At 44.4% G+C, this 144,179-nt stretch overlaps 3 protein-coding genes and 1 non-coding gene across 8 annotated transcripts; all 4 read right to left on the reverse strand.

Annotated features, from left to right (window-relative positions):
- Positions 1 to 979: 979 nt before the first annotated feature.
- arhgef17 (Rho guanine nucleotide exchange factor (GEF) 17) lies at positions 980 to 73,722 on the reverse strand. The gene is given in 23 exon segments (XM_028961551.1): positions 980 to 3,428; positions 3,616 to 3,888; positions 4,219 to 4,393; positions 4,813 to 4,961; positions 5,436 to 5,503; positions 5,811 to 5,897; positions 6,076 to 6,316; positions 9,687 to 9,925; positions 10,068 to 10,255; positions 10,345 to 10,418; positions 10,630 to 10,837; positions 11,003 to 11,121; positions 11,278 to 11,363; positions 11,914 to 12,023; positions 12,856 to 12,906; positions 13,370 to 13,546; positions 13,651 to 13,743; positions 14,932 to 15,048; positions 19,337 to 19,519; positions 21,589 to 21,666; positions 69,623 to 70,528; positions 70,530 to 71,048; positions 71,050 to 73,722. Coding segments are annotated over 23 exon segments (6,618 nt in total). The 5' UTR covers positions 73,318 to 73,722; the 3' UTR covers positions 980 to 3,219.
- Positions 73,723 to 74,320: 598 nt separating this feature from the next.
- On the reverse strand, positions 74,321 to 81,845 carry p2ry6 (pyrimidinergic receptor P2Y6). 3 transcript variants are annotated; one of them, XM_028961552.1, is made up of 2 exons: positions 81,778 to 81,845; positions 74,321 to 76,583 (listed from the first exon to the last, which is right to left on the reverse strand). In XM_028961552.1, exons 1-2 carry the CDS (start codon positions 81,791 to 81,793, stop codon positions 75,547 to 75,549), a joined length of 1,053 nt encoding a protein of 350 aa, XP_028817385.1. In that variant the 5' UTR covers positions 81,794 to 81,845; the 3' UTR covers positions 74,321 to 75,546. The 3 variants fall into 3 exon arrangements, with proteins under 3 accessions (XP_028817385.1, XP_028817386.1, XP_028817387.1); XM_028961553.1 differs by having other exon boundaries at positions 81,683 to 81,817; XM_028961554.1 differs by lacking the exon at positions 81,778 to 81,845 and adding an exon at positions 79,366 to 80,140.
- An 8,008-nt stretch (positions 81,846 to 89,853) lies between these two features.
- fam168a (family with sequence similarity 168 member A) lies at positions 89,854 to 124,626 on the reverse strand. Of its 3 annotated transcripts, XM_028962559.1 has the most exons (9): positions 124,397 to 124,626; positions 108,759 to 108,884; positions 107,663 to 107,754; positions 98,160 to 98,240; positions 95,275 to 95,400; positions 93,443 to 93,585; positions 92,214 to 92,388; positions 91,986 to 92,117; positions 89,854 to 91,316 (listed from the first exon to the last, which is right to left on the reverse strand). In XM_028962559.1, exons 2-8 carry the CDS (start codon positions 108,827 to 108,829, stop codon positions 92,005 to 92,007), a joined length of 801 nt encoding a protein of 266 aa, XP_028818392.1. In that variant the 5' UTR covers positions 108,830 to 108,884; positions 124,397 to 124,626; the 3' UTR covers positions 89,854 to 91,316; positions 91,986 to 92,004. The 3 variants fall into 3 exon arrangements, with proteins under 3 accessions (XP_028818392.1, XP_028818393.1, XP_028818394.1); XM_028962560.1 differs by lacking the exon at positions 108,759 to 108,884; XM_028962561.1 differs by lacking the exon at positions 95,275 to 95,400.
- A 2,683-nt stretch (positions 124,627 to 127,309) lies between these two features.
- LOC114769838 (U1 spliceosomal RNA) lies at positions 127,310 to 127,473 on the reverse strand. The gene has a single exon (XR_003743274.1). It is a non-coding gene; the product is annotated as a U1 spliceosomal RNA (small nuclear RNA).
- Positions 127,474 to 144,179: the final 16,706 nt, after the last annotated feature.

Raw genomic sequence — 144,179 nt, forward strand, 5'->3', positions numbered from 1 at the left:
GAAACGACTCATATGGCGAAAGCATGATTAAGCCATTCTATTATTTATTGTGAATTTATTTATTGCCCGATTTCAGAAATTGATTTAGATTCATATCTAAAGACTCGGGTTTTCTTAATAAATGTAAACCTGCATGCTTCAGGTCTTGAAAACCAGTGTCTGTCGCATCAATGTTGACTTGACATCTCAATCAAGAACCAATGTTTTGGTTTTTTTTGTCATTGCACAGCACACGGTGCACATAACAAAATGTGTCCTCTGAATTGAACCCATCACCTTGTGACCAGTAGGCAGCCATGAATGGTGTGTGGGCACCAATGGTGTGGGGAAATGGCAAAAGTGGCACCTTTGATGCTTCAGGATTTGAACATTATGGAAAAAAAAAAAAACAACTTTTTTTTTTTAAACCACAAGGCCACCACTGCGCCCTGCAGACCTTCAGTCTGTGGCCTAGCGGGTAAGGAAACTGACCCGTTACTGAAAAAAGTAATCATAATAAAAACCTCATCCTGTCCCTATCTGCATTTCCAGCCACAGAAGGGACCTTTAACAATGAAACACAGGTGCCCTGAAGCAGATGTACCAAAAAAATCTTCTTTACTTAACAGAAGCATGTGTACATGTTCAGATTTACATGATAGTTTGATAATAGGAATGACATAACGGTAAAAATGTACTTGATCTGTTCTCTCTTCGTTAACCTTCATTTACACTTTTGGGGAACAGTGATGCCACTTTGCCAGGGGTGTGTACCTGTGCATGTTTTGTTCCTGACATCAATCCCAAAGACTGTTGGGATAGGATCCCGTTTCGCCATTCTGTTTTAAAAGGTAGGATTATGGAATGGAGGGAATACCCCAGATCAGTAAACCCATGAAGAGGGCATATGCTTGCAAATTAGCATGGGTGATGAGCATGAAGCATGAAAGAAAAAAGAACACAATATCAACTTCATTTTCTGGCACCAGTGATTTTTCTTCTTTTAATTACAAAGAACCCACAGTGACAAAATAGAACCATAACAGGAAGAAAAGTGACAACCATGACGACTGTAACAAGACCTGCAATGTGGCAATAAAGGCTTTCTTCTTCTCTTTTTTAAAATACTGTAATAGTTATAATTTAAATGTGATGACACAAGCTGTGCCGCAGGAAAAGACAAAAAACTAAATCATAAACAAAATAACGTAAACAAGTATATAAAAATATGACATTGGATTCATATCAACAATTGAGGATCAGCGGGAGCAGTATTTACAGAAAGAAGGCAATATATACCAATATTTACAGACAAACGTTAAGGACTTCTTTCACAGACGGGTCGTAGGGCACGTACAATGAACAGATTTCGTTTTTTAAACCGGGCTTCCACCGCAATTTTGCTCGGACCACGACCAAGGAGAAAGAACGGACTATTCCAATTTAGAAGGAATGTAAACCTCAAGACAATATTTTTTTCTTTGTTTAATAATATTGAAAAATGAAATGACAAGCTATGAACAGGTCTGACATCTTCCTTGTGGCGTCCGCAGAGCCTCGCTGTTCTATCGCTGCATGTGAGTATCGCTGAGTATTTGCTGGTACTCTAGTTGATCAGATTGGCTATTGGTCAGCATTGTGAGTATGTGTGTTCAGTGTGGTGTCACAGTTTAGGGATAATCAAAGCATAATCTACACCTCGTCATGGGTGACATCATAAAACACCATACATTCATTTCCACAGAATTGCAGCGTGATAGTTGCATCCAGACAGCTGTTCTCAAACTGCATGATGGGGACACGAAGAGCTGGATCTAGATCTTTCTGCGTCATTTCTGAGAACCCAGAGGACCTAACTTGATTAGATGGTTTGCCAGGCATTAAAACACCGTCCTAAGCTCCTGACCTAACCTAAGCTGTAACAGTGCACCATCTGTCTGTATGCTAAATGTGTCAGAACGTGCGCACACATACACACAATTACAATGCATACTAAAGACACCAAGGACAGGCTACAGCTCCAACGTTATCCATGCAACCCGTACGTGAAATGCATAGTTACATGATCCACCTAGTCTTGTTCCCCATTCCTCAAGCCAATTCTGGAAATTAAGACAATCTCAATAGCAATGAGCTGCTACACTTGGACAGGTCAAAACAACAGGAAAAAAAAAAAAATCGCATTTATAAATTAAGTGCTGTAAAATGAACTAAAATCAAAAACATAAATACTGTACACAAAGATTACGCTGACAACAGGCAACCTACAGGCAACGCACTACACTGTCATTCTATGTAGTGGAATCTTTTCCTTTCGAGTAGAAAAAATATATGATAATAAAATAAATGATTATGTGTCAAGTCAAATGTGATTCTGTAAGACAGTGGAGAGATGAACTCTCACAAAAAAAAAAAAATTGTGTATGAGTGTAACATAGTTATACGCAGGTACCCTCGCCTCATATTGCACATAATAATAATTATTTTTGTTAATGTTACCGCTCTCTCTCTCCTATAGTTCATATTTGTGATTAAATAAAAACATCTTCATTTCTGTAGACTCAAATCACAGTCTTAAAACAACCAGTAGTTGACCACTGCGCTGATGCCTGAAATGTGATGACCTCATGATGTGAAAGAATGGGAGCAGGTCCACGTTTTTCCAATTGTCTTCATCCCTTGCCACTTCTCTGGACTGCACCTCACCCCTCGTTTCCTGCAAGGCCTTCACCTCAGTCTTGTCTTCCTGCCATCCGTGGAAATCAATAAATTGACCAAAAAGGTTTTCTTCCAAAGGTGTTGTCACCATTGCTTTCCTCAAACCCTTTAATTCGCTCCTCTGTTTTTGAGAAAAAAACAAGTATGGCTTCACTGCCCTTGTTGAAAGTCTGTAGCTTCAGCACAATACAGACCCCACATGGGACATCACAAGCAGGGCGAAACATACACCACGGAAGTAAAAGACAGTCAGTAAAGCAAGTCAGAACCACAAAAAGATTCAAAACCACAAAACAATGCTGAGCGGAACAAAGAAAAATCTTGATTGAAGCAACCCCTTTTTCTCCATTCCCCCCTAAAGTTGGACACATCCATGCAAAAAAAAAAAAGGAACAGAGGCAAGAGCGGAGAACATTTAAAGTAGAGGAAAGGGTGGGGTTTGGTAGGAGAGTGGCAGTGTGCGGGTCCAGCTGCTGGCAGTTACGGTGGGCGGACTTGAGCCCTGAAGCGGGCAGGGACTGGTCACACCCTCCACAGGAGCAGGTGGTTAGTGCTGTCATCCCTCCCTACTGTCTCGCTGCTATTGGTCAGCCGGAAGTCCTCGTAGCCGTCGCCGCCACTAATGACCAGCAGGTTGGACTTGATGGGCAGGTAGGTGGAGGTACGTTGACGGGCAGAGTCTCGCCTCTGCAGACCCCCGCTGCCCCTCTCTGTGCTCTGGGTGGTGTTACCTAGGTGACAGAATGGTTCAAATGTACAAATTTTGCATAAAAGGAAGCCTGACATTTGAAATCAATGCATATAATTTAATGATCTGAATGTACTAGTACCAGCCATCCTCAGTATATTGCTATAATTTCTATAATCACACTGGGGTACCAGTCCCAACAGGTGCATCAGTGTTATTTTCCCACCTACCCGTCTCATTCTGAGTGGGGAAGTTGACACTGAACCCCTCTGGCAGCTCAATGGAGGTGAGGAAGCGAACGTGTCCCGTGTGGCCATGAGCCGACCCCATGGGCTGGAGGGGTGACCGCAAAACGCCGGGGGCCGTGCTGGAGGTGACAGAGGGGATGGCCAGCGTCAGGATCACCCCGGCGCTGGTGCCGATCCATAAGAGGTCTTTACAAGCCAGCAGGGCAGTGATGCGCAGGCAGGCAGCCTTGTGCTGCCGGATAATTGCATCTGAGCCTGGAAGGGAGAGACCGAGATGAATTTTTCACAGTCTGAAGGAAAGAAACACCCATTGTGTTAACAGATTAACTAAATTGCTTCACTTTACAGGCACTTTCTGAGCTAATTCAACCACCCCGGCCTCAGGCATAACAGTATTGTACATGTTCTGTATATCTTTGTAATCTTTCTTGGAAATGCCTTCCTGTTGCTTATGCGTTTAACAATGATTTGGAAACTAAATCAAACCCAAAGGCTCCAAAATGAAAACAGTCAAGTTTCGCTCCAGTAAATTAGCATTAGATAACTTCAAATAGCACTCCCAGAAGCACAAAATGAAGCACTTACCAGCAAGCATTTTGTGTACGGCCGGAGCTACATCCACCTCAGTGAGGCTCTCATAGGTGGAGGCATGGTAGAGGCGGACCTGGGCACTTCCCTGCAGGGCGATCCACACACCGTGGCCGTAGCTCACCATGCTGGTCACACAGCGGTTGCTGTCCTGGCCCACCTGAAATGAGTGCTGTGGATGCACAGACAAAAAAAATTCACACAAGATCTGTCAGTCAGTCACACACAAATGTTTTTAATCGGAAAAATGACTGACAGGGAGTAGATCCAAACCAAACCAACCAAACCGATAGGGTTTGATTAGCTGTGGTATTTTTCTGCTGTGACCGCTGGTCGGCCGCATGGTCTTCTAAGGTCTTAAACTTGTTTGGCATGTTCCAGAGCGGTTAGTTAATCTGCTACTAAATTGGATAATTATGGAGCCAGCGCACTCATCTCCAGTCGTGCTCTAATGCCAGCATGCTTTTTCTGTAAAATGTACCATAAATCTCCGATCTTTTACATTCTCCATGCCCCGCTCCGTAATCAAACGTTATCATGCGTGACATGGAGTAACACAGCACAGGAAAGATCCTAGTGCCTCATACTTACCTCCTGGGCCAGCGTGGTTGTGTTGATGATGAAGATGCGGTTCTGACAGCCACACCACAGCTTTCCTGCCACTGGAACCATTTTGGTCACTGGTCCACTGGGTGTGCCTAAGCTCAGTGTCTGTGAGTTCTGAGGATCCCAGAAACTACCTGAAATAATGAATAAATAATATATTCTATGAATTAAATCTCTCACAGACACAGATTTGAAGAACATAAGAACAAGTAGATGCCATTTGGCGAGGATAATTAAGAGTGGCTAATTTTAAAAGGTGTGTAGGTTTAGGAACGCAATATTTTCCTTGAATGCACAATTCTATGCCCTACGTGCAAGTTAATGTGTTGCTTTATTGACTTTTCCCAGTTTGAATCCTTTCGTTCCGATCACCACACAGCAGTAATGTGATGTGGGTCTCTGCTAATCCTCGGAAGGAAAATTGTTCAGCTGGTCGTAGTGTTCTCCAGCGACAAAGAATTCAGATGTTCACTACATTGAGTTCAAGATGATGTTTATGTGTCGGGGATGGTAATCATCATTGTAACATCATGTTCTCGGGAGTCATTCAACACAGAAACGCGATGAAAGAAGGAACAGCGATGACGCAGGCTTCTAACTCCACCTACCTGCCTCTCTCTGGTACACAATCACCTCGCCGTTAGCCAGCGACACAAAGACTTTGTTGTCCAAGTACCTATAAAAGCAACCAGAGAAGACTGTGTTGTTCCCCCCATTTATTCTGTTCTTAATATGAACAAGAAAAGGACTGTGACCTAGTTTTAATCCCCATTTTAGGAACGAAAAGTTCCTCTGGGTTAAAAAAGGATTAATTATAAACCAGAGCGGAAGTCCAGCTTATAAAAAATAATATCAATTAACCATTACATCTAGAACATTACATACAAACCTATACATTTCCTATAATATATATTTTTGTAGGTCAGTGCCACACTGGACTGAATACAGAGGCTGCGGTTAGCTGGGTCTTTTGAGGTACGTACAAGATGCACAGGATGGACGCGGAGTGTTGCATCTTCATGCTGTTTTTTCGGTTTCGGATATTGTCCGATGACTGGTACACATGGATGCTGTCAAAAGCCAGAAAAACTCACATGTAAGCATAAAACAAACTCTTTCTGTCTCTTACAGATACACAGACACTTCCCATGTTAATGCGGTCAGGGGCATGGGTGCCTTAACTAGCAATCCTCCTCACATCACTTATCATGCAAAGAGTCATGTAGGCACCCCCAACTGAGAACGTACCAGCCATCCTCAGTACCCAGCCACACAGAGCTCTGATAGGCCTCGGGGTCAATGCTCAGGAGGTCCTCCAGGCTCCCGCGGGTGAAGGAGCCCCGGCTGGAGCGTCGCATGGCTCGTCCGTCCACCGGGCTCTCACTGTTGAGTCTTGCTCCGCCAAAGGAACTTGAGACAGGAAACTCTGGCTCCTCCTCTGAGCTGGTGGTCTCGGTGGCCATGTCTTTAGTGCCTACTACTTCATCATCTACAAAGACGGACAAAGCACTGGTGAAATCTAAAGCAAAACGCAGGTACAGACATTTGGCATTGCTTTAAAATGTCCAACATAGAAATCCCTTTTTTGGTTCTCTAGGATGCAATCTGTAGATACTATTCACTTAATAGCTCAGAATTCACCCCTTTTATTTTTGAACATAGAAAGTGTATTTAAGGGCTTTTTTAGTCCATTAGATCACATTTTGTTTTCTAGGTAACAAAAAGATCACTCCCTGTTCTGTAATTGAACAAGTGTGAATGTATTTAGGTTCAAATCCAAAGGATGTGATGATCTCTTATGCGATATATGATATACAGATGGTGGTCACACGCTCGATCTTGTGTTGACCCTCAGTTTAACTATAGAAGATATAGTTACTCTTCCGCAATCTGAAATGGTCTCAGATCATTTCCTCATCGCTTTTAAAATATGTCTCAGACACAACAAACTCAATCCCCCTCGTTATAGAGACAAACGGACAATTACATCAAGTACGGCACAGAGGTTTATTAATACCTTACCAGAGTTATCAACGCTGATAAACTCACCATCAGACCCCGCTGAACTTGACCAAGCGACCAAATGTCTAGAATTAACACTGCGTAGTACGTTAGATATAGTCGCTCCCCTCAAAAGGAAGATAGTGAGAGATAAAAACTTAATTCCTTGGTATAATGATCACGCGCACTCGCTTAAGAAGACCGCCCGGAAATTAGAACGCAAATGGTGTCAAAGTAAATTAAACATATTCCGAATAGCTTGGAAGGAGAGCCTACTTAACTATAAGAAGGCTCTTAGCGCGGCTCGATCAACGTATCTGTCCTCGTTAATAGACAAAAACAAGCAGTCATTAGACCCCTGATTAAAAAGCCGGATCTTGATCGCAGTCAGCTTTCAAATTATAGACCGATATCCAACCTTCCGTTCATATCAAAAATCTTAGAAAAAGTTGTAGCCCAGCAGCTGAGCACATACCTAGACTGTAACAATATCCATGAAGTATATCAATCAGGATTTAGACCCCATCATAGCACTGAGACAGCGCTGGTTAAAGTGGTTAATGACCTGCTGTTGGCCTCTGATCAGGGACGCATCTCGCTGCTTGTCCTGCTTGATCTGAGTGCAGCGTTTGACACTATTGATCACGCTATTCTCCTTGCCAGGTTAGAGAATGTTATCGGGATTAAGGGAACAGCCCTTGAATGGTTCAGATCATATTTGACCAACCGATATCAGTTTGTGGACATCAATGGTGTTTCGTCTTCACATAGTAAAGTAGAGTTTGGTGTTCCACAAGGTTCTGTCCTAGGTCCGTTTTCTCTATACATGTTACCTTTAGGCGACGTCATCCGTAAACACTGTATTAGCTTTCATTGCTACGCTGACGACACACAGCTGTATCTGTCAGCAATGCCAGACCAGAGGCAGCAGCTGAACAAAATAGAGAATTGTCTGAAGGACATTAGACAGTGGATGCTCACCAACTTTCTCCTGTTAAACCCTGACAAGACAGAAGCGCTTGTACTTGGGCCTCAAGCAGCCAGGCATAAACTGGCTGACTACACAAAAACCCTGGATAGCCTTTCTATCTCACCGAGTATTGAAGTGAAGGATCTAGGTATCATCATTGATGCAGGTCTCTCATTCAGTTCGCACGTAGATAATGTCACTAGAATAGCATTCTTTCACCTTAGAAATATTGCGAAAATAAGAAATATCATTTCAATGCATGATGCAGAAAAGTTGGTCCATGCATTTATTACATCAAGGTTAGATTACTGCAATGCATTATTGTCTGGATGCTCTAGTAGGTGCATGAGTAAACTCCAGCTAGTACAGAATGCTGCAGCCAGAGTTCTAACCAGAACCAGGAAATTTGACCACATCACCCCAGTCTTACAGTCACTGCACTGGTTACCCATCAAATTTAGGATTGACTACAATCCTACTTTTAACCTATAAAGCTCTAAATGGTCTCGCCCCACAGTACCTGAGGGAACTTTTGGTTCCTTACGAACCGCCACGCCCCCTTCGATCAATGGGTGCGGGGTCACTACTGGTACCAAAGGTGCAGAAGGTCACAGCTGGGAGCAGATCCTTCTCCTCCGCAGTTGTGGAACAGCTTGCCTGTCAGTGTCCGGGATTCAGACACAGTCTCAGTGTTTAAATCCAATCTCAAAACCTATCTGTTTTCTCTGGCTTTTTGCTAAAGTCCTAGACCCTTCATTTCACTTGATTTTGACGCAGTGTCAATTATAAAGTCCAGTTTATCACAGAGTCCCCCTGTTAGACACAGACAAAGTTAAATTCACCAGTTAGGCTGTCCTAGTTAGGGTACCGGGCCACTGTAGCACCGATATACCACTATAACCACATATTTCAGTATCGGTCGTACAGTGCAACCGGAACACGGAATCAAGCACCCAGACTACTGGCAGATCCCAGTGATCAGACCAGCAAATAAATCCTGGTTCCTGACAACTGCTTTACAAGGACAAAACATGAAACAAACCAGAGGGTCACCACAGCCACCACCACCGTTACAACTACAGCTTCAGGGATCTTCAAATGGACCAGTAACATCATTATGGACACGTAATCTAGACCATGACACTGAATACATCCGGGACTTCTCCAACCCTACAACCGTAGGACTTATCATTATATCATATCAAACCCTGCACTGACACCATTTGCAGGCTCACTCTACCCTGGAAGGGGGTCCCTCTCTGTATCACTCCTTCCCAAGGTTTCTTCCTCTCTTTTTTTTTTCTCTCTCCTAGAGTTTTTTTTGTGTGGAGTTTTTCCTTGTGTGCAGAAGGGTCAAGTGTGGGGGGTGTCAACTGTAAGGCCTGTCAAAGCCCATTGAGACATACTGTATGTGATTTTGGGCTATATAAGAAATAAATGTTGTTGTTGATGTTGACAAAATTGTTGGTAACCTCCAGTCAATGAAAAAAAACAAAAAAAATCACAATGGTCACAGAAATAACTTTAATCTGACAAAAGTAATAATAAAGGTTATTTCTCAATAATATGTGCAACTGTAGTCACAGGAACATCTAGCTGCTTAGAGATTGTCTAATAGCCTTTACCGTTAACATGCTTGTCTATAGTTTTCTTTCTAATCTCCTGAGACATCTCTGGTCAATGTTGAGTGTGGTACACACCATGTCACCAAACAACACAGTGACTACCTGGAGCCCTATATATAGGCCCACTGATTACAAGATTGTAGACGCCTGTGATTATCAAAGTTATTTCTGTGACAATTGTGAGTTTTTCTTGACCGAAGGGTACTAACAATTCTGTCCACGTCTGTGATATATCTTGCTCTCGCTCTGAAGCAGGAACTCACTGCCAAAGCTGGATGAGATGGTGGAGTGGCTGGCCTGGCTCTGCAGTGTGGAGGAGGGGCTGGGCGAGTCTTCGTCATCCGTGTCGTCACTGTCAAATGGCACTGGCTCTCGGGTGGCTGTGGCCGGTGGCTCGTTGAGCTCCAGTGATGAGCCGGAGATGGAGATGTGGAGCTGCTGCTGTGGGGCTGGTGGAGCTGCAGTTGGGGGCTCCAGAGCTGCTGCAGGCTCAGTTCTTTCTCTGTAACACAAACATATCATACGCTCATAATTTAATCATCCTATTGAATGATATATAAATGCCTTCCATGTTGGTGTATCTGACAGAACAGAAACTGAGCAGAGAAGATCAGGTGCATTCTGGGAACTACATGCCAACTGACCTGCCCTTAAGGCCGGGGACGGCAGCAATGCAAATGATGCGAGCAGAGCAGACAGCGATGCAGGCCTCCACTGTGGGCTCGTCTCTGATATTGAGCAAACAGACCTGCCCCACGTAGCCATCACTGTTACACACCCACACCTCATATGTGTTCTCTGGAGAGCTGTGGCTGGGAGATGCACATGAGAACTGAAGAAGAAGAAAAGAGATGACACTATTAAGCAGTGTGTGAAACAGCTTGTTCATTATTTTATTATTACTGATGCTCTTGCACTGACCTGCATGCCACTACGGGTCTTCATGATGGGGATGGCCTTCAGGAACTCTGGGTCCCATTGGTCTTTGTTCATGGCTTTCAGAGGAAGGATTTTAGGCATAAAATGTGAACTTTAGAGACAAAGATCATTCCTTTTGTCATATTTCTTGTCATTGGTGTCATGTCTTTCCTTTGTTATCACTGCAATGCTAACCTAGACCCAGCCATGCTAGGTTTGGAGAACATTACTTAGGTTACATGAACATTTAGTCAGTGGAGTACACACACAATGGGTAAGTAAACTCACCCAGCTTCTTCTTGGCCTCCTCGAACGCCTGCTCGAAGTTGCTGCGTGCCTCAGGACTGTTGAACTCGAAGATGAAGGTGCCCTCAGCTGAGGCGGTGGTCAGTTCCACTTTGGTGGGTAGGAAGGTCATGCTGAAGGCCAGTGATTGCTTCTCCGCCAGCTCCCTATGTACCGAGGCCATCAGGTCCTTAATCACATCATCCAGACTCTGCAGAAAAAGGCACATTTCTCACCCTTCTCACTCAGTCTTACATGTTTTTTAGGAGTTTGTTACTGTTAGTATTGCTTAAGAAGATAGGAAACTGTAACTATAATGTAATGGCAATGTGTGCATACAAACAAAAGAAAGAATTATTGAAGTTTATGTACAGACCTGATGGGGAAAACTGAGTGTCTCTGACAGCTTGCTTATCTGGCCTAAAGTGCTGAGGTCCTCATCCAGTCGGCTGATGGTTTTCTGGATGTTCTCTCTGTTGGTGGCCTGGTTGGAGCCTAAAAGACAAATATGTTTTACTCATAAAATTCTGCAGCATTTAAATTCAACTATAAAAATCACAGCATTAAGTCAGATGAGGAAACTGAAATCTGTTCAAATAACTGAACCAGACACATCAATCAGCATATCAACATGCCAATCACGCCTGCTACCTTTCACCATCTCCACATCCTCCAGTGGCAGCTTCCAAAGGAACTTGTATTTACTTGATGTGTCAATCACACTGGCAGCTGAATACCTGAAAAGGACGAGGAAAAAAAGACTGTTGACTGTGATGTGATTTAATTGCACAGTCCTAAAATATACACTAGAGGGCGGTATGCATTCTGACAAATGTGTTTTGGAGAGCAGCTCTGTGGGACTGTACAGACATCACGAACATCCCACTGCACGCACTAATGTCCAGGGTCAGACTGTGTGCATATGCCATAAGTGTGTATATACTAATATATGGCATGTTAAGTTATGTCTGTGTGTGCATGTGTAAGGCAGATATATATACAGAAAGTGTGTGAGAGTCAGTATACACAAATGTGTGTGAGCCTACAGTACACTTCAGAGCATCTGTGTATATTAGTGATATGTGTGCGGTATGTTCAGTATGTCTCTGTTTGCATATGAAAATATCTATTTACATCAGTGTCTTGATTGATACTCATTTCTTATTGGCTGGCAGGTATACACTAAAGAAAAAGAGGCATGTTGGAGGATGCCAGAAATGTATAATCAAGTACGTGTGTAAAAATGTGAATGTGCTTGTGTATATGTGTGAGGCATGTGTTGCTCACAGGCTCATGGAGCTGCGGCGTAGAGAACCTGACTTCCTCTTTAGTGTGGTGCAGATGAGCAGATCGCTGAACAAGAACAGAGAACGATCCTTCTTCCCTCCAACGGACTTCTATGCAGAGAGAGAGAGAGAGAGAGAGAGAGAGAGACAGAGGGCACGAAGAGATTAGGACAAGATTAGTGCGTGAGCTCAGAAAACACTTTTACTAAAAGCACCTTTACAGAACACACACATAATATCCAGTATATTCCTTAACAGCAGCAGATTAAAGGATTGCCTCTAACGCTACATCCTAAAATTGGAAACATTTATTTCATCTGAAAAGGCTACTTTAGCAACTAAGACGATGATTATGTGAATACAAAGAGTATTATTATTGTTTATCCACAATAATAATAGACTGTATTCTAACATTTGAAATGCAAGTAAACATGCTTTTAACTAAAGGCCTAAAGGGGAAACTAACTCTTCATTCATCCTTCCCCCTGCAGTCAAGTGGGACAAAAATGAAGCCAGGTGCACTGCAGAAGCTATTGAGAAGTATTCAGTTGTAAAAATGAAACCCTTTCCCAAATGCATATTTCATTTTATTGGGCATTTTACTCATTTTATGATTTATGTGTGCAGTGGTAGCCTAGCGGTTAAGGAAGCGGCCCCGTATGCTGAAGCTTGCCGTTTCGAATCCCGATCCGCCAAGGTGCCACTGAGGTGCCCCTGAGCAAAGCACCGTCCCCACACACTGCTCCCCAGTTGCCTGTCATGGCTGCCCACTGCTCACCAATGATTAAAAGCAGAGGACACATATTGTTGTGCCACCGTGTGCTGTGCTGTGTATCACAATCACTTTTTTCACTTGAACTGATAAATTATCAGTATGTAACAATATTTGTCAAAAATGGTATAACAAAAAAAGTGAGGGCACATTATTTAGAGAGTCTCTTACCGCCTCCATCACCATCTCCTGCCTCAGGAATTTCCTCTGAGGATTCAAAATCTGTCAAGAAATATTAAAACCTATGAGCATTAACTCAAAACACATACACAGCACAGTGGACTCATACACACAAACCAATCATTACAGCATGTACTGTATTGAGCAACAATGTTAAGCCAACACTCAGTTATTCATATTCTGCTTAAAAAAAAAAAAGATAATCAGAGAAAAGTCAGACAAACAGAAATAAATCTTCAGAAAGTCTAAAAACTTGCTCAGTACATTCCGTATTGCACGTTATAGGTTTTGAGGAGTTGTTCCAGTCTTAATAAATAAAATGTAAATGTATTGTAAATAAACCAACATGCCACAATAATAATGCAAGTAAACAGCTTTTAACTAAATAACTCAAAGAGAAATTGAAATGCAAATTCTTCATCCCCATATGATGTGATGTGGCAGAGAGACACTTCACATCACCGGGTTTTGCTATTTTGTGTGTAGTAAGTGTGTGCACGCTCACATGCTCCACTCCTTCTATGTGCGCTTCGATCTCCTGCATGACACGAGTCTCTCGTTCCACCTCCTCAGCGCTGCGCCTCCCCTTGTTGATACGCTCTGCCAGGCGCTTGATGTTCTTCTGAGCGTCCAGCAGAAAGTGGTGGTCTGGATGGTCCTCTGGAGTGTGTTTCAACAAGTCCTATGAGCAAGACACACGTACAAACCTTTAGCTTTTTAGCTTTGGGGACCTCAATCCTCACCTTTTTCTGGCTTTATCAAGCAACTAGAAACCCAGCTGCTCACCTTGACCAGCAGCTCATATCGGGGGATGCGCTGAACAGGCTTGATCATGAGGTCAGCCAGAGCCTGCTTCTCCTTATTCTCACGCATGCTTTGCTGAGGTGAAAGAAAAGAAAAGAGAGAAAAATGAAATCACTTAAAGAAAGAAAGACACCAGGGTCAATATAAAGGGGGAAGCTTTGAGAACAACATTCTCACAGTCAAATTCATAAATCTGATGCTGACAAACTGTCCAAATAAATAATCATCAGAATGATCATTATTCAAATGAGATATGTTACTGCTGGACAGTCTCACATATATAAGAATGACATCGGTACTAATGTGTGTGAGTAAGCATGAATAAGCCTCTCTTGGATGCTTTGTTTCACATAATAAGTCATACAATTGTATTTTCTTTTATTTACAGCACATAAAGATTCCTAATAACTGGGTCCTCTACTAGTATGTATGTATTATGTAGTAGTGTATAGTATATGGTATGGGTGGTAGTAGCCTAGTGGGTAACACACTCGCCTATGAACCATAAGACCCAGGTTCAAATCCAACTTTGTGTCCCTAAGCAAAACACTTAACCCTGAGTTGTGAGACTGTAGAGGGACTGTCCCTGTAACTACTAATTGTAAGTCACTCTGGATAAGGGTGTCTGGTAAATGCTGTAAATGTAGTATGCACTACGAGTGAGGTGGTAGTAGACTAATTAGTAAGACACTCGCCTAAGAACCAGACAACCACAAAGACCCAGGTTCCTGGGGGACGGTCACTGTAACTAATGATTGTAAGTCTCTCTGGATAAGAGTGTCTGATAAATGCCATAAATAAATGTATTTACAGCATGTCTCTGGGATTGTGGCCGGTATTTATTGACAGGACCAGCAGAGGGCGTCATAACACAGAGCTCACAGTACTGCAAAGAGCTCTCTACATACATCTCAACATCCATACAAATCAAATGCACAACCAATCAAGGCTGAAAGACCCTGAGAAACTGACCACCTCGATTCAGCCTTTTAACTCTTACTGACAAAAGGACAGCCATGAAAAATGCTCCTCGTTAAAAGCATGTTTTTTATCAAGTTTCTGTTCATAACTTTCTTTCGTCCGTTGACAGTCCATACAGAAACCAGCTCTGCACTTAGTGCCAAACTGACGCATCAGTAGGCACAGGCTGCCAGACGTTCAACAAGTGTCTGTTCCCAGTTACACTCCCAGATGAGAGGACTTGTGGGAAGTGCGTACATTTATACATTTTTCACTCACTTTCTCCCCCACATGTGCACTCACCTCCAGAAACTTCAGGAAAGCAGGTTTGGCCTCCTTGGCAACTCTCACAGCATCTTTGGCGTTCAGAAAGTTATCGATGTAAGCCGAATAAATATTAGCCAGGATCTCTTTGGAGAACTGTGAAGGAAAGCAATCTAAATATAAACTTCTATAAAATGCTTTATTGCCATTGCACATAACTTAATATTTAACATATATGATGCATATCATGTAAAATGTAAGAAATTCCCAACCAGACACTGCAGATGAACCCAGCTACCCACCGTAGAAGACTCACTAACATAAACCGAAGATGACAATAGCTGGATTAACTGGACAATAGCTCTACAGAGACAAAATAAATGTTTTAGCGTGTATGAAATGTGCCAATCATATATATGTTTTTATGTACACTACCATTCATAAGTTTAGGCTAATTTTGAAATGTCCTTTTTTTGGATGGGAAACAATTGTTTGGTATATTAAAAACACATCAAATGGATCAAAACTCCAGTCCAGACATGTTTCATGTCGTAAATGACTCTCGAAGTTGGAAATGTATGTTAATGATGGAATATACATATAGATGTACAGAGGAACTTCAAGCAGAAAGCAGCTCCAGATGAATGCTGTATCCTTTTACCCATGTGTGTCACTTTAAAAGCTTCATCCGTTGTCAGAAAACCCTTTTCAATTAGCACAGAAAAACAGTTGATCAAAGATGCAATAAAACTAGTAAAGTTTCTGGTGCATCAGTGGATGAGGGTTTGACTATATTATTTCAATCTTGGCCCATTGCTATTTATTGTCCCCCCTTATTAAAAGCCATTTCTAAACGACCCTAAACTTTTGAAAGGTAGTGTATATTAAAGACTAAACGTGAAATGCTACAAAAAAGCCCCCATAGGGTTGAGCTGCAGTCTGAGTCATCAATGAATTGAGCTTTTTTTTTTTTATGTTGACCTGATTTCCTCTGCACACAGTCAAATAGACAGACAGGAACTGCAGGAAAGACGAAATATGAGTCAGTGGAAGTACAAAAGAAAAGAGGGTCCACATCTGAGGTTTTCACCGTGTAATGCGTTTTTCATACCAGTCAATAATTCTAAGATTTACAGAATGAGACACAGCAAATAGTAAAAACCACAGAGAGAAGGAGGGGAAAAACTGCAGGGATGAACTCAGAAATGGAGGGATGAGACTGAGGCAGTGTGTCAGCAGAAAGGAGCATTAAGCCAGGACGAAAATAGCAACGCGGCCCCGGAGAACTCAGCGATGAAGAAAGGGAAAAGAAAAGCGTAAAATAATGAAATGCACAAAAGGACGAACAGCAACAGAGAGATATATTGAGGGACGTTTGAAAAGAGGCAGTAAACGGTGGCATTTGATTGCTGGGGAGGTCACAGCGATGCAGTGCCGCTCGGTCTGAACTCTGTCACCGCCAGACAGGGTGATGTAAATCCCCGTTTAACGAGGGACAGAGGAGACTGAGCATGGGGAACTGCAGGACATCAGAGGAACTGCCGACACCTTTACATCCCCGCTGTCACAACGAGCGGGAAAGAGTTTACTTTAATGGCAGACATGAAAGGGAGGGGCGGTAGGAAGAGAAAGAGAGATGTAGCCCTTTAAACCCTGTAGCCCTTTGAGATCTTGTGATGAAAAGGGCAATATAAATAAAATGTATTATTATTATTATGGTCTGTGAGAAATAAAGTGGGATGCAGAGAGGAATTCAGACTGAAATCCCATTAAGAGCTTCGGCCCATCCACCCAAGTATCGATCAGATGTTCGTCCAATAGCTCTTCATTAACACCTCTCCTGTTCTAATTACTGTTTGGCTTCACTAATGCTGCCAACACACACACACATTGAAGTACGAGAACAAACCATGTCAACTGGCTGACAGACGCTTGTTAATGTGCCTGTGTCATAATGGGACCCATAATATACCCTCCTCTAAATCTCTTTGAACCTGATTCTGGAAAACAATCTGTAAAAAATCTAGTGGCCCTACAAAAAAAAGCATAAAACATACTGATCAGAAGAATGGGGGTTCTACAGTGCCACACCCTTTTCATTGTTGATATGATTGGCGAATGGTTCTTGGTGGGTGGTGCAGGTGATGGGTGATAGTCAGTGACATTGAGGGCCTTTGCTCTAGATTTTAAAACAAATTGTTCATTTTTGACAGTCAAACTCCTTTGAATCAGTTCTCTGGTCTGTACATAAACTTTTTTACTAGCAAAATCTGCCATTTTGAAAGTGCAAGTGAAATGATTGTCATTGTGGTACACAAAACCGCACAAAATGTGTCCTCTGCTTTTAACACAGTGAGCCGCCACGAAAGGCACCCGAGGAGCAGTGTGTGGGGACGGTGCTTTGCTCAGTGGCACCATGGTGGATCAGGATTCGAACCAGCAAACTTCTGATTATGGAGCTGCTTCCTTAACCACTAGGCCACCACTGCCCCATAGTCCAAACAGTTGCAGCTGTTTGTTTGCTTGCTTAATTTGTACATTGTGCTGCATCCTCTGGTCACAATATGTTGTTGGTTTCAACTGTTCTGAATGGAACAAGGAAAACAGCACATGGTGACATTCAATCCCTTCCATTCCCCCCATTTTTCGCTCCTATCTCCAACTCCTACCTAACGCTCTCTCGCTAAACAAAGGGGCAGCGGGTAAGGAAACAGACTTGTAATTGGATGGTTTGAATCCCGAACAGCCAAGGTGCCACTGAGGTCCCACTTAGCCAAGCACCGTTCCCACACAAAGCCCATTGAGACATGTGATTTTGGGCAATATAAGAAATAAATTTATTTGCTCTCTGGGCGCCTTTCATGGCTGACCACTGCTAACTCAGGGTGATGGGTTAAATGCACAGGACACATTTCATTGTGCGCAGTTACTTTGGGAAGGTGCCCTAATCAAACAGACAGAGAGGAGGGTGAATGTCAATCTTCCTCAGTGACCCTGAGCCACACAGCTAGACGGCTGGAGAATTGCAGACAGTTCGTGAGCCATTTCATAAGCCGCTTCAACAGCAGGGGACCACAGCTGGGAGTAAAACTGAAAATGCTGGAGACTGTGGCGGAGCAGAGGATGCTGGAAAAGCTTCAGTCTATTATTGAAAATGCTGATCACCCACTGCACGGTGCTGTGTTGGGGCCCAGGAGTTTTTTCAGCAATAGACTAACACGTTTGAAATGCTCCACTGAACGCCACAGGGAATCCTTCCTTCCCACAGCTATCAGACTTTTTAACTCACCCGATAAGTGGCCCTGTTAACTTAACTTTTAACTCTTTAACTTTTAACTGTGCAGTGCTGCTTTAGCCCTTACAACATACTTATTTTTAGTGCTTATTTTTATTTTATTTTTATTTAAACTCATAAATGTATGTCTGTCTCTCAGTCTCTCTGTGCACTTGTTGTATGTCTTGTACATACATTGTATGTCCTTCCCTCTGTGCAGTTGTGGCATAAGCAATTTCCCGGAATTAATAAAGTTTTCTGATTCAGATTCTGAGGGGCACTTGTCCTTTTGGCAGTGGAGGTGCGGTTGAGACTATGAAACTGAGGGCTATGTGGGGACGGTGCTTTAAAAGCTGGATTTGGGTGGACATTTGGCTGACACAGTGACACTGAGGTGCTCATTGTTTCAACACTGGAGCTCCTCCCCTCATGGAACCAACAAACCTAACTAGAACCTCTGGAGGTCAATCAGTGTTATGCCTTTTTTTTTTTTTAATTGAATTTTTTCTTCTTTTTTTTTTTTTTGTACAAATGAAATTTCCTTGAGCACTGTTATACAAGCATATACATGTTTTAAGCCTTTTAATCTTTTTTTACAGCTTTGTTATTGCTCGTATTTTGTACTTTTGTTTCACCAGATTCACCAAATAGTAATTTAAATCTGATTGATCTACAGTCACCTAATGATTTTCACAGTTTTGTTACTACTAGGGGTGGTAGTAGCCTAGTGGGTAACACACTCGCCTATGAACCAGAAGACTCAGGTTCAAACCCCACTTACTACCATTGTGTCCCTGAGTAGGACACTTAACCCTAAGTTGCTCCAGGGGGCGACTGTCCCTGTAACTACCGACTAAGTCGCTCTGGATAAGGGCGTCTGATAAATGCTGTAAATGTAAAATGTACTGCAGTTAATCCAGCTTTTGACAATATCTTCTGAGGTTGATGATTGGACAACCAGTGTCTTTCGCACATCTCCATCAGGTGTCAGGCACTGAACACAGGATGGCTGAGTGCATCTTTTCTGATCTGGTGCACAGCAGTGGCGCTTTGGTTCGGAATTGACCATTAAAACTGAGGTGTGTGTGATCGTTCAGTTAGATTAATAGTGTAAGTGTGTTGTGTAGACTGCGGGCCCATTGACGAGGCCAGTGCTGACTTGTAACTCACAGATTCGACGAGCAAGTGCCCCACAGTCTGGCGGTCGTGCCAGTCGTTGACACATCCTGTGACCTGCTCCAGAAAGTGTTCGTGGTGGTCCAGTATCTCAGGGATCTGGAAGAATATCTCGTCCACCAGCGAGGGGTCACACAGTGGGGAGTTCTCTGGCTGTTTCAGAGGCTTCATGTAACCCTGTGGGACAGAGAAGATCACACGGCGCAAGTATGGTGAAAATGGCTGCAGAAACGTGTTGAAGTGTGTGTTATGTTTAGGAGGGCACCTGAGGAGCAGCTTCCATACACACCCAAAAGCATTTACACTAACAATTTTCTCTTTGTTTCTTTACTCACGAAAAAGAAAAAAAAAAACACACATTATGGCTCGAGTCAGAAACATCATGAATATTCATATGAGCTTCAGCATAAACAGTTGTGCAGTCCTCAACAACAAACAATGAGCAACATCTGATGAAGGGATGAGTTAGTTCACTGGAGATCTGAAGGTCACAAATAATGATCCAAAACAGAGCTCTGTGCCCATATGCCACTGAGGACACAAAATGTCATTAAAAGGAACTGTTTTGTTTATTAAAATGTACGGAGAGATTCCTGGAGATACAATACCTATGGAATAAAAATGGTGAATGTGATTGACTTAAGTGAAAGAAAAGCCTGTTGGAAGCTCTACTTGACATTAAATTTGTGTAGATGGGCTGACGTGTGTTTGCATAACTGCTCTGCGACAGGCCTTGATGAAAGGAAATCCTTCATTCCCCCATGCGGGCTTACTGAGGTACATCAGGCCCAGAGAATCTGCCCTCTCAAAACACTTTCATTTTTCAAAGCAAAGGATGACCTTTCTCTCTCACACACACACATGGTGTATACTCTGATGATGTCTTGAGGAACAGGAAGTTTTGGGAGCCAGTGGAAGAGCAACACAGAGCCCCACTCTGTACTCCAGCCTCCCAGCCATGCAAATCCACACCCAGGCAAGGCCTGGCAGCTAATTGACCACTTCACAACGTGAGCTGTACTGAATGTGGGTGGAATAAGAGCTGAGGCTGTTCGAGAAGTCACACAGAGGCTCACACAAATTGCGCAGTTTGCCAGAAGACCAGACCATTTTTATTTGTTTGATAAAAGGCAAATCATAAGGTTCCTTAAAACCCCTGATTCTTTTTTAGACCTAGTCTGGATATTAGTAAGTTTAATACAGCTAACAATTACCACGAAGTCACACGTTCACACTCCATTGTGTGCCTGAGTCTCCAGGGGGTACTGTCCTTGTCATTTTTGATTGAATGTCACTCTGGGTGAGGGCATCTGCTATATGCCATAAATGTAAATGGAAACCATGTGGCACCATTGCTCTTTCTGTGATAAAATATGCTATTTAATAGTCAACACTTCAGTAATTAATTTTAATTGCAATGTATGACAAAAAAACTGACGGCACTGGTGCAATGGTGCGTTCCATTTGTGGAAAACTCTACATGCGCTGCATGATGGACTCCATTTTGGAAGTGAGAGAGGAAAGAGCTGTGCTTCACTGCAGCCCATTGTCACCTTGTAGCCATGGTGACACAGCAGCAACCAGCTGACTCGCACAGTCATCGCCAGCGGAGGGAAGAATGGCAGCATTTTCCTCTCCTCCCACGCAGTCCGAGCAACCACTGCCATCCCTAATTCCCTCCTCAAAGTGATGGAGGTTCGCAGAAATGGGTTCAAGTTTTACAGCTACATATGTATTATAAATACAAAACTATGAAACTTCCAAGCGAGAAGCTTTTTCTGTACACAAGCCCACACCCCTATAAAAGTAAATATTTCAGGGGATAACAGACATCGGAAATGTTCAAATGCCATAAATGATAATAAAAACCTTATAAAAATACTGATAAATTTTTTTTAATGAATAAAAAAAAAATAAAAAATTGGTCTTCACAGGGTCAAGCAAAGGAACTTAAATGCATTCAGAATCTTAATTAAACTCAGTCATATGTTAATTGTTACTGCTATAATGTGTTTGTGTCTGCGCGCGCAATGTTCAGGACACAACAGACGTTTAGCCGCGTAAACACAGCAACACAGATGCCATTGTTCCTCAGTGTAGGCGCCGCTGTTATATAACAGGAGTTTTTCAGTGGCTCACAGCAGTACATTTGATTTCATAGGTTTTCGGAGCGTGTGTCTGCGTGCAAGGTCTGTACACGCCACCGTCCATTCTTTTGCCATCCAACACTGCAACGCTGCTCTCACCTGTATTAACGTGCGCAGAGACTCGACGTATGACTGCTCGGTGTCCAGGAGAGTCATGACCACATGCTTTCTCATATCCTGCAGGGGGACAGAACAGCGGAGTCAGATTAAAGCCTAAAACCATATGCACAACCTTTCACATTAGCAAGAACAACTGAAAAGGAAATGTACAGAATGTAAAAAAAATAATAATTTATTGTTATAAAAAAATGTTATAAAAAAAGTGACTATACATCTTGGCTCTGATCAAGCTCGTTTAAAATGGTGAACAGAGCCAAATAAGTTTTCTGTACTTTCCTTGAAAAATTAGCTCACACATACATACTGAACAGGGTCTGTTTTACAAAACAAAATGTGCTAAACTCCGAGAGGGATGGGAAGGAATCTGAGAGGAGATTTTTTTTTACTGCCTGGATATATGCAGAGTTATCAAAATACCTCCACAGAACACCCTGTAACACTACTGGAATTAACATAATGTACAACGGATGAGGTACACTGGAATTTACAGAAGTTGTGCCTGAAGACCTAATAGAAGAATGCTCTGGAAAATTCAGGAATTCCTTCAAATGGACTTTATTTTGGACAACTGTTCCCTGGACGCTCCCAGTAAATTAGAAGAACTGCATGTAAAGCTATTTATAGGTTTAAAAACCATGTCCCCATGGTCTGGTCTTGCTGTCGTGTGAAAGGGGAGACCATTGATTGTTTTGGCTAAAACCATTACTGCTCAATAACTGCTAAAACAAGCAAAAAAACAGAATGGTCGTAAGTGGGGTTTGAACCTGTCTTCTTCTTGACTTTGTCTTCTGACTCATAAGTGAGTGTCTCACCCACTAGGCTAGTCCTAATAACCTACTCAGGTGGGATGGAATTTGGAATGTTTTTTGGGGTAAGTGGTGGTCTTGCTGTTAAGGAAGCAGACTCATGATAAATATTCAAATCCCGAACAATCAAGGTGCTGCTAAGGTACCTTTGAGCAAAATACAATCTCCACGCACTGCTCCACGGGTACCTGACATGGCTGGCCACTGCTCAGGAAGGGTCATGGGTTCCCTTTGAATCAGATAGGGATTGACCGATACGATAAATTGCTACCCCAACATGTTCCACGGCAATTTCTAAAAGAAAATTTTTTTAAAATATTTAAATCTGATGTTTCCTTAAACATAACAGAATAATTTGAGGTTCCTCCCCAGTTTATAATACAACAGAGTTTCTGCATGTTGAAGGAAGCCAAATGTAAGACTTTTAAAGACCTTTTTAAGGCCACTTGAATCAAATTTTTACATTGGGGTAATCAACTACATTTGTCCAAGGGCACAGGGTTTTTCTTGCCAGACAAAATTATATATATTTTATATATAATTAATAAACATTAATATATTATTCATTGGAATATTCATTTTCCTTCCAAATGTCTGATATTTTTAGCCTTTGTCAATGTTAACAGTCTCATATTACCTGTAAAGCTGCAAGCCTCTCAGGATTTGTGAATCCTTTCTGGCTGTTTTTAATATAGGTGACATGAGCCGTTGCCCAAGGGGGGCATCGTGGATGGAGGTGGCAACAATATACGTTTTTTTCAGTGCTGATAATGAAAAAAAAAACCTGAGTCTGAACTTTTTTCTATGCTTTGGAGGTGAGCGGCAACACACTTTCAACACATAACTTGTTGGGCCTTTATAAACAGCCTGATCAATAACAACTCTGATCATCATTATTGTCAAGTGGGGTCTATGGGTATGCTCCACTGCGAGAATGTAGACTGTTAAATGAGAACTTCTGGTGAATTTAGTAGAAATAAATGAACATTCAGACATGAGATGAACAAACCAGTATAAGCCTATATCTTCAGTAACATCTGTGTGCAGAGCACCAGAGATCTTGAGACCCGGGGCATGGTAGACGTGTTCAGTAATCCATCCCTGCTTTTAACAAGTCACTTGTCTGCCTACCTACTGTTTGTATATTGAGACAATACAGCCATTCCAAGAAAGGTTAGTTGGTGGCAATTACAGTAGCAGTAGAATAATAGCCACTGACCAAAGGACACTACAACACTTAAGTTTATTCAAAACAATTCACTAAAATAAGTGATAGAATGTAAATACAAAAGAGAACAAAAAAGAAAACAAAAAATTGCTTACTTTAGCTTTTCAGACAGACATTATTTAAAAGGGTGGGTTTAAATTAGCTAAACGATTGGCCATTGAGGGTGGAATATCTGCTTTGGCCGTTAACCCTGGCAAATGTGAGACTTTTTTTAGTGCTGCACGATTAATCTAATCGCAATCGTAATCGCGATGTCAGTCTGTGCGATTACATGAATGCAAAAAGCTGCGATTTAAATGTGACGTTTTTGGTTTCGATTCGGTTCAATGGAGACTTCAGATTCGTGACTCACATAGACATATGGGTACACGTACGTCAACGTCGTCGCCATATTGCGATAGGCTGTGCTGTGGCGTGAAGCATATACATGTCTATGGAGAGACGTGCATAAAAATGCCTCACTCTTGTGCTGCTTGGGGCTGTTCAAACCGCTGTACGCTCCAAACCAGATCCCGGGGGATTACATTTCATAGGCAAGGCTGGACAATTGTTTTGAATATATTTGGCCATTATAAAATCCCGTTTTATAAGTCTTAACCTTAGCTAAGCTAGGCTAAGCTAACGAAGCTATGCATTCCTGTGTTCAAGTCAGCCTCCAAACAACGTTTTGGCTAAACGTAGGCATTAACTATTTAGACTGTTCTTAGCTGTTTAGTTAACATTTTTCAAACTTTGAAGGTTTCCTAAAGAAATTCACCTCAGTTTAATTAGCTAAGCTAGGCTAAGCTAACAAAGCTATGCATCCCTGTGTTCAAGTCAGCCTCCAAACAATGTTTTGGTTAAACGTAAGAACTATAATACGGGATTTTATAATGGCCAAATATAATCAAAACAGTTGTTTAGCCTTACCAGGGTCTGTCGTTCGACAGCAATGTTTTTTTAAAGTAAAGACTTTTTTGTGATTATTTAAATTTTGTAGAATATTGTATTTTGAAAGCACTGGGCATTTCAAGCATTTCTACTTTTTTTGGCCTGACCTGGACCGAGACCAATCCAACAAGTCCAGCTTTTAAAAGCCTGGCTGTCTGTGCATGCGCTATAAAAGGTGCAGGGAAATCAGCAGGTTTAAAACATAAATAAAACACATCACCTGACTCAAAGAGTCAGCATATGCAACATCGCCATCAGATTTAGATGAATGGGTGAAAGATTTCGGTTTTACTGGGTAGTTACAGTCTGTAGCTAGCACTTACAGTAAAACACAGGGCACCAAATGGGCTACGTCATTCCCATGCACACGTTGTGCTTAATAAACCTGGAAGTACAGGGACTGACAGCCTTGTTTCATTTAATGTATTGGGTCTGGAGTATTTTAAGACCTTTAAGGATTACTAATCATCATAAGGATTTAAGGATTACTGATCCTTTTTAATGATATTTAATGCCTTAATTTTGGAAAATCCAATTTAAGACCTTTTTCGCGGTAACCCTGTAAGAGTTTCAGCTCAATACTCATGATTGGGCGATATCAACACTCCCCCTGGTATCGGAACTGAGAAAGCCGGATGGGTACATTCCTACTTTTACTCGAGATTTCAGGGCCAGTTTTAACTCATCATATTTAAGGGGTTTTATGAACATAGACACAAATCTGATAAATAAGAAAGCTCTCTGCCTCAAGGATGGAATCATTTTATAAAATAATTATATCCGCATTGGGATTAAAAACTGTAATAACAATGAATAGACCAACCCATAACGTTGCTCAAACAGATTAATTACATGATTGAAATAAAACCATTTTTATATATAACTATACTGAATAAGTGATGTGGTGTAAGGTTTACCATGGCTCAGCCAATCAGATTTTAGAATTGAAACTTTTTCAGTTTCAATGAAACCGTTGTAACCACTTTCATGATAAATCAGCCATCAAGACAAAAGAGGGTCACAATGTCCCTACAGTGATGAGAGTAGGCAGCAGGGGTCTTCCTCTGAGCCAGTGACATCCATCTGCCACCGTTTCCTCCACCGTCACTGTTGAATCACTTGGTGCTGTTAGCGGGTGTGCTGGGGGAAGAGTCCTACTCATCCAACAGGCACACTGCTGTTTCCACACGACAGAAACAAACCTGCTGACCCCCCGAGCGTGGCTTTTTATAACTTTAATGAGGGAACGTCGGGCCACCAACTCATCCTGTTCTAAACACGGAAATGATTGAGTCCCTTGCAGAACATGAGCCGGACGATTGATTACTATTGATGCATCAGTCAAGTGGTAGATATTAAAGGTAAACTGGCATTAGGCACAATGTTCACCCGTTTCTTAATCAAATGAAATTTATTATAGGGATTAGCAACATAACAGATACACATCTGACATTAACTGAATACAAGTGTCATCAATACAAGCTCTTATACATTTAAATTCAGTTTAAGTTTAAGACAGATGGATATTAAGACAAGCAAATGCAGCAAATCAGCTGAAATAGCTGTTTATCAAGAAGCCTCGGCACAAACACTACCACACAGGAGAAGACTCTCTGTTCTGACATTCAGCAGGCTACTGGACGATGAGTCAGGCAACACGAGCCTGAAGCCAAGAAATAAACCATCAAAATGATCTGTGTTTTGGTTTCAGGACTCATAGGTATGAGCACACCAAGTCAAACCAAAAACATCTAAATGACCCTCCCATGGCAAGAGTTTCTCAATTTCCAGACATTTCTGATACTTCCATTTTGAGATGCAAAAAACCAACAACTTTAAACAAGACCATTGACTGTTCTATATATTTGATTGCATCAAATATAGCCACCACCCTGAAAAGTGCACCAATGTGCACAGCCTACAGAGTATGCAACATGGATGTGAAAACACAATTGTTTTCGTTTGCATGAACAGTACTGTTCATTTGCTGGTTTGCCTATAAAACGGTCAAAAAAAAAAAAAAAAAAAAAAAAACAAACAGATTGACTTGAAAACCAGCTGATTTAGACTGCATTCCTCTGGACCCAACAGCAACAAACTAAAACCCAAAAATAGATGGAAATGGCATTAAACTACCGTATTAACTTCCAGCTTTTTCAGGAGCCACAACAGGTGTCCATGTAGAAGCCCCTGGCAGAAAAGGGTCTTTGAACTATTTTGGGGTACTCAAGTGGGTTTCCTGCTAAATTTTCTGAGAGGAACATTCCTACTGGATTTCTGGGTAGGCTGAGCCCAAGCAACACTAACCTAAAATAATCTGAGCTTCAACAGGTCTATAAAGTCTATATGCAATTTTATAGTGTTTTAGTGTGATCAATGACATTTGTGTAGTCACTGGTACACAACAAATCCAAAAGGGCTAAATATGTGGGGAGAAGATTTTCTCGTTCATAGAGGGACACAGCGGGTAAAAGCAATGATAGAAATAACTGGAATGCGACATTCAGGGTTCTTACACATCTTTTACAAAAGAATTTCCAGGACTTTTCAGTTACTCTAAGGCAATTTTTCATGACCATTATGTTGTCTGAAATTTCTGTGTAAATTTTAAGAATAAAAAAAACCACACACATCACAATATTGTTATGTCCTCCAAGTTCACACAGTCTGAGCCAGATTTAAATGGACCGAATCAGCATGGATCAGATGTAATTTGCACGACTTTTAAAAAGAGACATGTGGCTGTGGACATGCTGGAATATGGATGCAACACCATGTGAAGGGTTTACTACGTAAAGCCTGCAAAGATACTACAGACCTGCACTGCTTTTAAACATTGTAGTTGTAAATGTAGAAAAACGCTTCTCGCGCAGTCTTACATCGTTATACATTCGTGTGTCGTATTTCAATGACTTTTCCACGACTTTATATGTTTATTTATATGTTATTTTATATGTATATTTATAATCACACAATGTTTCTGTATTTAATGTTAGTAAGAGCCAGTGTGTAGGCATTTGTCAAATAAGGTGTGTGTGTGTGTATGTATGTCTTAGGAACCAGAACATAGTTGTGCAAAAAAAAAAAAAAAAAAAAAAAAAAAAAAAAAAAAAAAAAAATGTTTTCTACATTTACAGAAGAAAAAAAAGAAAAAACTAAATGACGTATCAGAATCTTGGAAAGCAGGAGTTAACTACCCACCCAGTCAAATGCAGCTTAATACATCTTGTTCACAGGGATGTAAAAAAAATAAAATAAAAAAACATAACCTTTTAAAAAGACTTTTAAAGATAAAAAATTCTTCTGTCAGTCAAACACAAAGCAATGCATATGCTGACTAATCACCAAAACCATTAGTCACTAAAAGGTGAAGTGAAAAGCACTGAACATCTAACGACTGTGCTCCTGTCAAGGTGTGAATCCGGATCACATTTATTGATCAAGTACGTGAGTGAGCACATACAACAAGGAAATTGATTCCTGATGGAGTCTCGACAACACAACAGTATAAAGAACAATATACAATAGTAAAGTCAAAATCTTATGTATAGAAAAATACAAAGATTACAGAAATGCACAATACAGTGTATGTAGAGTGAAGTTGAAGTTGTCCATGCATTTGGAAGTAGGAAAAGCTACACAACTGGGTCAGTGGATCTGATGTTTATTATGAATAGCAAACCACATAAATTCAGTCCAGGCACAAATCAGATGGACATAACTCATTATAAAAAAAAAAAGTTAAAAGTATAACCCCAAACCAGATCAGCACATTCCTACACCATCCAGACGTCACTCAGACACAGAGAAGCAAGCTCCTCTAAAACGTCAACCCTCAAACCCTTGCTGACACACGTCTGACATGTGTTTAGTGACGCAGTTAAACTAGAACATTCACACACAAGCAGAGCTGAGGAAACCCACAAACCACCCAAAAGAAAACTTCCAGGACCTTCTCCTGATTTCCCCTCATTCTAGTGAGGGCCTGAGGAATGTAGCAAGAAGGCGAGGAGAGGAGGAATGCTGGGAAATGAGACCTGACAGGAGCACCAGCCCAACTCCTGCTCATCCTCTGTGTCAAAGTTAAAAAAAAGAAAGCGAGAGAGAGGACGAAAAAGCTGCCCCAGTCTATACCCTTTTCTATTAAAGCTGCTTAATAAATCAAATGCGCAAGAAAAAAAAGCCAGAGAATGCAGAGGAAGCATGTGTGTTAATTAAACTTCAATTAGTGACCTCAGCACCCTGAATAATTAGCTCGAGCACAGAAATGACCTAGTATGAAAGCAGCAGACACGTGGCTCAAATTCAATCAACAGTTTTTCCCATCAACAATTGTCTATTTTAGGTTTGAAACATCTCTCCATTGGTGGACGACAAACCAAGATGAATTATTTGACTTCTGTTATAGTCATTAGCAAATTAATCACTTGGGACTTGTAAACAAAAAACTGTCCCTTAGGTCAAAAGAGGCGTGGTGTGAAGCCTACCATTAAATACAGACTCTTGTTCTCATGTTATAAACCTAGGAACCTTTATTGGATTATCTAGACTTTGTCTAAGGATGGGCTGTCTGGGAATAACGTCCAGTGCTGTTGCGCACAGGTCACAGGATTGCCAGGGTAACCACATTAGCACCAAAGGACAGTGACAAATTGAAAGAGAGGGTCAACATCAGAAAATGTTGGGCACAGCTTTGCCAGACACAACTTCGTAACAGACGACTAAACAAAGAAGCGGAATCTAAATGTGGAACAAAAGGTCAACAGCTCTGAAGGAATCTGTGGGCCCTGGCCTACTTTGGGGATTTAAGAATGACTGCAGACATCACGGCATGGTCCCTTTTTCTACAAGAAAATATGCATGTTAAAAACTGGACTGCATCGCATGGAAGAACATTGAAAAAGAGGTAACACACTGTTAGCTTTTCCCTGCCTGGAGTCTTAGCGCTTGCATTCCCTGTGGTCTCAGTTCGACTGGGCACTTCCTGGCAAAACTGTCCACCAATAACAGTTGCGCTCCCATTGCGTCTATGAAACTCAACACTGCAGTGCTCAAAACCCCCGTGGTTCCTCCCTTCCTCGCCCTCAACCCAACGACCCGCCCCCGGCCGCCCGGCGGCATGACTTCACGCTGGGCGCCCAGCCTCCGTCTCTAGCCGTGGTACGGACCAGCTTCGAGTCTAAACACAGAGACGGACGGGACGGCCAGGCGTGCCAGGCAGATGTCTGGCTCAGCCTGCTCTCTGATGGTTTTTCTTGGCTTGGAGAAGCGAGGCCCTGTACTCTGCTGGCCGTCCGACTGGGATCCTGTTTCCCTTTAAAGCAGAAGCCCGCTGGAGGCCAGTGGGACAAGTTTGTTTAGCTCCATTTGGGATGCGCCTGATGAATTCTGTGAGAGTGGTGTGCTGGATGGAGCAGGTGGAATTTTGAACAGTGACGGTCCCTCAAATCCTCAAGCAGATGCTCAAGGTCACTACCATCTGACATGGGGACTTGCGCTCTGTAAAAACCATTTGCCTGGATTAAGACCACAATCACATGAATCAGTAGAAAAGCCATGGCACATCCAAAAACACATTCTTGGAAGTTATCTTTGGACAAAGGCTAGCATTACTATTTATTGAACCACAAGCCAAATGTTAAACTCCGATCCACTGTATGTAGGAAATGGCACCAAATGAAAATGAATGGCTGCAAGTGATTGTGCCTTTGGGAGGAAGGAGACCAGAAGAAAAAGGTGATGTGGGGATGCGGGAAGCTGGTTGCCTAGCACCTGCCTCCTCCTTCTCCTCCTCTGCCCGGCTGCAGCCGTTGCCTCCCCACCTCCCATCTCTCGGTGACAACCGGCCTTAGTTACATCTCCTGTTTCTGGGAAATGACGGCGGGTCCCCTGCAAGGCCAGGATCCTGCTGGCCACCCGTCCTCTCTTGATCTTGAAGTGATAAAGTGAAGTGACTGCAGACATTTGCATTGCGCCACATTTGCGCCGACAGACACACACCTGCAGTGCCATTCATCAGGATTATGTCATTCACGACAGAGCGCATGTGGGAGTGCAGTGTGAGTTCCTGTCACACGTAAATATGAAGGCACCTGAGCAGCACAACTGAAGAGAAAAACACGCAGTATCAAAGAACCAAGTTTTTCCACAGCATTGTGTAATAATCACTCCCATTATCCATCACCGCTTTACATAATTACACTGGAATGTGTCATCAGTATTGTGTATTGAATCTTTAGCGAGGTTTACGGATGAAGAGGTGGAATGAGGAGCAGGTTTGGGTGACTGATCTCACCTCAAATCCATATCAAAGCAAATTGGCCATCCCGGCTTTCTCATCCTACATTCCTCAGCACATCCGGATATGACGAAAATCCCTATGGCATTCCAGACATAAGTCGGTGACATTTACAGCAGCATGCAGTGTCCATCCTAAAGCATCTGCTCAATGGTAACATGGCTACCGTGCACCACTGTCCAACTGTGTCCACATTGAAAGAGACACCCTGAATGAAAACAGCAGCAGGACTCTTCAGAAATCCCACCAAAAACCACCTATGACATATGGACATTGCTGTTCAGGCCAAGAGATATTCGAAGGATCAGTGCTCACTGCAAGAAAGGGGGCTGCACGAACATAAGGTCCAACAGAAGTGCCCATTACTGCCTAATAGCATTTCTGCCGTAAATTCCCCCTTACCAAGCACGGTCACAGGACTTCAGCTAATTTTAGTGCCTAAAATAGGGAGAGGGCACAGACAATGCGGGAAATGGATGGAGAGAAGAAATAGCTTGCGATAAGAAAGAATAAGAAATGGCAAGCAGGGAGTAAACGCGGCGCTGTGTCAACTCCCTCGTGCATGTGGCTTATTCTCCCCTGAGAAAAAGGAAGGAGTGGAAAGGGGACAAATAACTGCAGAAAGACCACTTGTTGCTGGGTGCACATGCACATACTCCGGCAGAGATCACCAAGCATATGGCAGCAGGATCGTCTCCTCTACTTCTTCAGGGTCTGCCACTCTGCACAGACAGGCAAATCCCTCTGCATGGAGATTATGTGTCTCTGAACTCAGATTACATACACAGGGTCCTTGTGAATACATGTAGACACAGCAGAGGTACAAATCCCCAAAGCTGCTTCACAAAACCCCTCGGTCGACTGCGCACATCTCAACAGCAAAAAGGGAAAAAAAAAAAAACAGGGGAGAGAAACAAGGTCGGCGTTACCGCTTCCTCATTTCCCCCCAAACGTCAATGAAAGAGTGCACATGAGAACGGTGTGCTTGTGAATATCGGTGGTTGGGCGGGTCACACAACCTGGAGGCTACGCAGCTAATCGCATGATCCACCGGTGGCTGCTTTAGTCAGCTATAATTCAATTAGAGGTGAGAGGACTGAGCGCCAACCTGTAGCAGCGGTCAGAGGGGGTAAGATGCAAAAGACTCACTTAATGCTGTCTAAAAGACTGAAAATATCTAGGATGAGGGAAAGGAACATAAAAAAAAGCACGTCAGAGAGGATAAAGCATGAGTGCTCCAGACCTCCCACGCACAGATATAAACATTACACAAGCAGGTCTACCTCGCTACTCGTTTGGGGGCTTCCTGAGCCACCCCCACTGACGTTCCCGTTGGGTTCGGCTGATCCCCTATCCGACAGGTCGTCTCCCGCCCCTCCTCCTCCTCCATCGTCACTGGCACTCTCCCCGTTCTCCTGCATCTCCTCCAGGGCGATGGTGAACTGAGCGAGGGTCCGGACCATCTGCAGCATGCGGGACGCCCGGTGGGTCTGTGTCAACAGACACACTCACCACCCGGCCAAAGGTAAACCCCCACCAGCAGCCCGAAGCCCTGAGTTAAAACTGAATCACGGGTACCTCCCCGTTGGTCCCTGGAACTAGATCCACGAGCGTGAGGGACTTTTCAATTAGTCGTCTCCCCCTCCCACAACCCTGGCACTCCAAATCCCTTTAAATCCAGAGATCCGTCTAGAGGTTCGCGTCTTGTTGTTCGCAAGAACTACTCTGTCTCTGCCTCGGACTGTCTGGTGAGCTCTCCCAGTCCCCCTCTCCTCCCTATGGCAGGTAGAGCGAGCGAGCGAGGGAGGGAGAGAGAGAGAGAGGTGGGGGGGCAGAGATGCAGCGCTCGCCTCCTTGCTCGTAATGAGAGGCAGAAGGCAGGAGAGCAGCTGAAAGCAGCAATCCAGCCGCAGAGCACAGAGCCCGACAGCCAGCCAGCTGCCAGACTCGACCAATCAATGACAGATCCAGCCCAGATCCGCCAGGCTTCTCCTCTGATTACTAGCTCCGGAAGTGTACATCAACACCCCTCTGCAGGACCACAATTGGTCAGAGAGAGAGAGAGAGAGAGAGAGAGAGAGAATCTCCAAGGCAACAAAAAGGGAACTTCTGATTATTCATATAAAATCCACGGGCACAACAGGAGTTTCATTTTTATCCATTACCTTTGAATAATCTGAGACAGAGAGAGAAACGGTCCAATGTGTCTTGTTCCACCTAATAAAAACAGACGCTTAGGAGCGTTTACTCCATAATGTAGTCAACTCTCTGTCATTAATCAATTTTATCTCCACCCTGAAAGATGAATGGGGAGCCATTTTATGTGATTTATTATGCACAGCAGCACCAGTTACAAAGCATTTCCACAGCTCTTCACACTTTAACCTAATCTGCATATCCGCCTGCTTGGGCAGATATTTTTAGGATCCTTGCCTCACTACGTTACTGGCGTGGTCCATCTCGCTGATGCATAATTCACATGGAAACGGAGACCTTTTCCTAGCTTTTTCAAGCAGTGAGGAGATTGGAGAAAAAAAAATTATGCCGTTTAAGGCTGTAGGGTACCTGTGCATGTGCCAGCAACACACAGACCAATGGCATTTTACCAATGCCGGAGAACCTGGTGGGAGCCTATTTACTTCATACTGAGCATGTTATTATGTTGTTATAGAAAGCTTGGCATGGATACCAGTTTCAATCAGCTATTGTTAAGGATGTGCCGATCAATCGTTCAATATGTTCCATCGCTCGATAACATGCTGGTTAGAAAACTCGAAATTCAGGGCAATATTTCTGTGAATAGCGCATAAGCAAAGAGGTTCCCTATAATGCCACTGCTGCAAACCTTTTCAATAAAATTGGTGTTTTTTTTATTTATTTTGAGGCCAAATTCAATAGTTCACCAATCTACTTTTTTAACAAATATGGTTTAATAAACATATTAATCTGCATGTTTGGTTTGCAAACAACATAGACCTTGTGAAAAGGAACTGGTGTGTGTGAGCACTTTGCTACTTCTTTGAGCAATGCTGCTAACAATAGCTGATATTTTATGGGATAAATTGAGTAATATATTGTATTATCAGTAACATTGTTTATGGGGCTCCTGATTTCAGTGATCGGCCCAAAAAACCCTGATAAGAGTATCCCTAGTTACGATTAAATCACGATATGGAGGGAAAAAATATTGTAAGTGCATAGCTATGGTGCTGTGTCAGCGACAACAGATCTCCCTGAAAGGTCAAGGTGGGCTGGGACAGCAGGTCAACCTTCATCCCGGTTGCCATGGCGTCAGCAGGTTCTAAAAAGCACAGTTGCTCAGATCAGTTAGCCATGGCGAGGCCCGAATGGCTCTCACAGAGGGCAGACATCACAGGGCTGCCACAAAGACCCGCCTCAGGCCCGCTCACATCAAACATGCGGCACCTGAGGCTACTGCATCAAAGCGAGCCTCCACAAATCCACCAGCTCATGCCCGCATGACAACATAAGCACTGGCACAATTCTGCAAGAAGGTGTGTGTCTGTGTGTGTGTGTGTGTGTGTGTGTGTGTGTGTGTGTGTGTGTGTGTGTGTATATAAAAGAAGTCCATTAGAGCTTCACAAAAACTTGCTGATGCTGGGAAAGACCTTTTTATCCTGTTTGATGAGAATGGAATAAAGGATGGGTGTGTCTTCATCCAGAAGAATACCACAAGTGAGCCTTGAAAGATAATTAGATAAAAATATATATAAAATCTTGTATGTGATATGTTCTTCAAAAGAAGAACATTGGTTGGTAAGACAAAAATAGTTTAGTCATATTCTATGACTGATTCATGTCAATCTATGACACAGTGAAACTGGTCGCTGGTCTTTTGCTTAAAAAGAAATAAGCAATCTTTAAATGCACAGTTTTCAACTAGCTAGTTAGCAGTTCACAGTTCACTAGTCTTATATTACATTTCTGTTAATCCCATTATTGTCAGAACGACAATTTGTTAAAAACAGTTTATGGTAATACATGTTAAAACAGTAACAATACCCTTACCAATTCTGAGAAAATCTCCTAACCTATAAGTTGCCTAAATGACAGTTCAGAGGTCATGAAATCTGGTCAAATGAGCTGGAAACATGTCTCCTTCATTAGCAGATCCTCCTTGATGGCACAAGAGCAAGAGCTTAAAATAAAAAGAAGCAAAAACAAATGTTGAGCCTTAGGCTGAATGGAGGCATCCTTTCTCCTCTCCATCCATCTGCCTGATGCCAAAAGCCACAGCAGACCAGGCCAAGTCTTCCCAATCACGAACACGAATTTTCAATGGAATGCCTGTTGCCTCACTTCAAAAGGATTCTGACCGAGTTGTTGCGTCTGAAGGCATTTGCTATTTGTGCCTTCTCTTAATAAACTCTGAGCTCTTTATTAGCTTGCGATCAGTTTCCAAAAGTGCAAGGTGCCATTACAGCATCAGCATTTGTTTGTACGGTCCTGGATTCAATTATGCTTGAACCTGATGACCTTACGGGTTTATTTATACTGATATTACATTTAAAACCCAAAATCTAGGTATGGGTTACCAAAGCTACTCCTTCAAAGCATACATTTGCACTCCACAAGCGAGAACCTACCATCTCATTCACGAATACCAAAATCACCAAACATGACTAGGGTGAATAACCAAACAATGAACCGTGGAAATGCATCACCAATGTTATTGTGGCTCGATTCTCCCACTATGATCTGACCAAGTGTATGCCACAAAAGAAAACACTTCCAAAGATAATTTCAAAATGGCAACTAAACCTAACTTAACAGAGGACATTTTTTGGATGTTCTATATAACAATGTCATATTCGAAAGCTCACCAACCTGAATTGCACTGATAATATATTGACATGTCTGGTTTTGTCATGCAAGTGGCTGATCATCTGCTAATGAAAGTGAAACGTCAAAGTGAAGTGATTGTCATTGTGATACACTGCAGCACAGCACACTGTGCACACAACAAAATGTGTCCTCTGCTTTTAACCATCACCCTTGGTGAGCAGTGGGCCACCAGTAGCCACTGTAGTTAAAGAAGTAGGAAGCATGGGAAGTAAGGACGTAGGATGCATGCGTCTCTGGGAAGAGACAATGCATGCAGGAAGAGATGCATGGGAAGAGGAAGTAGGATACATGGGAGTGGACAAACATCATTTTGGGCCCCTCCCATTTTGTATTTGAAATCAAAACGCCATTAAACTTTGGCATTCAACCAGACCACAATGCAACAATGTTTCTCTAAATTGTTGCAGTGGTCCAAAGTTACGGTGCCATGCGGCACTGTTTTGATGCAGTGTTACATGTACGTTACTAGTATTCAGATGTTAGACTGTTTAGAGGTTGCACCACAGGCCTATCATTTTTAATGGATGGAATCATAATATATACTTGTCTGAACTGATGAAACTGCCTTAACTTTTCTTTTTTTTTTTTTCTAATTCAAGTGTTCATCCTGTAAGGATGGACATCACGGGAGCATGCCTTTTGTGTTGCAAATCAGCTGTCTGCAGGGGGAGGTGTGTCATTCCTGTGTGGATGGTTGTGCGTGAAGATTCAGCACCTCTGTTTTACATGCCTTTTATCTGACGGCAACGTGTGAAGTGTCAGCTGTCAGGAACGCCCACCCTCTTTGTCTTCCCCAAATGGGAGGCAGTGGGGGCGTGACATCAGAAACAACAGGTTCTGATTGGTCAGTGACTACTTCCTGTAGGCCAGGGGTATAAAGGTCTGCTCACATGTGGAAAAGGGACTCTGAGCTTTCTTGCTCAGGGGGTTTTCCATCGGAAGCCGGAAGGCTTCTGAGTCTTTCTCTCCCCCTCTTTTTCTCTTCTCCCTCTTTACTATTTCTTCTCATTTTTATTTTCTCTGTAACCTTGGTACCTTTTTACATTCAATATTCACATGTAACTACAATAATTATTTACCGGTGTTAATAAATTAGAAACTGTTAATTTTTAACCTCTATTGTGCCATGCCTCTTTCTGCCAGGTAACATCAAATTGGAGTGGTTGAATACAGTGCTTTGTGTGGAGGGAGAAAAAGTTTTTCTACACACTCTATTCTCTCCCCCACACCACATGGTCTTTTTTACAATCCCATTTGTTTCTTTACCCTGAACAATGCTCCATCCACTCCTCTCCAATCTCTAAAAAAGAAACACTATTATGTTGACAGGCCCTACTGAGAAGGGTAAATCAAAAGGTCATGACCTGGAAAGCGTTCTTCTGAAGGTAAAGTGCTGTGAGCTGTTGTCGAAGATTTAACGCCTCATAGGGATGGACAGAAAAACAAGAAAAGACATGGAAAATAAGGATAAGACTAGAGATAGGATTCAGAGGAAGAGAGCTTGGAAAGCTGCTGATAAAGAAATTGATGAAGAGCAATAAGGAGGAGGAAAGCAAGAGACAGAAGAGAGAAAGGCAACTCAGTTCTTTTTGGCAGCCAGCTCATAGGCACAAAAAAAGGCAACAGATAGCAGGCTAAAGCTGGCTGGGAGAAAAAGTTTTAGATATGATCCCTAAACTCAATGCAGTGGCCCAGATAAACCACATATTCAGTCTGTTATTTAGCTGGACTTCAGTCAATGCTGGAATTGAAAAAATTGTTATAAAAAAATAACTAGAATTGCAGCCATTAGCCAGTACAGGGCAAAGGCAGTTGAAACAAGAGCTGAAAGAACTCTTAGAGCTTTCAGAAACCGAGAAAGATCATTAATTCCTTTCTAACAATTTTGCAGGGTCAGAGAACTGTTGGTGAATCAGGTCACAGTGCAAAGAAACAGGCAAAGAAATGCACAAAGTTATAAGAGCAATATCATATACAGTACAGGCCAAAAGCTTGGACACACCTTCTCATTCAATGTGTTTTCTTTATTTTAGTGACCATTTACATTGGTAGATTCTCACTGAAGGCATCAAAATTATGAATGAACACGTGGAGTTATGCACTTTAAAAAAGGTGAAATGACTGAAAACATGTTTTATATTCTAGTTTCTTCAAAATAGCCGCCCTTTGCTCTGATTACTGCATTACACATGATGAGTTTCAAGAGGTAGTCACCTGAAATGCTTTTCACTTCACAGTTGAGCCTTATCAGAGTTAATTAGTGGAATTTATTGCTTTATCAATGGGGTTGGGACCATCAGTTGTGTTGTGCAGAGGTCTGGTTACTACACAGCCGACAGCTATTGGACAGTTGTTAAAATTCATATTATGGCAAGAACCAATCAGGTAACTAAAGAAAAACGAGTGGCCATCATTACTTTAAGAAATCAAGGTAAGTCAGTCCAGAAAATTGCAAAAACTTGAATTGTTTTCCCAAGTGGAGTCGCAAAAGTAATCAAGGGCTAACGAAACGAAACTGGCACACATGAGGACCAACTCAGGAAAGGAAGAGTAACCTCTGCTTCTGAAGAAAAGTTCATCTGAGTCACCAGCCTCAGAAATCATCAGCAACTCAGATCATAGTAAATGCCACACAGAGTTCTAGCAGCAGACCCATCTCAACTGTTATCAACTGTAAAAGTGAAGTGATTGTCACATGTGATACACAGCAGCACAGCACACGGTGCACACAGTGAAATTTGTCCTCTGCATTTAACCCAACACCCTGAGTGAACAGTGGGCAGCCATGACAGGCGCCCGGGGAGCAGTGTGTGGGGACGGTGCTTTGCTCAGTGGCACCTTGGCAGATCGGGATTCGAACCGGCAACCTTCTGATTACGGGGCCGCTTCCTTAACCACTGGGCCACCACGGCCTGTTAAGAGGAGGCTGTGTGAATCAGGCCTTCATGGTCAAATAGCTGCCAGGAAACCACTGCTAAAGAGAGGCAACAAGCAGAAGAGATTTGTTTGGGCCAAGAAACACAAGGAATGGACATTAGGCAAGTGGAAATCTGTGCTTTGGTCTGATGAGTCCAAATTTGAGATCTTTGGGTCCAACCGCCGTGTCTTTGTGAGTCGCAGAAAAGGTGAACAGATGGATTCCACATGCCTGGTTCCTACTGTGAAGCATGGAGGAGGAGGTGTGATAGTGTGGGGGTGTTTTTCTGGTGACACTGTTTGGGATTTACTCAAAATTGAAGGCACACTGAACCAGCATGGCATTTATTGTTCAACAGGACAATGACCCCAATCACACCGCCAGGCTGTGTAAGGGCTATTTGACCAAGAAGGAGAGTGATTGAGTGCTGCGGCAGATGACCTGGCCTCCACAGTCACCGGACCTGAACCAAATAGTGATAGTTTGGGGTGAGCTAGACCGCAGAGTGAAGGCAAAGGGGCCAACAAGTGCTAAACACCTCTGGGAACTCCTTCAAGACTGTTGGAAAACCATTTCAGGTGACGGCATCTTGAAGCTCATCGAGAGAATGCCAAGAGTGTACAAAGCACTAATCAGAGCAAAGAAACTAGAATATAAAACATGTTTTCACTTATTTCACCTTTTTTTTGTTAAGTACATAACTCCACATGTGTTCATTCATAGTTTTGATGCCTTCAGTGAGAATCTACCAACGTAAATGGTCATCAAAATAAACACATTGAATGAGAAGGTGTGTCCAAACCTTTGGCCTGTACTGTATATGATAATGCTCTTATAACTTTGTGCATTTCTTTGCTCTGATTACTGCTTTGCACACTCTTGGCATTCTCTCGATGAGCTTCAAGAGGTCGTCACCTGAAATGGTTCTCCAACAGTCTTGAAGGAGTTCCCAGAGGTGTTTAGCACTTGTTGGCCCCTTTGCTTTCACTCTGCGGTCCAACTCACCCAAACCATCTCGATTGGGTTCAGGTCCGGTGACTGTGGAGGCCAGGTCTCCACTTTTTGTTAAGTACATAACTCCACGTGTTCATTCATAGTTTTGATGCCTTCAGTGAGAATCTACCAATGTAAATGGTCATGAAAATAAAGAAAACACATTGAATGAGAAGGTGTGTCCAACCTTTTGGCCTGTACTGTATATCTACTGTATATGTGTGTGTGTGTGTGTGTGTGTATGTATATATATTACTGAATTGTCATTATGCAAATGAAAGGTTAACACACTCACCTATGACCAGATGACTACAAAGTCCCAATTTACTACAATTGATTTGTTTCAGGCTGTCTGTCCCTGTGTCTACTGAGCACTCTGATTAAGTCTTACATCTTCAATTCGTATAGGATTAAAGAATCTGCTAAATTGATGTAATATAAATTATAATGATTCAGCAAAATGGCAGTAGGAACTGAAGAATCCCATGACTGGAAACATTTCGCTTTAAACAATGAACAACAATACAGTGCTGGATCAAGACCCTGAAAATGAGCTTGTTCAAGTCACACAAACTCATTGTCCTAAATTCACTGTCACTTTAAACTGCCCTCTCTCAGTCTAACTAGTTTTTCCATCCTGATTGTCATGTCCTTCCTGACCTTTATGTTCACCTTGCACTTCATGGTCACTACTTCTGTGTACTTACATATTGATAGGCTGACAATGAATATTCAATATTCACTCTAGATGCCTGTTAACACTGAATAATCAATAGTGACTGTGGCCATGTTGTGATCTCACATCAATGGGTGACATTCTATCAGATGAAAAGCAAATCAGATGGTTATCCTTCAGAGCCCTACAGTCACCATGGAGACCACCTTCCACATCCAGTGGCTTCCTGCGGTTAGGTTGCCTGGCAGCATGTAACAGGTGGATGAGTTGGCCAAAGACAGCCAAATGCCACCTTGATGAGGGTACATCTGGAGACAATACCTGACCCAGATACGAAGATGACAGCCACAACTGACTCAGACACAAAGGAACATTAGAACAACTGACAAATTCTGACAAATTCTGCCTTAACAAATATAAAAGATTTCAACCACACAAATGACTTCTTATTAAACCACACAAATGACTTCTTTTACAGTGATGTAGTTGGATATCGCTGACAAAAACATTCTTATGAAGCAGCTTTTTCCATGTCTTATGTCACTAGTGCCATTTTTCATTCATACTTATTGTTTTAAGCTCTGAGAAAATGGAGCAGCCTGAGGAAAAAGTTACACGAGATATTGGCACTGCTGTGAGGAGAAATCAACGTATTAATATTGTGTTCATGCCACCCTTTAATATAGACCTAAAAAAAAAAAAACAATTACAGACCTAGATCTAGCTTTAGATTAATGAATTAGTTCCGTCTTTGTCCCGGCTGTTCCTAAGCAACATCCACCGGCCCGCGGCTTTTCATTTGACTGCAGACATTATAATAAGCCCGAACGATATTTCATTATACACTGTCCAGGAGTGCTCTCAGCCAATCAACACGCCAGGTCAGTGGTACATAATTATAATTTAACATAATAATTTTGTTGTGATCGGCTGATATGACTTGACAGTAGTGTGCCATTCTATTTTAAGCAGAACTTTTTCCTTCTTAAATGAAGAAGTTCGACAAGGTTTTTAGTGCAGTGGAAGGAATTAGACACCTTAAGACCACTTCAAAGCAGGAGTGAGGTCCGCTTCTAGACAGTTCAGTAACGCTGTGACAGACAGCGAGCGTTTCCCCTCTTAGCGCTCGTTAAAGACAAATGCAGCTAATTAAAGCATCCCAGGACGGCCCAGTTAAGTGTGGTTACGAGTTTCCACCCCACCCAGCGCAGATATGTCTGAGGTTTCATGCACTGGTGCATTTGGTCATGGGCACCAGGGGACCTTCTCCAGCGGGAGCCAGAATCAGCTACTCTCGAGGGGAGATACCGGCAGCTGCCAGTCACGGGAACGGAGGGAACAATGTCTCTCGCAGGTGTGTGTGTGTGTAAAACGTCTTTTAATAAAGTCTACTTTGTTCCTATCACACAGTGGTTTGCAAGCGCTTGTGGGGGTGGATGCATGGCTGAGCCGAACATTTTCATGGAGTCTTACACACGTTCATCACAACATGAACATGTCACCTGAGCACCGGGCACACCTGTGTCCCGGCCCAGCTGCCGTCCTCCCTCCCTCTCTTTCCCTCTCTTTCCCTCTCTCTCTCTCTCTCTCTCTCACACACACACACACACACACACACACACACACACCCTTGCATTAACATATTTGTCGGCACTTGACCCTAAAAGTGTTTATACTGTACAATTATGACTAAATCATAATGTATGGAACATATGCATTAATGCAGAGAGGAAAATCATCAGCATCATGTTGTCTTGAGGTCCAATGTAATGTAAATTCATTGATAATTAGAATAAATTCTTCAGACTAGATGCGTAACCTGGTGCATCAACAAATGTGGGCTTGACTACATCACTATTTATAACTGACAACTGCATTGTAATATTTCATATTTATTAATGGACTTTCTGTAAAGGTGTACATATTGCACACACATAGCTTTTACAGACAGGAGGAGAAGAGGCGTTTAGAGGCGGGCAACGGAGGGGGAAAAAATGACGTCTTTCACCTGGCGCCAGGTGTGTGTTGAATACGAATCCCTGCAGTATGTACGGAGCGCCGGTGCGGACTGACAGGGTCATGACAGATCAGACTCAGAGCAGACAGATATGGGCAGGTCTGCTGCAAGTCTCGCCAAGGATCGCCGTGTCCATGGTACGTCTCAACGCTGAATGTAAGCCAAATATATATAAAACCTGTCAAGCGGCCACTGCCTCAACACCAGGAGGAGCTGGTGAGCTCAGAGCGCGTCTGGATTTCACTACACACCTCCAATTTGATTAAAAACATGTAAATGCAACCACTAACCCAGATAAAAATTCAGATTAAACTCATATGTTTACACTTGAGTTCTTCCAAACACCCAAACCTTCCCAAAGTTATGCAGCGGATGAAACCCACCGAAACCTGAATGTGAGTGGAGGCTGGACGAGCTGAAACTGCTACTGTGTCACCCGGCTGAAAGGTTCTATTGTCACCGCAGGCCAGGGAGAGAAGAGAAAAGCACGTCCACAGAATACAGGCCAGCAGGTAACACTGCGCCCACCTTCACCTGGGGAAACAATGGGCATTTAATACATAATAAAAAGTGAATAAAGTGACTCTACAGCAGGTCTTCAGCAGTTCCATGAACAACTAAAACTGACACTCAGGGGAATTTCAATTATTGAATCGTATTCAATATCTTTTTACTTCAAAGAACCTACTGCTTTATCACTTCATTGCTGTTCCAAAAAACCCAGAATCACGCTTTAGACTCTAAAAGACGAATTTTATCTGCATAAAATATTACTGTAAGGGGTGACCATTTAATTAGCAACCAAAGAAAATGAAAAGAATCCTAACCAAACGTTATAACAGCACATTGTGCCTCCAGGGTGAAGTATCTGCAGTATGATCATTGCTGAGGGGCTGCCTTTTCCTCTGTTAACCCACACACACACACACACACACACACACACACGCACACGCACACGCACACACGCTGGCAGCACATGAAACGCACCTGCAAAGTGCATCCATTTAAAAGACAAAGTGCTCTTGCCATGTCAGGCTCCGCTTGGTGTAATTTCATTTCGTTTCTGGGGGCAGCATGGGATGGGCCTGAGGGGAAAGGGGGGTTAACTACACACATCTGTGCCAGGGTGGGTGAAGATCAGGCATGTGCCGTGTCGTAACAGTCAGCCCTATAGCAGTGTTACGAGCCCATAGTGCAGCCACACATGGCTCTGCATCAACGAAGAAGACAGAAAAGCATCTCATCTACCTAATCCATCCTCTATCGTCAATGTAATTTGAAAGATTCCATTGTGCTGGCCTTCTTATGCAGTTTTTTTAACTACATATTTTCACAGTAAGCATTTAAACAACTAAAAGAATAACATTTCTAGCTATTGTGAATCAGGCTCAAATATATAGAAACATCAGTTTTCATTGTTTAATACGTGGAGCTATTCATCACTGACCACAGCTGGTAGCTTCTCTGTGCAGCCTAGAAAGGGTTTGATAGACACCACTGATTGGACTGACCAACATTGACCAAAACAACAGGACAGTCCAAGGAGTTCTTGGGAGTCCTCTCTCAATAAACTGCAGATTCCAAGATAATCAGTTCAAACAAATGTACCTGAAATACATGTTATTCCCAATTTGCCAAGACCCATAGTCTCCTTGGTTGCTCAGGATGTAAAAAAAAAAAAAAAAAGTTTTAAAAAAGGTTGAATATAAAACTCTACATTTAATCTGGATTTCATTCTGAAAAAGTACTTCAGAAAAAAAAAACTTTAGCCAACAACAATGTTTCAGAGACAATAAAATCCATGATACTACTTGGTTCACTAAATGGCTAAAAAAAGGTGGGAGATTGGCAGCCCTGCCCTCTGCAGTAGCTCTCATGTGACTCTCAGATGCCATCAGCAAATCAGCCAGCAACACAGTTTACTGTGCATTTAACCTAAACGCCACGCCGGAAATTCCTCCCTCCATTTCCCTGCTCCTCTCCCTCTCCTTCCATCGTTCCCATCAGCTATTTTTAGGTCGTGTACTAATAACAGAGGGAGTTTTGGATGGAACAGAACCACAGATCATTTCCTTCTCCGATAATGGCGATCAGAACCTGAAACTCCATAGATTAACTGTGACTCAGAGCTCTTCTTTCGGACAACAATCACTGCATCCATCTTGTGGCTGTATTACTCAATGAGATTTACAATTACATTCACATTTATGCCAATTTACCAGGGTGGTAGTAGCCTAGTGGGTAACACACTGGCCTGTGAACCAGAAGCCCTGTGTTCAAATCCCACTTACTACCATTGTGTCCCTGAGCAAGACACTTAACCCTGAGTGTCTCCAGGGGGGGGACTGTCCCTGTAACTACTGATTGTAAGTCGCTCTGGATAATCCACAGCGACTGAGTTACAGAAGCTACAGGGACCGTCCCCAGGAAACACTCAGGGCAAAGTGTCTTGTGACATATGCATATGTATTTACCACTGTACTTACAGTAAACCGCAAATGTTGAGTTTTTTTCAACTTCTACTGGAAACTATTATTTACAGTGACAATGCATGGGGAGGGTTTTGTACACATATACTATGGTGCTCCAGATGACAGTAAAGATAGCTTATGGATAACCACAAGCCATACGGCAGGCTTACGCCTGAAAAACCACCCCAAGGTCCGTCGGGGAGCCCCCCCTCCAGGTAGAAAGTTCCTGAACCGTGTTACAAGAACCACTCAGGCCAAAGGTGTCTAAATGCTTCAATCGTTCCAAGTTATTGGCATCCACAGCCTCCAAAAAGGTGGAAACTTCCATCAGTAGTTTCCGGTGTGAAAGAGCCTTATTAGAGCCACTCCAGTAGCCAGTAACCACACAGGTGAATTTCACAACATCAGAGGGAAAAGGAATGAGAAGGAAACTACGCAGTGGACTGCTTCCAGAAGTCGAGCAAAGCCTCCTTGAAAAGTCTTTAAAAGATTAGCTGCTGCATTATAAGAAGGAACAAATCTGCTGGCTTTTGCTAATTACCTCCCCGGGAAAGCTGTTAATAAGATCCCGCACACCTACTAACAACTCTAGGTTTTTAATACAATTATCCATTATTTACTGAAGTGTTATGATTAAATAATAAAAAAATAAATATTTTGAGGCATTGGACATCAGTTTTGACGAATCAGAGCTCTTTCCTTCAACAGGTGAACGGGTGGCTGTCAGCCTTTGTGCCAATGCAGCCAAACAGCCACAGTGCCTGGTCAGGTGACACAAAAGCAGCTCGATAATTCTCAACATCCAGTTCGTTTCCATGACAGCGAGGGAATTACCCGAGGCCTGCGCTCAGCTCTTTGTGCACTCGTTTGGCCATAATGGCCTTGAAGGACATTTAATTTTCTTAAGCTTAATACGAAACACACACACACAAAATGGTTTTGCTAAATGATCAAAATGTGTATTTTCTGATTATGAGATAAACCCTGCTGCTCCCGCTCATCTGAACAATAAAAAAAGCTGACCAGCTCACTAACCGCACAACGCCATTCAGAAGGCCATTCTGGCACTATGACATCACAGCGAGACGCGAGCGTTTTGATGTCGCGCTGGTAATTACACATTAAGAGGTGTGGCTGAGACGCTATTCGCCAGCTGTTGTCAGGGTTACAAGCGAGAGCCGTAGCACCACTGGGCACGGGTGACCACAAGAGAGCACAAAGCTGTTTCTCATTCTCTCTGTCACACACACACACTTAAACAAATGAGTGTGCTTTAGTGGCCACTCAGACTCCAGAATGGCCTCCCCACCATCACACACCTACTGCCACCTGGTTTAGTTTTTCCTTGGATGAAATGAGCAACCAAAGTTAAGGGGACCAAACAGCAATAAAAAGGCAGGTCAGTTCAGAAGAAAGGGATTGTGGGTAACTACAAACATCAGCTGATACCGTTAAGAGGAAAGAACGGGCGTGTGCAGCGCAAGATGACAGAAAATCCACGGTGACTCAGTGGTTTCTGTCTGAAGAGGGAGTGCGGGGGGATCGACCCGGAAAATAAATCTGCTGGTGACACAAATGCACGGCAGAACAAAGTCAGACCTTATAAAGGCCTCTTTTAAAGAATGCGTCTCGGGCCTGAGCGGAATGAGGAGAAGAACGGGAGATCAAGGAGGAGGAGAAGGGTTATAAGCGAGGTGCACGGAGATGTGGGGAGACAGCTGGGCAGAAACACAAAGAGAAGTAAACTTTTACACCCACACATCCAGAAAGACAAAACACACACACAAAGAGTTTATTTCTGGAGGCTTGAAGATTATGGGGGTCACTGTGTGTGATCAGGTGAAGGCTGAAGAGGAGGACCAACGAGATGAAAACCATGCTGGAAAACATGCATATTACTCTGTGTGTATGTGTCTCCATAACTGTTCATAAACCCCCTGTTCATATCAATCATAATTACTGCAACAGAGCAGCCATTTTACATTTACAGCGTTTACCAGACGCCCTTAACCAGAGTGACTTACAATCAGTAGTTACAGGGACAGTCCCCCCCTGGAAGCATTCAGAGTTAAGTGTCCTGCTTGAACCTGGGCCTTCTGGTTCATAGGTGAGTGTCTTACCCACTAGGCTACTACCATTTTAATAACCTTCCCCTTTCCCAACCCTCAACGACACTCAAAGGGTAAAAAACAGGACTTTGTGGATGCGCTGTTGTTCGAAAAGTTGAACATGAGCAAGTCTATATTGTGGAAAAACAGCCAATTTCAATATTTTTTATCATGTAGATGTTGAAATTCGATGCACAAGGGGGGTGAGTGTGTGTGTAAGTGTAACCTCCAAGGTTAAGGTTCACTAGCCACGATTCTCACACTCACTCCTCCTTGCATTCCACAGCCACTGGCTCCCCGGCGCAGCGCTCCAGTATTCAACATGCGCCACCATTGGAGGGCTCGTTGCTATGGGACACCGGTTGCCACAGAAACATCATAATGGAATTCAGTCAACCTGTGGCTGGAAGAGCTGCTTGGAACATAACTGCAAAGACATAGAGAGGGTGTGTGTGTGTGTGTGTATGTATTTGTGAATTTGATGTGTATCTAGAAATGTGATGATTCTGGTAATTTATTATGTCATTAATGGTGTGTGTGTGTGTGTGTGTGTGTGAATGATGAAATGATGAGGAGAAACAAACCATTTCATGGGTAGGATTGACTGGAATGGATCTGACATTACTTGATGTGGTATGTTTTTCCTTGAGAGCTCAATCAAGCAGTAAGTTCCTGTTTAAGCCCTGAAATCAGGCTGACTTTACAATTCATGAGTGGCCTTGGATGACAGTTGAGGCTAAGGGACAAATGGCTCAGGCATGAAGGTGTCAGCACACAACCAAATACAATAGCACCACATTCATTAACAATACACTAATACGTTGCATTCCGAGCCAATAATTGACAGTTATTTTTAATTTTAAAAAAATTTATTGCTCAGTACAATAGTATTTTAGAATAAAATGATAACATTAGCAGAATAATACTGAGGTCTACTTTTCAATCAACATGGAAAATTGTATCTGTTGGCAGATCAGCAGCACGTTATCATTCATATCACAATGCTGATCAGGTGATCATGCAGTAAAGTCGGTTTTATTGAAAATTAACTTGCCTTGTAAATGACTTTCTGCTAGTTACACTTAAGTTTCCTCTCAAGAGACAATCAGAAGAAACTGACTGATCCAGAAAAGGTGTAACCATGGCAGCATCAGTAGTTCATTTCATATAGAATTCAAGTGAAGTGTGATCACAGTTTTGTGGTTATAGTCCTTTTCCTTAGCAATAAATACACATTAACACGAAAAGGTAATGGATGTGAGCAATGATACACTTGCGTGCTGCTACACACTGTTTCTTATGTCTTATTGTGTAACTGTAACAGAGGGACATCTTTCCTTGTTTCCCTGCTTTCAAGCATTCAATCAACACACTCAGCCGTTTAAGAGCAATCACAGCCGACAAATAAACAGGGCCATTTGTGGAGCAGGACGTCTCCCTCACCACATCACACGGTGGGGTAGAAATAATGCACACCCAACGCTGAGTAAAGCAAGTCATCCCTTCGCTTTCGTGGTGACTGACACGTCTCTGCTGTGTGTATGTGTGTGTTCTTCTGGCTTTGGGCCAGCTTCAGTCCCTGCCGGCACTAGGCACAATGCAAAGAAACCAGATCCCAAATGGCATTACGCGCCTTTTAGCTTATTTCATTAGCTGACACCGGAGCTCCTACAGTCTCGGCCTCGCCCGAACCTTATTCCTTTCCCCTCGACCATGAAAATGTTCCAGTCCTGCAAATGAATAACCTGGACAGAATTAATGTGGGTGGCTTGGTCAAAGGAGCAAATGGAATGTACCACACCTGAGAGACGGAGGGAGGAATTTTTGGGATGGGGTGGGAGGTAAACGAGGGATGACGGGATAAAGGAGTGTGCATCTCGCGATTCGTAAGGGTAACGGTTTCAAGCCTGAAATTGACAAGGTCATACACCAATGAGATGGTCTTCATCGGGGTATAATCGCAGTAATTACACCGTGTGATGAGGCCTGATATCTGACAGCAGAATGTGTCCTCAAGAGCGTCACTTCTTTAACAGCCTCCGATTAGTGGTCCTTGCATGCGCGTGGCAGAAACATATTAGTCTCAAGTCCTTCGATTTGACAGATAATTCTGGTCTGACTGAGGTGTGTTTGAGTCATTTCTCGTATTATTAATGCCCTCTCGCTATTATAATGCAATGACACAATATTAAACCCTCATGACACCCCTTCCATACTTCTCTTTATGCCGCTATCTAGCACGTACTCCTGATCATTTCTTTTAAGTTGCATTTTGTTTGGCAGTTCCTCTGCTTCTTTTCCTGAACTGGTGAGTCCTCAGCTGAAAACGTCCCTCCCTCCACCTTACCTCAATCGGGGTGAAAAGGTGGCTGCGGTGACTAGCTGTTTTCAGCAATGGTGACACCAACATCGCTCATTCTTTCAAGGATCAGCATCTTCTCGACCCAGATGTTAACACCTCATTATGCTTTTATACAAAAAAAAAAAAAAAAAAAAAAAAAGACCCCACAAGACCTCACTTCCAACGAGTTGTAATGTCTGTAATGTCATAGGGAGCGGCACATCATGACCCTTATTTAGATGTAGGACCCTTCTCAACACAGCAGTAGAACATACCGGCGACAGGTGAGAGATTTATTAAATATTCAGAAAAAAAAAAAAAAAAAGCAGCCATCCTCTGGTCAGACCCCAGAGCACAAACACTGGGATAATTTGTTATGCGTGAGTGTGTGCTCTTCTAAACCTTCAAAATATGAGTAATATGTGTAACAGTATACCCCCCCCCCCTTGTGACCCCAGATCTTTGTTTCACGACATCTAAAATATTATGGATTTTCTTTAAACAAAATGGTGACTCAATGCATAATTTGTTGGTTACACAACGTTTTTCAATTCATATTCATCACAGATGGAAATCTTGAGTGTGGCTACAGTCCGTCTGGCACAGCCTTCCAGAGCCTCAATGTTTGCATGAACAGATTTACAAAGACGTTCTGGTTGCCATGTCCCTGTCTACGCTGCTCATCAGGGAGAGCGTTTCTACAAACGTCTCTGGGATATTCTACAACGTTCTGAAAGCGCTCAGAGGTTATGGCATTTCTGCTTAAATCTACGCAAAATGAAATAGTTGCAATTAAATTTCAGTGTCTCAGGATTACTTCAGAAAAACAAATATAATAACAATTCTATTCGTACTATTATTGCTATTAATTCTAATAAGGAATTAAAATGATTAAAACACTCTAATGAAATTTACAAAGCAATGTCATGGCTAATATACTCATACACAGCATACAACAAACTGAGGTGCATAATTGCACCTGCATAGCTGCACATTTATAAAAATAATTTTAAAAATACATAGGCCAAAGGTATTTGATGTGATTTATGTACATTATACAGTATACAACACAGTGATCCTAAATAAATACAAAATGTTTATTATCAGATTTCTCTAAATTTAGGAGTTCAGGTGTTTATAAATTTTAAAGATGTGCCAGAATAGTTTCACAGCCCTGACACACACACACACACACACGAGTGAATATTATGTCTGTGTATTCTCACACTTGTTTGAAATGGGGAGTGGATAAAACAACAAGAAGCGCTCATATTTCATCGCAGGAAGAACACAACCAGCTGCCCGGAGCAAGGGGGATGGAACTGGGTCATCGAGGTTCACGTCCGTCATTTCACACACACCTGGCCCAAAAATACCACAAGCTCATTACTCAACTCAAGCAAAGTGGAAAATATCATTCAGGAAGACTAAAGATAGAAAAAAATGGTTGAAAAAAAGTTGACAATAGTTGTGAATGTTAAAAAGGTTCAGTATGGTATCCTGAAAGGTAATTCAAAGGTCAAGATGTTGGTCTGTTCTGGCTCAGCAAACACTAAAAACACCCAACCCCGCTTCCTTTGCCCACAGACACAGGACCGGTGGGCGAGGCTTATGTGGAATCACCAGTTAAATGACCCAAAGATCCTGTGACCCCCCCCCCTCCCCTCAGGTTAAGCACTCTGTGCCATTTTCTGGCCTCAAAATACATTGTAGGCAAAATGTAGAACCACACAACTGAACATGCGCTCAAAGGCAAACCAAAAATGATAATAATAACAGCAGTACAAATATTAACACTACAGAATCAACACTGCACTCAATTAAATCCTGCAGAGGTGGAGGAAAAAAAAAAACTTTAGTTCTCAAAACCACCGCTCTTGCAGGTGTAAAAAATGTATTAGATAAGAGTTCCCTTTTAGACAAACAGAACTGCCAACTACTGGTAGTAGTGGCCTAGTGGGTAGCACACTCGCCTACAAACCAGAAGTCACAGGTTCAAACCCCACTTACTACCATTGTGTCCCTGAGCAAGACTGTCCCGGTAACTACTGATTGTAAGTTGTTCTGGATGAGGGCATCTGATAAATTCAAAATGTAAATGTATTGTAATGTACATTATACTTTGTTTTCTGCACAAATCAATGTGTCCAGACCGACTGTTTCCAGAAATGTAGCCACTCATGTGTTCAGACTGATGGAAGAGTAGACAGATAAAGTCACCATTATTTTTTATTTGGTATAAAACTTCTACCAGTTGGCCATATGAGTGTGAAAGCACATCAGCTGAAAAACACACACCCTTGGTGTGTGAGTTCATCACTCCCGCCCCACTGGCACGGAGACTGTACACACACCGCTCCACCAATCCAGAAGGGAAAAGGCCTGTAAGACATAATATTTTATGCTCCAAGGCCTTTTTTCATCTCATGAATCAGTGAGAGCGCTTAGCTCAGGTTTAAAACATTTCTGGAACGTTCCCAAACACAGAACCCCCACCCACACACACACACACACACACATTTAGTTCAGTCTGAGTACAGAGGTCTGCCCCCACCCCTGTGATGTTATCTATACACGACCACTGCTGACTGAAAAAGCAGAAGAAAAGCACAAAGGCAAAGGGAGGGAAAGAACATGACTTCTAACTTCAGTTTCAGGTCACTGGAGGCCAGGATCAGAGTAAGCGGGGTGGGGAGGAGCTGAACAACGGGTCTTACAACCAGCAACCTCCTAGAGGAACCTAATACAACTAATAACATGCTGTAGATGGACTTTATGGTCTAAAATATTGTGAACAAGAGGTGTTGGCAAAAATCAAACCCCAAAACACATGGATCCCAACCACCTGAAAATGTCCCAGATCAGGTGAATGGAGGAGGACCTGAATGAGAGCAGTAAAAAAAAAATGTAGAGGAAATGAGTCAATGAGAGGAGGGGGAAAAAAAAAATAGTTTCCCCTCAACCCTCCGGCACAGAAACTGGATACAATTTCAAGCTCCAAACAGCTACGAACGGATCGAGCAGGAAAAGGAGGAAGAAACAAGGACGTCAGACTGAAGAAGAAAAGTCGGCAGATTGGGGGAGAGAGAGAGACAAGGAAAGAATATTCCGACACCTTCGCCAGCAGGCCAGAGGTCCTTGATGGTGCTAGTAACATCATGCTCTTGCTGACACAGGCACACAAATAAACGACTAATGGCTGTTTTTTTGTTGTGGCGAGAAGCCGAAATAAATCTGGTGTCTGTAATTGGTTTGAGGGTTCTCTGGCGGACTGCGGCGCAGCAGCGGATGGAGGTGGCGCTGCAGCCCGACTCGGCAGACTAGGGCAGCGGTGAAGGACAGACACAGTAAACCACACGAAATCCAGACACCAGCTACACCAGAGAAGTGCCGACTGTTCCATCCGAACTGAATTCGGATGGAACAGTAAAGCAGGTCGGCAGCAGATCATTAACGTAATGTAAACCATGATCAAAGTTTCTCACAGGGTGGGGTTTTTAATTACAAATCAGGTCGATTACGGGACTTGGGAATATTTGCTTGATCACACGGGGCTAAAATTTGTGAATGTATTTCTAATCAGTCCTGCCTTTCCTGAGCTTCTCCCGTTGTGACTGCATGTTCACAGAACTGTATAATCACAGAATCCTCCAAAGCTGAGGTCATTGTTTACAAAAAAAAAAAAAATGTTTTGTTATAACCTTCACAGCGGATTAATGTAAATGTATATTATATTGCTTTATATGTTAAGGTTTAGGTTTGCCAAAAAACAAACTAAAAAAAAACAAAAAAACATTGAATCTGTAAATAAATGGGGCATGGGTAAAATGATAAAAAATTATTAGAGTGATTCAGTTAATGGGAGGAAGAAAAAAAATAAAGGAAGAGGGTTATATAGTCGGTGAGAAAAGCCCCTCTCTCTCTCCTAATATGGAAGGTTTCTGCAGAGCCCCAGCCATGCGGGTTGTAGGCTGCGTGTGATTAGATCAAAGCCCCTCCCTCTCCCTGCTCACCCACTCACAGACCCCTTTGCCCCGCCCCTCACTCATGCACCAGGCTTTAACTCAAGCCTCCCCCACCAAAACAAACCTGGCCAAGTACATGGTCCCTCTGCACACCAGCGGCACGCTGCTGAAATCTCAACCTCAGTTCTCAGACAAAGAGAGAGAGAGAGAGAGAGAGAGAGAGAGAGAGAGAGAAAAAATCAAGAGACTGATAGAACCTCCAAAAGCTGGAGGAGGGGGACGGGAAGGTTATATAAAATCAGCTTGTTTACTGATATGGACATTCGCAAGGGACAAAATAAACCACAGATATCTGTATGGGCCCTATTCTCTTTTTCCACCCTGGTTCTCCTTCCCAGAATGCTTTGGCCCACATCCCAACAAACAGAGATGAAATACAGTAATACAGGTGGTACAAAACACACACACACACACACACACACACACACACACACACACACACACACACAGCTATGCATTGAAAATTTGGGACTGGCTATAATGTTTCGTAAATCAGTTTCTGTCCCTCTGTCTACTGGACAGGGGTAGAAGATTCCAGTATAAGATGACTATTTGGGTCTCCAAGAGTCGCCATTATGAATAACATTAAAATATAGTAGGGAAAGCCTGATAAAATTGCGCACACAGGAAGTTATATTATTCCTTATAAGAATATTCACTTATTATCGACTATCATTGACTGCCAATTCAGCACTCAGACCTACACACAAGGAAATTGTCTGGACTACATTGAGGATAAGATAAAAACACTGACAATCTTATCCCACATCATACCACTAGAGGGAGCCAGAGTACCACCACGTACTACAGATTGAGAACCAAGGCAGAACTAAATAATTGAATATATTATTCAGAACAGTAGTAGATGTAAATGCTAAATTGCTACAATGGCATGGCAAATGTAGTCCAAGTACATGTGAGTGTGTGGAGGACATGGAATCAAGGGAAAAGGGACGGTAGGGGGACTGCAAGATGAAAGCAGCGATGAACAGAGATGTGTTCCTCCTCCCGGCCATCCCATTATCCCTGTCCCTCAGTGAGATTCTCATAGTTTGGAGAACGGGCAATTTGTTTGTGCGGTGGAACTGAGCTGCGTTCCCATGGCTGTACTGCTGCAGGGCCTCCTCTTAAAAAAGCATGTTCCCTCCGCCAGATCTGCAGCTGATGGTCACCATAGCTACTGAGGAATAAACAACAGACAAACCACAAAGAGCTATCTTTACATGTCCTGCCCCTGACAGTTAACCTCACTTCTTACAATCGCAGAGACACACACACACACACACACACACACACACACACAGATCACAGTGAAAGTAACACAGTTAGTTATATCACATTGTATCCTTACAATATGGGCTACTCTTTATGTGTATGGTACACTTGTAACGTGTACATTTCAGATAATGAGTACAAGGTATTGTTTGCATTGATTAGCAAATTTTTGCACATCCTGGCATATTCCAGACTGAAAATGAATATGCAGGACAGAATAGAGACAGAAAGTATTCTTTCACTGTGAAAAATTGCAATGAAATTAGGAGCGCTGCAAATCTCTAGGTTTCATTTGGTGTACTTAGTGCTGTCAACATAAATGTGTTAACGCGTTTTCTCCACCTCGATTGTAAACCAGACCAAAATAATCCAAACAGCCAACCCAGCAACCAGCTATGGCTGCCAACCTAAAATGCGTTTTGTCAGTCCTTTCATTCGCCTCACTGTTCTGGAACATCAACTAAAAGGAAAGAATACACATTGGAATTAAGGGAGGATGTTGGGATCAGTGTAAATGATTAAAATGAACAAAATAATATTAATGTTGAACGGGATAGCTTTTTTTCCCCCAACCCAAAATTAGACAACACACCCACGCCTACATATTACACCAAACAATGTTAAACGCCAAACATTAACCCAGCGCCGCAGCGTGGCTCTCACCCCCTGCATGGAGGTACAGTTTAACCATGGACACCCAGCCGGCAATCATGACAGCACCAAAAAAAAAAAATAATTCACAGCACCCTGTCTAGAACTTTGTCATAGCAACACTGGCCAGGCCGCCATAACCTGAACCAGTCACCAGCCTGAAACATCCACATAAAACACCAGTCCCTGCTGCTGCTAGTCTTAATGGGCTCCTGATGGACAGGTTAAAGTGACATTAAAGACTCCTCATCTGTTCACCATAAAAAGGTTCTCCTCTGCACCCCTCGTGGGTGCAAAGAAAAGGGTGTATGGTCACAAGGTCACCCTCTTTAAAAACAATAAATTTTTCATATAGACTTGCTCCGTCCTCATAGGCCACGGTGATAAATACCCACCTGCAGCAGCAGGGACGAGTGGGTTTAAAGGTCATGCAGAAGGAAACTATGTATGAGTTTAAAAAGTAATGTGACTTTTGGGCTCAAAGGTCTGTGCAAAAGCCAATTCTAACCATGCAATGCAATTCAACGTTTTTTCCCTTTTTGGCCTTGTACAAACACACTCACTCAGATGCATTCACAACACATGCATCTGCATTTACTGTTACATCTCAAAACACAAAACTAAGATTTGAAGAGTTCATGAGTTTATGTTTGCTAAATGAAAATGTGAATAGTGTCAGCATCGTATGTAACCAACAACTGAATTAACAGAGAATCGACTAAAAGGGACTAAATGCATTTTGTGAACACCCCAACCAGTACTGTACACACACTGTTATTCTGGGTAATTCAGAAACTTTGCGAAGGAGGGAGGGAACAGTGGGGCACAAAGTGAAAGAGAGAGGTTTTATTTTTGCATTCCCTGTGTTGTTCTTTCCCCCTGCTAAGTGCAACTTTGTCTTTTATGGAATGGCTGCCGTGCCAGTGAATGAGAACCAGATGTGAACCCGGAGGACAAAGAGGAATTCAGAGGATAAAAATAGGGCGTGATTAATGGCCAGGATGGTTCCAGCGATGTAGGAAGATGAGCTTCCTGGAGACCAGCAGACACTGCCAGTCAGTCCCCATATCTGACCCCCTAAATGAAATGATTTTTTTTTTTTTTTAAATGGACAAATACAATACAATGTGGTGCATTACATTAAAATGGAGAAAGTTGAAAAGCAAGATCTTCAGTCTTCTTCAGCCTGTTTTAAACGATTCTGACCTCAGCCGGAGGCATGTACTCCGCCCGACCTCTGAAGATGTCCTAGGACATCAGGTACCAAGACATGCAGAGCAGATCCTATCACTCCTGAAAGATGCAATGTGGGAATATTCAGGTATATCGGGGGGGAATTTGAGGTAAAAAATAATCATGTTTCCCCAACATTCCTTGAACAATGTCTGCAGTGCAGCAGGGCACTTTAACCTGCCAAATGTGACACTTTCATTAAGCAATGCTCTGACCAAGATAGGTGTACACTGTCTTGTATCTGGGTGTGTTCCTGTTGGCACCTTTGGTGTCAAAATAAGATCTATGCTTCGGGACTTTGGGATTCCCCATGCACATCGCTGGAACCCAGGAAGTTTTTGGACCTCATTTGATGGGTACAAACCTCTGCATTTTGGGAACCCTGATCAATCCAAAGACTGAACAATCGGTGTGATTCTTAGAACACTTTTGGCAAAAGGCCACTCTGAACTCCTTAACTGTCGTACCCGCAAGTGTGTGGACCTCGACGGGCGGGTTGACAAAACACACAAGGACTGATGGGACCTTCTCAAATATAATGTTTGGACATCCTGGCAATTGGGAATATGAAACTGGACGAGCGCAGAGGGGACGGAAAGAAATCTGGTTCTGTTTTAATGTGCCTGTTTAGTGAACCGCTTTTCTCCACTCACATTACAACCTGCATGTTAGTGCCCTGATGACATCCAACATTCAGACACAGGGGTGGACAGACGAGAGTTTATTCACTAAGAACTATCCCGAAGGGCCAGGATACACATGCTAAAGCACCCCCCCAAAAGCAAATATCTCATACCAGCTCACTACATTACTGGATGTATGCTTTCTCTAGAGCTATGAACCGTGGACACACACAACTAATAGCTGGCGCATGTTCATGTCAGTGAGCTGCTCATTATGAGCTGTGCTGAAAGCCGGGAGGCTCAACAGCAGCCGTCCCGAACGCTGGGATATCAACCGACCCCAGGATCCGACCGCTGTGATAATTTGGGGGGTGGGGAGGGACTGAACGAAAAAGACAGACAGACAACAGTGTTTTTACAGCTGCATCTGCTTTGCTGGTTTGGTCTGCAGCACACACACACACACACACAATCCCAGTGGAAAAGTGGAAGAGCAAAAGGAATAAAACTTCAGAGAGGGGAAAAAGAAGCAATCCAGAGCAGACATCAAGAAATGAGAAACTGAGAATAAGTGGATAGTTGGAGGAATTAACGAACAGTGAGGTAGTAGACAGCCAGGAACTGTGACAAGAAATGATACCCATAATTCTCTGTTAATAGAAAAGTATGATAGCAATGCCCCCTAAAGAAAAGCAATAAAAGCACTGAAAAAGCAATCGGCAGATCATTTCAACTTCAAAAAAAAAAAAAAAAAAAAAAACAGCAGAATGCCCTTCAGTTCCGGCCAATCAGTATATTTGGGGGGGATCTCAAGGACGACCCATGAAAAGTGGGAAAAAAAAAAAAAAAAAAAAGTTGAACACAGACTCAGGGACGTCGGGACCAACAAAACAATGGAGGAGCAGGACAAAATAGTTCATAACCTCAAATAATTTATTTTTTAAATTCAACTTGCCCAACGTCCTACAGCAGTCAGCCATGAGGGGAATTGGAGTAGTATGTATGTGTGTGTGTGTGTGTGTGTGTGTGTGTGTTCGACTGTCTTTTCCTTCACCACAGAAATGGCAGTTATTACCATTACTCCAATCATCATTACCTTGGTAATTACAGTTATTATGATTGGCGAGCGGCTAATCCGCAGTGCTTGATGAAGGCAGCGGAGCAGAAGGTCCAGCCAGGGGACAGTGGGATTCCTCCCAAACCCACCAGCAGGGGCCCAGTGCAGCTGAGGACTCGCCCAAATTCCTCCCATGGCCCCATACCCACAGACTCTACCTCATTCAGCTCCTTCCTCTACAATTAGTGATTCAGAAACATCCAAACACGCAGAGCGCTGTGCCACAGACAAATAAGGGAGGCCGAGTAATAAACTCCTGTTCCCGGAACCTGGAAGTGATTACGAGTAAATGAAGCGCCTTGTGCACCTGCTATGAAAAGCACCTACAGCAGTGAGCCAATCTTCAATAATCGGTGACTGAAATGTCAATAATGAGGAGGAGCAGCCAGGAACGCGGTTCAGCCTCCAGCTCACAATTACACCTCAAGGAAGTTTGTCTAGCGGCGTAATCAGATAGGTGACCTTGAGAAATCGGATTTGGCAAGGTAAGTGCAGCTCCTGGTGCCATTTCGCTTATCACTTCAATTAACTCACTGGAAGCGGTGGGAAAGCAAACAGAACACATGATAAAAAGCACTTAAGGTACTTAAAAGAACAGAAATGCTACATTCATGTTCCTATTAAATGGTCTCATATTATGGAAATGTCACTTTGTGAGATTATTTAATATTAATATGACTTCCCCTAGCCTGTCTATGGTCCTGCAGTTGCTAGAAATGGTGGTGTGTATAAAGAGTGCTTTGGCCATTCTGCTTCGCCGCTCAGACGGTCTGATCTGGAAATTGTCCCCTTATGTCATCATAAGGGGAAAGGCTACCTCCAGTTTCTCATGCTTTTTCCGCCCAGAGAATTTCCCACCCCTCCCCTAGAACATTCTCCACCGACCGTCATGGCTTCCAAATGAGCAAAGCACTGCAGTTGCTCGGTGATTGAAAAAAAAAAAAAAAAAAAAAAAAAAAAAGTGATAATTTTTACATCCAATCACTTGAGACTCTGAAGAACCAGTGTGACTGTTTTCACAAATACCCGCTCAACTTCTACAGGCCACTCTCCTCCTCCTCCTCATTTGCATTTAAAGCTACAGATACCGAAACTGCTCGTCCTGGGGAAAACTCATTGTGGGACTGGATAAAACTGGCTGTAACTCTGAACCAAGGCTGGATTTTGGAAATCCTGAAAATCCACTGTCAATAAAGAGTGGAGCTTTTGGGACGTCAACCCCCCACCTCCCACCCCAATCGGTCCATTTAAAAATTAATCATGAAAACTATCCTAAGACTACAATGAACCTAGCAGCACAAATTAGTAGCACAAAAGCTGAACAAAAGGACCATTTCCCAAGACCTTTGTCCGACATACTGAACTTCTATCAACCCAAAGTGGGATGCTGCCAATAAAGGAAGGGTCTGTCCTTGGATGGCATCTAAAAGAACAAAAGCCAGCAGACAGTGGACACATGCCAACCTTTTTCCTGAGCAGAGCAGTACCACTAGAGCCCTGTGTCAACTTCCTTCACCCTGAGGGTGAAACCTCACCCCCACCAAAAAAATGTCTCATTTTTCACCACTAACTAAGCGGCCATTTGAAAGATATTAAGAATTACATCATATCTTGGGTTAAAAAATGATGTCAGTGAAGGTCTGCCAGACTGCTTTTTTTTTTTTTTTTTTACTCATATTCTGAGGTAAGGGTAAAGTAATCCTGCACAGAGGCGGCCCGCTGGTACAGCAGCATGCTAAACCACTTAAAGTGAGGCACGATGCCATTCTCCTGACATCATTTTCGAGCAGCCAGAGTATGATCTGATGCCGCTGCTGGGAGTGATGGATGCGTTGTGGGGTCCAGCAGGGGCAGCCACTGAGGGTAACTTTCACAAGTGACATCACAACAGCATGCAGTGTGTCTAGGGTTATGCATTCTGATGCAGAGTGTGTTATTATAAAACCACTTTAGGACCCAGACCTTCTTGTGATTACAAGTTTGTGCCGGTTCTTACGACATGGAAAAGTCTTCACATGATCGCTCAGGCCAGTCACAACAATTTCATCACGATCATCTCACCAATAATATTCACCGTGCTCCATAGCATTTAAGCTCTGCAGATGTTCTTGGGCCTTCTTCAGACAACGCAAAACCAACACAATCCATGTGTGGTTAGAATAAATAGTAAAAAAAAAAAAAAAAGATTCCCTCCAAAAAAAAAAAAAGAAAAAAGAAAAATATCTGATGTACAAAATGACAACAGCTGCATTCCAAGGGAAAAACAATACCCCAGGGCTTGGCATCTAATGCATCTCTGAAACGTTTTCACTGGAACGGTTTTAAAACAAACAAAGTAAAATATTTCCCATAATCAGCCCTGGGAGAGAGAGAGAAGGAACATGCCTGAACTTTGAGTCTCGACCGTGGGCCTTCATCCTGATCCGGAAGCTTCTTCGCAGACGAACCGCTACGTTCCACAAAGATCTTCTTAGCGCTGACGGGCAGACGTGGACACGTTCCAACGTTTCGAACTGAAGTCATGGAGGAGGGGAAGAAGAGGTGGCAGAAAGACGTCTGAAGCAAGCGAAAGGGAACGGCAACAAGGGCTCTTTCCAGCAGACCCCAACGCAAACCCTGCCCCGTGTTCCTAAGGCCTCTGACGGAGCAACCCACTGTCCTTTCCACACGAAGGTCACCCTGTTCAAGTCCTCCCACACTGGCTAGAGGGCCACGGGGCCAACCACGCAGTCAGCTATGCCCAGTGCACCACAGAGCCTGCTTTGTGCCCAGGACCCTGAGTGGGTTCACTGGCCAACAAGAAAAGGACGGCAGACGGGGGACTTGCTTGTAAAACCTCAGCTACATTCACGGAACTTCTCAAAAAAAAAAGATACAGGAACACGGCCACTTTGATGGACAAGGATGTCTTTTGAAATTTGAGTTGGTCCCCAAATCGTTAATATTGACTTCCATTTATTGAAAACACCCAGAAAGATACAGCCACAGGCAAAAGGAACACACACGCTTGCAGGACGGCTGCTCACTCGAGGAACGGTGGAAAGTGCCGGGCCTGACAATCAAACTCAGGTCTGTAATTAGGAAGGGCGGCTCCATCATAATGAGAGAGAGAGAGCCAGAGATAGGAAGCAGCGGCTGGGAGAGGAGGACGGGAGAAAGACGGCAAGAGACGGGAAGAACCAAAAGGACTTGAAGCTGAGGACTACAAAGGAGTTTAAAAAAAGAAATATATAAAAAAAGTGTCGGGTTCATGACATATCCAATATCTAAAATGATTAATTGGCTGCAAACTAGAAATATTTTACAGTCAATGGGACCTTGGCATGGTAGTAGGGCAGAAAATCAAAACGCTCACAAATATGTTAAAGGAAACGTGCTGATAATTCCCACTTCCCCACCAGGGAATGCTCGATTTTCCTGGATTGTCCCCGTTACAATACACAAACACACACACACACACAAACTGACAGCCAATTCCCATTTCTCACGTTATCCTCTCACTACACAACAGGGGCGGCACCAAGGAAACCATTTGGGGGTGTGTGTTCTCAGCAATTAAAACAGACATGTGCTGAACATTTGGAGATGCAAACTCCACTGTCTGCAGAGATCGAGAATATAATGACTTCGCATTGCATTGCAGATCGAATAAATAAAAAAATAAAAAATAAAAAAAAGCGATGCCCTTTTATGAGTATCAACTAAATATATTTTCAGTATTTGAATGGAAAATAATCCATTTTTAAATTAAGCTATATACAAGGTACAAGATACATTTCGTCTCAGGTCCAAACTCTGAAGCAGGCAAACATAATGTTTTTTTTTTGTGGATGAACTATCAGAACCAGAGAAATGAAAGCCCATCCGTTCTCTCATCTCCCCGGGGGGTTAGGAATCGCTCTGGGCCGGAAATGGCCAGCAGCCGCGGTGGTTGTTGGGGTGGTGCTGAGGGTGGGAGGGGCAGCCAAAACCAAACTCATACTCCTCCCCCCTCCCCCCATCTGACGGTGGCCCGACCCACTCTGGAACCTGGCCAGGGGTGCCATGGGAAACGCTGAACCTGCTGGCCACTGCGTCACCCCGGCGACCCCGTTCTCATGGCGCCGCCCGCGTCACTGTGAACATGTAGGGGCCGACTTCCCCAGACTCTCCGAACTGTGCATGTGAACCCCTTCATTCCCTCTTCGTGACGTGACACCGCGCTCGCTGCTGCTAGTTGTTCGGAAATTGGATTTATTCACAACCAGTATTTACAAGCACAGTCCCCCTGAGCAACTACGGTTTGGGTGTCCTGTTAAGGGACACAACAGTAGTAACCTGGTCTCACAACATGTGGTTTTGTGGTCATAGCTGCCCCCACGTTCACAAGGTCAAGCCATACGAGACATTACAGGGTCCGGTGCGTATTTTTGGGAGCGTTGCGACGTACGTGGATTTTGGGTAACATAAGCAAACGCGTTGTCAGAACGCATCTGTCAGCGATGACTCTCGCTCACTCGCTCGCTCGCTCAGGCGAGGACCTGTGCGAGCCCGGCGGCGGAGCTAAGAATAACAGCGCTCTGCAGGCGTGTATTTATGTTAGCTGCACGACACGCTGACTCCAAACGCGCCACGGACACGCGAAAGGCCCAACGGGGCCCAAAACACAAATTAGTCAACGCCACGTCCGTTGGGGCGCCAGCGCCTTCTCTCGCCCCGCAGACGTTGACATCAGCTGTTTCCACCAACAGGCTGCAGAGGATTCCAGCTCCATGAGCCCGACTTCGACTTTCAGGAAAATGAAGTAACGCTAGCTGGGTTTACCGTACCTCATCAATGGGAGACGTTAAAACGTCTTTCACTGGCACTGCGTACATGGCTTCCAATGTCATAAACAAACCGTTCATTCCTCCAAATCAGAATAAACATCGGGCGATGGAATTATGGCACCGAAAGCCAAATAACGCTCAGATTTTATTGCGCTCCTCTCAGAAATGCAATCAGCGAGAGAACCTGAGCTCGGAGTGAGCGACGTCCCCAGCCGAGGCCTGAGAACGGAACGAGGTCAAAGGTCACGTTGCAAGGGTGCAAAGAGGGGCCTAAAAAACGAGCGAAAGTGAGAGGCGAGAAACGGGTCCCTGCGGAAACTTGCCACGAATCGAGGCGGGTGGTCCGATTGAAGCAATAAATAAAATCCTCTGCCGAGTGCGTTCTGGTCAGGCCCTCGAGCCAGCAGCTCCAGCCACGCACCCGCCCTTTATTACACACACTGCAATGCTGGACGTTCGGTGCCATATAGGGAGCATTTTGGCATGAATATGACCTTAATCCCAATCAAGAATCAGAATGCTGCCGCTACAGGTCGGACTTTTGAGGCCTCCTCTGATAAGAAATCCAATTCGTGTAACAAATATGACAAAATGTAATCTGTAGTAGGTCCGGGTGATTGATGATCGGGACAAATGTGTTCAGGATAAGTTTCAGTCTGGCAAATATATATATATAAAAAAAATGCAATAAAAATCATAAAATTGCGCACAATGTATGCTGCTAAATCTGACTTCAAAACTCATGTCAGGCTGATATGGTCCGGCAAGCAATCTGTGTAAAAAACAAAACAACAACGCATTTCTGCACCATATGCATGGATTCATTCACAACAGACATTCCTTACTGTGATCAGAAGTGAAGGACTATTTCAAGCCATTAAAGTATGAAGGACTGGTATCTGGGTGGTTGTAGACCCGGGTTCGAATCCCACTTACTACCATTGTGTCCCTGAGCAAGACACTTAACCCTAAGTTGCTCCAGGGGGGGACTGTCCCTGTAACTACTCATTGTAAGTCGCTCTGGATAAGGGCGTCTGATAAATGCTGTAAATGTAAATGTTCTGAAAAGGAGGTCACAGACAATGAACTTCCTCTCTGCCTGGCCGTCTCCCTCACTCTCCAACGTACCTGATCTCATTTCGCGATGCACGATATGGATGACCTCATCCCTCTGCAATGCTTCCTGTTCAGTGCCTTTCTCAAACGGTCAGAGATTAAGGACGGGGCAAGAAGGGAGAAAAGAGGGATGAAGAAATAAATAAATAAATAAATAAAGCGTGACAGTACAGGCATGAAGGGAGGAAAGATGGAAGCAGCGGGATCCTCTGCTTTCTGTTTCATCTCCTGCCACGGCTCTCCTGCTCCCACCCAATGTTCTTACCGTACCGCGTTCAAAAACCTCAATATTCAATACACAACAGGCCGATCAGGAGCGCGGGTCATCGTAGTCTAGCGCAACATTAAACCAGAGCTATTCCCAGATCCACGGTTTTGCACAGCACCCCGGCTGCCCTTTTAAGAGAGCGATTCAAGTCTCAGATTAGAATTAATCTGTACTTGAGTTAATCAGTCCAAAAATGCTTTGTTGACATTGACAGGAAAAAAAAAAAAAAGCGTCATGGGGTAAAAATGTCCTCGCTGAATCTAAGACTTTAATCCCCTGTCAAACACCCTCGCAGCGGTGAGAGGGATAGTATCATCAAAGCGTCGCCGCGCGGAGTCCGACCTCAAACCGGGTATCGACGCCCGCCCCCCCCCCGCTATTTCGGAGTTTGGCACGCCAGCTCCAACCTGCAACTCCCGGCGGATGCCCTGCTGGACATTATCAAAACATCAGTAACCACAACAACTTCCTGTTTCCGCACGCCCCGTTTCCTGCCTGCTGAGCATCGCCGAGCTGTCAGCAGGCTCACGCCATGCCGCCCTCGACAAGGGAAACGTTCACCTCACGGCGCTGTGCGCGCGCTTCAGTTTCCTTGAGAAAAGCATCCAGCCTGCAGATACAATACGGTGGCGTTGGGATCTTAATCGTTCCTTCAGACACGGTCCCGAGCCCGGGTTAATGGAGAGGGTCGAGTCAGGAAGGGGAACATTTTTTTTGCCATGCCAATTGTGCAAGCAACCAGAACCAGTTGTGGCGACCCCTAACAGGAGAAGTACGGCTGTCTTTACAACTTCATTTTTTTAAACATTGATTTGAATTTGAACAACATGGCAATCAGTTTTACTTTTTATTAGTGGTGGGCCGTTATCGGCGTTAACGTGCTGCGTTAACGTGAGACTCTTATAGGGCGATAAAAAAATATCGCCATTAATCTATTCACAAAGTTGGGTTGGGAGGTGGGTCTATACTACGCAAGCTATTGTGCCGGAGTCAAATGGTTACACTAGATTTATAAGTATATTTCTTCTTTCTTGTGTCTTTTAGTTTCTTATTTCCTTAAGACTTTTATTTTGTTTTTAAGACCCGGTTCAGGTCTCTTGGAGCTGTGAGAGGTGCGTGGGGTTTGTGTGCAAAAAGTTATTTCTTTCATTTTAATTTATGTACATATTAGGAATATTTTGCATGCGTGTTATTTTGTGAATATTTTTTTTATGTTCTTTTAATACTGTATATTGTAGAGAGGTGCAGAAAGACGCGATGTGTGACGCGATGTGTGACGCGATGTTCTGATGCGATGTTCTGATGCGATGTTCTAGCTTTTTGTACAGAATACACTTTGCACAGAAAGTCTCTTGGGTGTCAGCTCATCATTTGTGGTTAAAGAAACAAAATCAAAAAGTTACACAACGCAGAAGAAGAATCGCTACACTATGATGACTTTCACCATGATATTTTAGCGAGGATTTATACCTAGCCGAATTGCACTGTAGGGGGCGAGAGCGAGTCTTCGAACTGTGAAATTACCACATCAAACGTGACGTGGTAACATGGATGCAGCTATTTAACTGAATAAACAGTTGGTAAACACAAGTACATCTTATTGAACATAATTTATTTTCATCACCAACTATCATAGTAGAACAGCTTTCTCAAGCAGTTTGTGATGCTTTTTGGAAACAGGAGATGAGCCCCTGGTCTAATGCGCCACCTGGCTTGAGAAACCCGTTCTCAAAGACTTACTTTTAGTCAGTATTTGGATAGCACACATATTCTGAATACCTACGGCAGAATTCAATGAGCCATTTTAATCTAGATTAATGTAGATTAATGTAGATTAATCTAGAATCTAGATTCATTTTTCTTACTCTAGATTAATCTAGATTAATTCCAAGATTACAGTGAGATTAATCTAGATTAAGAAAATTAATATATGCCCACCTCTACTTTTTACACAGTACGGTTGTGGGCAAAAGGTTTTGCGAATGCCACTAACTGGTTTTCACAAAATGTTATTATGGCATATACTCCAAAAAATGTTATGAAGAGTGATCAGATGAATTGCAAAGCCCCTCGTTGCCATGAAAATGAACTTAACATTTTTACTGCATTTCAGCCCTGTCACAAAAGGCAGCAGGCAGGTGTGGGTGCATCTGCACAATGAGGATGGCCTGATGTCAAGAAGGGCTGATTGCTCGATATGATCAAGTACCATTCTCAAACTGCACATGATCTTCACATGGTATAAACGTGTGTAAAACATTTCAATATACAGGGTGGGCCATTTATATAGATACACATTTTCTTTGCAAATTCAGGTTAAATGGAAGTCTATGATAAATAAAAATTCAATAAAATAAAAATATCAGTCAGCAGAAGATAGCCATTAGAAAACCTGACTGGTAATGTTCATCAAACCTTCAACTGCAGGTTGTCTGAACCTCCAAAATGTGAGGGTGACTCTGAAAAAGGGTAATTTCTGAACAGACCTGAATAAACTTGTGTCTTACTGCGTTACCATCACGCTGGTCTAAATTCATATCTAAACAATCTTAATTAAATTTAGGAAGCCTATCCAAAATGTTTTACAAGTTTAACCACAAATGTTAAAATTATATATTTTTTTGCTTAAAACACTCAATAATCGAAATACTATGCAGAAACAGGAGAAGGAACGTCACAACAGTCAAATGGTAAAAAAGTACAACAAAACGCAGTGCTGTCCACAAAATCACTAACCTAACAAGAGCTACCTAGACACAGGCTGCCACAGACACACACACACACACACACACACACACATTAATCCTGCATGCTCTGTCACCACCACACTATTATGACGGAGCTGTGGAACTTCCATGTGGAGATCTTTGTTCCCCAATAACCCAACTGCATTCTGGGCTAATTCCTGGTGCTGTTCACTCACTGATGCAGGGAGATGAGTGTATTTCCCCTGTGATCTCTCTCTCACACACACACACCATCTCCACCATGTGCCCTTATTGTATATTGTGTTAAAATTTAATTTATACCTTTGTATTTAATGTTACTGTTTGTATGTAATGTTACTTGTAAGCACCATGGGTCTGAGAGTAATGCAATTTCAATTCTCTGTATGTCCTGTACATGTGGCAGAATTGACAATAAAGCTGACTGACTTGACACACACACACACACACACACACACACACACACACACACACACACACACAGGTTGTAAAGAATATGAGTCGCTGTTTAAGTCAATCAGTCTTGTGAAATTATACCAGAAGCCTTAATAGTAGTCCGGCCCAATACATATAAAGTTCACATTACTCATACTCACATTTCATATTAATCTGTCTCATAGATGGTGTGTGTGTGTGTGTGTGTGCATTCTACTGGGTTGTTCAGTCATATATGCAGCGCCTGGGTTACATCACACCGGCTGGGAAAACTGCTTATCCAGCATGCAACCCACACACACTTACACACCCCGAAATTCCTGCTTCTCGGGAGGTAAATGAAAAGTCCTGCGCATGCAAAACACTCATTAACCTGCTCCAGGTAGAGAGAGTGTGAGTGAGTGAGTGAGTGAGTGAGTGAGTTGTTATTATGGCCCACAAATGGCCACAGTTAAAACGTTCATGATGTACTAACGTCATCCTCATCTTTAGGTGCAAGCTTTATGTATATTATGTTTATATGTATATTTATGTATATTATGTGTGTGTGTGTGTGTGTGTGTGTGTGTGTGTATATATATATATATATATATATATATAAAGCATCCTCGATGTTTCCTGGCAACGTTCTTATTTTCCGATTCAAATTTGTTTATGGAGGCGTACAGTAATTGTATCCACTACCCTTCAAAATGCTGAAATTCAGGTCACATGTCACTGTCTGAAGTGTTAACACATGCGTACGTCTGGGTCTTTGTCTACGAGCGAGTGCGTGCACGCGAGCTCCGAGCGCGCAGTGAATGGCGGAGAGGCCACAGACGCAAATTAGGCTGAATTAAGCGAGCTGAATGCCGAGGCAGAGCCGGCATTTCCCCCCCCCCCCCCCCCCGCTGCGTGTTTCATAATGAGTCCAGTCTGGAATTCTAGCGCCGTCAAACCTGCGCCAGACTACTGTCAGTCAGGCCACACGGTCACCGCGCCGATTATAAGAGATGGTATGGCTGAGATCAAAACACTGACCTGGGAAAACATGAGCCAAAAATGGCCTTCAGACAGTTTGGCCCCAGCGAAACCTTGGGAAAGTACACACCCAGCAGGACTGGATGGTGGCGGGGAGACGGGGCCAAACTTAGACCTGCCTGGCAGAGCAGCAGCGCAACCGGTTGGCTCCTGCTGCACAAATAACACACTCCAAATGTCTTCTGGGCACCGTTTTTTTTTTTTTTGTGTAGCCCTCCTCAAAAACCACAATTACGCTCTGATTCATGGCGGATTGCGCAAGCCGGGTCCGTCTAAGGCGGGCCGGTCTGCTGCAACGCCGCGCTGAGGTTTCAAAATTCAAAAACGAATCCCAACTTCCATTAACACTGCCAGTCGATGCAGGCGCTTGGATTGAGCCGCGTTTTGACGCAGAGGGGACCCAGAGGGACCTGCACCTGGGGGCAGGGGTGGCCTAGCGGTTAAGGAAGCGGCCCCGTAATCAGAAGGTTGCCGGTTCGAATCCCGATCCGCCAAGGTGCCACTGAGGTGCCACCGAGCAAAGCACCGTCCCCACACACTGCTCCCCGGGCGCCTGTCATGGCTGCCCACTGCTCACTCAGGGTGATCGGTTAAATGCAGAGGACAAATTTCACTGTGTGCACCGTGTGCTGTGCTGCTGTGCATCACATGTGACAATCACTTCGCTTCACTTCACCAGACCCAGTCCCAGGACTTTGAGGATTTTTAATATTATACTTGCGTTGACACTCAGTATATATACATACTAAGATGTCAACGGATTTGACATTTGAGCTGGCAAATAAAACGGACACAAAACAAATATTTGCAGCTTGATGGGCACGAATTGAACGGATTTATTTGAATTATTTGGTGCAACGGAAAACCAGGACGCGTCGGATAAGCTAAACAGTCGGCAGAAGGCGGCTCTTCGCTCCACGGTGGATGGCGGCGTTCGAGTCTGTTTTGATTCAACCCACCCGTTTTTCCCCCTTCCTAGCAACCTCAGAGTCTCACACACACACACACACACACACACACACACACACACACAGTAATCCAGAAGAAAAAAAGCATGGTACTCACCACTCGAGGTTTGGCTCTCAGCGGCGCTGGTGTCGACGCCTCGCCGGGCTTCTTCTGGACCCTGGGTTCCGTTGAATTGGTCGGGGTGGCGGGAGTGGACAGGGGGCCCTCAGAGATCACCGCCGCGGTGGCAGCGGCTGGCACCTGGGCATTTCCTTCTGGGGAGTTGAGGGCCAGGATGTACTGCTTGGTGACGTCCTCCAGCGACGGCGCCTCGTCTCCTGGGCCGAGCTTGGAGGGGTGCGCCGGGCCGAGACTCTGCGGCTGTGGAACAGGACGGGCGTTCGGGGGAGCGATGGGCACGAAGGTGGCAGGCTCGCTGGCGTGGCGCACGTGCTTGGGCCTCGGTGGGGGCAGCTGCGGGAGAGAGGAGGCGGGGTCCTCCTCGGGATGCTCCTCCAGGTGGTCGGGGTCACCCCCCGCGAGCTGCTGCTGCTGAGCCGCCCGATTGGTCCGTTTCTTGGAGCTGCGCCGGCTCATGTGGGGTGACAGGACCTCGGCCAGCTTGGGGTCGAACGGAAAGGCCGGTTTGGACTCTCCATTGCGGTGAAGGTGGGAGGGCAGGGCGCGCTCGGACTGGGAGCGGAGTTTCCTGCCGGGGAGGTACGCCCGGCGCCGCTCCTCGTCCAGCTCCCACAGCTCGTCCCTCTGCTCGGACAAAGCGGGCTCGCTACTGGACGGGGGGACCGCCTCGGCGCTCGGGCGCCCCGGGGCGTCCTGCAGCAGCGCGGCCGGCTCGCCTCGCCTGCTGGGGTCGCTGAAGCTCTTCTTCTTCACCGCCTTGCCGTTGCCCCTCTCGTCGATCACCTTGTCCATGGCGCCGGGCTCGCGGACGATGCTTTCGATCACGGTGCTGAAGTCCCGCAGGCCTTCGCTGCACACGGACAGGTCGCTGGCGGCGCTCCCCGGTGCACTCGGACAGGTCCGCCGCCGCCGGCGACTCGGGGCGGCCCGCCTTCGAGGTCAGCGAGAGGGACCCCAGCAGGTTGCTGTCCACGGAGAAGCTCTTCACACCCTCCTCCACCGCGGCGTGGCTCCGGCCGGGCATGGGGTCGCTGAGCGAGCGGTAGGCCGCCTCCCCGTTGGAGTCGCCGGCGCTCACGTTGCTGGAGTCCGAGCCGTTATTTCCCGCCGAGGAGAATTTCCTGCGGCGCCGGATGGCGCTCGGCGTGGACGGGGCCTCCAGCGGGCCCTGGTTTAAATGTCTACTCTCGCCCTCGTACTCGGCCCTCGCGCCTGGAACCGGAGCGGGGCGAACCGCGTCCAGCGCCAGATCAGCCAGCTCCTCCTTATAAAGCCCAGACTGGTTCCACACGGTCAGCGTCTGGCCTAGAAGGTCCCTGCCGCCGGCCGGAGCGCTGCAGGGACCGGCCTCCGGCTCCGTGACGATCCCTTCGTCCGTCAGGCTGGACTCGTGTCCAGAAAGCCTCGTCCAGAGACTTATCGTAAAAGACATTCTCCTCCGAATCCCCTTTCTGCATGCATTTTCCACCTTCTCCTCCACCTTCCGCTCTTTTCCTCCCGGTGACCTCATTCTGTCCATCATCTCCCGTCTCTCTCTTGTTCGGCTCCACTTCCTCTTTCTTTTCTTCCGCCTTCGTATTAGTTTCCTCTTTTCTCCTCAAACCATTGTCTCCAAACCCAAACGAATCATAATCGTAATCATCATCGGCAGCACCCATCTTACAAATGTCTCTGATGACCTGCCTGGCTTCCTGGACATAATGGTCCTGAAGTGGGACGGCCATGGGCTCCTTGAAGCCATAAGATGCGCGGCAGTCGTCGCTCTCCACCTCCCGGTCGGACCCCGGCGCCCCCTCTCCATCCCCCTGGCGGTCCAAACGCTGCTCAGACGAGCTCCTCTGCGCCGCGCCGCCGGGCGAGTGGAGTCGCCCCGGCGTCTTCTCCGAGTACGTGAAGGACTTGGCGCGCCTCAGCGTGGCGGTGAGGTCCTTCAGAGACGGCCGTCTGTGGTGAAGTCCCCGTGATCTGTAGGCAATTGAGGAGACGGAGGAAGTAGCCGGGCTGCTCCGAAGCCCGTCCTCTACCGTCTCGCTGCCAATACCACGCTTCTTCCGCACTTTCAGCTCCGACAGGTCCATTTTTAGATAATTAAGGAGAGACATCGTCTCGGAGGCTATGTCTGGGTTGGACATGGACATCCTGTTCTTCTCCTTGTTGCTGCTCAGGGCGCGATGATAAAGCCTGTTTTCCGAGGATAACGTGACCGCGTCCCCCGGAGTCAAACTAGGAATGAGCTTGGGTCGGACATGGACCGTCGTGCGGGAGAAATTGTCCCCGTGACCAAAGCTGGGTGACCTGTACATGGTGGTGTTGCCGTAGTACGTCTTGCTCGAAACGGAGGACGAGGCACCACTCATCGAAGACGTGCCAGAGGAGTGGTCCTCCTCCTTCAGGGTCTCCGTGCTGGAGTATCGGCTGCTGCTCTTGGACTCATTCGGGCTAGACAGAAACGAGGGAATGTTGACCTTGGACACCCGTGACACCGTCGGGACAGGAGAGCTGGTGCCGTCCAGCATCCCTCTGTGGAAACGCACAAAGCCCTCCTGTCCGCCCGAGGGGCCGTGCCTGGGGACTCCTCGCTCCCACGCCTGTCCCGCGAAGCCGGGCTTCGTCCTCCGTCCCGCCTGCTGGTCCAGGGACCGCTGGTAGCGCTCCAAGTGCTCCATCACCGGCGGGTCGTCGCTGTCCGACTCGCCATCGCCTCGGCTGCAGCTGTTCTTCTTCTTCTTCCTCAGCGAGCGCCGCCGGACGGGGTCCCGGCCGCGGGCTACGGTTGCGGGGCTGTCCCCTTCGCTGCCCGAAGACCTGCGCGCATGCTTGGCCCGGGAGCCATTCTTGTGGAAGCAGGACGACGCGGGTCCCGCGAAGCCGTTCTCCTCGTCCCCGGAGCTCTGTCTCCCCAGCACGCCGGACGGTGCCGCGGAAGGGGCCGTATGTGGTTCGGAGGAGCTATGCCAGGAATGTAAACTATCCGGTGGCGGTTCGCCCCCCTGTCTCCGGCAAGCGAAAGAGCGCGCCCTGTGAGGACAGGTGACGGAGCTGGAGCGGGGAGGGGGCGCCGGGGGAGAAGTCCTGGGCTCGCCGCCCGATCCGCCGCACAACCCCAGAACCCCTCGCCTCAGACAGCCGCCAGGCTCGGTCCCGTGCGAGTGCGCTGCGGCGTCCTGATGTCGGTCCACCCCGCCAGTCCCGGCGGCGGCGGGGGACGCTTCGGTGTCCCGATCGGAGCAGCTGGTGTCCTGCCAAGTCGGTCCCAGATGCCACGACGACCCGTCCGGCTCGCTTGGGTCGGAAAGGCCTGCAGACTTCAAATCGTCCCCGAAAAGTCTCCGGATCTTCGTGACACTCGGCCAGTTGGAGGAGTCCACGCGACAAGCCCCTGCGTGGAGGACGACGTCGCCCGAGTCCACGGGCCCGTCGCTGGCGCCAGAGTCCGCGCGGTCCCGGGCCTCGGCGGGGGCGCGCGCCCGGAACCTCTCGGACAGCTCGCGCACCGTGGGCGCGCCCTTCCGGGGCGCCGCGGCCGCGGGGATCTTGGAGACCCTCCTGGACGCCGCCGGCGTGTCCGGCGCCGGCGGGGGAAGGGCGGCCGACCTGCCGCCGCTCTCCAGCGTTTTAAAAGAGACGCTGCGGTACACGGTCACGCTCCTCTCCGCGGCGTCCTCGGCCATTGTTGCATGTCCGTGAGAAAAAAAAAAAAAAAAAAAAGCCCGACAAAACTACCACGATAGCTCCATCTGACTAAAGGCGGGAAGTTTATTCTTCTTTCTTGCTTTTACGCGGCAACAGTTGCATTAGTTGCTGCTACGAAGACCGAGAAGACGAGGCTCGGTCCTTCATTCTGACCTTTCGGCATGTTTCCCCACTTCCAGCAACGACCCGTCCAACTTCCCAGCAGCTCCGGGAGGGAAAGTCCGCTTTCCTGAGGTGCACCCTCGGAGTCGTATCACCTCCACGCCGAACGTCTTACTCCGACATGATTAAACCTCTTCTCCCCCCCCCACCACCGTGACTTATGTCTTTTTACATGCAAATGGTCGCGTTGAGCAGGGCGGGACTAACATGGTAAGGGTAGTCGTAGCCCCTTGGGTACGGGGGGTGGATGGGAAGCCCTTTTCCTTTTTGATGTGAGAAAGCAGATATTGGAAGGGCCGGGTGATTACAGCGCGCCTGCGTGCAATCTTTCGAGCACTCGAAATTGCCCTTTTCCCTAAACAAAAGAATTAAAAAAAAAAAAAAAAAAGAACAGGAAAAAGTTGTACTTTTTACCCCCCCCCCCCTCCTCATCTCTCTCCATCGCCGCTTCCCATATTATTTAATACGCAGTGGACTCCGGTATCTGGTCAATTGAATGCCTGCGGCCGGGACTGTAGGTATTGTTCGTTTTAAGTGCGTAATAAGCTTTCATAGGTCCCCCGTCCCCGTCCCCGTCCCCGCTCCCCCTCCTATCCCACAAACAATCCCTCTTTTGTGGCTTCTTTGTGACTCTAGTTTTAAGTAGCTCTTTGTTCGGCCCTTATCGCGTCGTGCTCCTCGGAGCGGCAGAGTGGAGTTGCGCCCCCTTGTGGGCAAAACATGTTACTCCGTCGATATGACTCCCCTTTCATGCGACCTTGTGTTTCGGTGAAAGTGTAAGACAAAACAGACAAAATCCAAGACACAATGAGGTTTTTTTTTGTAAAATAGAATTATTAGAATTAGTGAATTTATTTCATAGACTGTGGACAAATTCTTAACACTGCTTTACAATATTCTTTTAATTTTAAAAATGTAAGCATTTGTTAAATACTACTTAGAATTGGAACCCACTATTTAGAATTTAGAATCCACTGTTTCACTTTCTGTAAAATACCATATATATATACACCCAAAAATCTCTGTAGTCACATTAAATGCTATACACATGCCAATAATAGACATGCACTACATTACACATAAATGTTACATTCTCTAAGTGTCACACTGGTTGACCTCACATTGCAATAGTTGCTATAACCACTTTAATATAAGTACATGACAGTTGTAAAGATGCACATAAGACTGTACATTAAACTGATGACACACTATTTCATTATTAGTGAAAGTGAAGTGATTGTCATTGTGAAACATTGCAGCATACGGTGACACAACGAAATGTGTCCTCTGATTTTAACCCTTGGTGAGCAGTGGGCAGCCATGACAAGGCGACCGGGGAGCAGTGCTTTGCTCAGTGGCACCTCAGCGGACCGGGATTCGAAGCAGCAACCTTCTGATTACGAGCCACCACTGCCCCATAGCAAAATGCAGTCCTCCTAAAGCAGAGCTCTTCCTGACGTCCAGACGCATGTACAATTTATGAATTGGCTCTGGATTCTCTGTAGCTGTGACTGTGTGATGCCCCACCCTGTGGTCCCTGCACCCAGTGTCCTGGAATGGGCTCTGGCAGCCGCGACTGGAATAAGTGGATTTGGAAAGTGAGTGAGTAAATACCTCAAAAATAAGGAAAGGTTCACAATAAAAAAAATAATAATTCAGGCGCACTGTACCCACAACGTATGTACCGATGGGTTATGAACACAACATGTATGAGGGCCGTTTTAATGATGATGGAACACTGGCAGAAGTTTGAGCTGCTTTGGCACACACGCACCTCCTAGTGGCCAAATACTGAAAATGCCTAAAAAAAAATTCTACACCATGTTTAATGAATACATACAACAAGTGTTTTCCCTGGAACTAAGCAGCAGTTCTATATGTACATACATAGATCTGCACGAACAGCATTGGGGACAGTCTTGTGGACAGAGTGCTCTTGGTTGAAACCGCATGCATCCTGGGTTCCCAAGGGAATAATAAATCACAGTAACGTTTTTTGTTTTTTTGTTTTTTTTTGGGGGGGGGGTCTGGTCTGCTTGTCAGGGTTACCCTGTGTTGCTGCTCTTCCTGACGGTGGAGGTTATCTTCAGAAAGAGGCTGTGCGTGCTGCGACGGACCTTGGCCTGGGTAAAGTGAAAGAGGATGGGGTCCAGCACGCTGTTCATGCTGGCGAAGGGCCTGGTGCTCTTGTACACCACCGAGAAGAAGTTCCTGACCTGGCACGGCGCCTGGCTCAGCGTGCGTACCAGCAGGTACAGGGTCTTGGTGACGTGGAAGGGCAGGAAGCTGACGGCGAACACCAGCACCACGATGATGATCATGCGGGCCGCTTTCACCCTCTTGTCGTGCCCGGCCCTGCCCGGCCCGCTGTCCCCCTGCCGGCAGAGCACCTGGGCCATCAAAGCGCAGCACACCACCACCACCAGGAAAGGTACGAGGAAGCCGAGGCAGGTGAGCGCGATGCCATAGGGGTAGTACTCATCCGAGCGCTCGGGCGTGCTCAGGTCGTAGCAGACGGTGCGGTTGCGCTGAACGCCGGTGGCGGCGAACTGCAAGGTGGGGAAGCAGAGCAGGGCGACGGACCCCCAAACACAGGCGCACACCACCCAGGCCAGGCGACAGCCTCCGCGCTTGTGCCAGGTGGCCAGCGGGTGGCAAATGCCCAGGTACCGCTGGAAGCTGATGCACGTGAGGAAGAAGATGGACCCGTGGAGGTTGCTGTAGAACTGGAAGCGCACCAGTTTGCAGGCCACCTCCCCGAACGGCCAGTAATCGTTGCTGGCGTAGTTGATGATGAGCAGCGGCAGCGAGCAGTCGTACAGGAAGTCGGCCACGGCCAAGTTCAGCATGTAGATCTTGTTGCGGGTGGGCGACTTGCGCGACCTCCAGATGCGCAGGATGACGGTGAAGTTGAGCGGCAGGCCCACCACGAACACCACGGTGTAGATGGCAGGAAGGAGGAAGCGCTTGAAGTCTTCGTCGTAGGTGCAGGAGGGCAAGGTGCTGGAGGGACCAGCTGGGCTGAGGGTTTCGGCCACCACAGTTTCTGCAGAGGCCATGTGAGCAGCTTCAGTCTCACATTCTGAGAAACGAAAGTAGAGAGAACAAGGTCACAGACTCAAGGCACTCACTTGTCTGTAGAAACGTGAATGAAACGAAAACACCCGAACTCTGAGTTAACCAGTCAAATGTTACACTTCAAGTCATTTAGGACACAAAATAACTTGCAAATTCTTCAGGGAAAAAAGTTATCCAAACTGCAATCTAAATGAATGGGGAATCCCACAACTGCATCATTTAAACAGCCACTGCACAAAATGCATGTATAGAATCACACATTTACATTTACAGCATTTATCAGACGCCCTTATCCAGAGCGACTTACAATCAGTAGTTACAGGGACAGTCCCCCTCTGGAGCAACTTAGGGTTAAGAGTCTTGCTCAGGGACACAATGGTAGCAAGTGGGGTTCGAACCTGGGTCTTCTGGTTCACAGGTGAGTACGTTACCCACTAGGCTACTACCACACAATTATTAGTCAGACCTGACAACTATGCCGTGCTAAATACTTGTATATTTCTATTTAACATATGTACTATAAACTTTACATTTTCTATGAAATGCAAGTTTTCAGTAAAGGAACTCGGGACTACTGGAAAACTTTAGGTTAAGACAAGTGAAGTCTGGTCCCCACGCCTTTTTTTTTTTTTTTTTTACTTACTTACATAACCTCTCGTGTTCATTTACATTCTTCACATGTGAAGTTTTTCGTTTTGTTCCACAATGTAGAAATAGATGAGTAGGCAAACAACCACCCCAATATGCACTATTAGAATATTATTAATACTGTTCATGCAAACCTCTTTATACTGTATAAACACTAAGGAACACACAACTCCCAGTGGGGAACCACTACATCCACATACCCTCTACAAAAAGCTTATAAAAGCTCAGTGCATGCAAGGGAACAGGCACTTTATTAAATCTGGGATCTTGGCTGCAGATTTATGACGGAAATCCAGGCACTAATTGCTTTTGGCAAAGGCAGATGCATCAGACTCCTTCCTTCAGCTGCAACAGGAGGCAGCATTTAATTCTGAGGCCGGACCCTGCGCCTCACCACAGGCACAACAGTCGAAGCAGATTTAACACTTTCACTCGGACCCGGGGTGACCAACTTTTTCTACTTGTACTATTTTCCAGAGCAAGGACCCGGAACTCTGGGGATATTTTGAAGACTTTAAAATGACGAAACCCTTCCCTACACTTGCTTTCAGTGGAATCTTCTTGTTAGGGTACCGGGCCACTGTAGCACCAATATACCACTATTACCACATATTTCAGTATCGGTCGTACAGTGCAACCGTCTGCCGCTGCTTCTGTTTGTTTTTCTCCGAGACACGGAATCAAGCACCCAGACTACCGGCAGACCCCAGTGAAGAGACCAGCAAATAAATCCTGGTTCCCGACAACTGCTTTACAAGGACAAAACATGAAACAAACCAGAGGGTCACCACAGCCACCACCACCGTTACAACTACAGCTTCAGGGATCTTCAAATGGACCAGTAACATCATTATGGACACGTAATCTAGACCATGACACTGAATACATCCGGGACTTCTCCAACCCTACAACCGTAGGACTTATCATTATATCATATCAAACCCTGCACTGACACCATTTGCAGGGTCAAGTGTGGGGGGTGTCAACTGTAGGGCCTGTCAAAGCCCATTGAGACATACTGTATGTGATTTTGGGCTATATAAGAAATAAATGTTGTTGTTGTTGTTGTTTAAAAAAATTAATCATTCTTATCCAGGTCACCAGGTAACGTTTTGTGCTACTGTCCAATGCTTAAACAAACACAAGGTATACCAGGGTCAATAAAAGCAAACACTACCGGTTTAGGAAACATATTTCACATCAGATAACACTTCCCAAGAATATTTCTGTGTAACCAGTCAATATCCAGTATAAAATAAACAATAGGCATAATTAACCACATTCACAGTGTGTTTAATAAAACTGCATTAACAATTACATTTATGGCAGATGCACTTATCCAGAACTATTTACAGTCTGTTTAGTGTCTTTCTAAGGGACACAATGGCAGGTGAGTGTGTTACCCACTAGGCCACTACCACTCTTCTGTGTCAATATGAGCATTAATATATATACAGTACAGGCCAAAAGGTTGGACACACCTTTTCATTTTCTGTTTTCTTTATTTTCATGACCATTTACGTTGGTAGATTCTCACTGAAGGCATCAAAACTATGAATGAACACATGTGGAGTTATGTACTTAACAAAAAGTGGAGACCTGGCGTCCACAGTCACCGGACCTGAACCCAGTCGAGATGGTTTGGGGTGAGCTGGACCACAGAGTGAAGGCAAAGGGGCCAACAAGTGCTAAACACCTCTGGTGCTAAACACCTCTCTCTCACCTTTTTTTGTTAAGTACATAACTCCACATGTGTTCATTCAGTTTTGATGCCTTCAGTGAGAATCTACCAATGTAAATGGTGATAAAAATAAAGAAAACACATTGGAAGAGAAGGTGTGTCCAAACGTTTGGCCTGTACTGTACATTCCAATTCCAAAATTCAGTCTGATGCCTTTATCCAAAGTTACTCAATAAGGCAGTGTTTTCAATAGCATTTACTCTAATAAGACATTTCAGATGTTAGTTTAACATAGGGATGTTAACAGCCAATAATCTAGTTGAGAAGTGAGTTATTTGGATCCTCCCAATCCACAGCTAACAAGAAAGCAGCCCTAACCTGTTTCTGTGAGTTTATTCCTAAGGACCCCGATGATGAATTAAGAAACCGGAGTCTAAAGTAAATGCCCTAAACTTGCCTCTCTTTTGCCCTTCAGCTCTTCAGTGCCAGCGCGTGGGAGGATGTCTAGTCTCGGCGTCCGTGCTCCAAATCCCAACGCTCATTATCTTTAGGCGCTGACACGCACAGTTTCACAATATTCCGCCTTTTAACAGTATGCACACTATCGTGGATCTGTATTGTACAACTCACACCAACACAGATCTGTGAAATTCTTCTCTGCCTTACAACGATTCCCCACCAGGCAGGAACAGCATGTTTTATGTGTCCTGGCAGGTTTGGGGCAAGAAAGGGGGGCAGGCCGAAAAACAAGCCATTACTAGGTGGTGAAATTGAGAAACGTTCTTCCTGTAAAAAAAAAATTAAAATCTGAGCTACTAAAATCTTTCAATTGTAGAATTAAGTTTAGGTGTAAAAGGGGACAAGAGTAAAAAATATGCCGATGTGGCATTGGCCCTGAACGGCTGCTACCTAAAGGGCCGAAGGCCGAGCCTTATTTACACAGGATGTGCTTTACAGCGAGTGTATCAAGCCGTTGGAGACGATACAGGACGTGGAGCGGACGCCGACGGGTAATAAAAGGACCTAGTTCACGCCTCAGATAAGTAGTGAGACACACTTCAATCTAGAGTGGGGTAAACAACAATCAGCAACATACACTTTTCCTGATATTGGAGGTTTTAAACCTATACATGTGCCTCCTTATTTCCTTGTCTCACAACTAGACAACAGTTAAAATAGTTACGTCACCACAACACCATTATGACAAGAGACTGGAGTCAAATCCTGAGAGGTTTTTAAATCTAGGAAGCCAAAAAAGACAAAAAAAAACAAAAAAAACAGAGATGATCTAAAGGTCATGAACTTCATACAGAGTGAAAAACACTGAAGCAGTTACAGCTGCTATGTCTATCTATGGGTGCCAGAGGACAACTCTTCACCTCACTGATGCAGTTTTAGATATCTTACCCAAAAGGAAGAAAACAGACCTACACTACGATTCCAAATTTTATTCAGAGTCATAAATATCTTTTTGATGCACCAAACAATTGTTCCCCACCCATAAAAAGTCATGAAATAGGTTAAAACTCAGATGTTGTTCATGTTGTAAATGACTCTGGTAGCTGAAAATAGCTGTTAAAGATGGAATATCTACATAGAGGAACTATTATTTTTTTGTACTTTTATTCTATTTTCATTAGAAAACAAGGAAATGACCAAATGACCCAATACATAGACTATATCAATTATTTTAATTGAAATTTATTTTTTATCAACCAGTATCCTCTATAAGGACCTAGTCACCTTGTCATGTGTGATTTATGTGAGGCTACCTGATCTCTATGCATGCACAATCCACTGAGATATGTATAGACCAGTGGCTCCCAACCTGGGGCTTGCGACCCCCCCCTCCCCACACACACACACACACACACACACATTAATTAGATAAAATCCCAATAACACACCCAATAGAACTCTGTATAAGAGTAAACTCTGTGTAGGCTCTATATTGCCTACTGTGCAAAATAAGGAGAATAAAAAGAGAAAAACAGAAATGTACAACTGCTGTGAATTATTTTGCAAATAAGTTTGTGGGGGGGGGGGGGGGGGGGGTCGGAATCCCCTGGTATAGACGGCTACAGCAGGGTTTGCATTTCAAGTGCAGGTAACTAGAGCTGCAAGGCAGGCATGAGACATTTCAAATAACACGCTGCACCCAGCGCACGACTCTCCATCAGAAGCTTGTGTTGTCAAGAGCCATGCGACTGCCCTTCACTTCCCGTCCGTCCGTCCGTTTAAACAGTTTTATTCATTGAAGGAATTCTGACATAACAGGTGAAAGCCTCTGCCCTGTCTTCCCAATCACCAGACATTGCAAAAAATCGAGCAATTCAATATTTGTATCAGCATCCATCCGTCAATTCAAAGCACTCATCCAGTTTAGGGTTGCATACTTCTGGAGTCCATTTCAACAGAGACAAATGCTTTTAAATAAGACTGTATACAACTGCAACTGCAAAGACTGGGATGTAATACATCCGAGCAAGGAAGCTCCTTATATTCTCTACCGTTAATTTTCGAAATAAAAATGACACATTATTAACATCTGAATCTATTTTTCAATCAATAATTCTGCCAACTGTTTGCTGTGACTAGTGTCCACTTCTGAACACTTCACGCATGCAGTATTTCATTAGTGAGATTGTTTCCTGTTAATTATTAGTAATAATGTTATTATTGTACAAAATCGAGAATATTATTACGAAGGCTTAAGAGCGATCGTGTCGGAAATATAATGGTAGAAGTGGAAGGAGGAAAGTTTGGCCACTCACCCCTGCCTGGAGGACTGCGGCACGATCAACGCCTTTCAGCGCAAACAAGTCGTTTATCTGCAGCGTGTACCCACCTACAGAGTATATAGACCTACCGGCGCTGGAGCACATGACACGAGCCGCGCTTCCCCTTCTGCTTTCCGCTTTCTGCTTTCGCTCTCCACTGCGGCGCTCAGCGGGGCGTGGTGGGCGTGGCCGGCCTGGTGGGCGGGGCCGAGCCTGGTGGGCGGGGCCAGACCAGGTCGCTCGGACGCACCTGGCCGCGGCTCCAAAGCCAGGGGGAGGCTAGAAATGCCTTCGGAACTTACAAAGACCAAGAAAACTTGGTGGGCTAGCCTTACCTCATTTTAATTGTTAATAAAGTGATTGTCACTTGTGATACACAGCAGCACAGCACACAGTGAAATGTGTCCTCTGCATTTAACCCATCACCCTTGGTGAGCAGTGGGCAGCCATGACAGGCGCCCGGGGAGCAGTGTTGGGGACGGTGCCTTGCTCAGTGGCACCTTGGCAGATCGGGATTCAAACCGGCCAAATTGTGATTATGGGGCCGCTTCCTTAAGCGCTAGGCCACAACTGCCCCACCGCTTGGTCACCACTGGCAACCACAGGTTTTATTGTTGGGTATCTAATATTAGGATCCTCAAATACTGGCTTCAGTCCGAAGCATCAGATGCTCAAATCAATTGGTTGGCAATAGAAGCAAATTCGGTCAAACCCGTATCTCTGAAAGCTTTAGTGCACTCTCCTATTCTGTCTTCCACTTTCCACTTGTACCAAGAATAGGATTGTTAAAACTCAGAATTTGGGCGCAGTTTTAAACGTCACTTTGGTTTACAAACTTCTTCCACCTATGCCCCGCTGGCTGCAAATCACCAGTTCCCTCCATCTCTGGTTGATGATCTGTTCTCTATGTGGTCAAAAGCTGGCATTCACTGTTTTAAAGACCTGTACATAGACAATGTCTTTGCCTCTATCTCACAACTGCTTCATAAATATCTTCCTCAGCATCATTTCTTTAGATACTTGCAGGTGCGTAGCTTTGCTCATCATACCTTTCCCACATTTCCCAATCTACCCCCAGACTCTGTTTTAAAAGACCTTCTTAAACCAACTCCATCTCTGAAAGGTTCAGATTCTTATATCTATAATCCCATTTTTTATTTATGTGCAAATTCACTAACCCCTCTGAAGACACTTTGGGAGGAGGATTTGGGACAGGAAATTCCTGATGCGATTTGGGAGGAGGATCTGCTGCGAGTTCTTACACCGTTCATATTACACTAAGGTGCAGTTTTCACAAATCTATGAGGGCATCTGGCCATTGTGTGACTGATGTCAGCAGTCCTCTGCCAATATTATTGATATGTTCTGGCTTTGCCCTTCTTTACACCAGTACTGGACTGAGATATTTGACATGTTGTGGGGAAAAGAGTAGAGACCAACCCGCTTGGGGCATTGTTTGGGGTCTATCTATCTATCTATCTATCTATCTATCTATCTATCTATCTATCTATCTATCTATCTATCTATCTATCTATCTATCTATCTATCTATCTATCTATCTATCTATCTATCTATCTATCTATCTGTATGTATGTATAGGTTGCTTTTTTTTTGCGTAGTATCTGTATGTATATTTCTTTATTATTGGGGTCTAGAATGGGGATTGTTTAAGCTGTTTTCTTTTGTAACCTCTGGAAAATATTGTTATTGCTCATGCTCTAATTCCAATGAACAAAGTTTAAAAAAAAGAAAGAAAGAAATGCTTTCGGTTTCCATTGTTGTTTCCATGCGTTGTGTATGAACTCCCCAGGAATTCCCCCCTGTCCGTGACAGGTGTGGGTGCCTCCTGTTTCACACAGTTTTTTCACTTGCTTCCACAGTGATGATGCCATTAATAATATAATGTGATGAAACTTAACCGTTCTCATTTTTGCTCAGTATAAAAAAGGCGCCCCTTTTTGCCCATTGTCATCCTGTATGCTGAAGAGGATGCACATACGATCACGTCAATCGACTTTTTATTTAATATATTTGTGTAGAAAACATGGTGAAAGCAACCGAAGGCTTTCTGTCTATCTGAGTGAGATAACATGTAAAGTTCAGGAATTCAGACATCCAGTTTTTACTACGCTGAGTTTCTGCTGTCCACCAGAAATTATGTTTTCCATGTTACTCAGCCACATTGTAAGAAGCCCTTACATTTGCCTGGTTTTCTACCATTCAGATGAGGTTCGTTTTGGGGGTGGTAGTAACCTGGTGGGTAACACACTCGCCTGTGAACCAGAAGACCCAGGTTCAAACCCCACTTACTACCATTGTGTCCCTGAGCAAGACACTTAACCCTGAGTGTCTCCAGGGGGGGACTGTCCCTGTAACTACTGATTGTAAGTCGCTCTGGATAAGGGCGTCTGGTAAATGCTGCAAATGTAAATGTGTTTCTAAGTTTTGCACTGGTTGTAGAAATGCTGCAGTTCATTTTCCTAAGAGCTATATGACGTAAACATTATGCTGATGTAATAAGTCCAATTGAAATCGGTATTTATGGTTTTTGACTAATGTCTTGCATGGTGTCAATGGCAAACAGGTAATTTCGAGAGCTGCATCCAAGAGTCAAATTGTAAGATGATATCCTGAAGGCTACAGGTCAGCAGCTTCCAGTGAAATATTTTTTTTCTTGCAGCTTAGTTACCAGGAAAGGGGAGGGGAATGGACTTAAAATAGTTTAGTTTAAGTTTATAACTGAATCAATGATGCATTTAGGGACAAAAACAAGAGACACACACAGGGACATAAAGGGCAAAAATAAAAAAAGTTAAAAATAAAAGGGGCAGAAAAATAAGACAGCCTAGATCATCCTAGTCCACAGCATCAATGCCTTCATGTTGCAGGAATTGCCGACACACTCCAGCCACATGAGGTCTAGCATAGGCTTGCATTAGGAGAAACCCAGGGCCAACTGCACCAGCATATGGTCTCAAAAGGGGTCTAATGGCAGTCAGGCTACCTCTGGTGAGCACATGGAGGGCTGTGTGACCCCCCCAAAGAAAATCCACCCCACACCATTACAGACCCACTGCGTAACTGGTCATGCTGGGCGATGGAGGAGGCAACAGAACGTTCTCCACGGCATCTTCAGACTCTGTCACTCCTGTCAGGTGTGCTCAGTGTAAACCTGCTTTTATCTGTGACAAGCAGAGATGCTGCACGATGTCGGGCTGTAATCACCTGTAATTTCCAGCTGTTGTATGTCCGAATTTGCACAACAGCATGTGAAATTGATTGTCAATCACAGAAGTGTGAGTGATCTGGAGTTACATTGTGTTGTTTAAGTGTTCCCCTAATTTCAGTGAGCAGTGTGTATGTTGTCTTACCACTGTCAGCATCAGCATTTATTTCAAAGGCTATACGTAAAAATATATAGACATGATGGATGAGGAAGAACAGGACAAGGTAAATGACAAGGCACAGCCAAAGAGCATGAACACAAGAGACTACACCATTACTGGTCTGGTGTTAGTGGTTTGGACTGACCCTCTTCTGAGGATGGAAGCTGGAAACTCTTTCCTGCTTACTATCAACTATCCCGAATCTGTGCCGTCGTGGCGTAACATGGCCATGGCGGTGGCAGATGCGCTGCGTGGAGGTTGCACTATGTTTGGCCTGCCTCAGGAGGTACCAACCGACTGTGGTACAATTATTTTGTCCTGGATTTTTAAGCACAGTTTGAAAACTCATAAGCATAAAGCACATCACCTGCAGCATGCTGACCCCGGAACTGTCTCACCAGACTCTAACAGGCTCGGCAGGCATTTGTTAGGTTTTATCCAGGCTGACCTAGTGTTTGGACAATCGGTTCGAGGTCCTTTACAAGTTCTGAAGGGGGAGTATTTAGCAGCCAGCGCATTCTTCACCGTTCCATACCGGTGTGTGTGGATTTGTTTAAGGAGAGAATACGCAAAGCTTGCTGTCCAGCGAAGGCCTCTTTTTCTCCGTCCCAACGCCGGATGAAGTGCCATTAGGATGATTTAAAAAAAAACACTTAGCTAATCTTATATCATAATGAACACTGTTGTCATAAGCATATTTGAGGAAACGGACATATTTTGCAGATGCCAATCTCATGAAGCAGGCAAACACTGTGGTTAATGTCATGTTTACTCCAATTATTAAAAAGCAGCCATGGCTTCTTTGTGGTATTTACTCAAATGCCGAAAAAAGCAAAGAACAGAGTAAACAATTTAATGTTCAAACTCAAAATGAGTCATTCTGAGTAAACTTTACACAGCGATTTGGAACATGGCAGCATATTGTTTAACCATTATAAATATATTTCATTATCTCAGGTTAAAAATTCTCCTTTCGAGGAGGAAGCAATGAAGGAAGTTCAGCTCGGTGACTGGTGCATTGTTGGGAAACTTCTGTGACTAAAGAAGTGTATAAGTGCATTGGGGAAGGAGACATCTGCAGATTTGCTGTCTCTCCCCGGCCAACTTTATTTTGAACTCTGTCTGGAGAATCAGAAAGGGACGCCTCGGCTGCCGCTCTGCATCGTCGTGTCGGTGCTGGGGGAGGAGAGGATGGGTTGCATCACTCTTACAGCACAGCACAAGCACCATTAACTGCACACAGTTTACAAATGGATCCGGACTGGGGTCTAACTTGGGTTGTGGTTCATGCAAAAGCAGGAAGCAGGATATCTGCAGGATCACATACTGCATTACGAGCAGCCTTATTACCAGAACGGCTTTTAACTTGAAAATAAATACCATACAGCTATTTACTAGTTAAGCAGGTTAGAGGATGCGTGGAATGGGTTGCTTCATACAAGAAGCATGGCTTGGAAGCCTCACTCGGCCCTAAGAGTGAATTATGAATGAGGTTCGGCTAAATTTAGAGCTGTGTCATGACAACAACCACAAAAAAATGTGTTGCAACATTCATTAGAATTACAGGGCAGAAACAGTTTTTCGTTTTGCAGTGATTTTAGGCATTCTATTTGGTTTCTGATATTATTAAATAGAGGAATTTCTGTATTGATAAGTATTTATATCCAGTGTGTCACTTTACCTATGGAACATTCTGTCAGATGACCTCAAACATGTCTTGCCATTTTGGGACAGCTACACCAGCTTGAATTGTGGTCATGCGAGTTCTCAATTCTACGAGCTGCTCTCAACTCCCAACTTTCAGAGATGCCCTTTATCTGAATGGGTCTGGTTTCCCAATCCAGGAAGTCATGATCCTGGACAGAGAAGTGAAAACGCTGACCTCTCAAGTCCGAACAACAGTCTTACACATCCCTGGTGCAAATACGTTGTAAAACATCATGACTTTCCAACCGTCGACCAACATCATGACAGTTCATGCATGTAGAACGTAGAATGTAGAATTTTAAAATAATAAAAAACAGAAAGAAGACAAACATTTGGGAAAGATTTTAATAGTTATTGAATGTTCTACATCTTACAGTAAATATTATACAATTACAAACTTGGCTTAATTATGTCACAGGGATCACTAACTGATCCTCAAAAAAAAACAACAAAAAAAACAAAAACATTTAAAAAAAAAAAAAAAAAAAAAAAAAAAAACAATTTTACACTTCATATCACACTTCATATCTCTCTGCTTCACAAGACCATTAGTTGATACTGCACATAATACAGTTGTTAAAACATTGGCAAAACGTTGTGCCACGGTCTAGCCACAACATTGCAGGAACATTACCAGAACACAGTGTCAGCTGGGATAAACGTTTCCTTGGGCCGTCCTCGGGATAAATTTTGGAAGACGAGGACTTGTTTTTTTGGGGGTGAGTGAACATTCAGCATTTAAATGTTACATTAACCTTTATTAAAAAAAAAAAAAAAAAAAAGTTCAAATTGGTAACTGCTGTTTGCCGACATAAAAGAAGCAATTTTGTACTCCTGGACAGTAGTGTTTTTCGACGGAACGCTGAGGGTGTGAGATGACTGGATAGTGCCTACAGGTTTTTACTTCAGGTGAATGGGCTAAAACATCTACTGTAGTTGGCACTGTTACTGTACTGTTAGTGGAGTAAACCACTCACTCGCACACACACACACACACACACACACACACACACACACACCACTTCCAGAAAACACAAAACAAGTACCTCCGTGAGCAATAAAAACCAACAATAATTAAGGGCCGACCTTAGACTGAACGTGAACTAAGATAATAACGTGACGACTGGTTACTTTTTACAGGAGTACTGAAACGTGGTCCGTATGTTAACAGTGCAAAGAACGTGGGGAACATATCTCGCCATTTTTGCTCACACCATCAGGAAATGAATGCAACGAGAAAACAAATCCCCCTCTCCTGACTACAGCCGGCTAGAAAGCTAGTTAGCAGGTGGGCGCTTTCCCTCTCGCTTGATCAGAAACCAAGTTGCACACAAAAGCGACGCGACGCGACGCGCTACTTCACCCTCTCCCCCCCGTCCGTAGCTGCTGCTAATGAGGAGAAGCGGAGGAAAAGAAAGCGCTAGCTGGCTAGTAATTCCTCCTCTCCTGGCTACCGCTAACCAGCAAGCTAATTGGCAAACAGCCCTTTTTATTTTCTCCGTGCGAGAAACTTTTTCCCCTGTAATACGCGAAGCGTGCGACCATTAGTTGCACCATTAAAATACAGCCGCGGAGTCCCACGTGTTTATTGAATATTCGGCTGCCAACCAAATTTTTCGTGCATTACGATTCTGTTTTCTGATGTGTAGGGCTGCACTAGTGCTTCGTTTGAACTGCGATTACAAAACAAAACAACAAAAAAAAAAGACCTCTTCCTTCCCACAACCAGCTGATTATTATTGCATTGTTCAAACCCATCTCTTCTCTAATGAATTCTCCACGTCGGCCTGTTTTGTTGGTAAAACGTACGTGGTTTTAAGTAGCCAGATACTGAGGCACCGCACGCCCATGTAGTAAATCTCCAGAGAAGACTAGTCGGTGTGAAACAGAAACCATTTAGACTCCTTTGTGCTCTGAAATGCCCATTGACCCCCCACAGATGCATCACACTTCAGCCCAAAGATCCTCTATTTAAGAATAGGATAATAAACACCAATCAATAAAACCTTAAATAACACTTATGGTAAAAAAAAAAAAGCGCCTGAAATCACATGGCATGGTGGGACTTTCTCAAAATTCCTAGGTTACTACCTCTCCCAAAAAAAAAAAATTCACCCAGTTCTGACGATAGGATGCCGATCTGCAAAAGTCTTTAAACCCATCACACTGTGATTTATACAACTTTGCTTTGATGTGAATGTGCACCAACCTCCATGGGACCAATAAAACTACTTTTTTGATGCATTGTTCTAGTCATGCATTACAATTCATTCATCTTGTGTGATCAAATGAATAAAGAGGAAGGGCAAGTAAGTTCTTGTTGAGTTTTGGTTAAACTGAAAACAACAGAGGCAGATACTCATTAATTGAATGATGTGGTAAGAAAACCATTTTACCACAAGCTGATCTACTTGTACAACCTGATTCATGACCTGCTTATGGAGGTAAGCACGCTGAGAAATATATATTTTTAAAATATCTCACTGCATGCATGCATGTCTTGGACTAAAAATGTTTTTGGTTCAAATAAAAAAAAAAAAAACACTTTTAACTCAAATCTCAACAAGTTTGTAGCTGTGAACAGAATTGCTCTTCTCTCTCTTGGAATTACAAAACAGCCATGGGAATGGTGAATGGTGAATGAAAAATGTCGTTCCATAGTTCCCATCTTCAACTGCTTCACCTCGTAGCATTTGCACAGAACGCTGTTGCTCAGAAAGGATTTTAGAAAGCACGATACAAAGTGGCAATCCGACGTGATGCAACCATGCTTTTTGCGAGAGCTCGGCCTTGCGCTTGGTACGTAACTGCATTCTTTTGCATGACACATGCAACATTACACACAACATACGCTTCACCTGGAATCCTAGACTACTCCGTTACGGATACTCTCTCTTGCGCTTGCAGTACGGAAATAGTGGTTAATCAGCCTTAATGAAAATAAGAATATGCGATACTGGTCATTGAGATTTATATTACTTATACAGACAGTACTGTGTCTAAAGGGTACCGCACTATATATATACTCGTTCTTTAATATTTCATTAAATAAAAGAATGTACCATGTACCTGTTTATTAACTGTCTTATTTGTCATTGTGCAATTCTTCATCACATGTTTTTTTTATTTTCTCTTAATAAAGTTATGATATGTTCTGTACTACAGTCATTTCTGTGTATATTCATGATTACTGGACATCTCGGAATAGTTGACTGAATCCCTATTCTCTCGGTCCCTTGCACATTAAAGACTTTGTTACTGTTACGGGCCGTTTACGGCAAGCCTTTTTATTATTGCATTTAAACACTAGAAATTTTTTTTTTAAGTCACCATTGCTACACATTAACTGTGTGAAACAAAGCCCACTTCCCTGTTTTCCACTGAGGACTCTGGTAAGCATTGTCCCTCCTATCGCACAGCGTTGCCTGCGCTGCGCGCTTCCTCCACTGTCGTTTAAACCGCTCGGCTCCCTTTAACTCCTCAACATGCTGCTCTTGAATGCTGAAAGCGTAGCCTGTCCCCCTCCGCCCTCAGGGTTGGCACTCGTTTCAAATTCACTTTTGATTATTGGATTGACATCAAACCTGGAGTTCCAGTTAAGTGCCATACGCAGGTCCAGCTTTAATGTTAAAATACTGCACCTCCCCACAGTATACGTGTGTATGCGTGTGTGAACGTGTGTGCCTATGTGCAATTCCGCAAGTGCTGCTCGAGCACACATACGCACACACACCTATATAAATATATAGATATACGCGTTTATAATTTAGAAGCTTACTCTACCCCGACAAACAAGCTAATAAAGAAACCGGCTTACTCAAAATGCTCTCTACTAATGGTTAACTAATATTACTCAAAGTACTCCGTTACCTAATGAAATTTAAACCACGTTTGTACTGCCATAGAGCTGATATACTCATTACAAATCTACCTAATAAACAGCTACAAGCTGGAAGACACCGCTGTTATCGATACTGGAAGATGAACAGAAATTTGTGGGAAATAATAATGTTTAAAGAAACAAAGACCTTCTCAGCCCTTTCTGAGAAAACAAAGGTGGGAATTTAAATTAAAATCTACATAAATAAAAAAAAAAACTGTGCTAATATCTAAACGATTGATTTTTTTTTTGGCAGCATATGTCGATAATGAGAACCGAAATCATGGCGATGACGTTGCGCTCAGTACATTCCTACACACCAGCATCACACACAACATAAAAACAGATTTAAGAGATGTGATTGGTCAAAATCATTCTGGAGTTTCTCTGGAATAACCATATTGACAATGAGAAAAAAAATGCAAAAAAAAACAAACAAAAAAAAACAAAAACAAAACAAAAACAGGAAAATATGTGAAAAGAAAATTTAAATAAAAAAAACAAGAAAGCAGCTTTTACAAAAACACTCAAGAATGCATAAAGTGACCTTTGCACTTTTTTCTTTTGTTCTTGCAAACAGACGTGGCGTTTCCATGTTGATCACAGAGCGCCCATGTAAGACTTGAGTAGTTGCATACGATGTTTGACTCCAGATCTAAAACACAAAGACAGTGTGACTGAGGTGCGAATAAGGCAATAATGCAAACAGAGAAAAGTTATAATGGCCATAACAAAACAGTGATGTTCACTTCAACACACAGATCCCTATTTTCAAAGTGGGCTGTGATACTCAGCAGCACAGCACACGGTGCACACAGTGAAATTTGTCCTCTGCATCTAACCCATCACCCTTGGTGAGCAGTGGGCAGCCACGACAGGCGCCCGGGGAGCAGTGTGTGGGGTCGGTGCTTTGCTCAGTGGTGCTTTGGAGGCTCAGGATTCGAACCGGCAACCTTCTGATTACGCGGCTGCTTCCTTAACCGCTGGGCCACCACTGCCCCCAGGTAAACCTGCTCCCATCAATACAAATGTGACTTCTTCAGCCACAAAACTGAGAAACTAAGAAATCTGCCCTATACATTTGTAATTTGGTTCCTTTTCTTGACATTTTTTTCCACAGAAATATAATGTTTAAACTGCCCCCTATTTCATCCTGTTCTCATGCATTCTCCTTTGTTTTCAAACACAGTCTCTGTTATAGTGACATCAGGACCATGCCTGCTACCAAACCTTACATTAGAAATACATAATTTATCAATGCTTTTATTCAAGAATAGGCAATGGACGATGTGACTTTAGCAGGACATCAGCTGAAGACACTCACATGATTTGGCAGATGATTTCTACCAGTGCGGTGGCACATAGCTGTACCCAGGGGTTCCTTGGGGCCTGTATGTTGGCACGGTAACGGGATGTGGTCCAATAGGAGTGTGCTGAGGGGTGGTCAGCAAAGTTCCTGACACGGAAAACACAAAGAGTGAGCACTGTCGGTTGTCAAATGACTCCTTCACGTAAAATATGTTTAGATCGACACATTTGTCCATGTCCTCACCTGCCGACATCGCCATTGTGGTGCCAGCCACCATGCCCATGGCGACCCCATTGGAGCGAGGTGCAGGGACTGGTGCGGGGTAGATGGCAGAGGGGATGCTGTTGGGCTGCACCACCGTGGTGTGGTGGATGACGTGGGGCTGGGCTGCATACACGGGCTGTGTGTAGTAAGCACCCTGAAGAAACCAGAGCGGAGAAGACAGAGCGCTATTGTAATTTAGAGCGAATTTACCCAGCAGACAAATCAGAGCTCGCACCACAGATGGTTAAACGCAAAACTCCAAGAGCTAATTAGCCACCTCTTTGTTGCAGGCTTTGCAACAGCCTTCCCAGTATAACACATCACAGCAACTAGTTAGGAGCAAGAGTTGCAGAGTGACCCGTGGTATCACAATCTGCTGCTGGCCTTTCAGCCATACTCAGTATATTGTAGGAAATCAGTCTGCTATGCAATAATGAAGTATCCGTGTGACTGAAGAAGAAAATTCAAACAATGCTTTAGTTTAAATTTTGCCTCTATTTTTTTAATGCTGCACCCATGTACACACAAAATTAGACATTCAGTAAAACTAAAATGCATTAATGCTCAAGACCAGATGTATAGTGAAGATATAATCGCTATCTATGGCAGTTTTGATTAAAATTTGTCACATCCTTTCCATCAATGCTATGTCAGAAATGCATCTTATTTCAATGACGACAACATTTTTCACATTGAGCCCAGCCTCAAGCGGATTATACAAATAGTCACAGTGAGAAATGAAATGATAGATATATGATTTATCTCTGGACTCAAGCCCCCCAGAATCCTTGCACAAATGTTTTACCCTTGCATACATTTTTTACTTTCACTTTACTCATTTGCACACCTTCACTCTACCAGTTACACATATTTTATGTTAAAAACATAAAAGTGTAATATTTGGTTATGTTTGCAATATTTGCATATTGGTTCATTGTATACTTGCAATCTTTGCAATACTGTGGTCTATAGCAGTCGCTAAAGCATTTCACTGCATATCATACTGTGTATGACTGTGTATGTGACAAATAAAATTTGAATTTGTTATATCAAAAAGTTCAACATGAATTTCTGGTAGTGGTGTGATTCCATAGATCCCAAAAGATTCTGCATGTTAAAAAAGTTCATTTATGATATGAATTACGTGCTACCATGGTCACTTAAGAGAAATGGCTTGAGAGAGCAGAACAACAGCTGGACTGTCTTACCTGAGCATAGAGGTTCTGCTGGGGGTAGGCACTTCTAATGGGGTACATGGCCGTCGGGTAAGGGTTAGGGGAAGGAGAGTAAGGTGGAGGGGCTCCGTTGGTCTGGGTTGGGGGCACTTTGTAAGGAGTCCCTGCAGTGTATCCTGTCAGACAGAACAGAGAAGGGCAAGAGGGGAATTAGCAAAAAAATATATTTCATGACTTTGTGGTCCAAATGGCTAAAGATCAGCAGTTCATTAACAATGACATCCTTAAATCAACATCATCCCTTCAGGTTCAGGTCTGAAAACTATTAACATTTCAAACCTTGAAGTAATGACCCGTACAAAACATCAAAGCAATTAAAATGGCACAGACAAGGTTAAAAAAACTTAAAAACACAGTCACCCACTCACACAAGAATTACAAATACAAGATTGTGACAAAAAGCAACACACTGACATCAAGCACGGGTGGAGAGTTAGTCACAATGATAAGCATAGTTTACCCTAAACCACGGTAAACAGCACCTCATTTGCCACAGAAATGCATCCAGAGTTCCCTGATGTCCCTTATTGATCACCAAAAATATCCCCCAATGTCCCACTTTTTCCCCCCACTTTCTATTCATCTCTGCTGTGTGACTCTCTACACAGAAAAGATTCCCCCGAGACCTCCAGGCCTGAACATTCAGAGTCCACCACGACAGTTTCATCCAGGTAACCAAGCGCTCGGTAGGCTGTGGTGTAGGAATGTGCTGACCTGAGGGTCCCAGGGGCCAAGTCTCGAGAGGACCTAACAGCAGTTCTGACTCTCCCGAACTTCCCTCTAGCCAACAGCTTCACTGCCACCGTCCTTCCCTGCCCCTGGCTGTCCTCGTCTACTGTCCCGCTTCTAACACGCCGAGGCCTGAAGACACCTCCCGACCCGCTGCTTCGCTCACAGCTATTGCACGCGCGCTCGTGTGTGTGTGTGTCTCTGCAGTGAGGTTGTGAAAGCAGACTGTATTCAGCACAGCAAAAACAAGCAGAGGGTGACAGGTAACGGAAGCAGGCTGCACTGTCACCGCATGCTGCGGACGGGAGCTGTCATTCAGACGTAGTGTGCGTGTGTGAGTGATTTATGCCGGAGTTAGCGCTTCCTTGTTAGTGTGTTGTAACAGCAACCCTGTAAAGCCCTCTGCAGATGGCAGGCAAGCAACACTTGCAGCTAATTAAGGATTTCTGCTTTTTGCCGCTAGTCGCTTGGTAACCATCTTTGTGCTGTATGCTTTACAAGTACATTTTAATAAATGCTTTTCAATCATAAGGGCTTCAGGTGAACTTCACAAACCTACTTCATGCCCACTGATGAATGAGTAGCGACACATGACATACAAACCATGCATTGAAAGAAATATGTTTAATTTAGAACCATCCCTAATCTAGATATATTAATAGACCTGATAAGTAGAACAGTTTTAATGATAAGAACAATATTCAACTATAAAAAACATACTAGGGAAAAAATGTGCAATTTATTAGTTAACTCTCAACATGTTGCATAAATATACAAAATACACGGTTGACAGTTTGGTTTTACTTTTTTGGATACTGAGTGCCAGAGTCTGCACTGGTCTTCACGAAGTGCTCATTTTAAAATATCATCTCTTTTTATATGTGTCTAGACTTCAATATGTCCAAATTACAGTGAGTGTTTTGAATGCTTTTAACAGGTCAGGTCACTATGTGCCTATTTGATAACGGGGACACATTAAGGGTGTTTAGTAAATGGTGGAGGTCGGGTGTGTGTTTCTACGGTTCAGACAGCCAGTGTGTGTACAGTGGTGGGCACGTAGTAGGGGTTATATTTACTGAATGCTGCAGACGAGGCCTGGTACTGCCTGCCCTCAGAGCCCGCGTCCACGGCCAGGTCATACGAGCCGTCAGCGGCCCCCGGGCCAGAGGGGGTCTGTGGCCAGCCCTGCTTCACCAGCAGCACTGTCCCAACAGACAAACAACAAACAAGGGCAGGGGTTACAAACACACACGCACGCTCGCTCGCACACACACACACACACACACACAGCAAATTACAACACAGCATGGCTCTACACTGCCCCTTGCTTTTCAGTTATTCTCTCTCGCTAATTAATCTTTAGTTTCCAGAGTGCTAACAACATCAAACCTGCTGAACTCTCAATTCTACTGTAAAAATTGTACTTTCTCCACGGCACATCATGTTATTGCCACCAGGGGGCGCCGCAACACCATTGTCCTATGAGCATCCCACAAGCCAGCGAAGCATGCACAAGGACAGAGGAACAAAGAGAAAGGCCTGGCCGACTGCCGTACTCGTGGAGGAGGAGCTGGGGAACTACATCTGTGCGGATCTGACATGATGACAACGTCTTGAAGCTACCTTGAAGGAGCCCTGTCTTACGGCACGAATACTCCCAAAGGGTCTAGGCTAGAGCGGCAAGGCAGACAAAAGCTTAACAGTGAGATTTAACACCAGCCATTAAAAATATCAATAGGACCTGAGAGGCCAATTCAACAAAAACTGTCAACTGCATCACATCTGCAGACATAAACAAATGTCCACATTTACAATCGGGTCTCTACTGGCGCATCTGAGACAGCTAATCAAATCCCAGGATTACGTGCAGCTTCAAGTATGAAAGCAGCCTGAATGGGGCCTGCTGAGCAGCTATTGTTTGGCTGCGTTGCTCAGCACCTGCCTGTCCCAGTGTCCACTGCGTCTAGCTATCGTCCACCTGTTTCATCGGACAGAGCGTCCCGCTGGGGGCGTCAGACCGCAAGGATATGAGCGTCTGCGTTGTCGCACCTGTGCTTTCCTCAGGCTTGGGAGCGTTTAGCAGGAGCAAGCTGCACCATTCATCTTCTCACTTGGCTCTTTAAGGTCTTTGAAAAAAGTTACGGTTCTCCCGAAACAGAAAAACTTTCAAGCAAACCCGAGACCCATTTCAAAGTCTCCAAAAGACAGTGATTCATGTAAAGCAGACATGAAACATATTATGTTATACGTTGATACCCAATACGCATGCTACCAAACATCAATAGGCATGACATGCCATCTGAAAATGGCCTTCAGTATCTGACACCAAGATGTTGCAAAACCTGTGAATTTAAGGGAGCTTTAACTCTTTGAACATCTCTGAACTCGTTGCAGTATGGAAGGACACGTCCTGCTGAAACAGGCCAGTGCCATTCAAGGAACCTCGAATGCCCACCTGAGTGTTGACCAGAGCATCACACTGCATTCATCACAGTGTGTCTCTTCTCCAGGTAAATAGCCACCTTCTTCTACGTGGTCCAGTTCTGATGTGATTGTAGGCTCTTGTGGTGGCGGACCCAGACCAGTCTGGGGTTACACTGTGCATAGCAGACTTTAACACTCACCATTTAAAAATTTGGGTGAGCATTAAAGTTTGCAGCTAATATGTGGGATGATACCAAAAAGCTTCATACGAAAGGAGGACATTTGGTCCATTGAGCTTGCATGGGAAGAATAAAACAGACTTCCTCATGAACCATCGTCAAGGTGATGGCTGTGTATCTTGTTCAGTTCCATCATTATATTTTGCTGAGAGTTTTGTAAGGAATTGTATTTGATGATGTCGCACAGTGACTGATCCAAGTAATTTATTTAATTCCGGTGTATTTTGTACAGTCCTTAATTAATCGAATGCTGTAATACAGATTGACAGCTCCAACCCTGGAACAACACAGGGTTGAGTATGTTAGGGCAAGCTGGAGGTATGAGGCGGGTTAATAAGTTTGTTGAGCGGTGGGCTAAAACCTCCCATGAACTTTTAGAAGGCTTGATAGTTGTTAAATTATGGTTGGAGAAGCAGGATAGATTCACTGGGTCTGCTGGAATGACATTATATGCAAAACTGTATTCAGATTAAAAAGTCTGACAACTCTTGAATACTATCTATTAGTGACAAAAACAGTGAAATTTGACACTTTTATGCGGTTTTTAAATTTTCATCTATTATTATATTTCCCTTCTTTGGTTTACCAATCTCAGAACATAAAAATAGAAATATCAGAAGGTTCCAAAAACTAAAAACAATGGAACATCTACATTTCTAAAATCATTGTTCATTTTTGTATTCTTTTATAAATCCAATCCTAATTCCATATGATGCACTAGGGAGTTTGGGGAGTCCTGCATCAGTCAAGTTCCACTTCCAAAGAGTTAAAGCACCACCAAACTGGCAACATTCTTCTGCAGCATTTGGCCACATCACATATAACTCAATATGGTACATGAGCCTGGTGCCGTCACCAACTGGGTCCCATTGCCTTCCACCAGCTCGTTTTTTTAAAGGTGAGAATGCTCACCAATGAAAATAATTTACGAGTGAAGCACTATTGAAATTGCCTTGATGAAAATACAGCCCCCCGGAGAGTTAAACGCATTTCAGACCATGTCATTAACTCTGACTAAAACACATCCTAATTAGCTAATGGTTGCAATCTTGGGATGCTTCTATCTCGGATGGCTTCTAACTCGCTTCTGCCTCGTGATACGCCTGCAGTCTAATGTCTGCTCATCCAGTCCCAAGCACCCATTTGAGCATGAGTTCTTTTGCGGCCAGGGCAGGGGATGAAATAGAGTGTAGGTGATTGGCCCTACCTGATGCATTAAAACCAGTCGTGACTACTTGTGCTAACCGCCCAGTGCCAGTTAACACGTAACGTGTATTTCACCTGCTGGAAGGTCTTACCTGGAGGATAGCCTGGGCTGCCGGTCTGGTAGAGGTTAGGTGTGTAGGTAGGGGCTGTGGTGGGGTAACCTCCTGGGTATCCTAAGAGAAGGCACAACAATTAGTTAATTACAGACATTCACAAATATTCAAGACACTGGTTGGTTTTGATGCTTTGGATTTGTAGCAAAGATTTGGATATTATGAGATCTCAGTGTGGAAAAAAAAAAAAAAAAAAAAACACTCCCGTCCCCATTCCATCATGTCGCGGTGTGGTGCTGTATTAGGGGCCACGGAACACACACACACACACATGCACACACACACACACACACACACACACAATTGCAGACAGCCAGTTGCCCACAGTGGCAGATGAACACAGGGGTGTGTGACTGAACAGGATTGGCACAGATGGTGTTCATTACAAATTGTCTGCCTCAATAAGACACACTCGGACGGCTTCGACTCGTCCATACTGAGCAGCAGACTGCCAAACGGAACCATCCAGAAGCTCCCCTTTTTCCACAGGGCTACCCGTTCAGGCAATGGAAAGTGAAGGAGCCCTTCCTTACCCCCAGTGCTGCCGTTTAGCTCTCCGCAATGTGCCCGCAGATGCTGACCACTCATCTCCAGAGCAACAGAATGAGGTTTTTATCTGTGCTCCAGAGGATTTGGCTGTATGGGGAGATCAGGATTCTCTCACTCAATGTGAGCTTTGTGAGAAAATAAATCTGCAAGAGTAAATGTTATCTCCCCTGTTGTAGAGCACTTAAGCAGAAACTAACAACACAACCTGCCTGAGGGGGGTAAATGCATCCCACTGCCAATCCACGTGTCTGTCAGGGTCCACACAAACACATACACATGCTATAAACAATCTTTTCAGGACACAAAATTGATACAATGATATGCCCGTAATACAATATTTTATTACTGTTTAGAATATCTATTATCATTTGGGATATATGTCTGATTTTGGACAGTTAAATATTGTATACAGTCATGTTAATAAGGAAGCCTGGAGATGGAACTTTCTTGATGTGAGATGTCAGGTGAGTAACTTACTACACAAGACCAATAGAATTTATATTGCAACTTAAAAACACAAGAAAAGTCTGCAAAGGCTGATGAGTAAACAAATTATACTGTATTAAAAAAAGAAACTGGTGAATTACAGAGTACAGTATTCACCATCTGTCAGCCCTTATTAATCCTCTGAACCAGAAGACCACAAAGTCACAGGTTCAAACCCCACTTACAACCATTGTGTCCCTGAGCAGGTTCCTTAACCCTGAGTGTCTCCAGGGGGACTGTCCCTGTCACTACTGGTTGTAAGGAGCTCTGGATAAGGGCATATGATGCACTAGGGAGTTTGGGGAGTCCTGCATCAGTCATGTTCCACCTCCAGAGAGTTAAAGCACCACCAAACTGGCAACATTCTTCTGCAGCAACTGGCCACATCACATATAACTCAATATGGTATAGAGGAATTCGTTCCAGTACGAGTTTCAGCACATGAGCCTGGTGCCGATATTGCTATTGGTCCTTAACCCTGAGTGTCTCCAGGGGGACTGTCCCTGTCACTACTGGTTGTACGGAGCTCTGGATAAGGGCATATAATAAATGTTGTAAATGTGAATGGTCAGTTGTCAAGTCAGTTTCTTATCACTAGATCACTGGTTATAACTGGTGCGTGGATATTATGTAGGTAAAACAGCAGTCTTACCACACGAAAGATGCAGATTGATATGCCTGTATGGTGCATCTAGGTCACTGTTGAGTTAGCTGGCCAAGACCCAGATATATCTTCCCAAGAGGAAGGATGACTAATAATAAACAAATAGTGCAAAGCAACAGAAAGGCTTTACTCTCTAACTTAACTTAAATGCTTAATATGTGTAACTTTCCTAATAGGCTAATGGTATTAACTGTTGTTATTATGAAGTGAATGGGTTACTACATGTTCAGTGCAACACTACGTTCAACAGACTGTACTGATGTAAATCCATCATCTATGCATCGATCCTCCTTCTCCAAAATGGCTATATAGAAAAGGCCTGGCGAGTGGCCTGGCTGGAGCTTGAGCAGCACTGCCTCTGACTTGCTGGTTTATTTATACCTCCCACTGCTGAACATGCACCAGTCTCCCTCGCTTCTCTCTCCCTCTCTCTCTCCCTAGATTTTTTCCCCCCATCTGTGACTGCCTGGATCTCAGTTCTCCCGTTGTGAGCGTCTTAGAGCCGCACGTCATTCTTTGTCTAAAGCCACCCCCCCAAATGTCCTGAAAAACCAGCCAGGCGTTCTGCGCTCTAAAGGCTGCCACACACTTTACATGAATAAATGGAGTGAGGTAGAATGTTGTGCGTATGAAGAGAAGGCTATAAGAAGGCTGAAGAAAGCAATATGGCCCACAGTGGGCAATGTGGATTAGTTGGTTAGTTAGTGTTGCCAGACCAACATTTGTCCACTTATGGATGATTATGAAGCAATCACTGATCTGGCAATAGAGCTGCATCAACTATAATTACAAATAGCATATTCCTGTTTAGCTGAACAAAAAAAAAGTACATAAAGTTGTAGCGCAACACAAGGACCGTGCCTGCATTGATGCAAGGCCGCCACTTCTAACTTCTGGATTTAAACTATCCGATCACATTGCGTTGATGTCCCTGTGTAAAAAACAATCATGCTCACCAATCAGATGTGCCCCATCGCATGACAGGCGCCCGTGGAGCAGTGTGTGGGGACGGTGCTTTGCTCAGAGGCACCTCAGTAGCACCTTGGCGGATGGCAACCTTCTGATTATGGGGCCACTTCCTTAACCGCTAGGCCAACACTGCCCCATACATACAATACATAAACTCATATTCTCAAATATTCTCATATTCTCAGCCTTTCAGTGGATTCGAATAGCTGTTTGGATCCAGAAGAGCCATTGGGGTGAGGCTAGTTTGGCTGATGGACTGGTGATTGTGTGCTGCCCCATACAGACGCTACACTACAACATATCTGGTGACAGTGAAATCTTTTTTAATTGTCTTGTTTTTTTTGACAAAACGTTTCACCCCTTTCTGGTAACACTGATTGTATTTTTTTGTGTGTGATGAAGTGACAGGAGTTGGTTTAAATAATCCAGAATGACTAAGTATGGTGCATCAGAGCCGTCAGTCAGTCCTATGGGCTCGTCCCATTTTAATATTAGTTTATGAAAAGATCATAAAAAAGGTATTTTCGGCACGCACGTTATTTGAAGGCAAATAATGAATCTTTGTGCCATTAATCAGTCCAGTGCATTAATTATGAATGCATAATGTTGAAAGACTGCAAGCAATCATGCAGGAATAGAGGTGAGGTGTGCGGTGAGGTGTTGATAGTGTGTTGATAGCTATATGTGCATGTGCGTGTGTGAGGATGCGTGTGGTCTGTAGGAGCAGACATGATGATAACATGATGTACATGTTACTGATGGAAATGGCTAGCTGACAGCGTAGATGTAACATAACCTCGCTTACAGGCATCTAATATGCATTCACAGTACATATTCAGCTAACTAACACTGGGAAGAATATTAACTAGGAACAACGGCATCAAACTCTGTTACCTTCAGTGCCTCGCGAGAGGGTGTTGCAGTAAAGAGGTCTACACTCTCCCCAGACAAAGGGAGACATACGCATCTTAAATAACAGTGTGAGTTTTGAGCTGAAAGTTTTTAATGGGCAAAATACTTAAAAGTTAAATTAGTCCGTGACTTAAAACCTTCTGAAAGACAGGCTTGATGTGACATTCGAAATGCCCCAAGCGCTGTGTCTACTGTAGTGCTTTGAAAGTAGGTCTAACACAAAGTGTGCTATTTGGACCCTTCAGCCCAGTGGTTAGCTTTCCTGACCCCCCCCAGTGGCTTGTGTGCTGCCCATATTTCCATACCCTGAAATGCCGGTATTATGCACTGGACCAGGAGAGTAAGCTGTGTACTGGGACTTTTACTTGTACTCAAAATATTGTGTCCTTGTTTTCTTTGTTCAACCTCCGGGCCCCAGCCGTGACATTAGGGTTAGGGCTCATTTTACTGTGATGAACCACTTGATGGCTACTAGTTATATACTTGCTGCTGGCCGTGGAGCTAAGCAGGTAGAGCAGAGAGAAGAGAATCGCTGTCAGGATTGCCTGCAGCTGGGCTCCACACCTGACTTTAATCCTGACGCCCCATAAATGCCGGAAGTTTCCGCCCGTTCGGGGTCGCTGGCATTTTCGTGGACTCTGCACGAACTTGACCTGGTTTTGTTTTGAGTGTTTTGAGTTCTGGCAATCGCCACACGCCTACGGGTTAGTTTATGTTCGTAATTTAAGTTAAATTGTTTTCGGCCACCGCGCCATTGTTTATTTGTATTTCGTTATTGTTTGTTATAATAAAACCCCCTTCCCAGCATGTCAAACCTCTGCGCTTCCTTCCCTCGTAAGTCCGTAGTCGTGACAGAATGCCAGCGACCCACCCAAAAGCGCAGAGGTGGAAAGCAGAGGAGAAGAAACGCCGCGAAGGACGCAGCCCGGCGCGGCGAACGCGGACACCAGGGGAGAGACGCGACACCCGTTCTGGTGGAGCGTTTTCTCCCCGAGAAGCCGTGGTACGCGGCGCCACGTGATGACGTCACCCCCGGGAAACTCCGCGAAACCCGGAAGCGACAACGTCGGCGGGTGAGGGGGCGGAGCGAGGACGTTGGCGTCGGCAGCAGCGAGGAAGTGACGTGGGCAGCGAGCGCAGAAGATGCGACCCCCACGATCTTCGCCATGTCGAGCCAAGAACTCTGCGCTCTGCTGGCAAGGCTCCCCGTGGACTGGGACGACACGGACGACGACGAGAGCACGGGAGACGAGAGTTGGGCTCCGCCCATCGCACCAGTCTGCGATCGTCGCAAGGTCCATGGGGACCCACGTCACTTCCAGGGGGGTGAGAAGCGGCAACAACAACGGCGGCGTTCCTCCAGAGAGGAGGTGGGCAGCCTCCAGCCCGAATGGCCAGAGTACTGCCCATGGGAGCTTATCGTGCCATGGGTCCAGGATGTCCGCAGGGTGGACGACCCTTGGAGTCACCGGTGGGAGGACACGGATGACGAAAGCGATGATGACGTGGATTTTCGGTGGGCGGTCGGTGCCGGGATGGCTCCGCCCAGCGTGCGCGTCCGAGATCATCGCGGCGTCCGTGATGACCCATGTGACTTCCGGGGGTACGAGGTTGATACGGACGACGACCAGGATGACGCCGTTTGGGCAGGCGGTGCCGGGATGGCTCCGCCCATCGCGCCCATCCAGGAGCGTCACGAGGTCCGTGGAGACCCACGTCCCTCCCAGCAGTGTGAGGAAAGCTGGTGGAAGAGGGCGACGGGAGGTCGCCAGCCAGCAACTGCGCTGCCGGGACTGCCTCGCAGGGAATCCTCCATTCCTGCTCCAGTCGCCGACCCGCCTTCCCTCTGCCCGGACGTTCCCCAGCAAAATGGCAGCGCAGCACCAGCGTCCACACCTGCTGGAGAAGACGTCCACCCCCCTCCACACCACACACCTACCACCATCTCCAGCGACGTGCCCAGCCCCGTGTGGGACCGCCCAATTGTCCCGGGACCCTTCAGTGGGGCAGCAGACACAGACGAGATCACTACCATCCTCACGTGTCTGACTGGATCAGCATGGGGATGGAGCACAACCCTCTGGCAGCAGGGAGAGACAGACAGGAGTTTTCGGGACTTCCAACAGAGACTGAGGGCGGAGTTTGATCGGCCTGAGCCAGGGATCGAACTCTGCCCCTCCACCACATCCAGTGCCAGTCAGGATCCGGGGCAAGAAGACCCAGCACTGGTGGGCGACGAGAAGGTCGCTCCTCCCGAGATCCTGGCTGTGCCCCCTGAGGAGGTCCCGGAGAGCCCAGAGAGGGAGCCAGACGACCCTCTCTTGTGTTTGTCTCTGTCTGTGTGTGTCTGTGTGGCATATGTGTCCGTATGTCGCCCCCACTTCCCCTCTTTGTGTCCACCAGATGGCGACCCAGCCGCGGAGCCGAACCCCAGGGAGGAGGTTCCTGACCCGAATGTGCTGGTCCAAGGCGAGGTGGACAAGCCCCAAGGTACCCCTAAGTCCAGCCGGGGGGGGTGCTCCCCCAAAGAATTTTTTGGGGGGGTGCAGTTCGGGTTGGGGACTCCTCCTGAGGGGAGGGGAGGTGGGGAAGCGATGGAGCTGGGTCCTCCGGTAGCCAGTGAGGAGGGCGGGGCAGGCATGGGCCTGCGTCTGCCTCCAGAGGGGTGGAGCGCCATAGAGCCCCCGGGTAGGCATGAGGACCCAGCTGGGACAGGCACGAAGAGGGCCTGCTTGTCCCAACGGACGCAGAAGGGGCTAGCCGGATGGTCTGGCAATGCCCCCCCCTTGGCACCAGGGCCGGGCAGCGAGAGGGGCTGCATAGTCCCAGAAGGCACCAGCCTGGGGTGCCTGGAACAGTCGCCGGAGGCTTTGGGACAATCTCCCTGCGCGGTGCAGGGGGTGACACAAGATGTGTCAGAGGGGACATGTGGAGACAGGGCCCACACGTACCCAGATGGATCGGCCCTGATTATTGTGTGCAGGTACGGGAGTCCGGGGCCGCCAAGCGGGACCACGCCGGGGAGCCAGGCCGAGGGTCCGGGGCCGCCAAGCGGGACCACGCCGGGGAGCCAGGCCGAGGGTCCGGGGCCGCCAAGCGGGACCACGCCGGGGAGCCAGGCCGAGGGTCCGGGGCCGCCAAGCGGGACCACGCCGGGGAGCCAGGCCGAGGGTCCGGGGCCGCCAAGCGGGACCACGCCGGGGAGCCAGGCCGAGGGTCCGGGGCCGCCACGCCTGACCACGCCGGGGAGCCAGGCCGAGGGTCCGGGGCCGCCAAGCGGGACCACGCCGGGGAGCCAGGCCGAGGGTCCGGGGCCGCCAAGCGGGACCACGCCGGGGAGCCAGGCCGAGGGTCCGGGGCCGCCAAGCGGGACCACGCCGGGGAGCCAGGCCGAGGGTCCGGGGCCGCCACGCCTGACCACGCCGGGGAGCCAGGCCGAGGGTCCGGGGCCGCCACGCCTGACCACGCCGGGGAGCCAGCCCGAGGGACCGGGGCCGCCACGCCTGACCACGCCGGGGAGCCAGCCCGAGGGACCGGGGCCGCCACGCCTGACCACGCCGGGGAGCCAGCCCGAGGGACCGGGGCCGCCACGCCTGACCACGCCGGGGAGCCAGCCCGAGGGACCGGGTCCTCCAAGGGGAGGATACAGCAGGGCAGGAGCCCTGTGGTTGCCACCGTCCACCCCGCCGCCTCCACTGATGGTACTGTTGGGGCTCCGAGGACGTAGCCCTTGGAGGGGGGGCTCTGTCAGGATTGCCTGCAGCTGGGCTCCACACCTGACTTTAATCCTGACGCCCCATAAATGCCGGAAGTTTCCGCCCGTTCGGGGTCGCTGGCATTTTCGTGGACTCTGCACGAACTTGACCTGGTTTTGTTTTGAGTGTTTTGAGTTCTGGCAATCGCCACACGCCTACGGGTTAGTTTATGTTCGTAATTTAAGTTAAATTGTTTTCGGCCACCGCGCCATTGTTTATTTGTATTTCGTTATTGTTTGTTATAATAAAACCCCCTTCCCAGCATGTCAAACCTCTGCGCTTCCTTCCCTCGTAAGTCCGTAGTCGTGACAATCGCGCTTAATAATTATTATTTCTGTACGTCGAATACAACGCAAACGTGTATTTATGAAGATATAAAAAACATATCGTCTGTATTTTTTTTATTTTACCATGATTATCTCTTATTAGGCTGCGGTTAGTGATGTGGCCTCACACCTCCAAAGTCACACCTCCAAAGTTGGACTCAAGATCGCATGCTCGCCCCGTGTGGTTTCTCCGTGTACTCAAATTTCCTCCCTCTCCCCATCCAAAGGCATTGGTTGCTCTGAAATTGACCGTAGCTCAGAATGCCACCATGAGTAATAGGACTAAGCAGTTAAGGATAGTGACTGAGTGTGAGCAAGTGAGGGTTTTTTTCTCTAGAACCTTCTGCGCTATGAATGAGCAACATTTGAGTGATGACATTTATTCTTCCACCCACAAAAACTACTAGCTGGGAAAAAGCAGTCAGTTTACTTCTCCTTTCCATAAATTCATTACACCTAATGTCTCTTCATTAGTAGGGGATGCGACACAAACCCTACTTCCTTTAGTCGCTTTACAACGGGCAAAACATCAACACAGTCATCTGCCTAATACCGTACCTAATTAGTACAGAATTACAGTGCTAATCAGACACACTAATGAAGTGGTATTTTTTCTTTTCACTTCCCTGATCAGTGCCAGCAGTGGGCTGCTGGGGGAGGGAGTGATGTTTGTGATGTTTCTGCACACGCAGAACAAAGAGTGGATTATAGAAAAAGTCACCCTCTAGCAAAAGAAAGAAAAGAAGGAAAGAAAGAAGTGCTGTTGTAACTATGGCGACACACTCTTCCCTTTGCCACTGGTGACCTCTCATAGGCCTTAATGAGGTCACCTCACAGCCACACACAGTGACTTTCTGTTCAATTAACACACTGGTGCCCACATTTACCTACAACCTCCTTGTGAGGAGGACAAATGTAAAACGAAGGATTTGTCACCCTCAGAGACTAATGAGGCCTGCCTTAATAAAAATTCTTTAGTGCCATATAGGGGCAGTGGTGGCCTAGCGGTTAAGGAAGCGGCCCCGTAATCAGAAGATCCGCCAAGGTACCACTGAGGTGCCACTGAGCAAAGCACCGTCCCCACACACTGCTCCCCGGGCGCCGGTCATGGCTGCCCACTGCTCACTCAGGGTGATGGGTTAAATGCAGAGGACAAATTTCACTGTGTGCACCGTGTGCTGTGCTGCTGTGTATCACATGTGACAATCACTTCACTTTCACTTTATATATCACAATCTCCACTAGGCATGTGACTATAGGGTGGTATTAGCCTAGTGAGTAACACACTAAACCAGACGACTACGAAGTCACATGTTCAAACCCCATTTACTACCATTGTGTCCTTGACCAAGACAATTAACTCAGGGGGACTGTCATTGTAATTACTGATTGTACATTGTTCTGGATAGGGGCGACTAATGCCTAAATGCCTTAAATGTAAATGCATGTCTGTGGGAGTTTACAAATATGTATAGAAATGCATTTGCCCAGAATTACCGCATTGCCCTCGTCAAACATGCATTGACTCACGCATACACAATGTCTCTGTTATGTGCGTAGGTGGTCTGTGCTAACTGGAGGTGACATTAATCTGGTGGGGGATGCTGATGTGACAGGCAGAGCATCACATCCACTCACATCACTGCATGACACGGAGAGTCAAGTTATTAAGAAAAAAAACCCAAACTCCCAAACAGAAGCACACAAATACACAGATGATGGATGATGATCACCTCAGAAGGACAGTAAAACATCCCTAGATAATATGCCAGGTCCAAAAGGGAAAAAGAAAACATTACATGGTGTGGCTTTGTGACTCACCTGTGTAGGCCATGTTCTTGGGGTTGCCATATGGAGTCCCGGGCTGGACGGGACTATAAACTGGGTTCATAGTGGAAGACAGTCTATTCTTACTGAAAAGCAGGTAAAAAGACAGAGAAACAGACAGAGACAGAGAGAAAATGGAAAAAGGTGAGTTTCAGCTCATTTCATCAAAGTGGATCAGTAATAAGCAAAACACAAACAGCTCAAATGAAACCAAAAAAGACATTTTTTCCCCCTGAATGTAGTGTCGAGTTTCTCCCGATTCTACTTGTATTAGGTCTGTAGTATGTCTGCATGCGTGTGCTTTGCACACGTGCACGTCTGTGTGAGAGGTGAAGACAGCAGGGACAGAGAAAGGTCATGGAAGTTTGGTTTAAGCCCTCAATTTGGGATTACAAACTGATGAGGGACCTGAGGATGACCTTAGACCTCAAACCAGCTCCAACAAACACAGCAGGCTGACACAACGTCTGACATTTGCACACACAAATGCATAAAGAGTGTGTGAGTGTGTGTACATGTTGGTTGGAGCGGTGAAGCTGCCATTAGTCTTCCAGGGATGCGACAAATCGAACACAAGGAAAGTTAAAGAAGACACGTGACATTTTTATACATCCAACCTACAATTCATCACCCCCCCCCCCCCAGCCTGTCAAATAAAACCTGTTACTGGAAGTTAGCGATTCAAAGAGAAATCAAGGTTATCAACATTTTGCACATGCGCCCTGGGACTGCACTGGTCGAAATGTCCCGAGGAACCACTTTGTGCATGTTTGCCCGTGTGTGTATGCTTTGAATAATGTTCAGTTCAGAGACTGGGTGGCCTTATCAGACTCTCCCAGGCACAACCTTCATTTACTGTAGGTCACAAAGTAAAAAAAAAAAAATAAAAAGGTGCGTGTGTGTGCAGCAGGACTCACCTTCCCACCAGAGATCCTACACTACGACCAAATTACTTTCCCCCAAACTGCCCACCCACACCCCGGCAACCTGATCAGAAGTGTTGAGACAGTAGAGAGCAACATGGAGCAGTACTGAGACAGTGGAGAGCAGCACTGGAGCGGTTAACGGGTGTCGAGGTGGCTACACTGACCTCTTCAGGCTCTGACTGCTGTCTGGTTGGTACAAGAAACTGAATTTGTCAGTGGGGTGCCCGCTTGCCATTCTCTGTGCGGGTGGGGTGGGGTGGGGCTAATGGAGGAGGAATGGATATGCAAATCTGGAAAAAAATAAGATGGGAGATTTAAAAGAACAAGAGGTCGTGAATATACCGGCAAGAGCAAAGCAGTGCAAACAAAGCAGGCAAAGCAATGACAAACAGCAGCAAAGCAACATGAACAAGCATACAAGACATAAGGAGAGACAGTGAGTGAGATATATATATATATATAGAGAGAGAGAGAGTGTGAGAGAGAGCGAGAAAGAGACAGAGCAACACACAGCAGCCCAGGATAGACTCAGATTTGCAGAGTTCCAGCAGGTTGGGATGAACGCGGCCAGAACAAAGCCCCCACCCACACGCATCTAGAGCAGCTCCGAGCCTGAAACCCACCACTGCGCCCCCACTCCACCGGCAACTGCCCACCCCCAGCCAGCAGCCCCGGAGCCATCGATTACTAACAGCATGTGTGAACGTGACAGAATGACTGCTAATGTGTGTGTGAGCGTTCTGGCGCAATAAAAACCGTGGCTACATGGATACCGGGAGGGGTGTGATGCAAGTGGGGCTTGCAAGAAGGCTTGTGAGATGGGGAATGAGGTTAAAGGAAGGCATGAGAAAAAAAAAAAGCGAGCGCGCACACATTAACATCAGCGTACATGCGAGTGTTTATTGGTCGGCTGGGCTCAGTGTTCTGCTCCCCGCACTCCGGAGTGATTAATCAACTCCTGACAAGATCACCTTCTGCTGTTTGTGCTGGAGGAAGGTGACCCACACCCACTACCCCGACCATTTTTGCAAACAGAAGGGATGCACACCGTATCTGACGGTTATCAACTGATGAACATTTATACACTACATATTATATTATATTGTGTAATCGACAAGGACGATTGTGCATCAATGCAGTGGCAGACTGGTGCCTAGTAGCCTAGCGGGTAACACACTCGCCCATGAACCAGAAGACCCAGGTTCGAACCCCACCTACATCCTTTGTGTCCCTGAGCAAGACACTTAACCCTGAGTGTGTCCAGGGGACTGTCCCTGATTGACTGTCCCAACTACTGATTGAAAGGTGCTCTGGTTAAGGGCGTCTGCTAAATGCCGTAAATGTAAATGCACAAGATTTAGTCAAGGTCTGTACTATTTATTTATTTTTACAAATCAGTGGAATTATGGCAATTTATCAAAATAGGCAATAAAATATTTACAATACATAGATTATTTATTTCTGAATTTGAGATTATATTTCACTGTATTTGAATTTGAAAAAATAACAATATGGACAGAAAATTGATGGGATGCATCAAGATATTAAACTGTAATATATATGTACACCTTACCTATAAAGTGGTAACATTAATTTCTACCAATTTAAGGCCATGTGTCAAATGCTGCAAATGTCGCACTTTCTGCATTTATTGTTCCATTATTTGTTGTACTCCAAACACTGGCACACCTTACTGGTGAGAGTTGGTTTAGCTGATCATCTGAATCAATAATTTCCAATGTTTGGGAACCCCCGTTGTGGACTGAACCATATGGTTTTCGTCTATTTTGAAATTGCTGAGCGTTTCTGGACTAGATAGGACCAAGATGCCAAATGGTTGGTGTGAGGCATTGCAGTGTAAAACTCTACTCCAACACTGTGTAGTGTGTAGTAGTGTAGATGGCTCCTGTAATTAGCAGCTTATTCGCTGTTGCTACAGTTACACATGGAAAAGTGTGACTCAGTCACGGATTTCTGGCAACACTTCAGATAGCTTAACCGAGTTAATTACAGCGCATGCTTTGAAAAAAATACTGCAGCAAAAACAGATCCACATATGAAGTGTCATCTGGAGTGCTGTTTTCCACAGAATAACCCCACAATTTATACAGATTGGAACATACTGCATGATACAGCATGTAGTACAGCAGGGAAAGGCCCGTGAAGAACGTGAACTTACCAGCACCATTGAAAAATGGGAATACCCCACAAAACCAGAGATCTACAAATCACAAAAGCAATCAGCCTGATTCATGGTTTTCCTCCAAAACTATTGCTGCATATAACCATTATTCTGTTGATTTAATGTAATTGTTTTGTTGATTGGTGAACTTCTATAGGGCGCTCTCCTCCTCATACGCATTTAAAGCTACAGACACCGAAAAAGGCGCGTCCTGGGGAAATATCATTGTGGGATTGTATAAAAGTGGCTGTAATTCTGCACCAAGAAAAATAAACCCTAATAAATGAACAAAGAAAAAAATATATGCACAAAAGGTTTCTTCGTGAAATACAGCTTTGCATCTAGGCCTGGACAAATCGGACAGAAGGATGGTGGATGGAGTCAACAAAAACGTTTCCACCACGACAGCCTCATCTGAAATAACGCAGCAGCATCATTTGATTCCATGATTCTGGCGATGACCAGGGTGGTACAACTAGGTAAACAAGAAATGCATTAGTAAACTAGTTGGCATCTATTTTAACGATTGATTATAAGCTGTTGTGTGGTTTAGTTCATCTCCTGTAGAATATAAAATGAAGAAAAAGCTGAACGAATGCAACATTCATGTCAATATCCACATCTTCACTCTTAACCCTTCCTGTTCTCGCAGAAGATACGGATTTTTTTCCAATCAAGAACAAGACCAGCAATCTGTCAGGATAAGAGTGAGCGAGGTGGGAAGGCGAAACCCTCAAGCCGACAGACCAAACCTATAAATATACATCGAGCCTTCGTCCACGTCCTCTTCCTCCTCCTACGCACACACGCACAGCCTGCACTGCATACTCCATGAAGCCTACTACAGAGCAAAAGAACAAGCGCCCTTGGCAAACGTATCTCCGCTAATAAAGCCAACGTGGACTAATCAAGTAGACGCTTCCATCTCCTTTTTTCTTTATTCGGGAAAGCACAGAAGCCATACTTTGCCTGGTTGGTATCAAAGTGACGCACGCTTTTGTGTTCTTCAAGGTGGTGTTTTTAAAGAGGGGCTCTCGCCCAGGCTCCATGCGTCGAGTGGCAGCGACGCAAAATGGCCGCTCAATCTCTTTGCATGAGAATACAAATAAACTTGAGTGTGAGGTTTTGCCGGTCTCTTTCAGAAAAACCAGAGAAAAGCTGCCCTGAAAACATGGGATGCATGCAAGAACCAGTGGTACCATGGGCAAGATCAGTCTACATTTTTAAAAGTAAGGCGACAGCTCCTCTTCACAATTACAGATTATTACTGCAGTAACGACAAGAACTGGAATTTAAGATGTTATTTATCGTACAAGACACTGAAATAGAAAGTGTCTTCTTTCCATGTCTTCTTCAGAAATCTTCCGAAACGATCACCTCTTTATTTGAAACATTAAACAGTGCTTGCTGTACTGCAATGGTGGTTTTCAGATCAAAGCATGTAGATTTGCTGCTAAACTGTGGACGACATGTCAAAAGTCATTGTACGTAACAAACGAATTGTAAATCTTGCATCCAATATTTCTATATAATTTCTTACCCTCAAACATGAATTTAGAAGCAGTTTCTTGTCATTGTGCATGTATAAAAATACAATAAAGAACCAATATGCACGTGATATGTAGTAACATTAGTGAAGACTGAGCAGCTGGGCGTAGTAAAACCCGGAAGTGCACAGTGACAGGCTGTAGGCTTTTTCACTTGGTTTATTGGATCTGCAGTCTTTTTAAGACCTTTAAACTGTGGATATATGATTCATAATTTTTTTAATGATATTTAAGGCCTTACATTTTGGAAAATCCAAGTAATCCGGGTAATTTCTGTCTTTAGCCCCGCCCCCTCACCTTGGGGAGCTCTCCATTAGGTGCACGTTTATCTTAATTTGACCAATGCTGAAACTCAAACTATATTGGCTGGTGGCAATGCAATTTCGCCTACATGACCTATGATTCGATTTGAAGTATTGTCCTACTACTAAATAAACTAGTCCATAAGAGTGCATGTTGACTAATGTGCTTATTATTAAACCAAACTAAAATCAGAAGTAATTACATCGCATAGCAACACAAAGAAAAGAGGAGCGAGAGCGCATAATGAAATGCACTTGCGTGTGGACTGCAGGTGGAGGTGGGCGGTGTAGCAGCGTCTCTGTGATCTGCGCCCCTGCTCTCTTATTCTCTTCGCCTTCGCCTCTGCTTTTCCCTGCTTCCTTCCTCCCACACAATCAATAATCACCTTCCTCTCTCCCTCCGCCTCCACCTACCTCTCCCCCTCTCCCCCTCGTTATGAGGGGAGAACAATGCTGCAGTGACCTTGAGCTCTTCTTGCCAGCTGGCGCAAACGTTGTGGCGGCGCTGCAGTTACGCAACGCGTCAGCCATTCCGAGGAGGCGCCGCTTCTACATGGCCTCCGTAATTACCCGCTCAGCACCCCAAGCCGGCCACGGCACCCACTTCGGGTCGGGATTCTGGTCAAACGCTGCGTTCTGAGAGGTCGCCGTTCGAACGTCGGACTCTGCAGGGCAATTACGGTGCGGCGCAGCCATGACCGCCAAATTTAAATAACAATCATCCTCAGATGTAGTTTTTGTGACATGAGGTAAACTGAAACAAATAAAAGCACGTCAACTCCAACAGGATAATTATGTGAGTGTGATCATAATTTTCGTTTCTCAGCGGTATTCTTGAGATGCTGTGCCTTGCAAAAATCTGATCAAATGAAATGAATTATCTCTAGACCGGTGATGTGGGTTATAAACAGCATAAAAATATATAATCGTGATGAGGACATGTCCTTTCATATACAAATAAGTAAAAATGTCTACATATTTATTTGGCAGCAGATGTTATCATAGATGTTTGTATAGTATTTATGATGCAAGCGGGCAAACTGAGTTACCCCTAGATTAACGACTAATGCAATTCCAGGCATTTGTTACCAATTTCATCTTATTTCTTCTGCAACTCTGAGATACCTTCCTTAAGGACAATGACATTATGAATGGTTATATAATGCTACAGTGTGTGTGTGTGTGTGTGTGTATTATATATATAAACACATGCACACACTCATTCTCCAGTAAATTTTAAATGATGTGAAATGCAGACAATAAAGAAATAAAGAAATGCCTGGACATGCCGAGGAAGAAGGATGCACACGCACAACGTCACAAAACAGGGGTTTAATACATGGTAGACAGGACAAGGGAAACATCACCAAACAATGACCCGACGGCGAACAGACACGAACAGGGCAGCTTTATACAATTATACACAGGTGAACACGATCAGGAAACATTACATGCGACCAACATAAAACTAGCCCCTGCGGGACCGGATCAAGACAGATATGTTATTAGTACTGGTACCTTCATAACATGATCATTGTGAATTTCAGGTTTAATTAGAGTATCGTGCCAAGTTTTTTGGCAGGGTAACAATTATTGTCATCAGGAGGCTAATAGAACATTTGTTTGAGGTTTATATGATGTTAATGATGTTTTTGTTAATCATTGCTGTAAAAGGAAGCACCACTAGATGATGCCCTTGAGATTTTTAAAAGCTATTTTTGTTACATTGATGAATCAAAAATATGTCAAGAAAATAGTATGACGATCAATAAAAGAGCAGTGTTTAATGACATCACTAACTAAACCTCTCTTCTGCAAAAGTGCAACCGAAAACACAACAAAAGCATTTTATTTCACGTGTCAGTGAATTGCACCACAAAGCTGGTGTTCTGGAATGCTGGTACAGAATGTACGAGCTGAATTGCCCAGAATTGCGGATAATGGCACTGGGCAACAACTGAACATAGCATTTTAAATCAAGTAAAAGTTGAAAATGCCTCACTCATTTCTTTTCTCCATCACCAAATGGTACCCTGAAGAGGTCTGTTCTGTCCCAATAAGTCACGGCAATGTCCGGATTTTTTTATGCTTTATTCCCCAAGCGTGAAAGATATTTTCCTGCCTAATTAGCTGGCAAACCACACTTGTGTAAAAAAAAGCACCTGCCTTGCAACCCACCGCTGTGTGTGTGTGCCGACTCTGTTCCAAGTCATCAGTGTGAGACGAGTGGAGTGTGAGGAGCTACCGCACCGTCTGCTACCCGTCTACAACCCCCGTTACACCTGCCAAACACAAAGGGAACAGCGCCGAGGACGTTTTCGAGGGGAACGCGCGTTTTGTTACAGTTCCATGCGTTCTCAGACGCATGCACTGCATTTCTCTTGAGAACACTTCCATGCTCGCAGCATTGTGACTAGTGGCTGCGCTTGTCAGTTCAAAACCCAGATTTCATGACTTTTCAACTTTTTTTTTTGTCCACGTAGACATGGACAATTTTTAGAGAATAATTTATTTTTAAGAGTTTCTATATTACTACCTAAAAAATTTGGACTATTTTAAAGACAAGTCAATAAGACTTATGCTGGGGGCATCAGTAGTTGTAACTAGGTGAGGGAATGTTTAAAACTTTTATTTTATAGCAGAAAAACAATGGGAGAAACTGAGTGTTAAATGTCTGCTTTTGAAATTGTGAAATTGTACTTTAATTGATATTTTTCCTGAAGTCATGAAGAAATGGGCCTGAAATTACATTCATTGAGCGTTACGGAATAAAAATATTACTGACATTGTTATTGAAAACACAGTATTTTATTGTAGTGCCTGATCCTCTGTAATCGCCACTCTTAATTATGGTATGTGCTCATCATTGTGGGACAAAGATGTTTGGAACGCAAGATATGGGCAGATGTAGCATAAGCATGCTAGCTACAGCTAGCAGGTACTTCCAAAATCGTGCACCATGCTCTACATAGCATTGCTTAGCATCCTTTTATGAGAATAAATAACAATGTCTGTCCTGTTTGAGGGCAAAAACGAGGAAAATGCGAGCTGGATTTGAACCACACAGGGAAAAAGCTGTCGGTCATTGTTGTTGTCTGCATTGCATCGTGGGATATTTGTGCTAGCGTACCATCTAGTGCTTGTATTCTCAAAGTTCCCTAAAAATAGTACGACCTTTGCGATACAATAAGAGTATGTATGTAATGGAAATCCCCGGCTCTGACGTTACTTTTGTGGAATTAGTCAGCTAGCTGCCAAGGCTAACATAATTATTATACCTAATTTAGCTGCACTTTACGAGTTTGGAAAATAAAACATCAAAATCTCTATTCCCAAAGAGATGAGATGAGACCTGATTGTATTTCCTTTCTCGGGGCCTGGACCACAGGGATGGACTGTTCTTCGCTGCGACTAACTAGGAGGACAGGAGAGGAACGGAGAAGAGAAGAGGAGGCCATCTAGCCATCTGAGAAATCTATTTGCTTTCCATGGGGGGAGGGTAAAAAGAGAGAGAGAGAGCGAGCAAGTGAGAGACAGGGTCCATAAACACACAGATTGCCCATATAATGTGAAGTGGATGTGTGCTCACACACACACACACACACACACACACACACACACACACACACACACACACACACACACACACACAGCCGCTTTCCCTCCTCCATCACCGCCATTTACAGGCCGGCCATCATTTATCACCCATAAATCTCACTGCGGTAAGAGATTCTCCTGCTCTTTCTCGCTCGTTTCTCGATCATCATTTCTATACCACTTTGCCTTCTCATCAGTGTCTAGAGGAAAGACGGACAAAAGGCTGACAAAAGACGACAGTCCCGCACTCGCTCCCTTGTTCTCGTCTCCACTCTGCTTTGCCCTACATAAGGACTGAGGCCGCTTGATGGAGAGCAAATGGAGAAGTTTTCACTCTCAGGTGTCAGGATGGGTTTCACTCGCGTGCCATAATTGCCTCTGCTCTATCCTTTGGGCCAGCACACACGCACACACACACACACACACACACACACACACACACACACACACACAGTGAGAGAGAATGTTGAAGCAGTGAGCAGCAGGCAAGACATTTTAATAATTCAGGTAATGACAGTAGGAAGAAGTGAAACGGGCCCTGCTGGAGTCACTGTGTGTGTGTGTTTCGGCACAGTGGGGACAAAACGGGCCCGTGGTGGGTCCCCGCTGTGTAACCCCTCTACACAGTAGGACCAGGACAAGCTAACCTACAGCTGGGCGCAGCTACAGCCAATTCCACAATGTCAATGCATTCAACGGATACCAGCCCGTCAGAGAGGAAAACACAGACACACATCAAGCAGAACAAGATGTGAACTTTTAAACAGAACGAACACTATTGGTGTAATTTATGACAGAGGAAAAGAATATATTCATGTACATTACATTATACATACATACATATAATTAAAAATGCATGCCCACATGGGGCAACATACTGTATTGATAAAATGTGTCAGGTATTAATTCATTTGGACCATTTTAAATGCAATTAATGCTTTGGTCAGCAGGGGCTGCTGTTAATTTTGAGGCCATTCCCTGATGATGACAACGATGATGCATTTGTTAAAAAATGTAAATATCTAACACATTCTAATGAGTAGTAAGAACACAACATGGATTTTTTTGCCCACCTGGGGCTGACAGGAACTTCTCAGACAGCAGCACTGGGCAGAAATGCGTTCTGGTGCATTTAACACCCACATAACTTAACAGGTCGGGTGGCCAGAAAGTGACGCTAATGCAATATCTCCCATATTAAAAAGAAAAGCATGCACGGCCCTCCAGCCTCTTTCGTCAGAGGTGTCCATGGTGACCATTTCATCACATTTGACAAATGCAGCCTTCCATCTGATTTTTGCACACCTTCCATGTTATAATTGCACACATTCTAATTCAATAAGGAAAGCGAACCAACTGCGTCCTCAGTCAAACCCACCCTGACAGACGATGGAGAAGAAAAAGGAGAGAGAGACTGAATGAGAGAGTAGTATAATAGGAGCTTCAGGTCCAGATCCCTTTTAAAGTTTTAGGACAGTCATTTCATTTGTAGGGTGTTGTGTAGACCTGTTCAGAGGGGATTCTAACAACACATCTTCTTGATTACTTTATTTAAACTTAATTTGATTTACTTTCTGACTCTCAATAAATCTGCATAACGACTTCAAATTTTCATTTATTTTGTTATCATCTCACAGTTGCTCAAGACACACAACAATCATGGCAAGGCATTCTTTACGTTAGTGGCACAATTTATTTCATTTGTTAACGAATATAATCAGACAATTTGTCTGCCAAGCATCGTAGTTCATTAACAGGTCACGGTTGCCAGGCAACATATGAGCAGAAGCGGCATTTGAAAATAAGCCCTCGGCACATTAACGTGCATTCCAGCGAAATATGATCACAGGTGTTCATTTTCCAAAACAGATGTAACATATAAGGGCTGTATTAATTGTGTATTGTTGCATTTTTTCACGCGCACGTTTAAAAAATAAACTAAATTAATTAAAAGCTGAGAAGCTATATTTGTGCTGTACTAACTATGCAACTCTTTAGACTTTACTCTTTAGACAGCAAAAAAAATATATATATACTTTTCAAACACATACTTTTTTTTCCCTACCGATAACAAGGGAAATGCCCCAACTTTTACAGAAATTTAATGTTAGGCTCCATCGACTATGCATCAAAAGCAAGGAGCACACACACATGGCGGCACAATAAGCCAGCTCCTCCCTGCCCTGCCTCTACATTACCCTGAATGAACTTTGAGTGGAGCTTAAGGGTCTGTGCTGCCCTCCCCCCCAAAAAAACGATTGTTTTAACTGACCCGTGAGTTCTTTTTTTCTCACTGTCCCCCCCCCTCGCCAAAAAAAGCCCCATTCTTACCCAAAGCCCTCCTTTCCCTCAGCCTCTATACCTCTGTGGTGCAAAGGCCATTGTGCTCTCAACAATTGAGCAAAACCAACAGAGATGCCTGGACAGCTTTCACACCCAGGTCCTTCCACCACGGCGGGGGGCGGAACGAGGGATGCCCCTCGCATTCACTCATCACCGCCAATCATGCCGCCTCCTTTTCTGCAGCGCAACACCTTAGTCTTAAAGAAAACGGGAGGGGGAGGAAAAAAAAAAGAAGAGAGAAAGCAGGAACGTTGGCGTTCCTTCATCTTCCCCTCCCCCACACATCGACCCTTCCATCCATCGGCGCAGAACGCGCGCCGCTAAATTAAAAGCCGGCTCCTGCGCCTCCGGGACGCGTCCATCCGAGCCACGGGCGGCCTTCTCTTCGTTTCCAGCTGAACGTTCGTTCTGTTTAAATATTACAGCAAGCTTAATTTGCCACAGCACCACGAGAAAAGGAAGTTCTGCATCAGTAAAGCGCCTTCGTACGAATGTGACGACGGAAATATCTCATTGCTCTTATTATTTAGCTGTTTTACGTTTTACAGCGACGCAGCTATGTTTTCCGACTAGCGTTTCTATTATTATGGCATTTTTGTTGGAGAATCAGTATGCTGATCATGCACGACTTTACAGAGGAGAGAAAAATGGCCAGGAGTGGCTCTCACCGACACAAGGCCGACTTTACGTTCACTTTTTTTATTCCCCCCATAAGCTCATTTGACACGATAAGACTCATGAGTGCACACAAGCAATCGACCTGACCGCGATCGCATCTAACCCAACATCCTGAATCCGACAAAGCCCAGCAGCCACACCGCTACCATCTCACAAGCAGCCGCTGATACAGCAGGACCGCGAGAGTCCCGCTCAGGGTCAATGTCATGCTGATCCAGCCCATGCTCACGCAGCAGAGCAGGAAGGACGATGTGCGGGGGGACAGAGGGACATTTGATGAGGGGCTCCTGGTGGGTCTTAAGGTACTCGGCATGAAGGGATCAAATCAACTTATTATAGAAGGGAACACAAAAACGGTGATGCGCAAGCAGGTTACCTCTGCTCAAAACGGATTTTACTGTCAAAAAGCTTTCATGGAAGATGCTTGCTAAACCAGCGCAATTTCAGTAATGTGTCATGGTCATGTGACCTTACATGATTGACAAATCAGCAAACAAATAAGCAAGCAGATTAGTCTACTACCAAAATAATCGTTAGATGTAACTCTAAAAGTTACAGCATACATATTAGCACTAGATATTATAGTACAATATATAACAAGTCATAAATGTTAAAAGAATTGAGTTGAAAGCTGCTATGTGATGTGCGTCATGTGGCGACCTCATTATGATTCAAATCATAGTAGAATGTTGTGTGTGTGTGTTTAACTATATAACCAGCCCTTGATGGTCTGACAAGCATGTCAGCCTTGCAGATCTTCAATCACTTCTGTTATTGAATTATTAATAATTTCAGACATTACTTAATAATGCGATCTCTGACTATAACTGTAGTAAATAAAACTGGAGTGATGTAAGAACGGGCAAACATCACACAGTAGCACTTTCTCCCGGGCTCTCACTCACCAGTAATGACGTGCGAGTTAATCCGAGACGATAGTGACCCACTTTTACTGATATTTTTTTTATTATTAGGGTATTAGAGGTAATTAATATGCGTGCAGGTTGGTAACCTTAGTTATTTAATGTTTGAGTTTCAAGGATCCTTCTTGTTTGACCTGTGGAATTGTCTTTACTGTATTAGATAAAAGTAAATGTACTGATCGTGTTAGTACTTATATAATTAGTAAGCATTTTTAATGCCAGTATTGACAATGCATGAATGTTGGTAGAAGCGGATCAAACCACAAACTCTTTGACGCACATTTCCGTCTGTCCTGGCTGTTGGTTTTTTTGACGGATTCAAGGCGCACAAGGCCGCCTGCCTTTAGTGCGAATCTCCAAGTGTTCGGCACACGGTTGACAATTACTAATAAGGACACGACATGCCACTCCATCACCCAGGTTTGACGCTTGACACCCAAATATAACTCTGTGTCAGCTATTGTGTCATTTGAGACGTTTTACTGAAAGACATTTCTACACTAATTACAGAACTACACTATTGTACAATAATACAATTTTACTATAATTTTCATTGACATACATTTTGAACCCTTGTTTCAAAATGGTTTAATGTTGGAGCACAAGGCACCATCTCATACAGCAGGGCCAACATCAACTCTCCTCTCCTCCTCCAATATCAACAGTATTCACCACGCTTGTATGGCACTGGACTGTGGAGGGAGATAAAAGCGGAACGCTACCTGTAACGTACCAATATAAATATCAATTTTCAGGGTGGCTCCACAGCCCCTCGTTCTAAACAAAAAAAAAAAAAGGGAAAAAGCCCTCATCCTTAATGGATAAAACCCCCGTCCTATCAGAGACCACGCAGGGCCAGGATCAGTCAGCAAGCCGGTGACATTCTAAAAGCTGAGGGCACAACTGTTATTTTGACGTACGTGAAGCGAAATGCGCAAACGTGAAACCTTAGATGGAAATATGAGCGTGCCGTGCATCCCTTGCAGAGCGATGGGTTTCATTTTTAGCCAAGTAGTTAAAAAGGAAAAAAAAGAAGATTGGGGCGACATAAATTTTTAATCTGGAAAATAAAAAACGTATTTATAGAAACGCATCAATCAACGTCGTACGACAATAGAGTTAGCAGTGGTGCGTTTCGGGCGTAATCGAAAAGGTACATTGTGGCTCCCTGTGTGGCCCCAGGTGCTACTACGGAATAAATATTCACGCCATATGACTCACAGTTCAGGTAGCGGGCGGGGCGGGGGGCCGGGAACCCTCCCGAAAACGAGCTCCAGCGCAGCCTGCAGTGGAAGCTGCCAAACAAACAAAGCCATCTGCATCTCCATAAAGGTGCTGAGTCTCTAATTCAGCCACCGGGGACGTTTCCCCACAATGCACCGCTGCTGTTTATCTGGGGAAACCAACGCACCCTGGGGGAGTGCATATCGCTTGCAGTGCCAAACAGTCTGCACGCGCGTGCAGATGCCCAAACAAATTCCCCTTTCATGCTTCTTTATGGTCATTAGGTGGAAGCGGCGCATTATTAAGGCCCAGGACATTAACACTTAATCCCGGTGATGGTGGAGTGGAAGCATTTCCGACGTTATTAGTCCTACATTACCAAATATATGACGACAGGACACCAAAATGAAGGCCAAACGCAATAAATTCTTCCACGCATCCCTTCTAAAGACATAGGTGTCGTTTTTAAGCAAAGGGCTGAATCAATTTTTAATCTTAATAAATCGCAAAATATATGACAGGAGGCAAAAAACTAAGGCCCAACGCATGTTGCAATTAATTATATCCAACAGAATGACGGATTGCACTGATATGGGTGCAGAACGTGTGACGAAATGCTCCGTTTTAACACAGGTACACCAGCCGGAATATCGGCTCTTCCCGTTACTAAACGAAAAGGCTACTGAAGGCCCAGGACGAGCAAACATTATTCAAGAATGAGAGATGGAGGAAGAAATCCTCCTCGTCTTGAATGAATGGGATTACTGTTGGATCTCAGGGAGCCAGTCATCGCCTAGCGTCCTCATTTTAATTCTTGGCGCTGCCACGACAAAGGACCACAAAGACTAGTTTACGGCAGATTCTCTCTCACGGCCGTCTCTCCGCACTCCTTTCCGAGTGCACGAGGGAAACGTTTTACCGAAGGATCAAAAGGACAAAAAGGATGGCGCCCGCAGACAGGTTACGCACCTCCACGCGGCGCGTGGAAACGGATCCAGATCAGAACACTGTAACCCTTCTGCAAGTTGCCAGAATGTGATCCACAATCTACACCATCTGTCACGTTAGTTCTCAACATACATCGGCGCAAGTATCATGAAAGTAGTCACAGACGCATCATCTATTAAGACTACAGTAAACAGATCGGTCTATATTAATAATATTAATGCTTTTAAGCCCTTGGTTCTCAAACTGTTGTACTCAGGCTTTTTTCATAATGGTATTTTTCATAATGAGAGATGTTTAAATTCGGTGTATAGTCTCTATTGCATCAACAGTGCTGACAGACAAAATGAATAATATTCTTATAAAGGACGAAAAAAAAAGCCTCTTATGTAGTTAGCCAGGCCTAAATACCTGTACAGTATTTAAGCTTTAGTTTACTTTAGTCTCTATATACATATCTATTTTTCTTTTATGATTAAACTATGGGGGGTCTGTGTGAAACATTATTTCAATACGCGGTATCCTGTGCATACTGTTGTACTAACAATAAACCAATATTGAATCTAAATCCCGGCGCTCAATGGTTTAGGCAACGCCGAGCAATCGATTAAATGACCAATCAACAAACATAATCTTTATATAATAACGGAAATGCATTATAAAGAGGTCTAACATGCCCTGATAATGTAACACTACTAAAAAAGTATTGTGTGCCATGGCAAACGATACAGAAGCAACAAAACATGGACTAAGACCGAAAAGCCGTTTCTATCCTGTCGCACCTAATCACCTTCGTACAACTTCAGTTTAATAGACACAATCTTGTGCAATATGCTTTTTTTAATGTGTAACAGGGTTTTATGCTGATTGACCGTTTTACCTCATTTTTTAATAAATATATTTATATATGTATCTTTTTACAATTCTTTGACGCTGGAAGGATTGCACTTAATTTCGTTGCCCCTGTACCAATGACCATAAAGACACTGGTTCTTATAATAAATTGGTATAATTTTTAAAAAAGTGTCCGTGTCCCCACCGGTAATAAAAACGAGGAAGCGCGTGGCTCCTTCAAACGGCCTCTTTAATTGACTCCTAAAAAGCTCCTTTATTTACTTCGGCGGCCTAATCAGTGAAGGCTTTCAGGCTGGAGAGAAGCCACAACACTGACAGGCCTGCTGAGACCTCTCTACCTTCCACACACACACACACACACACCCCTCTCCGAACTGATGAATGGTCTAATCCGCATCTGGGCTGCGTATAATTTCACAGATTTACCCTCATCATCGGCTCCTTCCTCATCACCATCCTCATCCTCATCCACCACCAGCCTCGGTTCTATCCTCTTACACGCGCACACACACTCACACACACACACGCAGAGAGAGAGAGAGAGAGAGAGAGAGAGAGAGAGAGAGGGAGAACGCGGGTGACAAGTGAGACAATGCCGAGCCTGGCGTGGGCCCTGCGTTCCGACGCCGCCGCACTTTCTCCCCCTTTTTTACTCCGACCGACTACCGTTCTCCGTCCGAGCCCCGCGTCCCCTGCGGGAAAAAAGGTGAGGAGAAGAGGAGAGGAGAGGAGGAGAGGAGGAGAGGGGAACCGTCTTCCCAGCTGCGCGGCGCGGCGTGGAGGGATGTGCGTCTCCCCGCCGTCGGACCAGACGCAGAAAATAAAGGAAAAAAAATGAAATCGCGCGGCACCATTTTGAGACGCGCGCGAGGAATAATAATAATAATAATAATAAGAGATATACTGTTTTTAAATAAAAAAAGAGAAGCCGCTGTCACGCACCCGAGTCTCGTGTCAGTAACACAGAACCGAGCCAGCAAAAAAAAAAAAAAAAAAAAAAAAAAAAAACGCAAAAAAAAAAAAAAAAAAAAAAAAAAAAAAGAGACGCAGAGAAAGGAAACGCGCAGCGGTTCTCCCTTCCGACGCGACCCGAGCCCGCTCACCTCGGAACAGTCGGGAGGGGAGGGACGGAAAGAGCGAGAAAAGAGGGGGGAAAGAAAGAAGAAACGTGAAATAAAACGAAAAGAGCCGGAACGCGGGACTCACCGATTTTTTTTTTTGTGTTTTTTTTTTTTGCGGGACGGGGACGACTCTCTTAATTCCTTCGCACTTCCCGTGCCGTCGGCTCGCTCCGGTTTTATTCTTTCTTTTCTCTTTTTGAAATAGATTTTTCTCTCGTTCTTTGCTGCGGCGAAGGCTGGCGATCTCGGGCTGTTCAAGCGGCGCTGGAAACACTGGCGTTCGCAGACACCGAGTGGGGGATGGGGGATGCCAGGATGGAGGGAGGGATGGGGAAACTGAGAGGGACAGCAGCGCGCAAACACGGGGGCGGGGGGGGGGGGGGGCTTCTCTCCCGGCCCCCGACGCGCCGTCCAATCAGAATCGCGCTTTTTGGGACATCCGCGCACGCCGGACCAATCGGCGGGCCGGTTACACGCGGCTCTTCCGCGGGAGGGGCGGGGGGCGGGGGTCGGAAAATGTACGCCGAGGAAAGCGACTGCGGTCCGGCCCGCGATAGAGGTGGGCATTCCGGATCTTTCCGGGGATCCGATTCACCAAGGAAGATTCTCTGTAGATTCTGCAAATGATGAATTAGTTTCGACATGAAAACATGAATCCAGCTCAACTTTGAACCTTTTTGTTTAAATTCAGCGTGGGATTGAAATAATATTAATACATTTTCGTTAAACCTGGTGAACGTGTTCTAATGTATTAACACACTCGTCGATGAACCAGAAGACCCAGGTTCAAACCCCACTTACTACCATTGTGTCCCTGAGCAGGACACATAACCCTCAGTGTCTCCAGGGGGGACTGTCCCTGTAAATACTGAATGGAAGTAGCTCTGGTAAAGATCGTCTGATAAATGCCGTAAATTTAAAATGTATTTATACATGTGTAACATATACACAACAATTAAAATATATAAAATGTGTAGAGTAATAGATATATGTCAGCTAGACTACTTATTCCCATTTGCCTAGAGTTAATTAGTCAGAAAACACCAAAAATATTGTTAATTCTGATTGTTAACTGTGGTTACTCGATTACAAGTTGCCTGCAGGAACTTTGGAGGGGAAACGAATCGTTCGCCGCCCGAATCGAGCTGGCTCGACTCGTTCACGAATAATAGAGCCAGTCAGAAAGAGGCGATTCGTTTTCGAGCGACTCCCCCGGTCCGGGCCAGACTTCGGTTCCCTTCCACATTCCGAGAGTGTCTCTCCGCACTGCGTAATGACGTTTTGTAGGCGATGGCGATTCCCCCCGGGGCGACTCGGCTCTCGCTCTTCGTTCTCTTGTTCAGGGACGGGATGGGAATGCTGAGCGAGCCGCCACTGCCTTGTGAAAAACAAGGTCACCAGATCGCGGGAAATTGACGGCGTTTTTGTACGCGCTTGAACAACAGTGTGTGGTCCAGATTGAACGCTGGCCACCGATGCAATATTTCAAACGTCGAACATACCACTGCAGCTATTGTTAAAGGATTTTTGTACACGATTGTTGCCGCATGTCGGGTTGTGTAACACGTTCTGCGTGGATTTTGTATGGATCGGGGCCCCCTGGCGTCCACAGTCGTTACAAACAGCCCTGCAAATGTCCACGCGACAGTGACAAAAACACGATATATGGTTAGATGTGACGTGTCTGATTACAACTAATTATAATATTGAAGGGAAAATACATGAGCCTCATTTCCACAATTCCAAATTTCTATAAACTTAGAATAATTGTGCCATGATACAAATAATGATTATACTATATTATAACATTAAACCATACATTGGTAGATTCTCACTGAAGGCATCAAAACTATGAATGAACACATGTGGAGTTATGTACTTGGCCTGGCCTGGCCTCCACAGTCACCGGATCTGAACCCAGTCGAGATGGTTTGGGGTGAGCTGGACCGCAGAGTGAAGGCAAAGGGGCCAACAAGTGCTAAACACCTCTGGGAACTCCTTCAAGACTGTTGGAAAAGCATTTCAGGTGACGACCTCTTGAAGCTCATCGAAGCTCATTGCCAAGAATGTGCAAAGCAGTAATCTGAGCAAAGGGCGGCTATTATGGAGAAACTAGAATATAAAACATGTATTCAGTTATTTCACCTTTTTTGTTGTATAAAGTATCTCATACAAAATAAAAAAATCTGAGTTGCAAAGCTTTGTATTTTTACTTTTTTTCCTGTTGAATTACATTAATTTAAGATGAATCATGGTGAAGTTGATATTAAAATGTACAATGTTTAAGATTTTAACCCTCATGAATGGGTGCATAATTAACACTTGCCTATTCCTGCTTCCAGCATCTTCATCTTCAGAAACTGTTCTGCTGCTGCTTAAAATTGACAGATGAAGTGATTAACATTGACTTTCTTGTAACAGTGGTACCCGTCAGTGCTTTCAACGTTGTTGATTGGTTTTTAAATGAAGTACCACTATGCATGATTTTTAACCTCCAGACCCAGTTTGTTGCAAACAGTATCCGATAGTGTGAGATTAAGGCCAAGCTTGAAAGGCCCATCTGCTCAGTTACTATCCAATTATATCCAATTATCCACCAGCACAACCAGTGCTTCTCTCCTCTTTTGTAACACGTGCCATTCCTCCCGAGTTCTGCTGACTTGACATGAACCATGAGTGCAAAGCTGCACTGGGACACTAATAAATTGATTGTATTACTGAAAGTGAAAGTGAAGTGATTGTCACATGTGATACACAGCAGCACAGCGCACGATGCACACAGTGAAATTTGTCCTCTGCATTTAACCCATCACCCTGAGTGAGCAGTGGGCAGCCATGACAAGCACCCGGGGAGCAGTGTGTGGGGACGGTGCTTTGCTCAGTGGCACCTCAGTGGCACCTTGGCGGATCGGGAATCGAACCGGCAACCTTCTGATTACAGGGCCACTTCCTTAACCACTAGGCCACCACTGCCCCCCCCCCAAAAAAAAAAATTAATCAGGGGAGAGCGCGAACGCAGTCCCCCACTACCAGAAATTATGCAGTCGAGATTCCCACATTTGGGGAATTCGCAGGGGTCAGCACAGCCGAAGTGCAATGGCTGAGCCTCGCCCTGGGTGAACCGCCTTCTTGATCACGGTATCTCCCCTGCCAGGTAAGTATGAACAAGAACCATTTCATTGTGATTGGCTGTAGATCTTTTTGTAAAACATCACTGCTTTACAAAACTATATATTATAAAAGTGAAGTGATTGTCACTTGTGATACACAGCAGCACAGCACACGGTGCACACAGTGAAATTTGTCATCTGCGTTTAACCCATCACCCTGAGTGAGCAGTGGGCATTCGAACCAGCAACCCTTTGATTACGGGGCCGCTTACTTAACCACTATGCCACCACTGCCCCAATATATATATATTTAGTCCCTGACAAAAGTCTTGTTGCTTATTTATTTTGTATAATGCACCTTCTATTAACTTGATTTTTAATTAATCAATTGATGTTAGAAATACCTCATATGAAAAGCTAAAACCCTACCAAATACAAAAATATGTCAGCAAATTAAGTAGTGGTGCCGTGAGATCAAAATATAATATCTTGAGCTTGAAGGACTGCATCCATTCGGTTTCACAAGGATTCATACAATTTATTGATGAAGTCATCAGGAATAGTAAAGAAAGCAGTCCTGTATGCCTCCCAGAGTTCATCAATATTTTTTGGTTTCATCTTCCATGCTTCCTCTTTCATCCTACCCCACACTAGCTCAATGATGTTCATGTCTGGTGACTGGGCTGACCAATCCTGGAGCATCTTGATCTTCTTTGCCTTGAGGAACTTTGATGTGGAGATGGAAGTATGTGATGGAGCACCATCCTGCTGCAGAATTTGGCCTCTTTTATGGTTGGGAATATAAAAGCTAACATTTTGTCAGGATTGACGGCACCTGGGGAGTCACCTTTGCCCAATCAGGACAGCTTTTAAAAGGCACCGTGAAGCAGCCGGTCGGTGCTGCAACATTCTTTTGTGGACCCTGCAATTGTGTAATGTTGTTTGAGTTATGGCAATCACCACATGCCTGTGGGCTAGTTTAAGTTCTCTCCTTTTTCCTCTGTTTTCGACCATCTTGCCTGGTTTTGTTTCTGTTTAATAAATGTCCCGCCTCTGCGCTTCCTTCCCCGTCAGCTCACCGGCATGACAGAATGTCGCAGCCCTTACCTAAAGCGCAGATAGAGAAGTGGGAGAGAGGACCGCGAGAGAGATCCAGACAGCGAGGAGTAAGATGGTGGAAGAGGGCGACGGGGGGTCACCAGCCAGCAATGCGCCTCTCCTGCTCCAGTTGTGGACACGCCTTCTCTCTGCCCGGACGTTCCCATGCTGAACGGCACCGCAGCCCCAGTGCCCCCGCCTGTTGTAGAGGACGTCTACCACCCTCCATGCCACATTCTCCCCACCATCTCCACCGACATGCCCAGCCCCCGGTGGGAGGTACCCATGGTGCCTGGAGCCTTCTGCGGAGCAGCAGGTACATGCCAGTCTTTTTTAACATCCTGTGGCGTGTACTTTGCTGCTCTTCCCTCACCACCATCCTCACACGTCAGACTGGGTCAGCATGGGGCTGGGGCGCAGCCCTTTGGCAGCGGGAGAGACAGACATGACAGGTTTTTCGGGACTTCCTAGAGAGACTGAGGGCAGAATTCGATCAGCCAGAACCTGAGCCAGGGATCGAGCTCTGCCCCACCACCACACCCAGCACCAGCCAGGATCCTGTGCAAGAAGACCCAGCATTGGCGGGATGAGGGTTGCGCCTCCTGAGATCCTGGCTGTGCCCCCTGAGGAGGTCCCGGAAAGCCCAGAGAGGGAGCCAGACGTCCCTCTCTTCTGTCTGTCTCTGTCTGTGTGTGTGTGTGCATGGTTTATGTGTCCGTATGTCGCCCCCACTTCCCCTCTTTATGTCCACCCGATGGCGACCCAGCAGCGGAGCCGAACCCCAGGGAGGAGGTTCCTGACCTGACTGCACTGGTCCAGGACAAGGTAGACAAGCCACAAAATACCCCTAAGTCCAGCCAGGAGGGTGCTCCCCCAAAGTTTTTTTTTTTTGGGAGGGGGGGGGGTGCAGTTCGGGTTGGGGGCTCCTTCTGAGGGGAGGATGGGTGGTGAAGCGACGGAGCTGGGTCGGCGCATGGGCCTGACAGATTTCTTGGTATTTCAGACAATTGATGTTGCCTTCCACCCTGCAGATCTCTCGCACCCCCCCACACTGGATGTAACCCCAGACCATGATTTTTCCGCCACCAAACTTCACTGTTTTCTGGGAGAATCTCGGATCCATGCGGGCTCCAGTAGGTCTCCTGCAATATTTGCAGCGAGTGTGGTGTAATTCAACAGAAGATTCATCTGAAAAAATCCACGTTCTTCCACTTTTCCAGCGTCCATCCTTTTAGCAGACTTTGGGCCTTGGCAAATGCCACACGGTTTTTCAATAGTCTTTTGTTTAGTTCTGGCTTCTGGGCACTGATTCAACCATGGAGGCCATTTCAAGACAGAATCTGACAAACTGTTCTGGTTGACACAGGGACTTCAGGTGACCAGGTCTCATGGAACTCTGCTGCTGTGGAAAATGGGCTGGCCTTGGATTTTCGAGCCAACGAACAGTCCTCTCCAGTCTCTCGAATGTTTTTGTTCCACGGTACTTGATGCTGAGACAAATTGAAGGTGTCTGCCACTTCAGCAGTAGATCTGGTCTTCGGCCTCTTGATAATCAACACTTTAGTCTCAGGGTGAATCTTAGCCATGTTTGCAGAGGTCTAGTTGCAGTTGATGTGAAGGTCTAGTGTACTGGGGTCGCTTTTATACAACTGAGACCTAATTGATCAATTTTTAGTCACAGGTGAAGCTCATATGACAAGGCGACAACACTTATGTCTTTGCAAAAATTGCAAAGCTTTGAATATTAGAATACTTTTTGACAGTTTCGTTTTGCACTGAAAAATTATTACAAAAACATACATATACACACACACACACACAAACACACACACACACACTCAGGCTCAGTTGTAAGTTCCTGTTGATCACTTGATCGCTTGATGTTTTAGATATTAAGTTGGTAAAACATTGCAAATAATTTTTAGAGTGTGACCTGCACCTACCATTCATTCCAAATAAACAGTAATTTTGATCATATAAAATATAATAAAAAACTTATTGGCTTCTTTCACTAAGTGAAGTCACAATGGATGATTATTGGCCTACACCATGGGCATAACCACAGATTGAAGGTATCTCTGAAGGTACGAGGAAGACACTCATCTTGACTCTTCTCGGTCTTGGCCCCTCAGTGGTGGAATGAACTTCTCCTGGAACAGCACATTCGCTGAGTATTTTCAAATGACCACGTAAGACCTTCCTCTTTAGAGAATAGTTAGACTAACTTGTAACTTTCTTATAGTCTGACTTCTGCAGGAAAAACTACAACAGAGTGAATAAAATGATTGTATTCATGGTAACATGAAAGCACGTTGTAAGTCGGCATCTGTTAAGGACGTCTGTCAAATGCCATAAATGTAAATGTAAACAGTCCTGAAGGTTTGTGCTGAACACTTTCTTATCATTCACTCATGATAATGAGCATCTTGTGAAGTGACTTTTGATGATGACAATAATGAACAAAGCAGTCATGATGGGAAAAATATTCTGAAAAAAACGATTTAAACATAATTCACTTTCTCCTGATACAACAAATACTAAATTTGTTTCTTGTACCGGATTCTTCAAAAATTAGTCTCCATTACTGCCACAGAAGTGAAAGTAAAGTGATTGTCATTGTTAATCACTGCAGCACAGCACAGGGTGCACTGAGTGATTTGTTCATTTAGAGCAGTGACACAGTCAACGGCCTATCTGGAGGCTGACTTGAACTCCTCTCTCCAAGTGCTGGTGTCTCTCGGAGAAGCTGAACAACGGACTTCTCCATCTCCATTGCATTTGTGTGTTTCACGCAAATTCATAAAACATTTAACCTATCAACCCATCACCCCATGAAAGGTGCCCGAGGAGCAGTGTGTGGGGACTCGAAACCACAACCTTTTGAGTACTAGTCCGCTTCCTTACCCGCTAGGAAACCACTGCCCCTACAGTGGGTGTGTCAGAAATTTTGACTGGTAGTATACATATTGCTGAAGCACTGTGACAACAGGCAGTCTAATATGAAGACAATACACTTTAGACTACACTCTACACCCAGGGGTCGACCACCTTTCATACCTGTTCATACAAATGGGAGCAATGTAGCATGTAACATTTGACATGTAAAATGAAGATAACAACAACAAAATGTATTTCTTTTATAGCCCCAAATCATATACAGTATGTTGCAATGGCATTTGACAGGCCTTAAAGTTGATAAAACTGCATATTTCTACTTTTATGGTATGTATAATAAATTAGGCTAGCATGTTGCTTGTGAAATGTAATTTATGCATGGAAAATATTTTTAACATTTTAGAACTCATATTTAGAGTTGAATGTCTCTTGAAATACAAAGCCAAACTTAAATTATACATGGATACATTTAAATTTCCAAGGCCACAGGGAGAGGCAGTGAAAGGATGAAAGAGGGTTGCATTTTGACAGCTACAGAACGCATTAAAAAGCATTATTTGGTAATATATATTTTCATTTATGATCCTTTAAAGCAATTTGGAGAGGGAAGCTACTCAGTCTATGAAACAGATGCAATCTCTGTTAAAATAAACCATTTTTCTATATGGCACCAAAACCAAGTTCAGTCATTTGGAGTCAAGCTTGTACCATGCAGCAGAAAAGTATGTATGCACAAAATATTTCTCATTAGAACACTAAAATATAATAAAGTAAGGGATCTGGGTTGACAGCAGCAATTTTCCTCCACTGATTTTCTCACGGCCCTGTGTTTGTTTCATGATCTTTATCTCCCTCTGCTGGATGTTTGCTAGTGGTCCAACAGGAGACATTTAAACGTTCAGATTTTTTGATAGAGATGGTGGTATATCCATCAAGTGATTGTTCAAATGTCAGCATGTCAGGTTGGTTAAAGTGCAGACATATGATCCTATCACAGCTGAAATGGAAGTTTACACACCTGCCCTTTTGTGTCTATCTTATCATGAACCATTGCAATACACATCCCCCTCAAGACTGAAACGAAGCCCCTTCCTAACCACATTGGCAATAATTCACAAATGTTTAATAGCAAAAAAAAAAGGAAGCAGGGTTGTGCCACCGTTGGAGCAGGAAGTAGGAGTCAGACGTGACAAGCCTGCTATGACATTGGAGTGCCAGCAGAGAGAGATGTGGCTCTACAGTAACCCCGAGCACAGCCAATCTGAGGCTTCACTCGAGTGTCTGAGAACCGAAATGACTTCGATTCTGTCATATGAAGTAGACGTGGTGAAAAGGTGCCATGTTACTTGCAATTGGTGGGTTGCACCCTCTTCAGTAAAGTCTGGGGTTTACACTATTGAGATTTGTATAATCAGGCGCGTAAAAACAACAAGGCATTACAAATCATGCTTGTATAATGCTAATCACTGTAAAATTGATGCAGATTCCAGTGGCAAAATTTTTTCAGACTTTTACAGCATTTACCAGACGCCCTTATCCAGAGTGACTTACAATAAGTAGTTACAGGGACAGTCCCCCCCCCACCCCCCCGAAGACACTCAGTGTCTTGCTCAGGGAAACAATGGTAGTAAGTGGGATTTGAACCTGGGTTTTCTGGTTCATAGGCGAGTGGGTTACCACCCATTACCACCCATTGGATGTCTTTACGTCCCCTCAGCGCACGGTGACACAACATAATGTGTCTTCTGCATTTAACCATCATCCTTGGTGAGCAGTGAGCAGCCATGAGCAGGGTGTGGGGACGCTGCATTGCTCAAGGGGACCTCAGTGGCACTGTGGGAGTTTGGGATTTGAAACTTCCTTCCCGCTAGGCCACCACTGCACTATTTGCACTAAAGAAGCAAAATCTACTTGTGCCGTACGGACAATTAGAAAATATAAACAGCCCCAAAAATTGTGGTCTTCAAAGCTGTGAGCATTACTTGCTCTACTCTATCACATCCGACTGGACTCATGAATCATGTCCATCCTTTGCAGCTTTCAGCAACAGCAATACAGCCTGTTCTCCATGCCCTGTCCACCTGTCCATCACATGATAAGGCAGATAAGGCCTTTTGTTCATATGTATTTTAATTTAATCAGAGGCTAGCACAAACCGCAGACATACATTTACAAAGCTAACTATCAATTATAAGTACACACAGCTATATACTGGGTATACTGGTAATTCTTCTTATTTTAACAGACAGTCAAGCTGCCTCTAAATGCTAATTGACTTGCTGAACACACTGCATTTAATTGCTGCAACCAAAGATTTAGGTTAAATGCTGCATCATGTATAAAGTACTGGTTGTATTAGCAGCACACTGAGCAAGAAGATAAGTATCTAAGACAAGTTAGATAAGGATCTAACATTGGAGAAGATACAGATATCCCAAGATAACCCGAGTCTCCCAGTTGTCTCCATGCCAGCAAAAGATCCCGACATAGCAAGGTTCTCCAGAAAGTGTGGGAGAAAGTGCACTGGCGCAGAAAGGCAGTAAAACCACCAATTTGCTTTACATTGTGCAGAGTTTTACAATCTTAATAAGTTTTTTGAAGTGTTAACAGGAGGTTAACACATAGGGTATAATCATAGCAAATTAACTGCAGTTTTTACAGCACACAGGACTCCACCGTTCTCAAGCCAGAGCCCCCAGAGGCTGGCCTTGTACACTCTACACAACCTCCTGGGTACATATGAACAACATTTCTAATAAGCAGTTGCTTTCCAACTGCTGGAAGAAATATCAGGATTTTGCAAGTATTTGAACATCTCATGTAAAACTACAGACTATCTGACAGGCTAACAATTACGCGTCCATGAATAAGTGACTTAGAACAAAGCAATGGGTAACAGGTTTGCCCCAACATTACTTTGACATTACACCCCTGGTTCTATTTAAAGGGGAAAATAAGTCATGCTAGTTAAATGCTTGAATGTAGAAATAAACAGAATAAACCGAAGTAAACAAGAAAGGACTTCTTGCTGGTTATCTGCATGTTGAAGAGGGAAACATTATTTCTCACATTGAAAAAGGACTGTAGGTAGTTTCTAATCCCAGACTATGAACTATGACTATGAACTTGCTGTAATTATATTTTTCTATACAACAATTTAAAAGGGTGCTGCTGTGGCGATGTGGTGGTTGGTGACATGGTCTCTGAGCTCTAAGCTTGTGAACCATAATTCCTGCCTTCTCTAGTACACATGATGTTTGCAGCACCACATGGAATCCATTTCCCTCCATTCTGTACACTTGTACAACCCCATGCCCACCAGGTATGTCAGCAGACATGACGAGCATGATCACTGTCATCTCAGGACCACGGCTACTTCCAAGGCCAACAATCAGATTCAGAAGACCCAGGTTCAAATCCCACTTACTCCCATTGTGTCCTTGAGCAAGACAGTTAAGCCTAAGTTGCTCCAGGGGGGGACTGTCCCTGTAACTACTGATTGTAAGTCGCTCTGGATAAGGGCGTCTGATAAATGCTGTAAATGTACAATCAAGGGTCTATTTGTACTGTACTACTGTATAGTGCCAGGAAAATGCATCCGACAGAGTGTTTGGGACATGATTTCAGTTAATGTGCTGCATTGATTTGTGATGTTGAAACCATTTAAACAGTTCTTCTCTTTGCCATGACGAGGCTCATTTGATCAAACATTATTCACCGTTTTAAAAACCCGTCACACGAATCAGTAAAGCAACACGGAAACGGCATGAGGGAACAAAGTTGCACATGCTGTGTCATGCTGTTGTCATGCTGTGTTTGTAATAAAGTTGCATCCATGCTGGCACCAACTCAAATTGCATTGGGCCACCTTGTGAACAAATTATTCATCAAATGCGCACACCCCCATATTGAAGAAACAGTCCATCTTTTAGTCATATATGTCTGTAATTGGGAAAACAGGCAGAGTCCACCTCATCATTACTCCTACACACGTCCATTCAGTCCCACTGTTTTGACACTTGAGACACTTTGATCACTTTATCTTGTTTGTACATCTCTATAGAGACAGAAGACAGGGTGTAAAAAATGGGTTGAGAGGAATGTTTCGCTTTGTATTTTTTTGCCTTTTCCCGCAGGTCCTTTGGAGGTTGCCACTGCACTTTGAGGGAAGACTCTATGGACTTACTGTTGATGTATGTAGCCCCTCCAAATGGTCTCATGTTGCCTTCTCAGAGCTCCACAACAAGCCCAAGATGCCACGTTTCTTTTATTACCAGACATCCAAACAAGACCAAAGGAGGGAATATGATTGTGAGAGAAGAAACACTTCAATCACTTGTCATAACCGATCAAGGGTGACAAAGGACACCCTTCAAGGTGACTAGATGAATTGAAAACAGTTGATGTCGCCCTCTCCTTATTTGCATCTGTGCATAAACTTGCCATCGGGCCGAGGTCTGCCTTGCGGGTCACTCTTCCATCACTGCGCTGCATCATCATGTGCTCATTAGGAAGAATTGAAAGCCCTAGGAGAAGAACCTTAACTGGTAATTAGCCTTCACTCTATTTTCCAGTGTCTTTACCTTGAATCTTTTGTGGTTTGTAAATCTTCTGTCCTTACTCACGTTTTAAGTTCCTTTTTACAGTTCAGTGTTCTCAGTTATGTGCAGCTCCTAGAACCTTTCCATCCTCATGAAGCTCTTAATACCCAGTGGTGGGGAAAAGAAGTGCGCATACACACAACTCAACAGGACAAAATATTCGTTGCACAACCAAACATCACCCCAGACAAGGACAAAGCAAGGACAGGACACAAGACAAGGCCAACACAAGGTACATCCCCTCATTCCTGGACCCCTATCCCAATGCATTAACAGAGCAATTTTACAGTCATGAAAGTTATAGAACATATTGTTCTATAATATACATACAACATGCACGTAGGTATTTTGAGTATAATTATTTATCTGAGAATTACTGATGAGCATTAAAGATGCAAACGCATGACTAACAAACTTGGAATCGACAGTCGAATAACAATACCAGGTCAACAGTAGACACATTCCTCTGGTTTCTGAGGCCCAATGAGCATGAAGCTCCGCCCTGCTCCCCCTGCAGACGGTCTCCTGACGAGCCAGTTGTAATCCCCAATAAAATATTTTATAATGTTTTTTTCATGGTTGTAAATTAGCTTGTTTTAGATATCGCTTTACCATTACATTTGTCTATTTGTGCACTTTCGCATAGCAGAAGGCCCTGCAGCGGATAGTGAAGACAGCAGAGTGCATTATGGGGGTTCCACTTCCACCCCTCTCCCATCTCTACGAGAAACACCTCATCTGTCGAGCTCGGAATATAATGAAGGACTCTCACCACCCCTCACATGCCCTGTTCTCCCTCCTACCGTCTGGCAGACGGTTCCGCAGCATCAGAACTGGAACTGCCAGACACTGCAAGAGCTTCTTCCCACAAGCAGTCAGAGCTCTCAATGCACCGCCATCACCAGAACACTGTTTAACTCAACAACAATACCCTTCGAGCCTTATGCACCTGATTTTTTCACATCTCAACTCATTTTGCACATCTCTGCTCTTTTTGCACATTCCTGCACATCTTGCACACGTTTGTCTCGTCTTGTTTGACCTGTTTGAAACATCCAACATATCCACTTACAAGCATCCTACATGATGTTGTCCAGTTATGTCCTTATCAACCTGTTCATGGTACAGAAAAGTTTTACTTTTCTCTTATAGAGATCTGTACAGTATTTAAGCTTTAGTTTTAGTTAGTATAGTTTAGTTTAGTGTGTATATACATATATATTGTATATATTTCTTTTATGATTGCACTATGGGGGGGGGGGGGGGGGGGGGGGGGGTGTGTCTGTGTGAAACAACAACAACATTTATTTCTTATATAGCCCAAAATCACATATAGTATGTCTCAATGGGCTTGGGAGGGTTGGGAAGGAGTGGGTTGGGAACCTTGGGAAGGAGTGATACAGAGAGGGACCCCCTTCCAGGGTAGAGTGAGCCTGCAAATGGTGTCAGTGCAGGGCTGGTGATGATTTGTACAGTATAATAATAAGTCCTACAGTTGTAGGGTTGGAGAAGTCCAGGATGTAGTCCAGTGTCATGGTCTAGATTACATGTCCATAATGATGCTACTGGTCCACTTGAAGATCCCTGAAGCTGTAGTTGTAATGGTGGTGGTGGTTGTGGTGACCCTCTGGTTCGTTTAGCAGTTGTCAAGAACCAGGATTTATCTGCTTGTCTCTTCACTGGAGTCTGACAGAAAACATACAGAAGCAGCGGCAGACGGTGGCACTGTACGACCGATACTGAAATATGTGGTGATAGTAGTGTTTTGGTGCTACGGTGGCCCGGTACCCTAACTAGGACAGCCTAACTAGGGTGAATTAAACTTGGTCTGTGTCTGTGTCTAACAAGGGGACTCTGTGATAAACTGGACTTTATAATTGACATTGTGTCAAAGTGAAGTGAAATGAGTGTCTAGGACTTTAACAAAAAGCCAGAGAAAACAGATAGGTTTTCATTATTCAAACATTATTTCACTACACGGTATACTGTATACAATAAACTGATCTTGAATCTTGAATCTTATTCAACTAGCAGATACAAAGCTCCCCAAAGTTCTGAAATTATGTAAGCAGCTACATTAACTGTACAACATTGAAGAGGTTAATAATAAATACACTGCATTTAAAGGCAGTGATGAGAATTAAAGCAGTTGTGAAAATTCAGAAATCAACTCAGGGTCTCCTATAACTAGAGCATGGCCCAGTACTGGTACTGGTACTGGTAACTGTCACAACACCAAGGAAGTGGAGCACCCAGGCGTCCTGTTTTACAGGACAAACATTTAGAGCTGTACTTTAGGAAAGGGGAAGTGGAAACAGGAAAAGGGAAGGGTCACACTCGCAGGGGGTGCACAGCACATCTGAAATACAAAACACCTAACAGTTAAACAGAAACAAGACCAGTGAACATTGGGAGGGGTTCTAGTTCCGGACCGGAGTTTGTATTGTGTGTCTGTGTGTTCCTGATTTCCTTTGTTGTCTATAGGATAAATGTGCTTTGTTTGCACTGTGTCATTGGTTGTCACTGTTGGTCATTGTATGTATTTCTGTGTTTTGTCCTTGTTCTAAGTTTCACCACTGACCAGACACCTTATATACACACACACAATGTGACAGTGGAAGTGAAGTGACTGTTATTGTGAAACATTGCAACACAGCCCACGGTGCACACCAAGAAATGTGTCCTCTGCTTTTAACCATCACCCGTGATGAAATTAGTCTAGGGAGCAGTGTGTGGGGATGGTACTTCAGGTTCGAACCGTCAACCTTCCAAATACGGGTCCACTTCCTTACCCGTTAGTCCACCACTGCTCCAGACAATTACAGTACACCAACAAGACGGGACCCGGAACACAAAAAAAAGGGGCGTGGCACACACTTAGTGTCCCAGGACCAGTAATCACGTCTAGCTGATGCTGGACGCCGTGGATGAGCGTTGTTACTGGTATGCTTACCCCAGTTTGAGAACCAAGGCCCTTACCTATTAAAAGTCTGGGTGTTGTGTGAAGACCTTACTACTCTCCTATAAAAAAAACATTGTGTGACCCATTCCAAAAAGAATTTACTGGCATGAAAAGTAGCAGGAACCAATCACTTTAAAGAAATTTATAATTGTGCAAAATGCTTCCTGGGGCTTTTGCTGAGAATCTCAGGCCTGATGCACACTACTTTTCTGACATCTAATTGGGATTGCTCAGTGATCAAACAGCTTCAGTGACCCCTGGAGGTGTGGAGGTCTCAATGCACAGTGGAGAGCCAGACAGAAAGAAGCCAGCTTCATTAAAGATGAAAAACAATGGCGAGCACCCGGGCGCCTGATTGCCGTGCGGGGGTGGTCACGTCTGGTGGCGGAAGCCCACTGATGTTCTGAATGCACTTCTGAAAGTCAGTCAGTAAAGCCCATTAGCACCACATTACCTCTGAGACTCCACGCAGCCTTTCCTTGCTCACTCTCTCTTGCTCTTTCCGCGTCTCTCTCTCTCTCTCTCTCTCTCTCTCTCTCTCTGTTCATGTCAAAGGTTTTAAGATGATGAGCTGGAAAATAATCATATTTTGAGGTTGCTGCTCCCCTTATGATTAAAATCACACTCCGGATCAGTGTCAAGGGCTGTAACAAATTTGTTGGCAAAATGTGATAAGTAATAATGATGAGAGTATTTGAAGTGGATCTCATTTGAAGAAAATATGTGTAAATAATCTTTAATGCAATGATGATTTATTTTGTCGGAAGGGTCCCGTCGCTCATGCCCCGTTGACAGTGAGAAGGCGAACTGGGCCCTTGCCTGGTTGCACTAACAGAGTTGGGTGGCAGATTCAATGCTACGATCAAAGGCGTTCTCATGCGGCCCCGTGCGATTACAGTAAACCAGCGGCTAAGACAGGAGCGAGCTAAGCCTGGCTTTATCTGCAAGATCATTACACAAAGGGAGGATGGCGTGATTGAAATTCTCCGGCATATTTGATTTGCGGCTTTGCCTGAGACCCTTGCCCGGGCCTCCGTTGTATGATGATGCCCGAAATATTCCAGCCTCTGACACCCGTAAGCAGCATGTTTATCGATCCTCTCGCCTGCAATATACAGTCCTTCATCTCTCAAGTCCCCCATGGACACTCCATGCCGCACACACACACACACACACACACACACACGTTGAAGGAGCACGGCGAGAATGGCGGGGAGTGGGTTTGATCTGACTTTGAAACAGAGCTCAGTGGAGTTGTGGTCCCCCGACGCCACTGATTAGCATTCGCCTCACACGCTGGCGACAAGGCCTGCAAAATAATGCAGAGACAGGGCAGCACTTTTTCAGTTTTTGTTTTTTTCCCGCTGTCCTTCTCCATGCCTTCTGTGTTCTCTCCCGCACTTTCTGCTTCTTTTATGCTCTGATTCTCATCCACCTCTCATCCATCTTGTCTCTTCCTTTGTGAGAGTTGTCTGCAAAGTTGCTTTGTCTACTAGCATGCCAGTGGTGTGTGTGTGTGTAAATCCGACATATAGTTTTGTGCCTCTAAATTCACTTTCTATTATGTTGCAGCACAGAACACTCTCCTCCCTTTATCCTTTATTTCTCTTTCAATCCCTCTTTCACTGAACCATCTCGACTTCTTACCACTTCTGCTCACTGTCCTCAGCATGCCATTGTCTCTGCAGCTCATCCATTGTCTCTTCAGCTCCCCCTATTTCTCCCCCTTTGTGCACTCATTCTTGATCTGGCCCCGTCTCGGCGGTAACTTTTCACCCACCAACTTCAGAGGTCTCCGAACCCAGAGCCCACTGTAATTGCCACGTTTTCAACTGAAGGGTGAATCCAGGACATGGCAGCTCACCCATTTTTTGCTTAAAGAAAAGCTCACTTTTTGCTTTTTTTTCCATGGCAAAATGGATCTTTAATCTTATTAAGAGGATTGCAATGAGCTTCATTTGATACATTGTGCAACACCGAGGTAATTTAATAGCTTTTGCTGGAAATACAAGCATGGATTACACAATGCTCTGCTAGCCCCATTGTAGAGGGTCTATCCAGATAACGATGGGATCTTAAAAGGAACAATCCGAATTCTGCCGATAAGAGGCATGTGACTCAAACAGGAGTCTCTTTTTCTGTCTCGTCCTCGTTTCTTTCCGCTTTCCATGAGAAAACCCTCCACAGGAAGTGTCTCTCACACAGCCAGCTCCATTATCCCTCTTCTTTTCATTTTTACCCTCACATTCAAGTATTTTTTTTGAAAGCCAACTTTCAGCTTTATTTCGAGTTTATTCGACGGGAGCCAATGCACCGCTGACGTGATAATGAACAGAATAGAGACTTATTTGTTCCCCCGGGGTGTAGATTCGCCATCCACTGTACGCAAACCACGGTTTACTATGTCACACTGCAAATCAACATCACTGTGGGACTGCTTATCAAAGAGGTCGGGACAGAAAATCCCTAAAACCTGCAAAAATATCCATCACCGTAAACATCAGGGATCCACTATTGTATCATTAACTCTGCCAATAAATGTACAGTATTTACTTTTACCAGCGGTCGTAGCCACATGAAAGGATCTGATCAAAGTTTATTTTGCTAACTTTGTTAATTACAGCATCACACCAGAGAGGCTTCTCATTGTCGGAGAGGCAGAGTGTGAGGTCAGCGAGGCAGCTCATTACGAAAGGGCAGCGGGTGCTAACAAACGGCAAATAACGAGACGGGAAGCAGCCAAAAAGCGTGGTTCCTCGACCCCCTCCCCCACCCATGCCAGTCACTGGTTTGGAAGTTATTAGAAAGACTCGGGGTGGGTGGGTGAGTTGGGTGGGGGGGTGCTCTCTCATCCAGCACCTATCTGTACAAAGAAGCGTTTTAATGAGAGAGAGTGGCTTGTTACCAAGTTAACGAGCCAATGCTTGAGGACTCATTGTCTAGAGTCTTATTCAGATCAGAGAACAACTGAACAACTGCAAACCGCTGTGTGAATTATCAAGTTATAACAGATATGTAATAAACTTGTCTTATCATTTCTGTGCATAATTAAGCTGATCACCATAAGGCACAAATGTTAGAAATTACACAAATTACACAAACATTTTTGTAAATGACTCCTTGTGGACAGTAATGTGAACACAATTAGTCATTTGTAATATAACATATTAATATAAAACATGTAGTCTGAATCTAACTGCAGAAGACCTTATCGTTTCGCAATCCCCAGGCATCTCCCGTGCCATTTTACCCTCTCAGAGAGGAAAGAGGTAGACAGAATGATCCAGATGACTATACAGACTTTTTTTTCCACTTCTTGCCAGCCCTTAAAACAGGAAAGAAAAACAAGGAAAAAAAATCAACTTAAAAAACTTTCATAACTTTCATACACTTACACGTGACCTTTAACAAAAACTTATCATACTCAGCTTTAAAGGAAAAACCTTAGGCACATTGTGAACTATTATAAACACATTTTTGTTTCAAAATGCATAGCCTTGTCATTTATTGTTCTTTTTGTTAGTTTTTTTGGCTGCCAAACTGCTCACTAATTGCTACTTAAGAATTCTCTGGCCCTACATCTTCTGCGTTTCGCCTGAGCTGATGACGCTCGCTCCAGTGAAACCATCTGTTGGGGAAGATGCATTGTAACGTGGAAGCACAAGATCATCATCAGGACTTTTTTTTTTAGAGAACGCAGCGTTTCACAATCCCGCCCACCTTTAAAGCCAGAATTCAAAAGAAGGACTGTCACAGTCCCCACTCCCATGCGGGGCGTTTTTAAAGTCTGACTGAGCGCCTACCCCTCAACTCAGCCGAGCTTTGGAATACAATTCTTCACATCCCTCTGCGGATTTGAAAGGTTTCTCTTCTCTGACTGTTTGAACCCCCAGGCATTCTCCTGGGCTGAAGTGCCTACCCTGCTGTTTTAATCAGTGCCGCACACCTCTCTGCTTTTGATAACCTCATGGTGTGGGGAGAGAAGATGTTTTCATATTAAACACCAGCCGCATTTGTTGGGAGTCACGCTATTTTTTTGCCAGGCTTACCTAAGATCATACTGCATCAGCAAGTATTTTACTCCCAGTTAATAACAAATCCACCTCCTTCCATTTCTTAGAAAAAAAACAGAATGACTCACAATTACAAATAATTAACGTGTCCCATGGTTTGGTTGAAGCATCAATTGTAATGGGCTTGTTCTTTGGATTTGCATTACATAGTTTTAAAGCCCCCTACCTGCCAATCAAATTCAAGGATTTGGTCAGACCTGGATATATAATCTAGACCCTTATATCTGAATCATATTTACAATTTTATTGATATCAGAATGACTACTTTTCAGACCAGCAACATCGGAAAGTCAGTCCAGAATCACATAATTTTCATATTAATTCAAATATCATGTTTTTGACAAGTGGCCACAATAGAAGCGGGATAATTCACCACAAATGTACAAAAAAAGAAAACAATGTTTATTATATTCAAGCAAGGTTATGAATCCAATAATGGTGGCTATAGATTATATAGAAGGATTAACAATCAACCGATTACTATTTAAATTTACTACATATTTGCAATTTACTTTATTCACTATAGCTTTATCTTATGGATTTAGCAAAACAAAGTTCTGAATACTAAAAACGAAGCAGGACAAGTGCATTCCCTCGCATGGCTGCCTAAGCAAAAACTATTTCATTTAGTTATCTTTCATTTTAGGAAGCCCAAGGCATCCTGAAGGTGAGAGTTATATTACTTTCTCTATTTGTTTATGAAGAACTGCATGTCTCTCTTCAGCTGAAGTGTTTTGTTGTCAGGGCTGTAGATGATTGAAGTCTCCAGCGTTCCTCCAGAATGGCTAAAGCCATGCTGCTAGACTGTAACTCCAGAGTGAATAGAAAAGTTATTTCTGTGGAACGTGGGTTCACACATCTTCCCCAAAGACATGTGTCCTCAAATCCAAACATTCTTTACGAAAGAGCAAATAAGAAAGCTTAAAAATAAGAAAATTGCAGACACTTTTTATATGATGCAGAACAAGGGAAAAAAGAATCCCTAAAAATTCAGTTTGTGCATTGCCACAAGGGAAATGCTGTGAAATAAGCAGCTACAAATGGATGTTTTGTCATTTATTTCCTACATTAGTGGCTCTCTGCAATTACACTGCAGATAAAGAGGAATATTTGACTATTTTATGACCGA

Source organism: Denticeps clupeoides, chromosome 19, assembly GCF_900700375.1.
Source record: "Denticeps clupeoides chromosome 19, fDenClu1.1, whole genome shotgun sequence".
Lineage (NCBI taxonomy): Eukaryota > Metazoa > Chordata > Actinopteri > Clupeiformes > Denticipitidae > Denticeps > Denticeps clupeoides.

Coding starts and splice junctions, on each gene's coding strand:
- fam168a (XM_028962559.1), bottom strand. CDS start 108,829: ATGGCAAGCGGGCACCCCACTGACAAATTCAGTTTCTTGTACCAACCA. Junction 107,755..108,758: donor AGCAGTCAGAGCCTGAAGAG/GTCAGTGTAGCC, acceptor CCTGCTTTTCAG/TAAGAATAGACTGTCTTCCA. Junction 92,118..92,213: donor CACAATGGCGATGTCGGCAG/GTGAGGACATGG, acceptor TTTCCGTGTCAG/GAACTTTGCTGACCACCCCT.